The sequence below is a fragment of the Lontra canadensis genome, unplaced genomic scaffold (genome assembly GCF_010015895.1).
Source record: "Lontra canadensis isolate GAN:19392208 unplaced genomic scaffold, GSC_riverotter_1.0 scaffold10, whole genome shotgun sequence".
NCBI classification, from domain to species: domain Eukaryota; kingdom Metazoa; phylum Chordata; class Mammalia; order Carnivora; family Mustelidae; genus Lontra; species Lontra canadensis.
This window is the reverse complement of record NW_022631004.1, coordinates 29,431,743-29,575,921: the sequence shown is the minus strand read 5'-3', so window position 1 is coordinate 29,575,921 and position 144,179 is coordinate 29,431,743. Positions and strand designations below refer to the sequence as shown.

Sequence of the window (144,179 nt, the reverse complement as noted above, 5' to 3'; positions counted from 1 at the left end):
CATGAATGAAAGAGGAGATATCACAACCAACAGCAAAGAAATACAAACAATTATAAGAACATATTATGAATAACTCTATGCCAGAAAATTTGACAATCTGGAACAAATGGATGCATTCCTAGAGACATATAAACTACCACGACTGAACCAGGAAGAAATAGAAAGCCTGAACAAACCCATAACCAGTAAGGAGATTGAAACAGTCATCAAAAATCTCCCAGCAAACGAGCCCAGGGCCAGACAGCTTCACAGGGGAATTCTACCAAATATTTCAAGAGGAATTAATTCTTATTCTCCTGAAACTGTTCCAAATAATAGAAATGGAAGGAAAACTTCCAAACTCATTTTATGAGGCTGGCATTACCTTGATCCCAAAACCAGACAAGGATCTCATAAAAAAGGGGAATTACAGACCAATATCCTTGATGAAAACAGATGCAAAAATTCTCACCAAAATACTAGTCAATAGGATCCAACAGTACATTAAAAAGATTATTCACTACGACCAAGTGGGATTTATTCCAGGACTGAAAGGTTGGTTCAACATCTGGAAATCAATCAATGTGATACAATACATTAATAAAAGACCAAAAAACATATGATATTCTCAATATATGTTGAAAAAGCATTTGACAAAGTACAGCATCCTTTCCTGATCAAAACTCTGCAAAGTGTAGGGATAGAGGGTACATACCTCACTATCATCAAAGCCATCTGTGAAAAACCCACCACAAATATCATTCTCAATGGAGAAAAACTGAGAGCTTTTCTGCTAAGGTCAGAACACAGCAGTGATGTCCATTATCACCACTGCTATTCAACATAGCACTAGAAGTCCTCAGCAATCAGTCAGCAAAAAGAAATTAAGGGCATCCAAATTGGCAAAGAAGAAGCCAAACTGTCATTCTTTGCAGATGATATGATACTATAGGTGGAAAACCCAACATACTCCACTCCAAATCTGCTAGAACTTGTACAGGAATTCAGTAAATTGTCAGGATATAAAATCAATGTACAGAAATCAGTTGCATTTCTTTACACCAACAATACAGAAGAAAGAGAAATTAAGGAGTCAATCCCATTTACAATTGCACCTAAAACCATAAGATACGTAGGAATAAACCTAACCAAAGAGGCAAAGAATCTATACTCAGAAAACTATAAAGTACTCATGAAAGAAATTGAGGAAGACAAAGAAATGGAAAAAATGTTTCATGCTCCTTGATTGGAAGAACAAATACTGTGAAAATGTCTATGCTACCTAAAGCAATCTACACATTTAATGCAATCCTTGTCAAAATACCATCTTTTTTTTTTTTCGAAGAAATGGAGCAAATAATCCTAATATTTATATGGAACAAGAAAGGACCCCGAATAGCCAGAGGAATGTTGAAAAAGAGAGCCAAAGTTGGTGGCATCACAATTCCAACTTCAAGCTTTATTACAAAGCTGTCATCATCAAGACAGCATGGTACTGGCACAGAAACAGACACATAGATCAATGGAACAGAATAGAGAGCCCAGAAATGGATCCTCAACTCTATGGTCAACTAATTTTCAACAAAGCAGGAAAGAATGTCCAATGGAAAAAAGACAGTCTCTTCAAGAAATGGTGTCCAGAAGATTGGATAGCCACATGCAGAAAAATGAAACTGGACCATTTTCTTACACCACACACAAAATAGACTCAAAATGGATGAAAGACCTCAATGTGAGACAGGAATCCATCAAAATCCTTGAGGAGAACACAGGCAGCAACCTCTTCGACCTCAGCCACAGCAACTTCTTCCTAGGAACATCCACAAAGGCAAGGGAAGCAAGGGAAAAATGAACCATTAGGACTTCATGAAGATCAAAAGCTTTTGAACAGCAAAGGAAACAGTTAAGAAAACCAAAAGACAACTGACAGAATGGGAGAAGATATTCATGAATAACATATCAGATAATGGGCTAGTATCCAAAATCTATAAAGAACTTCTCAAACTCAACACCCATAGAACAAATAATCCAATGAAGAAATGGGCAGAGAACATGAACAGACATTTCTGCAAAGAAGACATCCCAATGGCCAACAGACACATGAAAAAGTGCTCCACATCACTCGGCATCAGGGAAGTACAAATCAAAACCAAAATGTGATATTACCTCACAGAAGTCAGAATGGCTAAAATTAATAAGTCTGAAAATGACAAATGTTGGTGAGGATGTGGAGAAAGGGGAACTCTCCTACACTGTTGGTGGGAATGCAAGTTGGTGGAACCACTCTGGAAAACAGCATGGAGCTTCCTCAAAAAGTTGAAAATAGAGCTACCCTATGACCCAGCAATTGCACTATGGGGTATTTACCCTAAAGATATAAATGTAGTAATCCAAAGGGGCACGGGCACCTGAATGTTTATAACAGCAATGTCCACAATAGCTAAACTATGGAAAGAAGTTAGATGTCCATCAACAGATGAATGGATAAAAAAGATGTGATATATATATATCTATATATATATATATAGATATATATATATATATCTATATATACCATACACACACACACACACACACACACACGTACATATATATACACACACATATACATATATATATACACACACCACATATACATTGTATATATACAGTGGAATACTATTCAGCCATCAAAAGAAATGAAATCTTCCCATTTGCAATGATGTGCATGGAACTAGAGGGTATTATGCTTAGTGAAATAAATCAACCAGAGAAAGAAAACTATCATATGATCTCCCTGATATGAGGAAGTGGAGATGCAACGTGGGGGGTTTGGGGGGTAGGAAAAGAATAAATGAAACAAGATGGGATCGGGAGGGAGACAAGCCATAAGAGACTCTTAATGTCACAAAACAAACTGAGGGTTGCTGGGGGTGAGGGGGTTAGGGAGAGGGTGGTGGGGTTATGGACATTGGGGAGGGTATGTGCTATGGTGAGTTCTGTGAAGTGTGTAAACCTGGCGATTCACAGACCTGTACCCCTGGGGCTAATAATACATTATATGTTAACTTAAAAAAAAGTTAGATTCTATTCAATGTCATCTGTTCAAAAGTCCTCAAACATATATTTTAAATTAATTTCTATCCAAAACATCTAGAATGTATTCATATTTTGGTGCTTAAAGGCATAGGCTCTCACCCATTAAAATTAAATTTGGCCTTCAGAAATGACTAATTTCCTAATGCTGACTGTTCAAAATTTGACTACACTTTGTAGTTGAAGAGGAAAGGCCATTAAAGATTTCTTGGAGAATGATCAGAGGGAACTTTCCTCACCATCTAGGCAAATCTGAACTAGTTTAGCTTGTAACCTCTGTCCCAATTTCTGGTGGACATATGTAGCTTCAAGGCACTACTTCCCTGTTTCTCCTTAAATTATTTTTTCAATTTTTTTTTTTAAGTCAAGTAGCAGCATGATTCACATAGTTATTTTCTCCTTCCACAAAGTCTTAGAAAAGGCTTTCCAAATGAGAAGAAGAACAACAAAATGATTACTATGATTATTTACAGCAGGTCAGCCTTAGTTCATTGAATTGCAAAATTCCACTTTCTGCTTTTAATGCTGTGTTTCTCTTCTAAATGGAAAGAGTTAGGTGGGATTTATGTTAAGCTTTTAGTTTCTGGTTCATGTCCACCTCCAATAACTCATTCCTTGTGACCTAAAGAGCAGATTTTCGTCCAGTAAACAGTTATGAGTGGAAACTTTAATTAGAATATAGATATTTTAGCATTCACAAAGTATTTTCCTTACTAATTGCTGAAAGTAAATAATTATCACAAGTTAGACTACAAAAGAGAAAAAGATAAGTTAATAGTAGGAGGACTATTGGAGCTCAAAGATGTTACTCTATGATTAAGGGATAAACCTTAAGTCATCTCAAATCAGTGAGCCTTACTTTGGTCATCTATAAAATGGTAATTAAGAATATATATTTTTTGTCTACTTTGTTTTGAGGATGAAATAAGCAATATTTTGTAAGCTTGCTTAGTCATAAGAACTACTTGAGGTGCTTATTTAAAAAAACATTTACAATCATTTACCCAGATTCCTATATTTTCCAGAGAACTGAGTAATTCTTATCACTAGATAGGTTTGGAAAACAACGAGATAATAGAAAATGTAATTTGTCAGCTGGAGAAGATTACAGAAATATAAGATGCTTGCTTATCTGATAGTGCCTTATAACTGTACAAAAAAATTCTTTTAAAATTTATTTTACATTTGTCCTTTGTCTATCTACTCAGAGTAAAGATTGTTTTGCTATTGTTATTGTTGTTGCTTTTGTTGCTTAAGACCTAGGTTCTAGTCTCAACCCTGCTACTAACTAGCTGGGTAATTTGGGTGATTTGTTTCATTTCTTTGGGTCTCACTTTCTTATCTACAAATCAACTAGGTGGTATCCATGCCTGATATCCTATTTTCCCTTGATAATCATCTTTCCAACTCCTAGATTCTAAGTGCTTAGTATTGTGAAGTATTTTATTATTCCAGAGCTTAACATATTGTCATTATTAAGAAGTTGTCATAATCCTTTGGCCATGTACACAATTTTCCAAAGAAGAGTTCCAGATGGCTAACAGGCACATGAGAAAATGCTCAATATCACTCACTATCAGGGAAATACAAATCAAAACCATGATAAGATAACACTCACACCTGTCAGAATGGCTAAAATTAATAACACAAGAAACAAGAGGTATTTGTGAGGATGTTGAGAAAGGGGATCCTCTTACACTTGCAGTGAGAATGCAAATTGGCACAGCCACTCTGGAGAACAGTATTGAGTTTCCTGAAAAAGTAAAAAATAGAACTACCCTATAGTCCAGCAATTGCACTACTAAGTATTTTCCCAAAGGGTACAAAAACACAGATTCAAAGGGGTATATGCAACCCGATGTTTATAGCACCATTATAGACAATAGCCAAACTATGGAAAGAGTCCAAATATCCATCAACTGATGAATAGATCAAGTTGACATTATATATATATATATATATATATATATATATATATATATATGTGTGTGTGTGTATTTGTGTATATATCTGTGTACATATCTGTGTGTATATATATGTGTGTATGTGTAATATAATCTTACTCAGCCACCAAAAAGAATGAAATCTTGCCATTTGCAACAACATGGCTGAAGCTAGAGTATATTATCCTAAGTGAAATAAGTCAGTCAGAGAAAAAAAAAAATACCAAATGATTTCACTAGTATGTAAAACTTAAGAAAACAGATGAACATATTGGGCAGGAAAGGGAATAAGCCATAAGAGACTCTTAACAATGGAGAACAAAATGAGAGTTGATGGAAGGAGGTGGGTGGGGTGATGGGATAGACGGGTGATGGGTATTAAGGAGGGCGTGTTTTGTGATGAGCGCTGGGTATTGGATGTAAGAGGTAAATTTGATGAATTACTCAATTCTACTCCAGAAACAAATATTGCACTGTATGTTAGCTAAGTAAAAGGAAGAAGAAGGAGAAGAAAGGAGAAAGACAGAAAGACAGAAAGAGAAAGAAAGAAAGAAAGAAAGAAAGAAAGAAAGAAAGAAAGAAAGAAAGAAAGAAATTAGGTAGAGATTGGAGCTTGTGGGCTCCTTAGTCAGTTAAGGCTTTGACTCTTGATCTAAATCAGTTCATAATCTTAGGGTCATAGATTGAGCCCACATATCTGGTTCTGTTTTCAGTGTGGAGTCTGCTTAGGATTCTCTCTCACTCTCCCTCTGCCCTTCCTCCCACTCATTTGGCTCACTAAATTAAATATATAAATAAATAAATAAATAAATAAATAAATAAATAAAAAATAAAATCTTTTAAAAAAAGCAAAAAAGAAAGTAAGTAGGGATTTATTTTTTTCCAGATGACTGGCTAGCTTGTTGTCCCCAATCTATTTATTGAATAAACCATCATTCCTCCAATGACTTGAAATACTTTTTAAATTATATATCAAATTCATACAAACATTAGGTCATATTCCAAAATATCTATTTTATTTATTTATTATTTATTTATTTATTTATTTTATTTCATTGTTTATACAGCACACCCTGTGCTTCCTGCAATACATGTCCTCCTTAATACTCAACACCAGGCTTACCTATCCCCCCACTCCCCTCCCCTCAAAAACCCTCAGTTCGTTTCTCATCAGTCTCTCATCGGTCATCATCCCTTCCGATTTTCCCCAGGTCACTTCTCTCCTTCACCCAATGTCCTCTGTGTTATTCCTTATGCTCCACAAGTAAGTGAAACCATATGAAAATGGACTTTCTATGCTTGACTTATTTCACTCAGTATAATCTCCTCCAATCCTGTCCATGTTGATACAAAAGTTGGGTATTCATCTTTTCTGCCAGAGGCATAATACTCCATTGTATATATGGACCATATCTTCTTTATTCATTTGTCTGTTGAAAGGCATCTTGGCTCTTTCCACAGTTTAGTGACTGTGTCCATTGCCGCTATGAAGCTTGGGGTACAGATGGCTCTTCTTTTCACTACATCTGTACCTTTGGGGTAAATACCTGGTAGTGCAACTTCAGGGTCATAGAGAAGCTCTATTTTTAATTTCTTAAGGAATCTCCACAATGTTTTCCAAAGTAGCTGCACCAACTTGCATTCCCACCAACAGTGTAAGAGGGTTCCCCTTCCTCCACATCTTCTCCAACACTTGTTGTTTCTTGCCTTGTTAATTTTGGCCATTCTAACTGGTATAAGGTGGTATCTCAATTTTGGATGGCTAGATATGATGAACATTTTTCATGTGTCTGAGAGCCATATGTATGTCTTCATTGAATAAGTGTCTGTTTATGTGTTCTGCCCATTTTTTGACATGACTGTTTTGTGTGTGTTGAGTTTCAGAATTTTTTTATAGATCCTGGATATCAGCCTTTTTTCTGTATTGTCATTTGCGAATATCTTCTCCCATTCTGTGGGTTGCCTCTTTGTTTGTTGGCTGTTTCCTTTGCTGTGCAGAAGCTTTTGATCTTGATGAAGTCCCAAAAATTCATTTTAGCTTTTATTTCCTTTCCTTTGGAGACATATCTTGAAAGAGGGTACTGTGGCTGATATCAAAGAGGTTACCTACCGCCTATGTTCTCCTCTATGATTCTGATGGATCCCTGTCTCATGTTGAGGTCTTTTATCCATTTCAAGTTTATCTTTGTGTACAGTGTAAGAGAATGGTCAAGTTTCATTCTTCTACATATAGCTGTCCAATTTTCCCAGCACCATTTATTGAAAAGACTGTCTTTATTCCACTGTATGTTTTTTCCTGCTTTGTCAAAGATTATTTGACCATAGAGTTGAGGTTCCATATCTGGGCTCTCTACTCTGTTCTACTGGTCTATGTGTCTGTTTTTATGCCAGTACCATGCTGTCTTTGTGATCATAGCTTTGTAGTAAAGCTTGAAATCAGGCAACGTGATGCCCCCAGTTTTGTTTTTCTTTTTCAACATTTCCTTAGCAATTCAGTGTCTCTTCTGATTCCATACAAATTTTACAATTGTTTGCTCCAGCTCTTTGAAAAATACCGATGGAATTTTGATCAGAATGGCATTAAAAGTATAGATTGCTCTAGGCAGTATAGACATTTTAACAATGTTTATTCTTCTGATCCATGAGCATGGAATAGTCTTCCATCTTTTTGTGTCTTTTTTGATTTTTTTCATGAAACTTCTGTAGTTCCTCAAGTACAGATCCTTTAATTCTTTGGTTAGGTTAATTCCCAGGTATCTTATGGTTCTTGGTGCTATAGTAAATGGAATCGATTCTCTAATTACCCTTTCTGCATTTTCATTGTTAGTGTATAAGAAACCAACTGATTTCTGTACATTGACTTTGTATCCTGCCACCTTACTAAACTGCTGTATGAGTTCTAGTAGTTTGGGGGTGGAGTCTTTTGGGTTTTTCATATAAAGGATCATGTCATCTTTGAAGCAAAAGAATTTGACTTCTTCATTGCCAATTTGAATACTTTTTATTTCTCTTTGTTGTCTGATTTCTAGGACCTCTAATATTATGTTGAACAAGAGAGGTGAGAGTGGGCATCCTTGTCGTGTTCCTGATCTCAACGGAAAGGCTGTCAAGCTTTTTCCCATTGAGGATGATATTTGCTGTGGATTATTCATAGATAGATTTGATGAAGTTGAGGAATGTCCCCTCTATCCCTATACTTCGAAGCGTTTAATCAGGAACATTGCTTGATTTTGTCAAATGCTTTTTCTGCATCAATTGAGAGGACCATGTGGTTCTTCTCTCTTCTCTTACTGATTTGTTCTATCACAGTGATTGATTTGTGAATGTTGAACCACCCTTGAAACCCAGAGATGAATCCCACCTGGTCATGGTGGGTAATCTTTTTAATGTGTTCTTGGATCCTATTTTCTAGGATCTAGTTGAGAATCTTAGCATCCATATTCATCAGGGATATTGGTCTGAAATTCTCCTTTTTGGTGGGGTTTTTTCCTGGTTTGGTAGGAAGGTAATGCTGGTAATGCTGGCTTCACAAAAAGGTAATGCTAGCTTCACAAAAAGAATCTGGATGTTTTCCTTCTGCTTCAATTTTTTGAAACACCTACAGGAGAATTCGTGTTATTTTTGTTACGTGTTATCTTTGAAAGTTTGGTAGAATTCCCCAGGGAATCCATCAGGTCCTGGGCTCTTGTTTTTTGGGAGGTTTTTGATCACTGCTTCAATATCATTACTAGATATCAGTCTATTCAAGTTGTCAATTTCTTCCCGGTTCAGTTTTGGAAGTTTATAGTTTTCTAGGAATGCATCCATTTCATCTAGGTGGCTTAACTCACTGGCATATAACTGTTGATAGTAATTTTTGATGATTGTTTCTATTACCTATGGTGTTAGTTGTGATCTCTCGCTTTTCATTCATAATTTTATAATTTGGGTCTTATCTCTTTTCTTTTGGATTAGTTTGGCCAATGGTTCATCAATGTTATTGATTCTTTCAAAAAACCAGCTTCTAGTTTCATTGATACATTCTACTGTATCTCTGGTTTCTACTTCATTGATCTCAGCTCTAATCTTGATTATTTCCCTTCTTATGTCTGGAGTTGGTTTGATTTGTTGTTGATTCTCCAGTTCTTTAAGATTTAAAGACAGTTGGTGTATTCTGGATTTTTCAATTTTTTTTGAATGGCTATGTATTTCCCCCTTAAGACTGCCTTTCTGTATCCCATAGGTTTTGTACTGAAGTGTCTTCATTCTCATTGGTTTCCATGAATTGTTTAAGTTCTTCTTTGAATTCCTGGTTGAACCAAGCATTCTTAAGCAAGGTGGTCTTTAGCTTCCAGGTGTTTAAATTCCTTCCAAACTTCTCCTTGTGGTTGAGCTCTAGTTTCAAAGCATTGTGATCTGAGAATATGCAGGGAATAATCTCGATCTTTTGCTGTTGGTTGAGCCCTGATTTGTGACCCAGTATGTGGTCTATTCTGGAGACGGTTCCATGTGCACTTGAGAAGAATGAGTATTCTGTTGTTTTAGGGTGGAATGTTCTGTATATATCTATGAGGTCCATCTGGTTGAATGTGTCATTCAATGCTCTTGTTTCTTTATTGATTTTCTGCTTGGGTGATCTGTCTATTGCTAAGAGTGGCATGTTAAGATCTCCTACTGTTGGGTCGGCAGGGCATGCAGAAGGAACAGTAGAAGTGACTGCCGGTCCGCCGTCTTCCAGCCTCCTCCCCCACACCTCCTTAACCCTTGACTCTCCCGCCAAAAGGATGTAAGCCCAGGTCACGTCTCCATAGGTAACCTGATACCTATGCAGGAAACAGAGGTATCAGGACCCCCCAATCCATACCCTCCGATCACTAAATACCCTACCATATATGGATATGAGCCCATGCCCTACCTTGGTCCGCTAAAAGAACCCCGCCAACTCCCTCCCAGTGCGACTTCCTCGATGTCCCCTTTCCATTTGCAGAACCTTGCACCAGAGTGCCCACCTCCTCCCAGCACAACTTTCCTGGCTCCCATTCTCCTCAGCCCTGAAACTTCACCAGAGAGTGCCTTTAATACATCTTGCCTTATACCCACCTTGCCTGGTGTTGTGTTTACCTTGCCTGTTAAACTTCACATTTGGTGCCAAAACCCGGGAAGGAGATTGAGCCCGCACCCCAGTGGGGAGGCTCTCTCCTCTCCCAAGCCAGACCTGGACCTGCCTTTCCAAATGCCACTTCTGAAGCCATGGTGAGTTTCCCGGGATTCCGCGCCTCCCTCTAGAAAGCCCTACCCTAACCGCAGCCACATCAGGGCGGACCCCGCTGGTCACCAGGTGACTTCCATGACTCCAAGAGACTGGGAGACATCCTAACCTCTACAGCAGTCGACACAGTTTTTGTGTTTTTTTTTCCCACAACCCAGTGGTGGACGAGGGGACACCTTCCTCCACCTTCAGGTTGCCCGGCAACGAATCATGGGGACCTCCCAATCCAAATTTGACTCTAAAACACCCCTGGGGTGCCTGCTGGCCAATCTTAAAACCCTGGAACTGGACGAGGACCTGCGAAGGCAATGTCTCATACATTATTGTACCATCACGTGGCCACAATACTGATTAGACAATCAGTCCCAGTGACCTCCAGAAGGCACATTTGACTATCAGATTCTCATGGACCTAAATAATCTCTGCAAGCGCCAAGGCAAATGGGCCAAGGTCCCTTACGTCCAGGCTTTCTGGACTCTACACTCTCGCCCCTCCCTCTGCTCTCACTGCTCCACTTCACAGGTCCTCTCAGCCCGCTCCCCTACCCCTACCCTGCCACCCACTGCTCCCAAAGACCCAGACCTCTCCTCCCTGTCTGCCCTCTCTGAACCCCCGGAGAGCTTCACCCACCCACTGACAAGAGGGTCCCCGGTTCTTCCTCCTCCTCCTCCTTATTGTGATCCCTTACCCCAAGGTTCCTTTCTCCCTATGGCCCCTAACCCCCCTGCTCCAACAACCCCCATTTCGGTCCCTTCCACCCCTACCCCCGTCTCATCCCCTCAAACCCCCAAAACCTGAGTCCGCTCCTGGTGCAGCCCACCCCAACCTCCCCCCTCACGTCCCCTCCAGCCCCCCCGAATCCCCCCTCATGTCCCCTCCAGCCTCCCCTCCCATCTCTACCCACACAAATGCTCAAAAACCCTCCCCTGATTTAGTGTGCCCCCTAAGGGACGCTGCCGGAGTTGAGGGAGTTGTTCAAGTTCATGCACCCTTCTCTCTACAAAACCTTTCCCAAATTGAGAAACGTTTGGGCTCTTTTTCAGCCAACCCTGATAACTACATAAAGGAATTCCAATATCTGGCCCAGGCCTATGACATCACCTGGCATAACTTACATGTGGTCCAAACTACCACCCTCTCCACAGAGGAGAGGGAATGCATTCAGGCTGCAGCCCAAGAATATGCTGATCAGGTCCATCTTACTGATGCCACCATGCTGGTTAGCGCTCAGGCACTCCCAGCTGCGGAGCCTGAATGGGACTACCAAGATGGCCAAGATTGCAGCCAGCGCTGTGACCACACTGTCCAGTGCCTTATCGCCAGCATGCAGGCTGCCTCTAATAAGGCAGTCAACTATGATAAACTTAGAGAGGTCATTCAGGAACCAAATGAGAACACAGCCATATTTCTTACCTGACTTATTGAGGTGCTGACTCAATACACTTGCCTAGACCTGGCTTCTCCGGCAGGCGCAACTGTTTTAGCTACTCACCTTATTTCTCAGTCAGCTGCCGACATTCGGAAAAAATTAAAGAAAGAGGAGGAGGGCCCTCAAACTCCCATTTCTGATCTGGTGAAAATGGCATTTGAAGTCTTTAACTCCCGAGAGGAGGCAGCAGAATGTAAGCGCCAAGCCAGACTCCAACAGAAGGTCCAACTGCAGACCAAAGCCTTCGTAGCAGCCCTGAGGCCAACAAGTTCTGGGGTTCAAAAGAAGGGAGCACCTAACCGCGTCCCTCCAGGGGCCTGTTTCAAGTGCAGAGCCGAGGAACACTGGGCCCATCAATGCCCCAATCCAAAAGTGCCTGCTAGGCTCTGCCCTCAGTGCCACATGATGTGCCACTGGAAATCGGATGGCCCCAGCCTCAGGGGATTCCCAGTGCCTCCACGCAGGGGAAACCCTGAGATGGTAAGTCCTGCCTTCCAACTTCTTGGATTAGAGGATGGCTGACGGAGCCCAGACTCGGACACCCCTCTCAACCATGCCGAGCCCAGGGTCACACTCCAGGTAGCGGGTAAGTCCATTTCCTTTCTGTTGGACATGGGGGCTATCTATTCTGTCCTGCCTTCCTATTCGGGTCCTACTCGTCCCTCCCCAGTTGCAGTTATGGGAATTGACGGTACTTCCTCCACTCCAAAGGCCACCTCACCCCTTACGTGCAGCCTGGATGGGTACCCTTCTCACACTCCTTCCTCATTATCCCTTCCTGCCCTGTTCCCCTACTAGGCAGGGACATCCTCCACAAACTTCAGGCCACCATCCGTCTCTCTCCCTCTCCCTCGACTTCTGCTCACCTCATCCTCCCTCTACTCCCCTCTGACTTGTCCCCTATCCCAGACTGTCTCCCCTCCGTAGACCCGCAGGTATGGGACATTTCCAGACCTATAGTAGCAACCCACCATACCCAGTCAGGATACAACTCAAGGACAAGTCTACATTTCCATCCCGCCCACAGTTCCCTATCTCGATGACCCACCGGCGAGGACTTAAGCCCATCATTGACCGCCTCCGGCAGCAGGGTCTCCTTATCCCCATTAACTCTCCATGCAACAACCCCATCCTCCCCGATAAAAAGCCCTCAGGAGCCTATTGCCTTGTACAGGACCTGAGACATACTAACGAGTCAGTAGTCCCACTCCATCCGGTGGTGCCCAACCCCTACACTCTCCTTTCCAATGTTCCCCCACACACTACCCACTTCTCTGTCCTGGATCTCAAGGGCACATTCCTCACTATCCCCCTTCATCCGGACTCCTATTTCCTCTTCGCCTTCACCTGGGAGGACCCGGAAACGCATGTTTCTGGACAGCTAACCTGGACGGTCCTGCCCCAGGGCTTCCAAGATAGCCCTCACATCTTTGGTCAGGCCATGGTCAAAGATCTCCAATAGTGCACCCTCTCGGCCAGGACTCTTCTCCGATATGTAGATGATCTCCTCCTCTGCAGCCCCTCCCTCCCCTCCTCTCAGGAGGATACTGCCACTCTGCTCAATTTCCTTGGCTCCAAGGGGTACCGAGCGACACCCGCCAAGGCCCAACTCTGTACTCCCTCGGTCACCTACTTGGGAATATTACTAACTCCCACTTCCAAATCCCTCATAAGAGACCATATCCGCCTTCTACAAGACCTAAAACCCCCTCAGAACGTGATGATATACTGTCATTTCTAGGACTGGTGGGCTTTTTTAGACACTGGATCCCCAATTTTGCCATTCTGGCCTGGCCCTTATACAGGGCCGCCAAAGACACACCTCAGGGACCTCTAATTGACCCAGGCTCCATCAGATGTCTGTTCTACCAGCTCAGGAGCCACCTCATTTCGGGACCGAGTCTGGCCTTGCCTGACCCTTCAAAGCCTTTTCACTTTTTCACTGATGAATGGTCTGGGCTGGCCACCGGCCTTCTGGCCAAACCAACTGGTCCCAACTACCGGGCAGTGACCTATCTCTCCAAGCAACCAGACGTCACTGTCGAGATATGGCAGCCCTGCCTCAGGGCCCTAGTGGCAGCCGCTTCTCTTACAAAGGAGGCCCTCAAATTTACCTTAGGACAGCACCTCAGTCTTCTCCCCCCATAGACTGATGGACTTAGTCAGCCACAAATCCTTGGCACAACTCACTCCTTCCCGTCTCCAACTCTACCACCTGCTATTCATAGAAAACCCCCAGGTCACACTCTCTGTCTCCCCTCGCCTAAATCCCGCCACTCTATTGCTGACACCTTCATCTACCCACACTCCATTCCACTCCTGCCCTCAACTTCTGGAAGAACTCTCTCCCTCCCATTCAGGACTTTCGGACTGGCTGCTGCCTGACCCCATTGCACTCTGTTAGTGGATGGGGCTTCCTCATAGCGCCAGATGGACGGTGACACGCGGCCTATGCAGTGGTTACCCTAGATGCAGTCATAGAAGCGACCCCCTTCCCATTGGGACTACTTCTCAAAAGGCAGAACTCGTGGCTCACCAGGGCCCTTCACTTATCTGAGGGCCCATGGGTCACTATTTATACTGACTCCAAATATGCTTTCCTTATTACCCACACTCACTCTGTCTTCTGGCGAGAAAGGGATTTCTCATGAACAAGGGAACCCCCATAGTCAACAGGCCTCTTATTGCCAAACTCCTCAAGGCTCTCAGTTAATCTACTGAGGTGGCTATTGTCCACTGCCATGCCCATCAGTCTTCCAAGGACCCCATCTCTTTGGGGGACAATAAGGCTGACTCTACTGCCCAACAGATGGCCTTAAAATCCTCTCCAGCCCCTCCCCTGTTTCTTAACACTCCTCACAGTCCCTCATACACTGATGAGGAGACTCAAGCACTCAAAACATTAGGTGGCAGGTTGGGTGACAAGGGATGGTATTTTGTTCAGGACAAAATTGCCCTCCCGAACAGCCTAATCCACACCCTCATTACTGAAATCCACCAGTCTCTCCACATGGTTCCAAAGGCCCTATACCAATTTCTCTGACCTCTCTTTCACCACCATTAAGGAGGTACACCAGGCCTGCAGAACCTGTTCTGCAGTCAACGCCCAGGCCGGCCTCCGCAGACCAGGATCCACCCACCAGCTCCGAGGGCATCAGCCAGGCAAGGACTGGCAACTTGATTTCACTCACATGCCTCAACACAAAACTTTTGGATACCTACTAACTCTTGTGGACACCTTCACAGGTTGGATCGAGGCATTCCCCACCGCTAGGGAAACAGCACACATGGTCACCGCAATTCTCATTGAGCACATCATCCTGAGGTTTGGACTCCCTCAAACCCTACAATCAGACAATGGACCAGCCTTCATCTCCAGCATCACACAACACATCTCCAAAAGCCTCAACATCACCTGGAGACTCCATATACCCTATTACCCCCAATCCTCGGGTAAGGTCAACAGGGCCAACAGCCTCCTCCAGGAACAACTCACCAAACTCACTCTTGAAACCCGCCTCTCTTGGCCAACCCTTCTCCCACTAGCATTCACCCGCCTTAGGGCCTCCCCTCGCAGCCCGTCAGGACTCAGCCCCTTGGAGCTCCTGTATGGCAGACCCTTCCTACTCAATCACAACCTGTCTGCTTCTCCTCCACCTCTCCTATCCTATCTGTACTCTCTGACCCTCTTATGAGCCCTCCTGAGGGCTCATGCAGATTCAACCATCCCTGTCAATGACAGCCCGGGTGGAGGCTTCCCCCAGGCCCTAAATCCTGGGGACCAAGTTCTCCTATGAGAACTTCACCCAAAGTCCTTCCAGCGCAGGTGGAGCAGCCCCCATACTGTTATTCTCACAACTCCCTCAGCAGCAAAACTCCTAGGACACCACTCGTGGGTACACATCTCCAATCTAAAGCCAGCCCCACCACAGGATAGATGGACGTCCCAAACCCTGGGGCCTTCATGGTTGCGGATTTCCTGCACTTCTTCTCCTCACTCTCCCCTTCCTCCTAATCCTCCCTAGCCACTTGTCCATCACACCTGAGTTCAGGTGGTGCTTTTACCTGAGGGAAAACTGGACCCATGCGGAGATTGCACGGTCTAGCCTACTAGCTAACACCGATTGCCAGCCCAGAGGGTGCCAGGCCTCTTTCAACTTCACCATCCCTGCCTTCCTTTCCGTTCGGCAGGGGCACTCCAACCCCGCTATCTGCTTTCTCTATGACCAAACCCATCCTAACTGCTGAACATACTGGGTCCAGACAAATGGGGGTTGCCCATATACCTCCTGCAAAATGCATAAGGCCCATCTAGATATTTATGGAAACCAGCACTCCCGATATCACTTCACCACTGATGGGAGTAGTGCTTGGTACTTCACCATCCCCCACCCTTGGGATCCACAATGGGCTACTGGAGTTGAGGCCAAACTTTACACATGGCACTCTGATTCATATCCAACGGCCTCCTTGCACATCTACCGGGCCTGTGTTAGAAACATTCCCAAAAATCCTCAGGACCTCCAGAGCCAGTCACGGTCCATCCAGGCCCAGGAATAAGCAATCTTCCTCTCAGTATTCTGACCCATTTTCCTGGCTCAAACTTATTCAACAAGGCCTTACTCTGACCAACCTTTCCGGTATGGGCAACCTGTCCCACTGCTTCATCTGTGCAGCTCTTGGGACGAACCCCCTTATCGAGGTACCCTTACCACAACCTTTTGAAATAACCACTCCCACTCTTACCTCTTCAGCACCCACCACTCTACAGAACATTCCCCTATTTGATCCTCAAAACCCAGTACTCGCATTCTGCTACTCATCCCCAAACCCTTCCTTATACAATTTGATTAATTCATCCTCCCCTACTCATGCTCCTCTGGGAGGTTTCTTTTGGTGCAATGGCACTCTGTCGAAACCCCCAAGTTCTCAGACAGCCTCCTATGCATCCCAATATCCCTGGTCCCTCAACTAACCATCTACACACAAGCTGAAGTGGTTATCTTCACTGACCCCCTCCAGCAACAGAAAAGGGCTGTGTTTCTTCCCCTTGTTACTGGGGTCTCCTTGGCGTCTTCCCTAGTGGCCACCAGGCTGGGCACTGGGGCTCTTGCTCAGTCCATAGACGCCACCCGAGATTTATCTGGACAGCCGTGGAGGCCTCAGCTGAGTCCTTGACATCCCTATGACTACAGATTACCTCAGTGGCCCAGGTAGCCCTACAGATCCAGTGAGCCCTGGACCTGCTCACCGCAGACAAGGGAGGAAGCTGTTTATTCCTCAATGAAGAATGCTGCTATTATATCAATGATTCCGATATAGTCAAAACCAATATCAGTGCCCTGGCAAAAATCTGCAACTCCCTTGGTGGCAGGCATCGCACTGGAATAAACCCTCTCAATGGTGCCTCTCCCCCTTAATGACCTGGCTCCTTCCAATCCTAAGTCCCCTTATTCTCCTCTGCCTATTAGCACTAATTGCCCCGTGTGTTCTTTGCTTCATTCAGGATCACATCTGCAAGGTTTCCAGGGTCACTGTCAACCAACTCCTCCTGCATTCCTATACCCGCCTACCCACATCCAAAGGACCCTATGACGATGCCACTTTGCCAGCAGGAAGTAGTCAAATCTGAGTCACCGCCCCTATTACACCATAAAGGTCGGAAGGTTGGGTTGGAGGGCTCCAGGAGTGCAGAAGGATCAATAGAAATGACTGCCAGGTCCCGCCATCTTCTAGCCTCCTCCCCCCCTTCCTTAACCTTTGAATCTCCTGCCAAAAGGATGTATGCCCAGGTCACGTCTCCATAGGTAACCTGATACCTATGCAGGAAACAGAGGTATCAGGACCCCCCAACCCATACCCTCCGATCACCAAATACCCTACCATATACGGATGTGAGCCCATGCCCTACCTTGGTCCGATAAAAGACCCCCGCCAACTCCCTCCCAGAGCAACTTCCTCAAATTCCCCTTTTGAGTTGCAGAAACTCGCTCGAGAGTGCCCACCTCCTCCCGGCACAACTTTCCTGGCTCCCCTTCTCCTGAGCCCTGAAACTTCGCCAGAGAGTGCCTTTAATAAATCTTGCCTTACACCCTCCTTGCCTGGTGTTGTGTTTACCTCGCCTGTGAAACTTTACACCTACTATTAATGTATTAATGTCAATATGACTCTTTATCTTGATTAGCAGTTTTCTTATGTAATTGGCTGCTCCCATACTGGTGACATAAATATTTACAATAGTTAGATCATCTTGGTGATTAGTCCCTTCACGAATGATGTAGTGTCCTTCTCTATCTCTGACTACAGTCTTTAGCTTAAAATCTAATTTATATGATATGGGAAAGGCTACCCCAGCCTTCTTTTGAGGCCCATTGGCATGAAATTGCTTCTCCATCCCTTCACTTTCAGTCTGGGTGTATCCTTATGTTAGAAATGGGTCTCTTGTAGACAACATATGGATGGGTCCTGTCATTTTATCCAGTCTGCAACCCTGTGTTGTGTTATGGGTGCATTTAGGCCATTCACGTTAAGAGTGATTATTGAAAGATACGTTTTTATTGACATCATGTTATCTGTGAAGTCTTTGTTTCTATAGATTGTCTCCATTTATTTCTGTTCAATTATATTCTTGGGATTTTTCCTCTTTTATAGAACCCCCCTTTATATTTCCTGCAGTGTCGGCTTGGTGGTCACATTCTCTTTTAAACCTTGCCAGTCTTGGAAGCTCTTTATCTCTCCATCCATTTTGAATGGATGTTTATCCAGTCTTGCTGGATAAAGTATTCTTGGCTGTATTTTTTTTTTTTTTTTCATTTAGTGCCTTGAATATATCTTGCCAGCCCTTTCTGGCTTGCCAGGTTTCTGTGGACAAGGCTGAGATTATTCTGGTGGGCTTTCCTCTGTACATAAGAAATCTCTTCCCCTTAGCTGCTTTCAAGAGCTCCTGTCTATAATTATGATTAATCATTTTCACTATCAGGGGTCTCGAGGTCTTTCTAGATTCTATAATCTTGGGGGGGGACCGTTCTGCCTATGGAACACTGGTTCCATTCACGAGATTGGGAAAATTTTCATGGAGAATTTGTTCAACTCTATCTTCTAGTCTTCATTCTTTCTCCTCCCCCTCAGGGATTCCAATAATTTTGACGTTGGAATGTTTCATGGCGTCATTTATTTCCCTAATTCTATTTTCATGGCTTCTAAGCTGTTTGTTCCAGGCTTCCTCCTGATCCTTTTCCTCTATCTGCTTGTCCTTCAGATCACTAATTCTATCTTCTGCCTCAGTTACCCTAGCTGTTAGAGAATTTAGATTAGATTGGAGATCATTGAGAACATTGTGAACATCATCCCTGGTGGCTTCCACTTCTGCCCTAATCAATTCCATTTTGTCATCAAGGGCTTTCTCCAACCGAGCTATTGCCTGGATAATTGTTAGCCTGAATTCCCTTTCCGACATACTGTCTGTGTCCATATCCAATAGCTCTGATTCAGGAGGCCCAGTCTCTGAATTTTTCTTCTGTTGGGCATTCCTCCTCCTAGTCATTTCAGTGAGGGATAGCTGAATAGATATGTAGCTGAATGTATCACTGTGGTGCAGGCAAGGTACACCCTGGAGCGCTTCAGAGCAATTGAGAGTCCCCACCAAAAAGAAAGAAAAAGGAAAAGAAAAGAGAAAGAGAGACAGAAAAAAAAAAAAAGGAAGGAAGATAAAATAAAGGAGAAGTCCCAGCCCAAATGAGCCCCAAGGTAGGATTTATGAAGTATACAAACAAAAACAGACAAACGAAAAGACTGACAAAAGTAGATGAAAAGAGAAAAAATAAATTAGTTAATTAAAAAAAAATAACTTCATCAAAAAGAACCCCAAGTATAAGACTTATATACTACCAAAACAAAAACAAATACACAGAAACACTGACAGAAGAAAAAGATGGGAGAGTGATTATAAATTCTCAGTGTGGGCATGAAAGTTTATTTTGATTCTTCCTGGATGTATCTTGATATCTTTATTAAGGGACTCAAATTTCCTAAGATAAAGGGGGATTAAAACTGTTTTACCTATGGGGTAGCATTGATTAGGGAAAGGAGATTACCTTGAAGCTTATCTCTATATGAATATTTAAAAATAATAAAATAAAATAAAATAAAAAATAGAAAAGCAAATGAAAAACATAGGTATGATGAGGGAGCAGGAGGCTGGCTGAGGACAAAGCTAAAGCAGGCACCTTGCACCCCCTCTCCACCTGCTTCACCTTGGTAACGTGTGTGACATTCCACAGGCACCCTTGACTGCCATAAACGAGAAACAAATAGTTAACTTGCAGAGATCACAATTATGCAAGACAGGAGTCTCCCTTGGTTTACAAATGTCCTAGAGATCTACAAACAAAGAAGTTACCTTATCAATAGCACAATTTCCAGAGGAAAATAACTCAGTTCCTCAAGCCCTAATGTCACCCTCCCCTCCATAAACAAAACTGAAGGAGGCTGAGGTAGAAGGAAATGCAAATATAGTTAAATCTCCCCAAAGATACAGATGTAGTGAAAAGAAGGGCCATCTGTAGCCTAATGTTTATAGCAGCAATGGACACGGTCGCCAAACTGGAAAGAACCAAGATGCCCTTCAACGGATGAATGGATAAGGAAGATATGGTCCATATACACTATGGAGTATTATGCCTCCATCAGAAAGGATGAATACCCAACTTTTGTAGCAACATGGATGGGACTGGAAGAGATTATGCTGAGTGAAATAAGTCAAGCAGAGAGAGTCAATTATCATCTGGTTTCACTTATTTGTGGAGCATAACAAATAGCATGGAGGACAAGGGGAGTTAGAGAGGAGAAGGGAGTTAGGGGAAATTGGAAGGGGAGGTGAACCATGAGAGACTGTGGACTCTGAAAAACAATCTGAGGGTTTTGAAAGGGCGGGGGGTGGGAGGTTGGGGGAACCAGGTGGTGGGTATTAGAGAGGGCATGGATTGCATGGAGCACTGGGTGTGGTACAAAAACAATGAATACTGTTACTCTGAAAATAAATAATTTTTTAAAAAAAATCTCTTCTGAACCTAAATCTCACTAACAAAGACGCTTGATAGCAGGATTGTGACATCTCACCAGGAATTTCCCAACTATCTTGATGTTAATGGCTGGCCAAAAGACAACATTGATCAAGCTACAAGGCCTCCCCTCTGGTATCCGTATCTGGCGCCTTGTAGGCCCTCTTTAGCATATGAAAGCTCCATTGAAACCTCCCTTCCCCTCACATTCTCCCAACCACAGGTACATAACCTGCCACCCCTCAAACCCCAGGCAGCAGCTCTTCCTGCCCATGTGTCCTGTCCCCATGCTTTATAAACCACCATTTTGTACCAAAAATGTCTCAAGAATTCTTTCTTGGTCATCAGCTCCAGACCTCAGCCCATCAAACCTCACCTAGGTTCTAGAACTTCATCAGTGGGAACAAATTAAAAATAAAAGTTGTATCTATGTTGTAGTGGTGGTTGTCCTCTTGTCTGTTTTTTTTCCTTTTTTTTTTTTTTTTGTTTGCTTTCTGGGGGAGGGGCCTGCCATGTGGGTTTTCAGGCAATATTCTTCCAAGAGTTTAGTCCTCCCCCCATCAAGGGGGTGGGCTCTGAGGAAACGGGTTTTTCAGGCTTTTGTTCTCTGGAGGTTTTTTTGTTTGTTTGCCCATTTGTTTTCTCTCCCCTTGGCAGCTTTTGGTGGTTTTTAGAGGTTTAGAGGAAATCAAACTGCACCCAGACCTCCCTCTCAGAGAGAAGCCTCATTTTCTTCCCCTCTGTGTGCTCCAGAGCACATAAATTCCCCTTCTGCTGCTGGCAGAGCACGTTCCCAGTTATGGTCTCTGGGGTCACAGGAACTCTCCCTTGCACCCAAAACCACAAGAAATACTAGCCGAGAAATACTAGCCATGGCTGTCTCGGCAGGTCCAGACTGCCAGAGAGGTCCCAAGCAGAGATAGAGCACTGAGGTTTTCAGGCTGGCCCTGGGCTGGGAGTGCCCAGACTCTCTGGGTCCTAGAGAGAGCCGCCTGGAGCCTGCAAGCACCTCTCTCAGACTCTGGTTATGCAGCATGCAAGCTTAGAGTGCACAAGTCTGTGGTTCAGCCAGCTGGCTGGTGAGGCTCCCTCACCCTCACAGCCACCACCCAGAGGCTCTCAGGTGCACCTGTGGCTCAGGGACCAAGACCTGGCTTCTTCAATGCACTCTCTCTGGCTAATCACCAGTGGTGGCTGTTCTGGGTCTGTGGGCTTAAGCCCCTGTTCATAACCAACAATTCCCCCAATTTCTCCCCATGATCCTTTGCTCTTTTTGAGTGCTTTCTACCAGACTCCAAGTTAATGCTGGTCCCCAGGTGCAGGGCACCCTCCTATTGGGATATTACTTTCTAATGGGTTGCCTCCGGTGGCTCCCTCCCCCTTTTGTTTATCTTCCGCTATCAGTCTGATGTTCCCACTCTGCTTTACCTGCCCACTGGCATCTTCTGCCCCTGTAGAGATCCAGAAGTGTATAATTCTAATCTCAGGCTGATTTCATGGATGATCAGAGTTCTTTGGTAGGTAATCAGCTCACTTTAGGGGACAGGTTGAAACAGTGCCTCCTCCTACTTCTCTGCCAACTTGTCTCCTCAATGATGAACATTTTTTCATGTGTCTGTTGGCCATTTGTATGTCTTCATTGGAGAAGTGTCTGTTCATGTCTTCTGCCCATTTTTTAACGTGATTATCTGTTTTGCGTGTGTTGAGTTTGAGGAGTTCTTTATAGATCTTGGATATCAGCCCTTCATAGTGTCATTTGTGGGGAGAATATCTTCTCCCATTGTGTGGGTTGTCTCTTTGTTTCATTGACAGTTTCCTTTGTTGTGCAGAAGCTTTTGATCTTGATGAAGTCCCAAAAGTCCTTTCTCGCTTTTGTTTCCTTTGTCTTTGGAGACATGTTTTGAAAGAAGTTATTGTGGCAGATGTCAAGGAGGTTACTGCCTATGTTCTCTAGGATTTTGATAGATTCCTCCTTCACGTTGAGGTCTTTTATCCATTTCAAGTTTATCTTTGTGTATGGTGTAGAAGAATGGTCAAGTTTCATTCTTCTATACATAGTTGTCCAGTTTTCCCTTCAGAATATCTTATTAAGAGTAAGATCAGAAAATTACTTGGCACTGCATAACACTAGCAATAGGATCACTAATCCAGGAGCCAAGAGAAATTTGCTTTTATCTTCTTTTCTTGGTCTGTTATTTAAGTTTCAGGGAGTGTAGGAGGAAAGAATAGACCGTATTGCACTTTTTATGACTGATATCCATGAAATATACAAATATTAGTTTTTTCAGTATTCAAAAACATTTCAAAAACCTGTTTGTTTCTAAACTTATGTTTCAAATATATCTCTAAGTACAATAACCAACCAATTCTCCAACCATGGGCTATCAATGGGTTATGTTTTTCATCATTTGTAATCTCAGTATGTCCCTTCTCCCAGGAATAAGTGCTTTTGATCACCAGCTCTCATGAGAACAATGCAGCTCACATGCACACAGCAACCTTACATATGTTAGGTCATTAAGCTGTAAAAGAAGCTCCTGGGACATCCACAGCAAGTTTCACTGCCCCTTTTTCAGACAAGCAAAACCTGTCACTGGGAAGCTAAATGACTCAAATGGCAAGTGATAAACATCAAAGCTGCAAGCTAGGACTAAAATTCAGACCTTCCAAGTTTATTGTTCTTGTTCTATTCTCTCCTTGTTTCTTAGACAGAGGTTTTATCCTCTGTTAAGGAATTTCAAAGATAAGCATATGGCAGTGTGTGGAAGACTATTTGGCTGCTAAATTGTTCTTCTAGCACCCCTCATATCACTGTTGAGCAGAAGGCATCTCATGTACTGGACCAGTGACACCTCCCAGCCCAAAACAGAAGCCGGGACTGAGGGTGTGCAAGGGCTGGGTGTGAGTGGGGCCATGAAAATGCTATTGCATAATCTGAATGGAAATTTAAGGTACTTTCCTAGCAGAGCATCAAAGCTGCACAGAAAAGGGAGTGTGTGTGTAGAAAGGGAAGGAGGTGGGGGCACGGATCAACAGCTATTTTGCCTGTCCTGCTTGGATGCTAGCAAGGTCATCTGGAAAAAACTTGCCACAATCTGAAGGGGTATGCAAGCTGCCCTCATATTGTGACTTAGGACTTGTACACTAGCAGAGAACTAGTATCAGTTTTTAGATAAGGTTTGGATATATCATATATCACACCAGACCATTTTGGTTTACACCTACTCTAGAGCAATTGATTTCTGCTAATTATTTTTAGTACTGTGTTCACTTTCAAAATTAAATTACACGGTCACCTGTTAGGACTACCACAGACAGTAGTCTACCATAGACAGTGGATATGGATCCTGTGCTAAGGGTTGTGTAATGATGCCACCACTTTGAATGTGAATGTTCATTCTCTCTGGAGAAGCACTTTGGGTAGAATTGATATTCAGGTTTCCTCATTTTGTGGAAAAATTCTCTCCTATTTTCACTACTGATTCAGCTGTTTCTCTGATTATCAGCACCTCCATCCAAGGTTTGGCAAAGTAAACTCAAATTCATTATCTAATTCTTTATCTTGCAAAATAGCTAAAGACACATTTATCAATTAATCAATCATTTTTTTTTATTTTTTAACAAATTATGGTGGAGTTGAGTAAGATTCAAACTAAGAGAGAAATCTAAATGGGAAGAAATATATGCAGATGTGAAAATTTCCAGGTGAAATGTGTGTGTAACCAGAACACCTGTAGGTGTCACCAGTTTGTAACAATAATGACAGCAGTGAAGATGACACTAGTAGTGACTAGCATTTATTAAACACCATGGGCCATTGCTGTTCTATGCATTTTATATGCATTATCCCACTTAACCCCCAATATGGTCATATAAAATATATATAAATTTGAAAGGAAAAATTTTAATATAATATCCAAAATGTAATAGATACTTCTACCCTAGGACATTTTCACTCTCCCACACCCTACCAAAGACCTCCTAACCATACCCCATCACCCCCGCTCCAGTCATTTCTGGAACCATGGAAAATTTCAGAAGTACTTGTGTTTTTCTTTTCTTTTTTACTTTTCAAACTTCGCATTTTGAAATAATTTCAGACTTACATAGAAGTTGCAAAAATACTACAAATAATTCTAGTATATCTTCACCCAAATTCCCCAAACTGTAACATTTTATACAACCCTCATCCAATGATCACAATGAATAAAGTAACATCGCATAAAAACACTATTATCTAGTCTATTAATGACTCACTAATGTAACTTTTTCTGCTCCGATATCCAATCCAGAATCACATATTCTGTTTTTTTTTTTTTTTTTTTGCACTTCTCCTTAGTAACTTTGAATTTGACACAGTTCTTCAGTCTTTCTTTGACTTTCTCAACACTAATACTTTTGCAGAGCACTGATTGTATACAGAGTTCTTAAGTTTGGGATTGTTTGATGAATCCTCATGATTAAATTCCTTACACATTGGGGGGAAGATTATCACAGAATTGATTGTGTACTTTTCAGTGCATATTAGGACATACATGATATCATTTGCCCCTTTAAAGGTGATGTTGATTTTGACTGCTTATTCCTGTGCTGTCTACTAAGTTTCTCCATAGTAAAGTTAGTATTTATTTTCATTTTGTGATTAATAAGTATCTTGTAGGGAGATATTTTGAGAACATATAAACACCATGATTTCATAACACTTTGTCAATTAAGTTTAGCTATATTGATGATTCTTTCCTGTAACAGTAATCACTGTTATGTTTGCCAAATGGTGGTGCTTTATTTTTATCAGTCCCTTAGCATTTATTAGTTGTAGGTGTCACCTACACTAAGAAAGAGATTTCTCTTCTCCTGCATTTATTTTATGATTCTTTATTTATACCAGTATGGACATAAGGATCCATATTGTATTCCATATGTTCTATAATCATTTCAGATTTGGCCACTGGGGGGTTCTTTCATGTTGGTGCCAATAGGACTGATGCCCTTTTGAGGCTCTTTCCTTATGGAGGTCTGTGTCTGAGAAGCCATTTTTTGTGAAGGGTGCTGTGCCAACACCACTATCTAAAAACACTGCTTCCCTAACTCTGTATCCTGCTGGGTGCTCCTGCCACCTGTTACTCTTCCTGCTTTGCTTCTCCTCTGAGGCCACTGGCTGCATTGGGTTCCAGGGCAGGAAGGAGACATTGCTCAGCTCTATGTGCAGCTGTGTCATTGGGCCTCGAGCAGCACTGCCCATATCCCTCAGTCACACATCAAATGTGTGTGTTTTCAGGAAGTGATTTCAGCTTCTAAATTTTTTAACTCATGCAGAGACTTTCAGGAGTTCTAACAGGAAAAAAAAATGTGGTGAGTCTAGACACTTTGGAATAACTTACTTCTACAGAAAAAAATTGGAAAGAGTCATGAAAAGTTGAACAATAAACTGTGAGAAGGAAGGAGAGTCTCCAAAACCAAATGTATGAGGAACACCCCTATTGGAACAATAATCAGTTTATCAATCTCTTTCTATCAGAGTAATAGTGAGCATTCCTCATACCACATGCAAATAGTTTTTGTTTTCCCCCTCAAATGGCCTTTATATCCATTATCTGTCTTGTTCTTGATGCAAAACAAGGGTGTTGTTATTGTTTAAATCCATTTGGGGATGAGAAAACTGAGGAGTTTATAAGATCATATGGCTAAAGTGAGTATCTATACCTGATATAAGTGTCTGATTCTCCAGTTCAGTTCTCCCTTAGGTCACACTGCTGACCAAGTCACTTTCCTTTTCCTGGCTGGATTACTCTATTATATAAAGCTGTGGTTGGATTCAGATTATTTTTATTCTGAGAGGCATATCAAAAACAGTTGGGGAGATGATACAAGATTTAAAAACAAAGCAGATTTTTGGTGAGAATGCAAATTGGTACAACCACTCTGGAGAACAGTATGAAGTTTCCTTGAAAATTTAAAAATAGAACTACCCTGTGATCCAGCAACTGCACTACTAGGCATTTACTAAAAGAGTACAAAAATACTAATTCAAAGGGATGCATGCATCCCAATGTTTATAGCAGCATTATCAACAACAGCAAAATTATAGAAACAGCCCAAGTGTCCATCAACTGATGACTGAAAAGAAGGTGTGGTGTATGTTGGTGGCAATGCAAACTAGTGCAGCCACTCTGGAAAACAGTACAAAGATTTCTCAAAAAGTTAAAAATAGAGCTATCCTATGACCCAGCAATTGCACTACTAGGTATTTATCAAAAGAATACAACCATAGTGATTTGAAGTGTCATGTGAATCCCAATGTTTCCAGAAATGAATGTCCACAATAGCCAAACTATTGAAAGAGCCCATCAACAGATGACTATTATAACCACCATTTTTATAGTTCATTTACTCAGAGAAAATAGATTCACATTTTATAGGATCTTCCTGTTAGTGTTCAGAAAGTACTGTAGACTGAAGTAAGGAGACCTGGATTTGCATTCTGTCTCTGCCACCTACTAATTAAGTGATCTGGGCATGACAGTGAACCTCATGAAATGTTTGTGTTTCCATTTACATACTGGAGCAAATAATACCTGTCCTGTTCAATCTGGATCAAGTGAGATGATTTCTATATGTTATAAAGTATCATCAAAATTTAAGATGATATTATTGTTATTTGTCATCAGGGGCTTTCACTTGAATATCCTACACTAAATTTCCATCTCTCCAAGATCAAAGAAGACCTTGTCTGTGTTTTTGTTTGTCTCAGACCCCCAAGGTGATAGAAGGTTGCCAAAAGTGTGGTTGTTCCCCTTCTCAGAACTGAATGTGCTGTGTGGCTCAAGACCCTTCAGCAGAGACTTCCAGAAACAGAGCTCTCTGTCCTGATCTGAGCACAGCTTGACATATGATAAGACTTGATACAATGCTATTGCTTCAACAGACCCAGCTTCAGTCCAAGCAGTTTTTCAGCCAACTTCCTGTCCTGGGCTCTGCAGAGCAAGGGTGATTTGACCATGGACCACACTCCAGAAACCATTGGCTTTAGTGTCAGAAATGACTACATCTTTACCACATCTAGGGCACTGAAGTAGCAGACTTTAGGAAAAATCATAGCAGATACTGCTTGCCATTGGTTTGGATTTTTTCTTGATTTGGGCTTGCAGAACTGTGTGGAGAATTTTATCAGGTCCTCTTTCACCTAAAAGGATGTGTCTCTAGCTTTCCTTGCCAAACATAATGAAATTTCTTTACCACAGCTCTCAGGGGAAAAAATGGTCATATATTTTAGGAGCATTTGGCTCAGCACTGGGAATTATGAAATGATTTTGAGAGAACTATCCAGTGATATCCTGTTTGGATAGAAAGAGAATGTGGTTTTTTGCTGTTTTGTTTTGTTTTGTTTTGTTTAGTGAAAAAGTGAATCTTACAAAATTGGGCAATTCCCTCTGCTTTCTCTAGTTCTCATCCCCTGTATGTAGGGAGACAACATAGAAGTTGTCTTCTATCCGTGCCTTTATGCTTCCTACTAGGCAGAGAAATCAGATTCCACCAGTGAGCACTTTAATTCCATAGTGATCTCTCAAATGCAGTGTATCTCCTCAAAATTGTATGTCTCTAGCACTTTGAGATATATGTTTATGGTCTCTCTGGGCTGTGAGATGGTTCTTGGCCCTCCTCATGCTGTTCTCTCATTTCCTTAGTCCAAACAAGATAAAGATTTTGAAAAGGCCCTTGGATTTCTGCACCCTAAACAAGATTGTGCCATCTCCTCAATTCTGAGAGAAAACAAAGTCAGGAATTAACAGCTATCATATGGCAACTGCAATGCAAGACCTGAAGCAAGCCCTGGTTCAGGCTCTACTTCTCCCAGGAGGGATCACTGCTGTAGCCTCCTCCCCAGTCAGCCCATCTCCTACTGCCCCCTCCTGTCTTGCATAATCCTGTCAACACCATCTCCCTAGACCATCACTGTCATGGAGCTCCTTTCCTACCATCAGTAAGAAAAAGGCCAACATTCCCCAACCTGGATTTTGAGGCTTCTTACGACCCAGAGTCAGCACACCACTCCTTCTTTGGCTCCTGTTTTGCTCAACATGAGACTTATTTCCTATCCCATTGCCTCTCTCTTCCTATTGTCACTGGTGTTTTGCTCCAAGTATCTGTTCGCTTTCCCAAGATATATTTATGAGCTTTTTTTTGCCTAGCTGAAAATCAGCTTCTTTTTTTTTTTTCTTTTTTGGTGTCAAGTTTTTATTTAAATTCCAGTTAGTTATATATAGAGTAATATTGGTTTCAGCAGTAGAACTTAGAGATTCATCACTTACATGGATGTTCATCATAACACATACTCACATATCACCCATTAACCCATCCCCCACTCACCTCCCTCCATCAACCGTGAGTTTGTTCTCTATCATTAAAAGTTAAGTGTCTTGGGGTACCTGGGTGGCTCAGTGGGTTAAGCCTCTGCCTCTGGCTCAGATCATGGTCTCAGGTTCCTGGGATTGAACCCCGTATTGGCAGGGAGCCTGCTTCCCCGCTCTCTCTGTGCCTGCCTCTCTGCTTACTTGTGATTTCTGTCTGTCAAATAAATAAATAAATAAATCTTAAAATAAAAAAAAGAGTTAAGAGTCTCTTTGGTTTGCTTCCTCCTCTTTTTTTTTTTTTTCCCTTCCCTTATTTTCATCTGTTTTGTTTCTTAAATTCCACAGGAGTGAAATCATATGGTATTTGTTTTTCTCTGACTGACTTATTTTGCATAGCATAAAATCAGCTTCTTGAGAGTGCAGCTCAAATCTTACAGCTTCAATAGTAACTGTCTCAGAAATTTTCTGTATTTTTTACTTCAGTCAACCAATCAACCTCCCACAATTGTATTCTTCAATAATGCTATGGACTGAATGTCTGCTTTCCTCTAAAATTCATTTGTTGAACCCCTACCTCTTAATGTGATGGTATTTGGAGAAGGGCCTGGGGAAAATAATTGGGGTTTTAAGGGGTCATGAAGGCAGGTGCCCTAGCCTAATAAGATTAGTGCTCTTATAAGATTATAAGATATGAGTACTCTCTATTCTCTCTCTCTCCCTCTCTCCCTCTCTCTCCCCCACACCCTCCCTTCCTTTCTTCTTCCCTTTCCTCCCTGTAGGCAGGCACTAAGGAAAGGATATGTGAGAACAAGACAAGATGGTGGCCATCAGTAAGCCAGAGAGAGGGCCATTACTAGAACTTAACCATGCTGGCCCCTAATCTCCAGGAAGACTTACAACCACCAAAACTGGAAGAAACAAATTTCTGTTGTTTAAGCTAGCTAGTTTATAGTATTTTGTTAAGGCAACCTGAGCTGACTCCAACAAATAGTTTAAGTCTTTTGCTAGGTAACATTTTCTCTTACTTAACTTCCTACCTTCCCAACAGGATAACTTACTCTCTTGGAGAGCAAAGCCTTAAACATCTTGGCATGCCCCCACAAGACTTGATATTCAAGATATTAATTGTTCTTATTTGAATTCAACTTAGACTTTCAGGCTAATTGAAGAAAGGTATATCTATATTTATAAAAGTATGTTTTTTAACATAATTCAAGAGGTCCAGCTCTATATCCTTGAGATCATATCCTAAGTAGAATAATGTTTCCTAAAAAGACTGTTCAAGAAAACTCTTTTTGAGTCTGTAATGTATAAATAGATATCATTTGCCAGTTCCCTTAGTAATTAGATAATCATATGTAGTCCTTATTCCTGACAACATTTAAATTAGTTTTTCCCTCTTCTGACACAGTTTAAAACTCCATCCTTCCATCTTGTTTACATGGAATTCTTCACAAAAGCCCTTTCTTCATGATCATAAATGTTAATGTTAGTTTATCCTCAATCCTGAACTTTGCAGGAAACTGAGTCAGAATTGAGAGGTTTAACAATATAAACATTTTATAAACTAATTTTTCTTTCTTAATCAGTCCACAATTTGCAAAAGCTTCATTTTTTCTTAGTGTGTCCTCTATTATGTAAGAAAGGGGAAAAATAAAGGCCCTCCAAAATTACTAAGGGTTTGTTTCCCACTCTTCCCCTACATCTAAGGTGGGGTTCTGACTCTTTGAAATGTGTCCTGAAACAATTCCAAGAATAGCAGGAAGGAAGGGACTGACTTCTGGGAACTCATTGCATTTCCACCTAGAAATTGAGGAAGGCCAGGTAGCCCAGAGATGTCAGTAGCTGATGAAAATAAGTGTGTGAGTATTAGACAAGTGACCTAATTCAGTGGGGCTGTTTTTCCCCTATGGGGAAAAAATCCACAATGCATTTTCTGCTTCAAGTGAATGTTAGTTTGTCAGATGTTATCCATAGAAAGTGTATGATTAACAGCTCAGTCTATTAATCCTGAGGACCTAGGTCTGATTTGGAATGTTCTCCCACTTCTCTACTGCAGTGGCTGCTCTCTGGAGATTCTGTCTCCTGCCTCTCTGACCACTGTTCTCTACTGCCCCTGCACTTACTGGCCCCAAGTGATTGCTCAGCATCCTTATTCAGAAATATTATATGGCCTTTAAGAATCTACAACATTAACTCCAAATGTCTTCAGAACACTTTTGAAAGCCCTCCACAATGTCTCCTTATTAACCTGTTCAAGCTTCTCTCTTATTACATCTCACAGATGTTATCCATAACCCCAGTATGTTTAGTCCTTCCTACACTTGCTTAAGCTGTTCTCCTTTCATGTGTCTTTTCCCTCTTTACCAGCCTGGCCAATGTTGTGCCAAACTACAGTGGAGTTGAGGCAAAAGTAAAAATACACACCCTTATAGACACTTATCAAAGTATGCTCTGATCTTTGGAATCAAATGCAAAAGTTAATAAAAGCTCTACAATAAAAAATATATGACTATCTATAAAGCTCTGCATTGCCCACTCTGTTTCCAGGTCATTGTCAACCCCCATTATTTATATGGTAAGCAACTAGGAATCCAGGAATTGATTGAAACTGACTGTTCCCATTATATAAGAATATGGAAATACTAGGTGCCTGGGTGGCTCCAGTGGTTAAGCATGTACTTTTGGCTCAGGTCATGATCCCAGGGTCCTGGAATCAAGTCGCACATCAGGGTCCCTGCTTAGTGCAAAGTTTGCTTTTCCAAAACTCTCCCTCTGCCCCCTGCTTATGATCAATTTCTCTCTCACACTCTCTCTTTCTCAAATAAACAAATAAATCTTTTAGAAAAAAGAATGCAGCATTATAAAACAAACATCCTTTATTGAAATTTTGATCATGGACTTTTTTGTGTTCAATTTTTTTTTAAATTTCATTAAAATATTATTTATCCTGACAACAGAGTTTTTCCTCTTTTTTATATTTCATTTCTTTTTCTTCGAGTACAGTTGACACACAATGTTACATTAGTTTCAGGTGCGCAACTTAGTGATTTGACAAGTTTATACATTATGCTATGTTCACCACAAGTGTATCTACCATCTGTCACTGTACAATGCTATTACATTATCTTTCACTCTATTCTATCATTATCTATCATATCTAAGATTCTATCATATCTATCATTCACTCTATCATATCACTCTATTCCTTATGCTGTGCCTTTTATTCCCATAATTTACTCATCCATAACTGAAGGCCTCTCGCCTTCACCTATTTTGCCCAACCACCCACCTCCCTCCCCTCTGGCAACCATGCATGTGTTCTCTATATTTATAGGTCTGATTTGGCTTTTTGTTTATTTATTTGTATTTGTTTTTAAATTACACTAGTGAGTGGAATCATATGGTATTTGTCTTTCTTAGTCTGTTATTTCACTTGGTATAATAACCTATAAAAACCTATTTCATTTGGTATAATAAATCATCCACATTGTCTCAAATGGCACAACCTCATCCTTTTTTATGGATGCATAATGTCTTATTATATACAGATATGCATACCTTTTCCTTATTCTTTCATCTGGTAACTGAGTTTTTTAGTAGTACTCTTTTACATTTTGCACCCTAGTCAAAGTGCCTTAATCACCTTACCCAAATACCTGCCCTGAATCGGCAAAGTAAGGCTCTCACAGCCCTGTTTAGATGCTATTTCCTCTAATGAGCTTTAGCAGATCCAATTTATTGGAATCAATATCTCCATCATCAAACTTCCACAGTAGGCTGCTTGGGTCTGCATCTTGGCTCTAACTATACTCTTTTCCAGGTTTTTGGCATGTGTATCTTGCTTACTTACCAGCTGAGGGCTTCTGGAGAAGTAGGTTCACACTTTTTTCATCTCTATATTCTTTGTCATGCTTAACACAACACTCTGCATTTGTAACTAATTATTCAATTAGTTTTGGTTTGATTAAATAACAAATTCTAGTCCTGACCTTTAATCCCACTTAGATGTTATTTTTTGTAAAATATGACTTAGTATAAGTTCTCTTATTGCAGTTGAGGGGAATTTGGTTCCCAAAGTTCTGAGGATAATAGTTAAAAAGTAGACCCATTATATTTGGGCTGAAATGTAAATGTACAGCACAGAAATGCCTCACAATGGCCTCCTGCTCTTCTCTGTTAGTGTCTCTTTCCAATGAGCCTCTTCCCACTTCTCCCCATTTGATCAGTGATGATTACCCACAATGTAGGCTGCTCACATTTTTTATTCTCTTTGCTAAAGAACTAGACCTGGGGCTCAATGCTTTCAGGGTTTTTCATATTTGTGCTTGCTCCTGATACTCTCCATTGATCTCTCTCTTCCCAGGTAATGCCTCTCACATGGGATAGTCCACTTTTTTTTCCAGATTACTGAAAAAGAAGGGAGCTCCTGATCTTTCCTAGTGAGGCCCAAGGTGCAACTGTCCCTGATTTGAAAGCCTTTGGGTTTACCGGTAACTCCTTAGGGAATTTGAAGACATTTCTCCATACATTTAATGACATGTTTTTACATCCTTAACTTAAGATGCCATGTATAATAACTATAGCAACTCATAGTAGTGTAAACAAATTTTTAAACCAAGATAATAAATTAACAGCTGAATAACTGTCTAAGTAAAGTGATCTCAGTGACCTCTCTACCACCCTAAAGGTAAAATATTCTTAGACTCTGGGGAAGAAGGAAGAAGAAATGGGCCCTTTTATTTGTGGCAGGGTACTTCTGAAGAGTTTCAGTTAAGGTCACAGAGGACTAAAACTGAGGATAAATTCCCCTAAATCAAGGACTCTGACTGATGCAATGTTTCTAGGCCCAAGAAGAATTAAGACACCTTTTAGACTCTGTTACAGTTTGCTACTGCTTGGTGTGGACACATACCACAGACTCTCTTGGCTGTGTGACATAGCTTCCTGGTGGCCACTGCTGATATAGCCAAAGCATTCAGTCCAAGTCACTTAACTAAGCCCAGAAATTCTTCAAGAGAACCAACCACAATGCCATTAATGAATTACAATAGCCTTTAACTTAGGTTAACACTGTACTTGCTCTATTCAAACTTTGCATCAGCCAATCTACAGATTCCCAGAGAACATCACCAGGATGCTCTTGTTCTCAATCCCAATTTGACAAGCCTCATTTACATGTCCCAAGTAAGAAAGTATGATGGGTAGTTTTACTAGAATAATTCCCTATAGGGCCTCTCCAAACCAGAGATAAGCCCTGAGAAGTCTCTTTAGGAAAGATTTTCTCAATATTCTAAATCCCACTTTTCCTGTATCATATCAGTGGGTGAGAAATGCAAGTGACACAGACATTTGTAACTGTGAGACTGAACACACCAAATTCAAAGGCTGATGGGATTTAGGCACTAAATCAGTTAGTGCCCATCAGTTAGTGCCTAACTGAAACATACATGCTAGCCCATATATTCAATCCGATCTGTCCCCAGTACTATGATCTATCAGTGTATCTCTTTCCAAGCCCATTTTAATTGCTATTCCATGTTGGTCTTTGTCTCTCGAGTAAACTAGTCAAATTTAAATTCATTCATTCATGCCCTAATGTATTCACTCCCTCATCAACATGTTTTGAGTAACTTCTGTATCCAAAACACTGGTCAGGTGCTATGAGGGGATCAGAGATGACTCACGAGGTCCTGAGAGCCCTGTCAGCTGCCACTTTCTTCTCCCTGTCATCCCCTCTCACTGCTAGTGCCCTTTAGGTTCAAATGTCCTTTTACCCTTACCTCTATCTGTAATTCCCTAGATTAAGTTTAACTGGTTAGGAGGAGAAGTTTTGGAGATTTATCCTTATAGGAAAGGGAAAAACAAGATTCCTAAAACTAGCAGATAAGTTTGGAATAGCTAAATACTACTAGGCACCAGGAACTGTGTACAAGTAGAGAAACTGTCTGTAGGACCTGTGCCAGGAGAATCTCCTGGTTAGCTCCTGTGGGCGTTCAATACAGGCCAATGTACTGACTCATCAGGGAGGGCTTTCTAAGAAAGACGGCAGGACCAGTATTTTTCTAATGGTAATCATGCTGTTTTTCTTGTAGCTGGTTCACTCCACTCCCTCCCTAAGCTTACCAGATGAGACTGTTCATAGCTGGGTTTTTGAGTGGTCAACCTGCCTAGCTCTCTAGTAAATATCAAGCACACTGCTGTAACTAGAAGTTCCATTTCCTGGCTAGGAAGAGCCCAGACATTGATGTATGTAGAAAATATCTGAAGGTACAGATAAACACAGAAATAAGCAAACACCATCAGGTCTGCCAACACCACTTGAGAAGGAAGAAATCTTATTGTCAGGAACCCCTTATTAAGAATAAGTATGAAAATAAGAAACTTACAATGTACTCACCGCATCTGAGGGCAACATTTCAGATGCAATTCTCCTAAGCCTCACCATAGCCCCTGAAAAAACAGAGTTTAATTTCATTTTCCCACAGGAGAAAACTGAGGCACAGAGGTGATCTGGCTTGCCTAGTATTACTGTAGACAGGGATGGTGACCCAAGACTGTCTGGCTCCACCTCTTTCTCAAATCTTTCTCAGAAATCAAAACCTTCATAAAATCTCTTCCCCTGGGACATGCAAGAGCCAGGGCTGCCCATTCAGGCAAGAAGGAGACCATAGCCAACTTGGTAGGATTTCAGTGGTGCTATGGTTGAAAACTTTCCTTCAACAACTTGCCAGCAGGTACGCCTGGGTGGCTCAGTTGGTTAAGCTGCTACCTTTGGCTCAGGTCATGATCCCAGGGTCCTGGGATCGAGTCCCACATCGGGTTCCTTGCTCAGTGGGGAGCCTGCTTCTCTCTCTGCCTCTGCCTGCTGCTCTGCCTGCTTGTGTTCTCCCTTTCTCCCTCTTTCCCTCTCTGACAAATAAATAAATAAATAAAATCTTTAAAAAAAAAAAATGAACAACTTGCCAGCAGTGACTGATGGTAATCATATCATAATCGGTTCTTTGGTTGTTTTCCTTGTATTAATCTCATTCACTCTCTTCCTATTTGTTGGCTTCTTCCCTCAGCTCCCATGAAGATTCAACTCTCTCCATTCTAAACAAACAAACAAACAAACTTTCTGCACCTCTACCTGTCCCCATATTTACAGCTTCCTTTTTGGTGTTCCAATCTGGAAAAGTAGTATCACAGTGTTGCTGTATCTTTTATCCTCCTATGTCCAGTTCTTATATCCACTAACCCAAGCCCTCCTAGGAGACTTAGTTGTCACCTATAATGGTATCTTTTCAGCCTCCTTCCTTCCTGGCCTTTACTTGGCATTCAGTGTTACTGATCACCACCTTGTTACCCTTTTTTCCTCATCTTTAAGCAAACTCATTTTTTTACAGATTTGTTGATGCTACTCTATTTCTCCCTGTTCTTTTCCTGTGTGTCTCATGGGCACTAATTTAAAGTTTATCCCTTTGCTGCTTCTTTGCCTTTATTCAAGCTCTTGGCCAAAGTCATCACCATAGAAATCATGCCAGAAACTGGAGTCAGGAGCCCATATTTTTTGACACTTCCTTCTATTCTTTAGTCTCCACATTCACCCACACAAAGTCCTATAAATTCTACTTTCTTTTACTTATCCTTTGTCCTATGTTATCTCAGCTACTGCCCTTTTTGAGTTCTTCCCTTTATTCACTTTAATAAAGAGACATCCAATGGATATTCCTGCTTATAATATATCCTCACCTCAGTGGAACCTTTACATGGCTGTCAACAGTGCAAACACAGCTATATCAGGACATGAATGAAAGCCTTAAATAATCCTGATTCACTATAACTTAATGTCTGAATTCCATGGATTGCCTTTAAGCCATTTTACAGAATCCTTTACTGGATGGCCTGCAACCACTCCCACCATTGGCATAGCTCTTCAGGCCCTCAGAAAGACCTGAAAAGCTATGCCTCCCCATCTGTGTTGCTCACCTTCTTTTTGTGAGAAGCACATTCTTATCTATCTTTCAAGGTTCAACCCAAGTATCGTCTCCTCTAGCCAAGTCCCTCTCCTCTTCTCCAAGTCCTTCACCCCAAAACTGTTGAACTGAGGTGCCCTTTGTGCATCTGCAACACTTTCATTTATGTGAATAAAGCCCCAGCCACAAGGCCTTCTTTAATGAGTTATTGGACAGGTAAGAACCAGGTTTTGTCTAACTTTGTTTTTTCTAGTACAGTAACTGATATAGGAGCCAAATAAATGATAATGATAATGATAATCATGAAAATACATGACTAAATGAATGAAATAATATATTTAAATTCTTCTTTAAAGGGCTTTCAGGAAGGAGGGAAAAAGAGTCAGGGAGATAGAAAAAATGGGAAGCTGAAGAAATGGACAGGGTAGCATAACTTAGCTTATCAGATCACCACCTGTATTTAAGTGATAGGACTAGTTAAGTTTTATTTCACAGAAAACCAGTTGGCAATTTAGTACTGAAGAGCTGCCTCAGGAACCCCAGGGCAGGTACGAATCATCAGAGAACTGATCCTAGTCCTAAAAGTGGGAGTGTATATAATCAGCCTCTGGATGCCTGTGCATTCTGAATTGAAAGGAGATAGAAAAATGATCAAAACAAACACTTCACAATTTTTCCCTTGAACATTTTTGTGGAGTAACGCTTTTCTATGCCTAAAGAAAACTCCAGAAAATTGAAAAAGCTGGAAGATTCCAAGGAGAGGAGCTAGGTTTCCAGTGTGGTCAGGGCTCCTCCTGGTGGATCTCTATAAAATGAATCCTTCCTAATCCTAACCTCTTACTCATTTACTCAACATTCTCTGTCTTCATCAACTATTGTATGTATATTAGTTTTATATTGCTATTGTAACAAATTATCACAAATGCAATGACTTCAAACAATATAAATATATTATCTTATAGTTCTACAGTGTCCAAGGGCCCAAAGATGGGCCACTTTACAGGAAAATTATTTTAAGCTGAAGGCAATTGAGACTCTACAGGTTGTTGGGAAGGAGAAATACCTGTCTCCTCATCAATCTGACATGAGACAGATTAACAGGAAAAAATCAAATTTAATAATTTAATAATGACCATCACCGAGTTACTGCATCCCCTCACCCACCTTCCCTTCAGCAACCCCCAGTTTGTTTCCCACAGTTAGGTCATTCATGGTTTGGAAAGACCTCCAATTTAGATTCTTCTGTGTGGTTAAGGGAGGGACAGAAGTTTCTTTTGAGCCAACAGGGTCTCAGGTGACTTCAGCTCAAAGTAATCCACATGACAAAGTGGCACATTCACGGTTGGGGAGGTGGTAGCTCTCCTGATCTCCTTCAGTTCCCCCATCTGAAACTTCCATGGGAGTATCACATATTAAAAGTTCAGCTGGAAGGTTGTTTCATCTCATTGATCCAGTTGCTTTGTTCTGACAATAGGTCAGTTTAGTTAAACTCATATCAGAAAACAGTGATGCAGGTATATTCTCAAAGCTAGGCCTATGGTTCAAGTAATCAGGTATTAAATAAAAATCGTTTCTATGGAAATAAAGGAAAAACAATAGTCAAATGGATCAAATATTAAGCCAGTATCTGAGTTCTAAGGATAGTCAGTTGAGAAGATTTCTAGATGTCAGACTTTAAACATCTTCACATAGAGTGAGGGCAGATAGAGGCAATCTGACAGATGTTCCCAGTTTGTAATTCAAATGTCTCTGGTGATCTTGTCAGTAGCCCATAAAGCAACAAGCACAAAGAATGTCTATAAAACAGTTATTATGGTGATTTCTTTACATCAAGTTATTGATATTTAGTTTGCACGTCTTCAGGAAAAAAAAAAAAAAAGGCAGTTTTAGTTCCCAAATGATTCCAAGTCAGAAAATTGGGAGAAATATCAAAATGTTAGCTAGGCACTGGAGGAAACTAGAAGAAACCAGGATCTAGTCAAGTTTATAATAAATAGTATTAAAATATAATAACTACAAAGATGTGTTATTGAAACATATTTTCTCTCTATAATCACCCTCATTTTTACCAAAGATAGTCTAATCGACACTAATGTGTTTGCAAAATAAGTCTAGTCTCAAAAAGATCTGGTTTGATTATTTACTTAAGTGTAGCAAGAAGAGAGAACTTCCATATACACTCTTAAAACTTGTTTGCTGAGGGGGGAAAAAAAAACAAAACAAAAATAAACTACTGGGAATATTTCAAGATAAAAAGCTTCTGGGAAACAAACTGAGTGTTGTGGAAAAGGAGGTGGGCTGGGGGAATTATGTAACTGGGGTCATGGAGATTAAAGAAGGCACGTGATGTAATGACCACTTGGTGTTATATGCAACTAATAAATCATTGAACATTATATAAAAAATTCAGGATGTATTAAAATTTTTAAAAAAGCTTCTACACAGTGAAGGGAAAAACTAACAAAATAAATGGCAACCTTGGAAATGGGAGAAAATATAAATGACATATCTGATAAAGGGTTACTATCCAAAATCCATAAAGAATTTATCAAGTGCAACACCCAAAAAAACCAACAATCCAGTTAAAAAATGTGCAGAAGACATGAATAAACATTTTTTCAAAGAAGACATCCAGATGGCCTACAGACACATGAAAAGATGTTCAACATGTACTCATCAACAATGAAATACAAATCAAAACCACAATGAGATACTACCTCACATTGTTTAGAATGGTAAAAATTAACAACTCAGGAAACAATAAACAACAGTAAGGATGTGGAGAAAGGGGAACCCTTTTACATTTTTGGTGGGAATACAAACTGGTGCAGCCACTCTGGAAAATAGTATAGAGGTCCCTCAAAAAGTTAAAAATAGGACTACCCTATGATCCAGCAATCACACTACTAGGTATTTAACCAAAGGATATAAAAATATGAATTCAAAGAGATACATGAACTCCAATGTTTATAGCAGCGTTATCTGTAATAGCCCAATTATAGAAATAGTCCAAATGTGTCCATTGGCTGATGAATGAAAAAAAAAAAAAAAAGTGGCACTCATGCGTGCACACACACACAGGAATATTATTTGGCAATAAAAAATGAAATTTTGCCATTCCCAACAACATGGATGGATCTAGAGAGTATAATGCTAATAGAAATAAGCCAGTCATGGAAAGACAAATACCATATGATCTCACTTATATTTAGAATTCTAGAAAAAAAAAATGAACATAGTGTGGGGGGGGGAGAGAGTAAAACCAAAAAACAGACTCTCAACTGCAGAGAACAAACTGAGTGTTGCTGGAGGGGAGGCGGGCAAGGGGATGGGTTAAATAGGTGATGGGTATTAAGGAATGCACTTGTGATGAACACTGAGTGCTGTATGTAAGTGATGAATCACTAAATTCTACACTTGAAACTAATGTTACTTTTTATGTTAAGTAACTAGAATTGAATAAAAACTTGGGATGGAAAAAAATAAATAAAACTTGTTTGCTGGAACTTTTCATAAGGAATCTCTAGATTGAAATTTAATAGACTCTGGAGGCCAGAAACCAAGCCAAATGCTTGCTATCAGACTTTGCTTATGATATCTATAGATTTGGGTGAAATACTCTCTTCTCAAGGTCCCCAAAATATCCAGAGGTTCCTATACCTGCCAAGAAATGACCTTCTTTAGTCACCTGGTAAGTATGTTGGGAACTCTGTAAACAAGGTATCAGGCTAATATTTCCAAGGCAGCTTTATTGGCTCCATAAGGTCAATCTTATATCCTTAAAACTTTCTGATCATATCTGAATCTATGCAGGTCTTTCTCAAATATGACATTCTGGACAAAGCCTTGGTAATATAACCAATTTCCAATTGTGTCTTGTCAGAAAGAGAACAGATTCTAATTGAACTTATGCAAATGAATATATTGCCATAAAAATATGAGAATATTTGTTGAGAGTTTCTGAATTCTGGAGAATTCATGTAGGGAGAAAAAAATAATTGATTTAATTTGTTCACAAAGGTGTATTTTGTCAAGTTGTTGTCAGTTCATTAAGGAAAAATGTTTTCTATTCCCCACAACAACCAAGGAAGAACTTTGTAGAAGAAGGACCAGTGGGAAAGTGCAGCCAAAATACAACAGCAGAGTGTACACAGCATACATCAGAAATACCTCCTGGAGTTTTTGTTGTTGTAGTTGTTACTGTTATTTTTCTCATGTTTTTTTTTTCTTTTCTTTTCCTTTCTTCCTTTCTTTTCTGAACACAATGACAAGACAGAGAAATTCATTCCAAAGTGAAGAACAATAGGTAGTCCTCAGTGTCAGAGATTTAATTAATATGGATATAAGTAAGAAACCTGATATAGAACTTAAAACAATGATTACATAGAAACTGGCTGGGCTTGCAAAATTACAGAAAACACTAGAAAATCCTTTACTGAAGTCCAGCAGGAAAAGAGAAATAATAAAGATTAGAACAGAAATCAATGACATAGAAATTAAAAAAACAAACAAACAAACAAAAACCTCAATAGAACAGATCAACCAAACTTGAGGCTTATTCTTTGAAAGAGTTAAAATGATTGATAAACCCCAGGCCAGACTTATCAAAAATAAAAGAGAAAGGACCCAAATTAATGAAATCATGAATGAAAGAGGAGAGATCACAATGGAAACCACAGAAATACAAATAATTCTGAAAGAATATTGTGAGAAATGATATGGGGGGGGGGAGGAGAGAAGATGGCAGAGAAGGAGGAGGTGCTGTTTCAACCAGTCCCCTAAAGTGAGCTGATTACCTACCAAAGAACTCTGATCACCTATGAAATCAGCATAAGATTAAAATTATACACTTCTGGATTTCTATGGGGACAGAAGACACCAGTGGACAAGTAAAGTGGAGTGGGAACATCAGACTGATATTGGAAGATAAACAAAAGGGGGAGGGAGCCACCAGAAGTCACTCATTGGAAAGTAATACCCCAATACGAGAGTGCCCTGTGGTTGGGGACCAGCATTAACTTGGAGTCTGGTCGAAAACACTCAAAAAAAGAAAAAGATCTTTAAGGGAAAGTTGGTGGAATTGAGCAATTAGGGACAGGGACTTAAGCCCATGGACCCAGGATGGCCACCGCTGGTGCGGAACCAGAGAGTGCAATGAAGAAGCCAGGTCTTGGTCCCTGAGCCACTGGCTTGCCTAAAAGCATCTGGGTGGTGGCACCCATGAGGGAGTCTGGTGTGGATGCACCAGCTGGCACTCTCTAGAACCACAGCCTTTTGTGCTCTGCACATGCAAGGCAAGACCAGGGTCTGAGTCGCACTCCACATGCTCCCCCTGAGAGAGGTCCGTGCAGGCACTAGCAGGCGCTCTCTAGGACCCAGAGATTCTGAACAGTCCCAGCCCAGGCCAGTGTGAAAATCTCAGTGGGCTCTCTCTGGTTGGGACCTCTCTGGTGGTCTGGACTTACCCAGACAGCCAAGGTGAGTATTTCTCATGGTTTTGGGTACAAGCAGGAGTTCCTGTGACCCCAGAGACTGAGACTGTGGCCGTGCTCTGCCAGTGGCAGAGGGGGAATTTATGTGCTCTGGAGCACCCAGAGGGGAACAAACTGAGGCTTCTCTCTGAGACGGAGGTCTGGGTGCAGTTTGCTTTCCTCTAAACCTCCAAGGAACCACCAATAGTCACCAAGGGGAGAAAAAACAAACAAACAAACAAAAACACCTCCAGAAAACAAAAGCCTTAAAAACTGGGTTCCTCAGAGCCCAGCCCCTTGATGGGGGTATGAGGACTCAACTCTAGCAAGACTTCGTGAAAAGACACGTGGCAGGCCCCTCCCCCAGAAAGCCAGCCAAAAAAAAAAAAGAAAGAAAGAAACAAAAAATAAACAATAACAACAAAACAAGAGGACAACCACTGCTGCTTCATAGATACAACTTTTATTTTTAATTCTTTTCCACTATTCTTGTTCTTTTCATTTTTTATATAATTTTTAACCTACTTACCATCAAAATGAGATATTCACTATATCAAATTTCATAATAACCTTTTAATCTGAACTTTTTTGATACATATACCTGTGTTTTTCTTTTGCTTTTCTATTTTTTAAATTTTTTATTTTTTTTAATATTCATATAAAGATAAGCTTCAGGGTTATCTTTATCCCAATATGATTATCCCAATCAATGCTACCCCTATATATAAACCAGTTTTAATCTCAATTTATCTCAGGAAAGTTGAGTCCTTTAACAAAGATATCAAGATAGATCCAGAAAGAATCAAAACAAACTTTCTTGCCCACAGGGAGAATTTATAACCACCTTCCCATGTTTTTCTTCTGTCAGTGTTTGTGTATTTGTTTTTGTTCCAGTAGTATATAAGTCTTACACTGGGGTTCATTTTGGCTGGGTTCTTTTTATTTATTTATTTATTTATTTATTGTCATGTACTTCTGTTGGTGTTTTTGTTTTGTCTGTTTTTGTTTGTATACTTTATAAATCTTACCTTTACGGATCCATTCAGGATGGGACTTCTCTTTTCTTTCTTTCCTTCTTTTTTTCCCTATCTCTCTCCCTTTTTCTTTTTCCTTTATTTTGGTAGGGACTCTCGATTGCTCAGAAGCATTCCAAAGTACACCTTGCCTGCAACATGGTTGATACATTCACCTACACATCCATACAGCCATCTCTAGCCAAAATGACTAAGAGGAGTAATGCCCAGCAGAGGAAAAATTCAGAGACCAGGCCCTCTCCATCAGAGCTATTGGATATGGACACAGACAGTATGTTGGAAAGGGAATTCAGGAAAACAATTATCCAGACAATAACCAGGTTGGAGAAAGCCTTTGAGGACAAAATGGAATTGATTAGGGCTGAAGTGAAAGCCACCAGGGATGATGTCAAAAATATTCTCAATGAGTTCCAATCTAATCTAAATTCTCAAAAAGCTAGGGCAAATGAGGCAAAGATAGAATTAGTGATCTGGAGGAAAAACTGAAAGAGAAAAAGGAGGAAGCCTGGAACAAACAGCTCAGAAGCCATGGAAACAGAATTAGGGAAATGAATGATGCCATGAAACGTTCCAACATCAGAATTATTGGAATTCCTGAGGGGGAGGAGAAAGAAGACTAGAAGATATAGTTGAACAAATTCTCCATGAAAATTTTCCCAATCTCATTAATGGAACCAGTGTTCCTGTCCTGGAGGCAGAAAGGTCTCCCCAAGATCATAGAATCTAAAGAGTCCTCAAGACCCCTGATTGTGAAAATGACAAATCATAATTTTAGATGGGAGCTCTTGAAAGAGATTCCTATGTACAGTGGAAGTCCCATCAGAATAACATCAGACCTGCCCACAGAAAACTGGCAAGCCAGAAAGGGCCGGCAAGATGTATTCAGGGTGCTGAATGAGAAGAAATACAGCCAAGAACACTTTATCCAGCAAAACTGACATTCAAAATGGATGGAGAGATAAAGAGCTCCCAAGACCTGCAAGGTTTAAAAGAGTATGTGAACACCAAGCCAGCACTACAAGAAATATTAAGGGGGGGGGGTTCTATAAAGAAAAAGGAACCCAAAAGTGTCATTGAACAGAAATTTACAGAGAAAATCTATAGAAACAAGGACTTCACAGCCAACACAAAGGCAAAAAAAGCATATGTCTCAATAATCACTCTCAACATGAACGGTCTAAATGATCCCATAAAATGGCACAGGGTTGGATATTGGATAAAACAACAGGACTCGTCCATATGTTGTCTACAAGAGACCCATTTTGAACCTAAGGATACAACCAGACTGAAAGTAAAGGGATGGAGAAGCATCTTACATGTCAATAGGACTCAAAAGAAGGCTGGGGAAACAATTCTCGTATCAGATAAATTAAATTTTGAACTAAAATTGTAGTCAGAGATACAGAAGGACACTACATCATTCTTAAAGGGTCTATCCAGTAAGAATATCTAACAGTTGTAAATATTTATGCCCCCAATATGGGAGAAGTCAACTACATAAGAAAACTGTTAATCAAGATAAAGAGTCATATTGATATGAATACATTGATAGTAGGAGATCTTAACACGCCACTCTCAATAATAGACAGATCATCCTAGCAGAAAATCAATAAAGAAACAACAGCATTGAATGACACATTGGACCAGATGGACCTCATAGATATTCCACCCTAAAACAGCAGAATACTCATTATTCTCAAGTGCACATGGAACTGTCTCCAGAATAGACCACATACTGGTTCACAATCAGGGCTCAGCTGATACCAAAAGACTGAGATTATTTCCTGCTTATTCTCAGATCGTAATGCTTTGAAACTGGAACTCAACCACAAGAAAAAGTTTGGAAGGAATTCAAACACCTAGAAGCTAAAGACCACCTTGCTTAATTATGCTTGGATCAACCAGGAAATCAAAGAACTTAAACAATTCATGGAAATCAATGAGAATGAAGATACTTCAGTCCAAAACCTATGGGATACAGCAAAGGCAGTCCTAAGGGGGAAATACATAGCCATCCAAGCCTCCCTCAAAAAATGTAAAAAATCGAGAATGCACCAACAGTCTTTGCACCTTAACGAACTGGAGAATCAACAATAAATTAAGCCAACCCCACACACAAGAAGGGAAATAATCAAAATTCGAGCAGAGAACAATGAGACAGAAACTAAGGATACAGTAGAACACATCAACAAAACTAGAAGCTGGTATTTTGAAAGAATCAAGATCGAAAAACCACTGGCCACACTAATCCAAAAGAAAAGAGAGGACTCAAATTAATAAAATTATGAATGAAAAGGGAGAGATCATGATTAACAACAATGAAATAGAAACAATCATCAGAAATTATTATCAACAGTTGTATGCCAATAAGTTAAGCAACCTAGATGCAATGGATGCATTCCAGGAAAACTATAAACTTCCAAAAGTGAACCAGGAAGAAATTGAGAACCTGAATAGACAAATATCCTTTAATGAGATTGAAGCAGTGTTCAAAAACCTCCCAAAAAACAAGATCCCAGGACCTGATGGATTCCCTGGGGAATTCTACAAAATTTTCAAAGAAATGATACCTATTCTCCTGAAGCTGTTTCAAAAAACTGAAGCAGAAGGAAAACTTCCAAACTCTTTTTATGAAGCCAGCATTACCCTGATTCCCAAGCTAGGCACGGACCTACTAAAGAGGAGAATTTCAGACCAATATCACTGAAGAATATGGATGCCAAGATTCTCAACAAGATCCTAGCTAATAAGATTATCCACCATGACCAAGTGGGATTTATCCATTGGATGCAAGGGTGGTTCAACATTCGGAAATCATTCAATGTGATAAATCAATAAGAGAAGAGAGAAGAACCACACAGTCCTCTCAATTGATGCAGAAAAAGCATTTGACAAAAACCAGCATCGGTTCCTGATTAAAACATTTCAAAGTATAGGGATAGAGGGAACATTCCTCAACTGCATCAAATCTATCTATGAAAAAAACACAGTGAATATCATCCTCAATGGGAAAAAGCTGACAGCCTTCCCTTTGAGATCAGGAACACGACAAGGATGCCACTCTCACCACTCTTGTTCATCATAGTATTTGAAGTCCTAGCAACAGTAATCAGACAACAAAGAGAAATAAAAGGTATTCAAACTGGCAATGAAGAAGTCAAACTCTCTCTTCACAGATGACATGATACTCTATATGGAAAACCCAAAAGTCTCCACCCCCAAATTACTAGAACTCACACAGCAATTCAGTAATGTGCCAGGATACAAAATCAATGTACAAAAATCAGGTGCTTTCTTATACACTAACAATGAAAACACAGAAAAGTAAATTAGAGAATCGATTCCATTTACTATAGCACCAAGAACCATAAGATACCTGGGAATAAACCTAACCAAAGAGGTAAAGGATCTGTACTCGAGGAACTAGAGAACACTCATGAAGGAAATTGAAGAAGACACAAAAAGGGAGGATCCAGGACCATTCCATGCTCATGGATCGGAAAAATAAACATTGTTAAAATGTCTATACTGCCTAGAGCAAACTATACTTTCAATGCCATTCCGATCAAAATTCCCCCGGCATTCTTCAAAGAGCTGGAGCAAACAATCCTAAAATTTGTATGGAATCAGAAGAGATCCTGAATTGCTAAGGAAATGTTGAAAAAGAAAAACAAAACTGGGGGCATCACGTTGCCTGATTTCAAGCTTTACTACAAAGCTGTGATCACCAAAACAGCATGGTACTGGCATAAAAATAGATACATAGACCAGTGGAACAGAGTAGATAGCCCAGATATGGACCCTCAGCTCTATGGTCAAATAATCTTCAACAATGCAGGAAAAAATATCCAGTGGGAAAAAGACAGTCTCTTCAATAAATGGTTCTCTTACACCATACACAAAGATAAACTCAAAATGGATAAAAGACCTCAACAAGAATCCATCTGAATCCTAGAGGCAGGACTCCATCAGAATCGTATTGGATAACATACTCAGTTACCTCTTTGGCATTGCCCACAGCAAATTCTTTCAAGATATGTCTCCAAAGGCAAAGGAAACAAAAGCGAAAACAAACTTTTGGGACTTCATCAAGATCATTAGCTTCTGTGCGGCAAAGGAAACAGTCAACAAAATAAAGAGGTAACCCATGGAATGGGAAATTATATTCGCAAATGACAGTAAAGACAAAGCACTGATATCCAAGATCTACAAAGAACTCCTCAAACTCAACACACACAAAACAGATAATCATGTCAAAAAATGGGCAGAAGACACGAACAGACAATTATCCAATGAAGACACATAAGTGGCTAACAGACACATGAAAAAATGTTCATCACCACTAGCCATCAGGGAAATTCACATCAAAATCACAGGAAGATATCACCTTACATCAGTTAGAATGGCCAAAATCAACAGGACAGGAAACAAAAATTGTTTGGAGAGGATGTGGTGAAAGGGGAACCCTCTTATACTGTTGATGGGAAAGCAAGTTGGTGCAGCCACTTTGGAAAACAGTGTGGAGATTCCCTAAGAAGTTAAAAATAGAGCTTCCCTCTGACCCTGCAATTGCACTACTGCAAAGATACAGATGTGGTGAAAAGAAGGGCCATCTATACCCCAATGTTCATAGCACCAATGGCCACAGTTGGCAAACTGTGGAAAGAACCAAGATGCCCTTCAATGGACGAATGCATAAGGAAGATGTGGTCCACATACACTATGGAGTATTATGCCTCCATCAGAAAGGATGAATACCCAACTTTTGTAGCAACATGGACGGGACTGGAAGAGATGATGCTGAGTGAAATAAGTCAAGCAGAGAGAGTCAATTATCATCTGGTTTCACTTATTTGTGGAGCATAACAAATAGCATGGAGGACAAGGGGACTTAAAGAGGAGAAGGGAGTTGAGGGAAAATGGAAGGGGAGGTGAACCATGAGAGACTATGGACTCTGAAAAACAATCTAAGGGTTTTGAAGGGGCAGGGGGTGGGAGGTTGGGGGAACCAGGTGGTGGGTATTGGAGAGGGCATGGATTGCCTGGGGCACTGGGTGTGGTACAAAAACAATGAATACTGTTACGCTGAAAATAAATTTAAAACATTTTTAAAAAAGTAGATCTTCCCTATGACCCTGCATTTGCACTCCTTGGTATATTCCCTGAAGATACAGATTTAGTGGAAAGAAGGGCCATCTGTACCCCAATGTTCATAGCACCAATGGCCACAGTAGGCAAACTGTGGAAAGAACCAAGATGCCCTTCAATGGATGAATGACTAAGGAAGATGTGGTCCATATACACTATGGAGTATTATGCCTCCATCAGAAAGGATGAATACCCAACTTTTGTAGCAACATGGATGGGGCTGGAAGAGATTATGCTGAATGAAATATGTCAAGCAGAGAGAGTCAATTATCATATGGTTTCACTTATCTGTGGAGCATAAGGAATAACATGGAGGACGTGGGGAGATGGAGATGAGAAGAGAGTTGGGGGAAATTGAAGGGGGAGACAAACCATGAGAGACTATGGACTCTGAAAAACAATTTGAGGGTTTTAGAGGGGCTGGGGGGTGGTAGGTTGGGTGAGGATGGTGGTGGGTATTATGGAGTGTACATATTGCATGAAACACTGGATGTGGTACATAAACAATGAATTCTGGAACACTGAAAAGAAATTAAAAAAAATTAAATTAAAAAAATAAAAAACAGAAGTCTTTTGCTTCCTGCTTTCTCACCCCCTTGAAAAATCCAGTTTCAAATTTTAGGTTATTTATTTATTCATTTAGTTGGTTAGTTTTCCTTCTTTTTTCTTTATTTCTAAGAAACTTACTTACCCAGCCAGGTCTTCCTTGATTTAGTATCTTTTGAAATTATTTTTAATTGAGCTTTTAAATTTTAATTTCAGTATAGTTTACTTGCAGTATAGTTAACTAATGTTTTGTGTGTATAATATAGTGATAAAATTGTATACATTACTGAGTGCTTTTTTATGGCTAAGTAATATTCTACTGTGTTTGTATGTCTGTCTCTCTGTGTGTGTATACTACATCTTTTTTAGTTAAAATCAATTAATATATAGTGTATTATTAGTTTCAGAGGTAGAGTTTCGTGATTCATCAATTTCATATACACCTAGTGCTCATTACAACAAGTGTCCTCCTTAATACCCAATGGCCAATTACCCCATTCCCCCACCCACTTCATCTCTAGCTACCCTTAGTTTGTTTCTTGGGGTTACGATCTCTTATAGTTTTTTCCCTCTTTGATTTTGCCTTCTTTTAGTTTTCCTGTCCTTTTTCTATGTTAATTTGTTTTGTTTCTTAAATTCCACATATGATTGAAATCATATGATATTTGTCTTTCTCTGACTGGCTTATTTCACTTAGCACGATACTCTCTTGTTCCAGCCATGTCATTGAAAATGGCAAGATTTCATTCTTTTTGATGAATGAGTAATATTCTATCTCATATATATACAACTTCTTCTTTATCCATTTATCTGTCAACAGACATCTGAGTTCTTTCTATATTTTGGTTATTGTGGACATGACTGCTACAAACTTTGGGGTACATGGCCCTTTCAAATCAGTATGTTTTTATCTTTTGGATAAACACTTAGCAGTGTAATTGCTGTGTCATAGGGTAGTTCTCTTTAATTTTTTGAGGAAACTGTTTTCTTTTTTTTAAAAAAGATTTTATTTATTTATTTATTTATTTATTTATTTATTTACAGAGAGAGAGAGAGAGAGAGAGAGAGAGCTAGCTCACAAGTAGGCAGAGAGGCAGGCACAGAGAGAGGGGAAACAGGCTCCCCACTGAGCAGAGAGCCCGATGTATGACTCGATCCCAGGACCCTGAGATCATTACCTGAGCTGAAGGCTTAACCCACTGACCCACCCAGGCGCCCCAAGGAAACTCTTTTCAAGAGCGACTGAACCAGTGTTTATTCCCACCAACAGTGTAAGAGGGTTTCTCTACATCCTCACCAATATCTATTGTTTCCTGAGTTGTTAATTTTAGCCATCCTGACCAGTGTGATGTGGGATCCAACTGTAGTTTTGATTTGGATTTCTCTGATGCCCAGTGATGGTGACCATTTTTTCCTGTGTCTGTTGGCTATTTGTATATCTTCTTCGGGGAAATGTCTGTTCATATCTTCTGCCCATTCCTTGACTGGATTTTTTGGTTTTGGGGTGTTGAATTTGATAAGTTCTTTATTAATCTTGGATACTAGCCCTTTATCTGATAAGTCATTTATAAATTCTTCTCCCATTCCATAAGTTGCCTTTTAGTCTTGGTGACTATTTCCTTTGTTGTGCTACAGCTTTTTATCTTGATGAAGTCCCAATAGTTCATTTTTGATTTTGTTACCCTTGCCTCAGGTGAGGTGTCTATCAAGAAATTACTGTGGCCAGGGTCAAAGAGGTTGCTACTTGTGTTCTCCTCTAGGATTTTGATGGTTCCCTAACTCACATTTAGGTCATTCACCCATTTTAAGTTTATTTTTGTGTATGGTGTAAGAAAGTGGCCCAGCTTCATTGTTCTGCATGTGGCTATCCAATTTTCCCAACACCAGTTTTTTTTTTAATTTTTTTAATTTATTTTCAGCGTAACAGTATTCATTGTTTTTGTACCACACCCAGTGCTCCATGCAATCCGTGCCCTCTCCAATACCCACCACCTGGTTCCCCCAACCTCCCACCCCCTGCCCCTTCAAAACCCTTAGATTGTTTTTCAGAGTCCATAGTCTCTCATGGTTCACCTCCCCTTCCATTTTCCCTCAACTCCCTTCTCCTCTTTAAGTCCCCTTGTCCTCCATGCTATTTGTTATGCTCCACAAATAAGTGAAACCAGATGATAATTGACTCTCTCTGCTTGACTTATTTCACTCAGCATCATCTCTTCCAGTCCCGTCCATGTTGCTACAAAAGTTGGGTATTCATCCTTTCTGATGGAGGCATAATACTCCATAGTGTATGTGGACCACATCTTCCTTATGCATTCGTCCATTGAAGGGCATCTTGGTTCTTTCCACAGTTTGCCAACTGTGGCCATTGGTGCTATGAACATTGGGGTATAGATGGCCCTTCTTTTCACCACATCTGTATCTTTGCAGTAGTGCAATTGCAGGGTCAGAGGGAAGCTCTATTTTTAACTTCTTAGGGAATCTCCACACTGTTTTCCAAAGTGGCTGCACCAACTTGCTTTCCCATCAACAGTATAAGAGGGTTCCCCTTTCACCACATCCTCTCCAAACAATTTTTGTTTCCTGTCCTGTTGATTTTGGCCATTCTAACTGATGTAAGGTGATATCTTCCTGTGATTTTGATGTGAATTTCCCTGATGGCTAGTGGTGATGAACATTTTTTCATGTGTCTGTTAGCCACTTATGTGTCTTCATTGGATAATTGTCTGTTCGTGTCTTCTGCCCATTTTTTGACATGATTATCTGTTTTGTGTGTGTTGAGTTTGAGGAGTTCTTTGTAGATCTTGGATATCAGTGCTTTGTCTTTACTGTCATTTGCGAATATAATTTCCCATTCCATGGGTTACCTCTTTATTTTGTTGACTGTTTCCTTTGCCGCACAGAAGCTAATGATCTTGATGAAGTCCCAAAAGTTTGTTTTCGCTTTTGTTTCCTTTGCCTTTGGAGACATATCTTGAAAGAATTTGCTGTGGGCAATGCCAAAGAGGTAACTGAGTATGTTATCCAATACGATTCTGATGGAGTCCTGCCTCTAGGATTCAGATGGATTCTTGTTGAGGTCTTTTATCCATTTTGAGTTTATCTTTGTGTATGGTGTAAGAGAACCATTTATTGAAGAGACTGTCTTTTTCCCACTGGATATTTTTTCCTGCATTGTTGAAGATTATTTGACCATAGAGCTGAGGGTCCATATCTGGGCTATCTACTCTGTTCCACTGGTCTATGTATCTATTTTTATGCCAGTACCATGCTGTTTTGGTGATCACAGCTTTGTAGTAAAGCTTGAAATCAGGCAACGTGATGCCCCCAGTTTTGTTTTTCTTTTTCAACATTTCCTTAGCAATTCAGGATCTCTTCTGATTCCATACAAATTTTAGGATTGTTTGCTCCAGCTCTTTGAAGAATGCCGGGGGAATTTTGATCGGAATGGCATTGAAAGTATAGTTTGCTCTAGGCAGTATAGACATTTTAACAATGTTTATTTTTCCGATCCATGAGCATGGAATGGTCCTGGATCCTCCCTTTTTGTGTCTTCTTCAATTTCCTTCATGAGTGTTCTCTAGTTCCTCGAGTACAGATCCTTTACCTCTTTGGTTAGGTTTATTCCCAGGTATCTTATGGTTCTTGGTGCTATAGTAAATGGAATCGATTCTCTAATTTACTTTTCTGTGTTTTCATTGTTAGTGTATAAGAAAGCACCTGATTTTTGTACATTGATTTTGTATCCTGGCACATTACTGAATTGCTGTGTGAGTTCTAGTAATTTGGGGGTGGAGACTTTTGGGTTTTCCATATAGAGTATCATGTCATCTGTGAAGAGAGAGTTTGACTTCTTCATTGCCAGTTTGAATACCTTTTATTTCTCTTTGTTGTCTGATTACTGTTGCTAGGACTTCAAATACTATGATGAACAAGAGTGGTGAGAGTGGCATCCTTGTCGTGTTCCTGATCTCAAAGGGAAGGCTGTCAGCTTTTTCCCATTGAGGATGATATTCACTGTGTTTTTTTCATAGATAGATTTGATGCAGTTGAGGAATGTTCCCTCTATCCCTATACTTTGAAATGTTTTAATCAGGAACCGATGCTGGTTTTTGTCAAATGCTTTTTCTGCATCAATTGAGAGAACCATGTGGTTCCTCTCCTCTTATCGGTTCGTTTTATCACATTGAATGATTTGCTAATGTTGAACCACCCTTGCAACCCAGGGATAAATCCCACCTGGTCATGGTGGGTAAGCTTTTTAAAATATTGTTGGATCCTATTGGCAAGGATCTTGTTGAGAATCTTGGCATTATATTCATCAGGGATATTGGTCTGAAATTCTCCACTTTGGTGGGGTCCATGCCTGGTTTGGGAATCAGGGTAATGCTGGCTTCATAAAAAGAGTCTGGAAGTTTTCCTTCTGCTTCAGTTTTTTGAAAGAGCTTCAGGAGAATAGGTATCATTTCTTCTTTGAAAGTTTGGTAGAACTCCCCAGCGAATCCATCAGGTCCTGGGCTCTTGTTTTTTGGGGGTATTTGATCAGTGCTTCAATCTCATTACTAGATATTGGTCGATTCAGGTTCTCAATTTCTTCCTGATGCAGTTTTGGAAGTTTATAGTTTTCCTGGAATGCATCCATTTCATCTAGGTGGCTTAACTTATTGGCATATAACTGTTGATAATAACTTCTGATGATTGTTTCTATTTCCTTGGTGTTAGTTGTGATCTCTCCCTTATCATTCATAATTTTATTAACGTGGGCCTTCACTCTTTTCTTTTGGATTAGTTTGGCCAATGGTTTATTTATCTTATTGATTCTTTAAAAAACTAGCTGCTATTTCCGTTGGTGCATTCTCCTGTATCTCTGGTTTCTATCTCATTGATCTCTGCTCTAATATTGATTATTCCCCTTCTTGTGTGTGCAGTTGGCTTAATTTGTTGTTGATTCTCCAGTTTTTTAAGGTATAGCGACAACTGGTGTATTCTGGATTTTTCCATTTTTTTGAGGGAGGCTTAGATAGCTATGTATTTCCCCCTTAGGACCAACTTTGCTGTATCCCATAGGTTTTGGACCAGAGTGTCTTCATTCTCATTGGTTTCCATTAATTGTTTAAGTTCTTCTTTGATTTCCTGGTTGATCCAAGCATTCTTAAGCAAGGTGGTCTTTAGCTTCCAGGTGATTGAATTCCTTCCAACCTTTTTCTTGTGGTTGAGCTCTACTTTCAAAGCACTGTGATCTGAGAACATGCAGGGAATAATCTCAATGTTTTGGTATCAGTTGAGCCCTGATTTGTGACCCAGGATGTGGTCTATTCTGGAGAAGGTTCCATGAGCACTCGAATAGAATGAGTATTCTGTTGTTTTAGGGTGGAATGTTCTGTATATTTCTATGAGGTCCATCTGATCCAATGTGTCATTCAATGCTCTTGTTTCTTTATTGATTTTCTGTTTGGATGATCTGTCTATTACTGAGAGTGGCATGTTAAGGTCTTTTACTATTAATGTATTCATGTCAATATGACTCTTTATCTTGATTAACAGTTTTCTTTTTTTTTTAATTTTTAAAAAAATTTTTTTAAATATTTTATTTATTTGACAGAGAGAAATCACAACTAGGCAGAGAGGCAGGCAGAGAGAGGAGGAAGCAGGCACCCTGAGGAGCAGAGAGCCCGATGTGGAGCTCAATCCCAGGACCCTGGAATCATGACCTGAGCCAAAGGCAGAGGCTTTGACCCACTAAGCCACCCAGGCGCTCCTTGATTAACAGTTTTCTTATGTAATTGGCTGCTCCCATACTGGCAACATAAATATTTACAATTGTTAGATCCTCTTGGTGGTTAGTCCCTTTAGGAATGATGTAGTGTCCTTCTCTATCTCTGACTACAGTCTTTAGTTTAAAATCTAATTTATCTGATATGAGAAGGGCTACCAAAGCCTTCTTTTGAGGCCCATTGGCATGAAAGATGCTTCTCCATTCCTTCACTTTCAGTCTGGGTGTATCCTTAGGTTCAAAATGGCTCTCTTGTAGACAACATACAGATGGGCCCCATCATTTTATCCAAACTGGATCCCTGTGTTGTTTTATGGGTGCATTTAGGCCATTCACATTAAGATTGATTATTGAGAGATACGTTTTTATTGACATCGTGTTACCTATGAAGTCTGTTTCTGTAGATTGTCTCCATATATTTCTGTTCAATGCTATTCTTAGGATTTCTCCTCTTTTATAGAACCCCCCTTAATATTTCCTGCAGTGTCGGGTTGGTGGTCACATACTCTTTTAAACCTTGCCAGTCTTGGAAGCTCTTTATCTCTCCATCCATTTTGAATGTCAGTCTTGCTGGATAAAGTATTCTTGGCTGCATGCTCTTTCCATTTAGTGCCCTGAATATGTCTTTCCAACCCTTTCTGGCTTTCCAGGTTTCTGTGGACAGGGCTGTTATTCTTAAGGGCTTTCCTCTGTACGTAAGGAATTTATTTGCCCTAGCTGCTTTCAAGAGCTCCTGTCTACAATTATGATTAATCATTTTCACTATCAGGGGTCTCGAGGTCTTTCTAGATTCTATAATCTTAGCGGGAGACCGTTCTGCCTTTAGTACATGAACGCTGGTTCCATTCACGAGATTGGGAAAATTTTCATGGAGAATTTGTTCAACCAACTATATCTTCTAGTCTTCTTTCTTTCTCCTCCCCCTCAGGAATTCCAATAATTCTGACAGTGGAATGTTTCATGGCATCATTTATTTCCCTAATTCTGTTTTTGTGGCTTCTAAGCTGTTTGTTCCAGGCTTTCTCCTGATCCTTTTTCTCTATCTGCTTGTCCTCCAGATCACTAATTCTAACTTCTGCCTCAGTTACCCTAGCTGTTAGAGAATTTAGATTAGATTGGAACTCATTGAGAACATTGTGAATATCATCCCTGGTAGCTTTCACTTCTGCCCTATTCAATTTCATTTTGTCATCAAGGGCTTTCTCCAACCTAGCTATTGCCTGGATAATTGTTAGCCTGAATTCCCTTTCTGACATAATGTCTATGTTCATATCCAATAGCTGTGATGCAGAAGGTCCAGTCTCTGAATTTTTCTTCTGTTGGGCATTCCTCCTCCTAGTCATTTTGGTGAGAGATGGCTGAACGGATGTGTAGCTGAATGTGTCAACCGTGGTGCAGGTAAGGTGCACCCTGGAATGTTTCTGAGCAATTAAGAGTCCCCACACAAAAGAAAGAAAAAAGAAAAAAAAGAGAGAGAGAGAGAGAGAGAGGAAAAAAAAAAAAGATAAAAGAGAAGGCCTGGCCCAAATGGGCCCCAAGATTCATGAAGTATACAAACAAAAGCAGACAAACAGAAAGACCAACAAAAGTAGATGACAAGACATAAATAAATAAATAAATAAATAATAAGAACCTCATCAAAAAGAACCCCAAGTACTGGAAGAGATTATGCTGAGTGAAATAAGTCAAGCAGAGAGAGTCAATTATCATATGGTTTCACTTATTTGTGGAGCATAACAAATAGCATAGAGGACAAGGGGAGTTAGAGAGAAGAAGGGAGTTGAGGGAAATTGGAAAGGGAGATGAACCATGAGAGACTATGGACTTTGAAAAGCAATCTGATGGTTTTGAAGAGGTGGGGGGTGGGAAGTTGGGGGAACCAGGTGGTGGGTATTGGAGAGGGCATGGATTGCATGGAGCACTGGGTGTGGTGCAAAAACAATGAATACTGTTACACTGAAAATAAATTTAAAAAATTTTTAAAAAAAGAACCCCAAGTATAAGATTTATATACTACCAAGACAAAAACAAAGACACAGAGACACTGACAGAAGAAAAAGATGGGAGAGTGGTTATAAATTCTCCATGTGGGCGAGGAAGGTTTTTTGATTCTTCCTGGTTGTATCTTGATATCTTTGTTAAAGAACTCAACTTTCCTAAGATAAAGGGGGATTAACAACTGAAAAACAATGTGAGGGTTTTGAAGGGGTGGGGATGGGAAGTTGGGTCAGCCTGGTGGTGGGTATTATGCAGGGCATGTAGTGCATGGAGTACTGGGTGTGGTGCATAAACAATGAATTCTGGAACACTGAAAAGAAATGTAAATAAATAAATAAATAAATAAATAAGAAGTGATTGACACTACAGACAAAGGGCTGATATCCAAGATCTATAAAGAACACCTCAAACTCAACACCCAAAAAACAGGTAATCATGTCAAAAAATGGGCAGAAGACATGAACAGACACCTCTCCAAAAAAGACATACAAATGGCTAACTGACACATGAAAAAATGTTCATCATCACTAGCCATCAGGGAAATTAAAGTCAAAACTACATTGAGATACCACCTTACAACAGTTAGAATGACCAAAATCAACAGGACAGTAAACAACATGTGTTGGAGAGGATGTGGAGAAAGGGCAACTCTCTTACACTGTTGGTGGGAATGCAAGTTGTTGCACCACTTTGGAAAACAGTGTGGTGGTTCCTCAAAAAAGTAAAAATAGAGCTTCCCTACGACCCTGAAATTGCACTCCTGGGTATTTACCCCAAAGATACAGATGTAGTGAAAAGAAGGGCCTGTACCCCAATGTTCATATCAGCAATGGCCACAATCACCAAACTGTGGAAAGAGCTGAGATGTCCTTCAGCAGATGAATGAATAAAGAATATGTGGTCCATATATACAATGTAATATTACACAGCCATCAGAAAAGATGAATTCCCAACTTTTGTATCAACATGGACCGGACTGGAGGAGATTATGCTAAGTGAAATAAATCAAGCAGAGAGAGTCACTTATTATATGGTTTCAATTACTTGTGGAGCATAAAGAATAACATGGAGGATATTAGGAGACAGAAAGAAAAATGAATTGGGATAAATTGGGGAGGGAGATGAACCATGAGAGACTGTAGACTCTGAAAAAGAAACTGAGGGTTTTGGAAGGGACGGGGTGGGAGGATGGGTGAAACTTGTGGCGGGTATTAAAGAGGGCACATATTGCATGGAGCACTGGGTGTAGTGCATAAACAATGGATCTTGGAACATTGAAAAAAATAAAATTAAATTAAGATGTTAAGAAAAAAAAGAAGTGAGAATAATTCCTCATTATAATCCTTGTATTAGGAAATCCACTGTGGGAAGAGATTTCAGGGCAGTTTCTTTTTACTTCCTCCAATAAAACCTTGGAGATATTTTTTTTTTCTGTCCTCCTGTTGTTATTTCTAACAGTCAAAGAGATTTAGGAAAGGTGTAAACTCAGCTTTCAATTCGCTGAGGACAAAATCACTTTAACAGCTATAGGTTTAGCCACAGAAGAACCACTCAGCTTCTAAAAACCAGGCAAACAATTTAAATTGGCAATCTGGCAGCAGTATAACATTGAGGACACATTCCCAACTTAATGGAGAAAACTCAGGAAGGGCCACATGGAGGAACAGAGGACAAAAGTTTTATGGTTTGCTGGGAATGTCAAAGAAAATCAGATAACAGATGAAATGAGGTTTATCAGTCACCCTACTGGTTTCAAGGGCATGCTGTGGTCATTGCTGTTCCCGTGGAATAAGTCACTCCTTGCAGAATGCACCAGCTCAAGTTTAATCAGCCTCACAATAGCCTAGGAAAAAGCATCACTATGTTCTCCCAGAAAAATTGGGCACCTGAAGCCACAAGGCTCAGAGGAAGAACTATGGGTTACACAGGTAAGGAGAGAATCAAGAAATTGCACCCATGGGAGGGGAGGAAAGGAGATACCAAGGGGAAAGAGAAATGCAGTCTATTGAGCAGCCCATGGTGATCTGGTGATCAGAAAAGGAGGTGGTCACTTTGGTCACTGAAGTCCAAGGCTGATGTATCCGCATGTGACAAGGTTCAGAGACCATCTTCTCCTACTACTCTTCACTGCCAGCCTCCTCATCGCTGTCCTCCCCCAGAGGAAATTCCCTTGTGGGCTTCTGAGTTGCACATATCCAAGTCTCCATGGCATAGTCCTGGCTCAGAATTGCCTGTAGCAAGACACAGGAGGAGAAATTATTGCACATCTTTTATCAGTCTCCCTGTTCCCTTCCCTCACTAGCTCATCCAAGTCTAGTGTTGCTCAGGAAATATTCAAGAAACAAGCCTAGTACTCTTCTTCTGCTTCATTTACAAGCACAAGACCAGCCAAGGCACCTCAGTATAGCCACCCTGGTCAAGACAAATATCTGTCGTGTTTTTGATTGAATCCTAATAGTGCTAGTACAAGCTACAGTAGGGAGCCAGCTGAAACCAGTACTATCCCCTATCTGGCCTCCCTGTCTTCTTTCATCCCTGTGACCAGCCCCTACATCCATCATTGAGCCACCTAAACCGTTAGGGTCCTCATGCTGCAATAAAATAAAGTACCTTATTAACTAAAATCAAAAGTTATAGCTCTCTTCCCTGTGGTTTTGTACTTTAAATCATTACCTGGTAAGAACAATGGCAGACATGAATGAATGATCCCATTGGAATTTTGACCACCTTGAGGAGATAATGTGTTAACTCACATTTTGCTGGTAACTGAAGTATGGGATGCCTTTGATGAACCCTGGCCCAAACTCTTTATAACCTTCTCAGTTTTGTTCTTTACTTAGGGCCCTTCTTAACCACCCAGTATAAGAGGGGAAGTGGTTAGTAAACAAGGGAAAATAAGAAAGAGCACAAAGGAAAAATAAAGGTGAAAATGGGATCAGAAAATATGACAAAGCAAAAAAGACTTCCAAAGATGGAGGAAACAGCATACGATGAAAAACAATGAGAGAAAGGGAGATCAAAAACAAACAGAAGATTATTATTCATTTCTCAGAGTCCACAGACTATATAAACAATGAATTTTGGAACACTGCATCAAAAGCTAATGATGTATTTTATGGTGAGTAACATAACATGATAAAAATTTTTTAAAAAATTATTATTCTTTTAGCAATAGTCACAGTCTCTTACAAGATTTTCCTCCTTGGCTGGGGGGCTTCTCAGGTAGTAGCAGAGAGGAGCATAGATGATGTTGATGACCCCAATAATGACCATAAGCCAGGGGAAGCCAATGGCATGCACAATGGCACCCCCAGTGGATGGGCCTGTGAGGAATAAACCAAATTCGCAAGTGTTTATTGGCCCTTGATCACACAGAAAACACTATGCAAGGAGCAATGGGTGACCCAGAGGATGTCCCAAAGTCAAATATCTCCAGAACCCTCTGGCTTTACTCTCAGCTGGTAAACAGTAGATAAGAAAAAATGGGACACCAAGTCCTGTGTGCTCCCCTCTCCCCTGCCAACATACCTATGGCAAAGCCCATACAGAAAGCCACATCAGCTATGGCATAGACACTCCCATACACCGAGGTATGACGCAGGTCCACCAAGTGTCCCATGATGGGCATCATAGAGGAATCAACCATGCCTGTGGCCAAAGGAAACAGGACACTGTCAGCTCTACCCACAGTCCCCTCCCTTTTTTGTGGCACCATTCTTTCTTCTCCTCCCTTTAGTCTATTCCATTTGCCTGCTATCCTCCCTCTCAGCACTAACACCTATCCCTGGTAGGAGTTAGGAGCCCACAGCTTTGCTAGCCACCCTCCTGCTCCTTCTCCCTTTCCATATACCTCCTCTGATCTGGCCCAAAGCCAAAATTCAGGGGACTTTGGCTCCTTTGAAAGTACTCTTACCTATGGAAAAGCCAAGCCCTGCATTGGGGCCAATGAGACCAAAAATATTGTGAGCCAGAGGAACCTGCAGCAGGGAAAGAGGAAGGATTTATCAGGAGTCCAATCAGTCACCACAAAACAAAGGGTTTTCACATGATATGCATTTATTAGCCATATGCTATGTACCACATATGTTAGTTATCGGGATTATCACTTCTCTTTATGAAGAAGAATCTTTACCTTTATTTTAAAGATATGAAAGTTAGATTGGTATCATTTGGATTAAATGCCCTATCCAAAGGTAAAAAGCTAAAAAGTGGCAAGATTAAGTCTAAATCTCAGATTTGACTCCATTTTACATAATAATGGACCTCTTCTATTGCAAGAATTCTTCCTCAGCTTGCTTTCAACACCCTCCCAGACATACACTTCTGTCCTCACTCTTCACTGAATGGAGTTTCCTCTCTTTTCTATTAGCAACATTCAAAGGTATTAATTAAATCCTAATTTGGTAGCTACTGGGGCAAGAAGAGAAAGGAAACATACAAGCAACTAGTTATCCATAGTCTAGAGGGGCGGATGGCATGTTTTGGGGTGTTGCGTCAGTAAGCTTATGAAACTCATTCTTTTGCCTTCCCAATCCTCCACTGAAAGACTTCCTTTCCTCTTTCACTGCTTCCTTAGGTCCCTCACTGAACACTTGTCACCTGAACCTGCTACCCCAACATATTTACCTCTCAGAGTTTTAACATACCATCTAGACGTTAGTGGCTAATAACAACTTTAGGGATTATTCCTCAAAAGGTAATTATAGTTTATCAATAGCTTGCATTAAGATTTACTGTGGGCCCACTGTGGTGTAGTTTATATGGACAGTCCTAAGAGAGGCTAACAGATCCCTTTCTACACTGATGAGGATACTAAACAAAAAGAGGTGACATATCTAGCTCAAAATCACACAAGCAGGAAGTAGCAAAGCTGGGAATGATGTGGAACATATGCTCCTGATCAAGACCTCCAGGCTTTCTTGATCACGGTACTCAGTGCTTTACAGCTCTAGGAGGCAAGTGTATGTATGATCCCCATTATGAGGAGGAGAAAATGAAGGCTTAGAGAGCTTGAAGGGGCTTTTGAAAATAGGAAAGTTCTTCTTTTTTTTTCTTTTTCTACCTAACATTCTGGCACTAGAGACTGCAACTCATGTGATGATTCCCCTGGTGGCTTATGAGGTCTTGTTAGGTTGAGATAAGTAAATTAAATCATAAAATGAACCACTTTAATGGCTCCAGAAATAGGTATCAACATGAATTTTTTCATGTGTCCACACATAGGGACTCAGACCTCCGGCTACAGCTGCTCCACTACCCTTTTCCCCTCCTTCTCCACCTCCTTTAATGGGATGCCTGGTGGCATTTCTCCCAGAGCTAAATTCTTACCCATGTAGAAACAGTCTTTCCAACAGTCATTGACAAGTTAACCCTCTGTTCATTTCAAAGGAAAATTGTCTTTAAATGTCTAGGGGTCTCTCTCTCTCTCTCCTAGACTTCATCGTACTTACACAAAGCAAGCTGGTGCCTACTACAATCATCCCAATCAGGGAGCACAGCCACCTGGAAGAAAAGAGCCATCACAAACTATGCTAAAGGGAGAAATCCCTTCCACCTATCATCTTATCTCCACTACACCAGCCAGTCCTACACTCCTAATTCCATCAACCCCTTAGGATGTGATAAAATGAAGACATCTCTACATGATCCATTTGTAACCAGGTGAACCCTTTCCCTGACCTCCCCCTTGCCTGGTTCCATATCTTTTTCCATAGTAGAAGCAGAGGAGGTTCAATAGGACATATTCTTTCTTCCACTAGCAGAGGAATCAGTTTACTCAGAAGATACCTGCCCCTTGAAAGTAACCCTCAAACTTAATTCATGCTCTTTCCCAATTCAGACTACCTCTCACTTACTCGTATTTTATCTGGTCTTCAAAGCCCATCACAAAATGCACAAAAAATACCAAATTTCTTTCCTTTTCTGATTTCCTATAGCAGGGGTTTTTAAGCTTGTCTTAAAATCTGTATTCTGAGCTTCAAAGATAAAATTGAAGCTGTTCTCACTGTGGTAGAACAAAATCCAGACTTACTTTTTAGCCTCAAACCCTTTCCATTTGGTAGTCTCTGAGGTACCTCTTTAGAACTCTCTAGGGCTCCAGGGAACACAGTTTCACAACACTGCCCCCAAAATAATGAGCTTTTTCGTAGCTGTTCTCTGTGGGGTTATTTTAGCTCTTCAACTAGACAACAAACATCTGGTAAGTAAAGGTTATCCATCATATATTCACAACCAACTCAGGGCCATCCTTTATCCATATCCTCTTCACCACCTATCTACTCCTATCCTCTCTGTAGGCGGCTTTTATCCATGCATGCTTGTCCTAAACTTCCAACCTTAGAGAAGCTGTTCATTATCCTAGGTGCGGGGACAACCTCAATAATCTCTCCCATCTTACATTCCTATTATATTCTCCACATATTTCCAGGCTACATACCGACCCATCTTGTTGGCCAACACACCAAAGAGGTTGGTGCCAATGAGGTAGGACACACTGGCAGGCAAGAAAGCAAGACCTGTAGAAAGACACAATTCTAAGATGAGGATATGCCCAATTTACTACAAAATACTATATTTATGACAAGATAGTGAAGTTTCTCTGTTACCTTCAAGGATTCCAAACCACTTTGTTTTGTGTGTTGGAGATCCCTGTGCCAACCCAGAACAGTTGACATGAGGCTCTACACTTCCACTTTCCTCAGGAGCCAGGCTTTGTTTAGCTTTAATACAATGTCCTTCCAGCTCCCCCACATAGATTTCCTAAAGAATAGCCCTAATGAGAAATTCATATGTAAAAATCCTTCTGATTATCAACATAAGAATATCATCAGTCTTAGAAAAAGAAATACATATTACCTGGGAAGTGAAATTCCTGCCTTCCTATTCACCTTTCTTTCCATTGCTCTAGTGGTGATCTTGGAAAAGTTACTAAGGATTTCAGAGCTTTACCATCCACATCTGGCAAAAACAAAGCTATGATTCTATCATACCAATTTATACTGAGGAGCAAATTGGATAGCATATTTAAAAGTATTTTGTAAACTGAAGCACTGGTCACATTTATTTCTCCGATGGTAGAGTCATGTGCTCTAGAGCATGGTCTTTGAAGTCATACAGTTCTGAGTCTTATTCATTCATCCATTTGTTCATTCATTCAGTACTTTTAATGAGCTTTTACTATGTGTCTGGTGTTCTAAGATTAGAACATGATGGGATAAATAAGATGGTGTAAATAAGCTAGAAAAAAATCTTAGCTTTTAGGGCATTTACATTTCAAGGGAGGGAGCCAGACAATAAACAAGTAAACAAATGAAAGAAAAGATAATTTTGAAAAATAGTAAGTTGTATGAAAAACATTTAATATGGCATGGAAGTGTGACCAAGAATAGAGCTAACTTCAGTTTGGGGGCTGGTAAGACCTTTTTGAGGAGATGACATTTAAACTGAGATCAGAATGACCTAAACAGAGTATTTCAAGCAGAACAAACAAGTAAGCAAATAAAAACATCTCATGCAAATACAAAGATGTTAAAGAAACTATTTGTCTCTTTTAGGAATAGAAAGGAGGTCTATGTGGCTGAAGCACAATGAGCAAAGGGAAGAGTAATAGAAAATGTAGGCCTAGAATTTGGAATTTATTCCAAGCGCAATGGGAAACTTTGGAGGGGAATGACATATTTTAATTTACATTTTTTCAAGTCTTTTGGTTGTGGTTAGAAGAATGGGTTCATAGGACAAGAGTAAAAGCCAGAAAACTATTTGCAGAACCCAGGAAGAAAGTGACAATGTTTAAGCTTGGATATCATGATGGAAAGAAGTGACCAAAATATTATTATGGTGGTAGAGTCAGTGGAACTTTCTGTTGAGTTGGGTGTGGCCATAGTTGGAGTGAGAGAAAGAGAGAAATCAAAAATCATTCATTTTGTCTTACTTAGTTGGGTAACTGGAGATGGAGGAAGAGCCTGGGGAAACAAGGTTTGAATGCATATTAGATATACGGCTGGAGATGCAAGGCATTGGTGTACAAGATTAGATTTCCAAGGACAGAGCCTAAGCATAGATATAAATATTCATTTATTCACTTATTCAAGTTCAAAATGATCATTTACACATGGTTCTTAAGACCATAGGAAAGACTGGGATAACCTCTGAAACATTAGATAGAGAAGAATAGAGATCCAAGGTCTGAGCTTTCAGGGACTCCTACATTTAAAAGTTAGTAGGGAATCGCACTACTGGGTATTTACCCCAAAGATACAGATGTAGTGAAAAGAAGGGCCATCTGTACCCCAATGTTCATAGCAGCAAAAGCCACAGTCACCAAACTGTGGGAAGAACCAAGATGCCCTTCAATGGACAAATGGATAAAGAAGATGTGGTCCATATACACTATGGAGTATTATGCCTCCATCAGAAAGGATGAATACCCAACTTTTGTAGCAACATGGATGGGACTGGAAGAGATTATTATTATTATTATTATTATGACTTATGGAATAAGTCAAGCAGAGAGAGTCAATCATCATATAGTTTCACTTATTTGTGGAGCATAAGAAATAACATGGAGGACATGGGGAGATGGAGAGGAGAAAGGAGTTGGGGGAAATTGGAGGGGGAGATGAACCATGAGAGACTATGGACTCTGAAAAACAATCTGAGTGTTTTGAAGGGGCGGGGGATGGGAGGGTGGGGGAGCCTGGTGGTGGGTATTATGGAGGGCAGTATTGCATGGAGCCCTGGGTGTGGTGCATAAACAATGAATTCTGTTACACTGAAAAGAAATCAAATAAAAAAAAAGTTAGCAGGGAAGAGGAGATAACAAGGGTGATAAGAAGAAGCCAATGAAATAGTTTAGAGGGGATGGAATGAAGAAGGAGGAGGAAGAAGAACAGAAGGAGGAGGAGGAGAAGAAGATGAAGATGAAGTAGAAGAAGTCAGAGAAGAAGAGGGAGAGGGAGGGGGAGGAGGAAGGCAACAACAACAACAACAAGAGGAATAAGTGGTGGAGGAGGAGGAGGAAGAGGAGGAGGGAGAAGAAAAGGAGGAGAAGTAACGGTGGTGGTGGTAGTAGTAGTAGTTTGGCCTCTGAAGGAGTTAGGATGCTTCGACCACAAAAAGAAGGCAGTGAATATGCATACAAATGCAGGAAAATTAGTATACTTAGTGATGGGAACATGTGAGTTCCCATCTCATTGCTTCTGATTTCTCAATGACTAGGAGCTAAGAATGATGAAAGGATGAGGATGTGGAAGAGGTTTGAATGGATAAGTATAAAACAGTCATTTCAGAAAGTGGGAAGGAGGACATAACTGGGGACCTAGAGAAAGATTGTTGGGCAATGTGAAAACCTACTTTATTTCTTTAGCCATAAATGTAAGGTGAGACCAACAGCCTTGCTGTGCATTTTCCCACAGCCCCAATGTGCCACTCATGCATAGACAAGGAGTAGGCAAACAGATTGGCTTAACCAGAATCAATGCTGTGTCAGCTGACAACCCCAGAGGGAAAGCAGGGCAAAGGAATTAATACTTTCAAAGGAGTAACATCATGATGGAATTCAAGCTGAATAAATAAAAAAGTGAGGACATGAGAAGTGATAGAAAATAGAAAATGACTTGAGGCCAATGGATTGGTGATCTCCATGTGGCCAAAATTTGTTGAGATGGGATATTAGAATACCTGAGTAGGGAATATGTGAATTGATAATTGGACTGAATTATCTGAAATTAAATTTCAGAGATAATAAAATCAATGTCAAGGTCAAAAAGGTTTGATTGGTTAAGGTGGAAAGGAGAAAAAGATCACTGCAAAAGATTATTGCAAGAAAGTAGATTAAAGAATAGGCCAAGATGTTGGTAGAATTATCCACCTGGATATTGAAGCCATCAAGAATTGTGAAAGGTGGGGCGCCCGGGTGGCTCAGTGGGTTAAGCCTATGCCTTTAGCTCGGGTCATGATCCCAGGGTCCTGGGATCGAGCCCCGCATTGGGCTCTCCGCTCAGCAGGGAGCCTGCTTCCTCCCTCTCTCTCTGCCTGCCTCTCTGCCTACTTGTGATCTCTGTCTGTCAAATAAATAAATAAAATCTTAAAAAAAAAAAAAAAGAATTGTGAAAGGTGGGAGCCTGGGTGGCTCAGTCGTTAAGCATCTCCCTTAGGGTCCTGAGATCAAGCCCCTCATCGGGGGGTCCTTGCTCAGTGGGAAGCCTGCTTCTCCCTCTCCCACACCCCTACTTATTTTCCCTCTCTCACTGTGTTTCTTTCTGTCAAATAAACAAATGAAATCTTTAAAAAAAAAAAAAGAATGATGGAAGGAATAAAGGAGAAAAGAATATGAGCCAGGTGTTGACAATTTTAACAAATGAAAAGGGATACCTAAGGGGTCAATAGGTGATTGCAGTGAAGAGAGGTGGAGGGGGGTATAATATAATGACATGACCTTCAAGGAAGTTGGAGTCTTTGAAGGAGAATAAAGAAGGAATAATTCTGGGGTGCCTGAGTGGCTGTCAGTTAAGTGTCTGTCTTTGGCTTAAGTCATGATCCCAGTATCCTTGGATCGAGACCCTAGTCAGGGTCCCTTGCTCAGAGGGGAGTCTGCTTCTCCCTCTCCCTCTGCCCCTCCTCCTGTTCATGCTCTCTCTCTCTCTCTCTCTCTCTCAAATAAACAAATAAAATCTTAAAAAGGAAGAAGAAGAAGAAATGATTCAGAAGTAACAAAGGTGAGTGAAGTCTAGAGGACCATGCATTTCCATCAAGACAGCTGAGAAACAGTGCTCTCAGGAAACATTCAGCTCTCAGGGCAAGAAGATGATGGAAATGTTTAGAGAAGAGTTTGAAGACACGGGACCCTTGTCAATGACAGGAGGTTCTACAAGCTCTAGGAATTTTTGGAGGGGGAGATAGGAAATTGGATCAGATTAAGAAATTTATGAAATATGGGGATAATAATAATTCCTACCAGATAGGCTGCTTGTGAGCCTTGAATCAGATACTGTGTGCCAACCATTTTGCACAGTGTCTGGCACAGAATAAGTGCCCTCTGCACATCAGCCTTAACTGTTATTGTCCTAACTGGTTAGTAACAGGGTCATGACTTGAGCCCAGGCCTTCACCTTCCAACTTCATATGTTTGCACTATCCACACCAGAGCATGACAGCACAGATGTCTCTGGCATAAGGTACTGCACAAAATGAGCAGTGAGAGTTTTTTCAGGTCTCACCAGCCTCTCTATGCCTTTCTGTACCTACAGGAAACAACAGTGCCTAATAGAAACTGTCATGATAATTACAATCAAACCTAAAGTCAACAATTCACCAATTACTGGTTGATAGCTTGTTTGATTTTAATATTCTCTTTCACGGGGTGGAAGTGAAGCATATCTTACTGTATTTGTCTATTTGCACAGGGCTGCAATGTTTCCAACTGTACCCATTTGTTTATGTTTAATTGCTTTTAAAAATTTAGAACCATAACTATTCCACTGTTTACTGGAGATCTGGAGATAGGCACCTCTAGGAAGCTTAATATCCTCCTAGATATATCTTCTTGCTGTTGTTTTAAATGATGTGGAATTTCCTAAATGAAATTTCCTCAACCAATGTGACTTGCTCTTTAAGACTGGGTATAGCTTGCATTTTCAGTAGCATTTTTTGCAAAATATATTCCAAAATATATGTTTATAGACAAACATATATTTTTTCACAGCATATCTTCCAAGGAGCAAGGAATTACACATAGCTGTGACTGTCAAAATAATTTCAACAAAAACAATGGTGAAAATAGTTATTTTTATTTACATAGTATATCTATCCTGTATTCCAACCAATTGTGCTAATCCCTTTGCCTATTTATTTTTAAAGATTTTATTTATTTATTTGTGAGAGAAGGAGAGAGAGGTAGGGGGAGGAGAAGAGGGAGAGTGGCAAAGAGACTCCATGCTGAGCACAGAGCCCCACACAGGGCTTAATTTCAAGACCCTGACATCATGGCCTGAGCTGAAATCAAGAGTTGGACACTCAACTAACTGAGCCACCAGGTGCCCTTGTGTTAATCCCTTTAGAATACATAGATGTATTTAATCCTGAAAACAACTCTGAAAGCGTCTCCATTTCCTCAAATGAAAAAAGGTGGTGTTTGAAGAGGTTAAATAACTCATCCAAGGTCACAACTAGTAAGTGGTCAGGAGTCAAACCCAGGTCAGCCTGTTTCCTCCCCACAGGGAGAGTACTGGGCACAAAATGGGTCACTTAGGGAGTACTCAGTCACAGACTACCAATCACTCTCAAAAGTGCTGTCTCCTCCAAACAACTTTGACAGGTTGTCTGTGTTTAGTGCAATATTTTTCAGTGTGATCCCTGATACTGTATCAGCATCACCAGGAAACTTAAGAAAATGTAAATTTGATTCTATTGAATTTCTGGGTGGGGCCCAAAACTCAGAATTTTAACAAGCTCTCCAGGTGTTGTGAGAGCTTTTGAAGCTAGACTTAGAGATGCAGATAGCATTGAGGAAAGTTGTAAAGGAGTGTGGGAGACAAAGCTCTCTCAGTATTCTTTCTCTCCTGAGAGCTTTCAACTGCAGCCTCGCCTGCATAAGGGGCTGTATAGAATCAGCCTAGTGCATTTCACTGGGTTTTACTAGCCTCTCAATGCCTTTCTTTGTGTAGAGGAAACAGTGTTGCCTTCTAAGAATTGTCATGATAATTATAATTAAACTCAAAGTCAACAATTCACCAGTTACTGAAGGCTGGTTTGCTTTTAATATTCTCTCCTATGTGGTGAAGAAGAGCTGGGAGGAAGCTGCTCTGAGCTGTGTTTGCCCACCTGCACCCAGAGCCTGAGCTGTCATAGCCTTGGGGCAGAGCACCAACTAACTCAATTAATTGTCATGGTCCGAGGCATTAGCAGCCCAGAAAAATCCAATTTGAAGCTAAGAGTGCAGCTTGGAGCCCTGCTTAGAATAGTCCCCTACAAAAATTAGATTTAGTGCTTTTTGTTGCATGCTGAGCTATATCAGGTCTTTATCAACTTCCCCTCTGGCCCCATAAGACTCTTCCCCACAGGGACTGAATGGCGCAACAGCCTTCTTTATTCCCTGTCCTCGGGCTTCCTGGGAAGGGCCAGAACCTCCTCTCTAAACTCAGATGAATCACAGGGACATCTCTCCATGAAGAAGAGGTAGATCTTCCAGCTGGAAGCCTCCATAAACACCTTGTTAGAGGTAAAAGGAGAGCAAAAGCTAATATAGGGGAAGGGGAGTTGAAGAGAGAAAAGTGTGGATGGTAATGGTACGTATTAATATTCTGCAGGTGCAGAGCATTTCCACATATTATGCCATTTATTTCTCAAATGACCCTTTGAACTAGACAGTATTCCAATGCCCATTTCGGAGATGAGAGAGTTGGTGCCCAGAAAATTGATGTGGTTTACACAAGTTTACATAGCCAATCAATGGAACTGAAATGAAAACGTGGATTTTTGACTAAAAATCATTGATCATTCCAATCATATAAAAAAATGGGCAGAAGATATGAACAGACACTTCTCCAATGAAGACATACAAATGGCTATCAGACACATGAAAAAATGTTCATCATCACTAGCCATCAGGGAGATTCAAATTAAACCCACATTGAGATACCACCTTACACCAATTAGAATGGCCAAAATTAGCAAGACAGGAAACAACATGTGTTGGAGAGGATGTGGAGAAAGGGGAACCCTCTTACACTGTTGGTGGGAATGCAAGTTTGTTCAGCCACTTTGGAAAACAGTGTGGAGATTCCTCAAGAAATTAAAAATAGAGCTTCCCTATGACCCTGCAATTGCACTACTGGGTATTTACCCCAAAGATACAGATGTAGTGAAAAGAAGGGCCATCTGTACCCCAATGTTTATAGCAGCAATGGCCATGGTCGCCAAACTGTGGAAAGAACCAAGATGCCCTTCAACGGACGAATGCATAAGGAAGATGTGGTCCACATACACTATGGAGTATTATGCCTCCATCAGAAAGGATGAATACCCAACTTTTGTAGCAACATGGACGGGACTGGAAGAGATGATGCTGAGTGAAATAAGTCAAGCAGAGAGAGTCAATTATCATATGGTTTCACTGATTTGTGGAGCATAACAAATAGCATGGAGGACAAGGGGAGTTAAAGAGAAGGGAGTTGAGAGAAATTGGAAGGGGAGGTGAACCATGAGAGACTATGGACTCTGAAAAACAATCTGAGGGTTTTGAAGGGGCGGGGGGTGAGAGGTTGGGGGAACCAGGTGGTGGGTATTGGAGAGGGCACAGATTGCATGGGGCACTGGGTGTGGTGCAAAAACAATGAATACCGTAAAAATCATTGATCATTCTACCACATAGCTAGGTATATTGTCACTCAATAGCCCCTCTCAACCCCTCCCACCTTGCCTTTCTTGGGCTGCTTCTTGGAGGTGCTGCCTGCCCACTCAGATTTGATTTACAGGTATGGACAGAAAAGATAACTCTGCAAAGGAAGAACATTGTGCCTCTATGACTCTGAAGACCTGGGCCTGATAGTGCATCTCAATTACCTGAAAAAAGGCGCATGGCACACACCTACCTCTGCCTAAGCCCAAGTTGAGGAACAAGGTCACTTACCTAACTGCCATTCAGGTGAGCACATGGTCTGCATCATCCAGATGGGCAGTGTGGGCTCCAGCATAGCCACTCCCATGTTAGCAAAGCAGAGGGAGCCTGGAGAGACAGTTCTGTGAACACCAGGGCTACGCAGAAGCCCAGACCCTCCCATTGCAAAGAGAGGCATTTTCAGCTTACCTGCAGCCACCAGGATATAAGGGTCTTTGAGAAGTGTAAGGAGAGGAGTCCCCCTGGCACTCTGAGAACATGGACAACAAAAAACTTCCATTTTTACAGTGTACATCTCTCCTATTGTCATAGAATCTGAGAATATGCAGACACGACCTTAGAAATCATCTATGTCAGCTCCTTTAATGAAGAGACCAAACACCCAAATCAAAGGAGATAAAGTGAATTCCCCAATGTCACAGAGTCAGCTGGCAGTATACCTCCTGTGTGCAAGGCAAACACAGTGGTAGTCACAAAGAGTAAGACAACATATCCCAGACACAATTCTTGCTTTCAAATGATCGTCAACTAGATGAAAATGGATTGTCAGCAAGGCCAGCAATGGGCAATGGGTGCCTGGACTCCTGGTCTTGGGCCTCACCACGAGATCTTGCTGGTGTTAATGTTTGCCCACAGGCAGAGTACTGAATCCCAAAGGTGAGCCCAGAGGTGATAACTTAGAAAGATCTTCAAGCATTCTGGAGGCTTCATCCTGACCATTTTGAGCCACATTGGCAAGTCAAGCTGAAGGTGTTTGAAAATACAGATTAAAATGCAAGCCTAAATGCTCAGTTCTAATTTCCCCTTTCCCTCAGAAAATCTTTATTCCAATTAAACTCAAATCACTCCACTTTCCTCCCATGCATTCCAGCAAGTTATTTTTCCTAAACTATGTTCATGATTTTGTTTTGTTTTGTTTTTTGTTTTGTTTTTGTTTTTGCCTAAATTACCTTCTTTCTCTCTTCAGGTCCAGCTCCTACCCATTCTCAAAGGTTCCTTCTTTTCCACTGTATTTCCTGACTCAGTAGCTGAAACTTCTCCCTCTAACAAACTTCCTGAGCACTGTGCCCTAATCTGTGGTGCTAACTACATTCTATTTGATAATAATTTAATGGTTTTGATATAATAACCCTCACTGCATACTTAACAGGAGTACAATAAAATATTCAGAGATACTAAAACTAAATATATAATTCAAAATAAAGAGATAGATCTAAATCACAAAATACACATAAAGAAGTCCAATAAGGCCTTTAGCCTAACAATTCCACTTATAGGAATTTATTCTATAGATTACTTCCAATTTTATAAAAATGCATATGCATAAGGTTATTAATTGTAACATTCATTATAAAATACTGGCAATTACCTAAATGTTCAAACATAGGGGATTAAATAAAATATGGCATGCATACAGTGGTATTTCCTACAGGCAAAAAAATAATAATTGAATTTTTGAATATGTAGAATATTATCATCTAAGTCAAAACCATGCAAAAAGATATTAAAGGAAAATAATTTCTCCTCTTACAACACTTTTGGTACCATATGTGAGGGCTTTCCCACCAAACAATTCTTCAGTTCTCTAAGGGTACCAGCTGGGTGTCTTATAACATAATTCAGTTCTGCATTGACTTCTTAGGGTTAGCACAGACACCACAGGTAAAGGGCTCAGTCCCACAAGACTGACCCTCTCAGATCCCAATTGAAAATAATGGGTCCCGAGGTTACTCACACTTTTGTCTGTCTTGGCTATAAAATCAAGGTTTTTAGTTCAGACTTCCCCATACTTTCTGTACTTCCTTATCTTTCATTCTTTGTGGTTTGATATGGATTTCCCAGAGACATCTGTGGCTTGGAGTCAGACAAATACCAACTCTGATATTTAACCATGATATAATGATAGTCTATAAAGATGCTATTTGGGGAGAGATTATCTAAACAGTCTCTAAGAACTTTTCTAGCTCTGAGGTATTGTAACTATGAACATACAAGTCCCAATGTCATTGTCTTTTGGTTCTGAGTTTATATATATATAAATTTTGTAATATTTCCTTGATCCCTCATAAGTCCTTTCCTCCATCTTTGTCCAATATCAGACCAGACTGCCCCCGCCACCATCTCCAATGCTACCCTAAATATGACACTACCCAAGTATAGTTCTCAATTTCTTTGACTCCACTCCTCTTCATCTTTCTTCTTTTGTTTTGACACGGATGATCTGGGGGGGAGGGTCTTTGTAAATATTCATTCTCTATATCCTTTGGCAATGGAGCTTAGTGTCAACTTACCTCAGGAGAGAATTTGGAAGGCTGTAGGATACACAGCTGGAGTGCTAAGAAAGAAAGTGGGAGAGAAAGAAACAGTTTATTTTGTCCACTGATTAGTTGAAGGCTTTAATAACAGCCACATTGATATCACTCTATCATGTACATATCTAACTCCCTGAGTTTCTTCCTTGTTTCCTAAAATAGGGCAGTCCTTGATCTTTAAAGCACGTCGAAACTGACACTACAGCATAGTGCATTCCCAATCTGACTTAAGCTATCATCTCTCTGGTGACTGCTTATGGTGACTTACCTCCATCCAGTAGTGCCAGGAAGGCCAATATGAGGAAAGGTGAAGACTGCCCAACAAACGAATACATCACACTTCCAAAAGGAGCTCCCACTGGAAAGGCAAAGCAGGCACAGATTTTAGAAATAAGGACAAATTCCTAGTTGGTGTGACTTGTCCACATTTACTCAATGAACCTCCATGTAAGGTTCTGGGGACTCAGAAATGAAGAAGACCTGGCTCTCAGGAGCTCACTTTCTACTAGAGAAAATGCATGTGGTGGGGGTGGGGAAGGGGAACCCAAATAATTAGAACATGGTGAAGGGTAGAGTTCAACAGTAAAGGTTCAATCTACAAGGTGCTGTGCAAACACGATTCATTGAGTTCAGGTGAACACAGGGCTTTGTCAAGTGGGTAATATAGGTGGGGAAGAAGCATAAGTGAAGAGCATTGAGGCATCATAAAAGAGAGTGTGGTTGCAGTATAGAGGTTCCTCAAAAAGCTAAAAACACAGCTACCCTACAACCCAGCAATTGTACTACTAGGTATGTATCCAAGGATACAAACATAGTGATTCAAAGGAGCACATGCACCTCAATGTTTACAGCAGCAATGTCCACAAAAGCCAAAATATGGGAAGAGCCCAAATATCCAAAAGATGCATGGATAAAGAAAATGTGGTATATATGATGGAATATTAGTCATTAGAAAATGAAAGCTTACCATTTGCAATGACATGGATGGAACTAGAGGGTATTATGCTAAGTGAAATAAGTCAGCCAAAGAAAAACAAATACCACATGATTTCACTCATATGTGGAATTTAAGAAACAAAACAAATAAACATGGAGGAAGGGAAGGAAAAATAAATTAAGAGGAAAACATAGAAAGAAGCAAACCATTAAAGACTCTTAGCTATAGGGAACAAACTGAGGGTTGCTGAAGGGGAGGTGGGAAGGGAGGTGGGGTAAGTGGGTGAAGGGTATTAAGGAGGGCACTTGACATAATGAGCACCGGGTGCTACATGCAACTGATGAATCACTGAATTCTACCTCTAAAACTAATAGTACACTATATGTTAATTAAATTGAATTTAAATTAAAAAAAAAGTTAAAAGAGTGTGGTTGGATAACAAATAGAAGAATATCAATATTCAGTGTGCAGTCACTAGAATATGAGTATTTGGGAGAGGAAAAGTAGAGGTGGGGAATGTCAAGGCCAAATAATCAAGGGCCCTGTATATCCAGATAAGCATCTACTTGGTCTTGTGGACAGTGAAGAAACGTGTTTTAGCAGGGGAGAAATACCACCATCTCTGGGCAAAGGAAGTTTCTTCTGGTGGCACCTTTGCAGAAGGAGGGAAGGTACAAGAAATCAGGTAGTAGGCTGGTTCCAACTGGGATGTGATGAGGAACCGACCTTGAGGAAGTGGCTGTAGAGAATATTAATGGGCTTATCCATTTGAGAGTGAGAAGTGATAAAGGAGACCAGGATGTACCAAAGTTTCAGCTTGGATGTTTGGGAAAATGGATGTTAACAGAGAGCAGGATTTTTGTTCCCTCTTCTCCCATGGTTTTGGAGGAGAGGGGTGGATATGTACCAGGAAGAGAACTTTGGTGTTTTCTCTTCAACTAGCTTGTGATCTCCTCTAGGGAAGGAACCATTTTTGAGGCTCCTTACCTAAATTCCCTGTGTCCTAGCATTGACCTTGGCATATAGTAAGTGTTCCATAAAATATGTGACTTGGAATAGTCAATCAATCTATATGAGGAATGAACCTCAAAGAAAATACATTATGGTTTAGAGTTTGGGGTTTGAGTCCAGAATTTGAGTCTATATCGTGGCTCTGGCATTTTCTATCTATGTAAACTTGGATGGCTATTTAACATTTTTTTATTCCTCATTTCTGTAGTGGAGACAATCATTACCTCTTGACAATGGTGTGAGGATTAAAAGAGATTATGTCTGCAATGTATTTTGCACAAAATCCAACAAAGATCTCCTCTCATTTTGGGAAAGCACTGGTGAGGCAGCAGCTGCTAACATGGGGGATATTTGCTCACTGGAATAGACTAGGTTTCTTCCAATTCCAGGATGTCATGGACTATTAAGCTTCTTAACAGGAAGGGGATTTTGCCTTTCCTGGGAAAAACTTCAGGACTCAAAACATGATTGGACAGAAAAATAAAGAAAATCCTATCTTCCATGACCCTTAGGAACACTTGCCTCATGGAGCATCTTCGAAGAGTATGCAGTATCTTACCCTTTGAACCTAGATTTGAGACCAGGTGCCACTTACCCAGCACTCCCAAAGCCAGACCCCCCAAGGCAATTCCCATGGCACGCCCTCTCTCATAGTCATCAGTATAGACACTTGCCAGCATCCCAAGACCTGAAAGGAGAGGGAGATAAGGAGTTGGCATACAGGAGCCCTCTGTCTGCCTCTCTCACAGAATCCCTGTTCTATACTTAGTTTACAGTTTGAGGGGTCTTGTAAAAATTAGCCCATATTATTTTACAAATACTGTCTCCACTGGTCCCCCAAAATTCCCACATTGCTTACTCCTTCTGTTCACAATATCGTTAGAAGCACAAAAGTCTCTGGGAAGGGTAATACAGAATACCACCGTCCATTGATACAGCATTTCATTGCATTTTATTATTTCCTAGCACATTTCTCTGAATGAATGGACATGGAGTAAATCAAAGGAAAATCTATAAACACAGAACACTATTCTGTTCAGTGGAGGTGCCCAAGGAAGAGGGAAGTACAGAAGACATGTGGAAGATAGCATGGTCTGGGCTCTCTTATCATTTACCCATGTGTAAAATGGCATAAAATAGCTACTTCATAGGATTACATTAAATATTTTATTTGATGATACTTTGCAAAGTGATAATGTTACTGGTAGTATTAGCATTATTTTATTATAAAATGATAAGGGGGGGCCAGAGAAAAGACCATAGAGAGCCATTAAATAAAAGCCTGGTTTACTTCATGGTTTTACATTGGTCTTGCTTTGCCTGAGCTGTCTGTATGTAAATATTATCAGAGAAAGTTATGTCAGGCTTAGGGATTTATAACACTGATAAGAACTCTACAATTACCTTGTTTTTGAATCATAATTTCTGCCCACTAGAATACTTTCCTACCTACTCATAAATCTTATAGGGTCTGAAGGTAGTAAGAGATTGTGTGTGTGTGTGTGTGTGTGTGTGTGTGTGTGTGTGTGATGTCAGCATTACCTGCAACAGATGAAAATGAAGATCCAATGCCTTGAAGGGTTCGGGCCACAAACAGTAGGGTATAGGTACCAGAAAAAGCAAACACTGTGTATAGAGAATAGCAAGAATGCTCCAGTTAGCAAATTGTCTTTGTTCCCTCACCACCGGAAAATGTGCCCATGATATTATAGATATGAACCACTATGTATATGTTTTAATAAAGGATGATCATTGTTCCCCTGTTCTTGGAGTTGTCTTTATAATCTCCCACACCTTAATCAGGATTGTATTTTAATTGACATGAAAACTAAGAAGCCACAGAAACACAAACCAATTTACCACACAGTGGATGGAAGCCTAGATTTTCACATTTCTGGCCCAAAGCTCAATATCTTGTCCACTGGAATCATGCTGTCCAATAAGTATAATGCCTTTAGACCCTACTTCTCAATCCTTCATATTCAATACCCAGATTTACCTTTGTCATTGTTGGGCTCCAGTGGGTCATCAACAGTGAGGGAATAAAAGCTATGTGTAATTGAAGGACCCATAAGCATTGGGTAGAAAATAGTATCTTAGATATTTCCTCTTATCTTATAGTGGAAACTATTTTAGCCAAATCAAATCAGTGAGTATGTATTAAGTAATATTAGATATACAACTATACAGCATCATGTGAAATAAAGAGAACGTCAAGTTCATGTCCTTTAAGAGGTTCCATCTACGTGAGACTAGCATACACAAAACTGACTACCAAACAGGAATATGTTATCAAAAACTAAATTACATGGTGTTGGAGGTAAGCTTGGTAAATCCAGACACGTCTCACCTCTATATCAAGACAATGCCCTTGAAAGAAAAAATTCCCCCAAAGTATCTGAATCATCAGAATCTGAATCCCTTTACCCTTTCATTACAGATATATTGGGTTGTTTGATGTCTTGTAATCTTCTCTCATTACTTCTTTATGTGATCACACTGTCTCCCAAACATGTGCATGTTTGGTCCTTCTTTGCTGGGCTTCCAATATCTTCTCCTAGGCCTTCTGATTTCCAGTCTGTTCAAGGTTAGTTATTTCCTATTTCCTTTTTTAGAAAGATTTTTTAAAGATTTTATTTATTTACGTATTTGACAGAGAAAAGAGCACAAGTAGGGAGAGTGAAGGGCAGAGGGAGAAGCAGGCTTCTGGAGGAGCAGGGACCCAAAAGACAGACTCAATCTCAGGACCCTGGGATCATGACTTGAGCTGAAGGCAGATGCTTAACTGACTGAGCCACCCAGGTACCTCTATTCCTATGTCCTTTGAGAATAGAATGGCCAGCTTTTCCCAGTTTGCCTAGGACGTTGTATATTCTGGGAGGCCCCCGAATCCAGGACAAAGTAAAAAGGTTGGTCACCCTATGTAGGAAAACCAAAATAATTTCTTTCTCACTTTACCCCCAACATGGGTTACCACTTCGCTCCTAATTAGATTAAGCATGGGTCTCAGTTAGGAGCCCTTAATGGTGGTAAGGGGCATCAGCAACTTAAAAAACCCCAAGGAGATGCCCCATAAGATTCCCTAAAGACCAACATTTGCTAGAATTCAACCAGTTTAGTATAGTAACACTGGTTATGACATGGAAACAATAATTATTTAATTGCAGAGAATCCAGCAAGGTCCTTATGCTAAAGAGTTCGCAATAGTCTAGCATTATCCTATTTTGCAGGGTGTTTGTTGTATCTCCCCAACTCCTAGGCTGGAAGCATGTCATTCCATTCTTTATCTTTCCCCAGTGACTTCTGCCATCAAGACTTATGTGTGTTACATAAAGTTTTTTGGAGAAAATTATGAGTCTCATTTGAGGAAACAAAGAATCCTATTAGTTTTTAATTTATTATTTGGCATAGCCTGAGATTCTAGAAGTTCAATAAACATTTCTAACTTGAATTCCCTCATTTTCTTTGATTTACTAGAATTTTCACAAGTAAGCTCCAGTTCTCAGAACTTTACAGATCAAGTTCCTGCTCTTTGCAACCTTCCAGCATTGACTCTAACAAATTCCTATTAAGTATTGGTTGAGAAGAGTCAAGCCATATGCTGAAAGGGAAGAAAACTTGAGGAGGAGCAACAGAAAAGGCAGAAAAGTAACTAAAAGTTGATAAGAAAACAGAAAGAAGGAGATATGTTATTGGGAGTCAGCAGAGATATCAGGGAGCCACCAAAGGCTCCAGAGGGCTGCCTTCTCCTTCAGTTAACCTCCCACCGCACACCACCCCCCATCATTCCTTCTTATTTTAATTCTCAGGGTAAATTTCCAGACAAAATTTGTTTACTTCCTGTTCTTACCCCATCTCTATTTTATTAGAACATTTATCTGATATTGGATAGACTATTTGTCTTTCTCTTTCTTGTTTTTTTAGCTAATTTATTTCTCTAAGCTATGACCTTTAATGTCCTTACCTCAAGGCAGTAGACTTTTTGGTATTATCTAGTTGCTATTGTCCAATTTAGATTCTTTGCTGGCAGTCCTTTACCTTTGTGTATCAAAATAATACAACCTCTTCCCAAAGTTGGGATATTTGGACTAACCTCGTTCAAGGGACTACTGACACACACACAAAACAGCATATCTATTAAAACAAACTACAATTTTCCCCAGTTGAAGGAAGTAAAGTATCCGTTCTTCTATAGCAGAATATACAAATTTCAACTAGACTGATTTGCCACTACTGCTCTAATACCCATATTCAAAATTGCAAAGGATTTTGCATAGACCATTTAGTCAGATGCCTCATTAGCTAACTTGACCCTACTCTCTGCATTGTAGTGCATGTGATAAAATCAAAGGTAATCAATGAAAGAAATAGAAGAGGAAGCAATTTACTTACTAACTGTGGAGAGAAACAGGATAACAAAGCCAGCAAACATGGGGATGTGATATCCAATCCTAAAAGAAAATTATGAAGAAAAAAGATACAGTCCCAATAGACATCCATATACTTGGGCTGTTTTTTTGTGGGGTTTTTTTTCATGTGATTGGGAAGAGAAATGCAGTTATTTGAGTACATGGATAAACGTGTCTCTGAATGCAAGTGTACAGATAGGACATGATATATTAACTTGTATAAGTAAATGAGCAAACATGAAATTTACCCATAGAACAGGGCCCAAATCCTTTTTTCCAGAAAAGATGACCTAGTTAGAGTGTATATCCTTTGAAACATCAGGATAATCCCAAACATTGCTAACAAGCCAGTGCTCCAGATTGCAGTAGTCCTGCCTTGGAGCCATGTTTCAAGGCACTGCAATAATATCAGCAGTATACTTCTGATCACTGGTTCTTTTTTTTTTTTTTTTTTTTTTGGTGCTCAATAATCATTACATCACTAAGAAAATTTGAAGCCTATGGCATTTCATCAATATCATGTTACCCTTTGGGTAACCAGTTTTCCAAACAGTTGTTTGCCCTGGAGATGGACAAATGAGTTTCCTTCTTTTTCCATTCTAACTACCTTTATGATACCTTAGCCTATCATCCTCTTACTCCTGAGCAGTGAGTACCATGTAGAGCACTGTACCCATTAAGATACCTGTTGGTGAGAGGCCCCACAAATGGGTTGACCAGAAGTTGCATCATAGCCTTTGAAGCAAACAGAACCCCAACCCGTATGTTCTCTTTCTCCAGAAACTCTGTGCCTTGCAAGCAGTTGTTTTGTTGTGCTGGGATGGCTCCAGTGACTGGAGGGGGGATGGCGCCAGTATTGTCATCTGTCCATGCTGTGCCATTGGGTGCACTTTCTTCGATAGCCACGGTGTTGTTATCAAAGAAGGAGAAGATGGTGGAGAATATAGGAGAAGTAAGGACATGTTGAGAAATTGTGGTGGAACCAAGGTAGAGAGGAGTGTTGATTTCTTTGAATTCTGTGGCATACAGGAAGTTGGGTATAATGGGCACTGAAAATCGAGAAAGACAAATGATGAGAGCCAAGGACACTTTTTAACACTAACTGGTTCAGGGGCATTATTATGAGCTTTACACTCATGTTTAAGGAAGCTGTCTAAGTGACATAATTTGAAGCCTACTTAAAGAACTGTACATGCCAAATTATCCTATTAAGTGCCTAAATTCTAACCTACATACAACTGGTCCTCATTACTCCTGAATTCTGTATTGGCCAATCACCTACTTCCTAACATTTAGTTGTAATCACAAAATCAATACCCATGGAGTTTTCAGAATTTTTCTTGGACACGCAGGCAGAGGGTGGGGAAAATTTCAAGTTACCAATGGTTACTTTCACAGCTGAGGTGGAAGAAGATAGTCTCTGTCTTATTATTTCAGCTCTCATATAAAGATGGCAGAGCATGGAAATGGTAGGAGCAGGGAAGTATAGTGTAAGAAACTCTAGCTCTGGAGTCAGTTGTATATAGCTTGAACCCCAACTGGGCACCTAAGGCAAGTCATATGATACTTCTGAATCTCATTTTCTATTTTGTGTTTTCTAAGCATAAAAAGAAAAATTCTCAAGTCCACTCACTGCTGAATTTTATCAGGGTGTATGCTGCCTGCTGGGGCCCAGAGCAAATTAACCCCCAGCATAAAGACCCAAACATACCCACTACAGTAAGCAGCATGTTGTCCAGAAGCAGAGCAACAAATACCACCACAAGTACCAGCTTCTGTGACTCTCTCCCCTCCTTTAGCAACTGCTGAGAAGTGTCCAAAAACACCCTGGGCATGGTGATGGCTGGGCTGGGAGCGTCTTCTCCAGTTTCTTATGAAAGGTCCCGTTACAGCTATAGGTCTTCTGCAGCCTTTATAGAAGAGGGGAGAAATTCTGCCCAGACAAGTGAAACTCACTAATAAAATGAAAAGTGCAAGTAGTTGCAAATACTAGGATGTATTTGAACCATTTCTTTGCCTGTATCTCTGCTTACTTCCTATACATCTCAATAATCCCACCTGATTCTCAGATTGCCTTCTAAGAAAATACTGCTTACTGGCTTTTTATATCTGGAATTCTACCTAGCACATTAAGCAGATTCTAGCTCTGTTCACGTAGCTCTGTGTCTCAAATTCCTATCACTTCAATGGTTTATGCCAATATCTGGAGCCTATTTGTATTATTACTTGTTCAATCTTTTCCTCTAAATCCACTCTTTTTAAAAACTAAACCACTATTGTTTAAAAAATGTGCCATACAAAACAAATTATGGTTCATATGTGTACCTTAATCCAAAATTATAGCCTATGGTCTGTACCACCCCAAAATATGTCATGTGCTACAAGTGTTACTTGTGGTGCCCAGAGAAACACTGACGTATACCAACACTGTCAGTTCACAGATGAGAAATATGAGACTCAGAAGGCTAAGAGACTGTTTTACATAGTTCATGTCAAACTGGAATGAAACTCCAAGCATTTTAACTTGCAGTATTATAGTCCACCATCTTCCCTCATACTGTGGTATTTGAAGCACTTCTATGTTATTTGAGCTATAAATCCCTGCTCAGTAAGGTGTGTTACTGTGTGTAAATAAAATGCTATCATAATTAGTTCTCTACTTAGGATTTCATGTCTTTAGTCAGCATTAAGTCACAATATTTTGTTAAACTTCAGGTAATAGCAGTTTCAAGGAAGAATTTTTGTGTGTGTATGACTTCAGTTGTGCTATCAGCAAAATCAATCATACACATTTTAATATATATTACTATCATGAAATGCATCAGGCTCTAAAATTAATGTAACCTTTGATTCAGTAATTCTACTTTTAAGTAACTCTACTTTTCAGAACATATCTTAAGGAAAAAATCAGAAGTGTGGCCAAAGATTTATGTTTAAAATTACTAATTGTTGAATTACTTATATTAGTGAAAAAATCAAACATTTTAATGGTGGAATATAAACAGCTCTTAAAAATCATTTTTTAATAATTTCAATGACTTAGAAATACCCAATATATTGTTAAGTTAAAAAGGATAGTAAACTATATTTGCAGCTTGACTTCAATTATATAAAAAAATTATGTGTGATATTTTTTAAAATTAGAAAAATACATACTCAAGTGTCAGCTATTATAATTATTAATTTAATTTTAGTTTCTTTTTCCTTTTCTGTAGTTCCTAAATATTTTTTAATTGACTTTCATAATTAACATACTTTACAAGAAGCAAATAATTTTAAGTGATTATCACTGGAGTTCAATAGTGAGTCTTAAATGTTGGGCGCATCCCAAGCACTGAGCTACTCTGTTCTATTCTAAGACCAGAGCTGGGAGAAGATCATCCATTCTATAGTTCTAAGTGACCAAGAGGTCCCCATGGAACCAAAGACCCAGATAAGTTTTAACCAGAAAATACATGCAATCATTTAAGATTTTTCATTTCTCTATGTAAAGATAGTGTTTCTAAATACAAATTTACCTGGGATACATAAGGAAAAAATTAAGAGACTTAAAAAAAAAAAAGGCAATAGAAACCTGAATGGAATAAGTACTGTAAAGACAGATCAAAAAAACACAACCAAACCAAACCAAACCAAGAATTTGCCAATCAGTAGTAAACTGTACCTTAGAGTCAAAATTCTCTGTTAAGAGACAAATTATAAGAAAAGATTAAATGTCCAGGGAAAGAAACACCTTACCTTAGAGCCCATCTCATGTGAGGTACTCAGTGAGGTATTGGCAGCTGTTAGCAGTTCAGAAAGGACTCTGTTCTCTGAGTGGATGTTCTGATGGATTTATTGCCACCTGTTATCTGAGGATGTCATGTGTGCCCTTTGTCCACAAAGATTTAATTGGAACTTCCAACAGGTTTCATTCAGAGCCTTAGTTCCCTGCGTCAGAGACAGGAAAGCAGAACTGGAGAGGATAAAGAGAGGGGGAAATTATCCTAAGCAAAGATGGACTGGGCTGTGCTGTTTTTCATCTGTGCTTATCTATCATTGAATTCATTAACTCTTGCCTAGGTCTGAATATAAATTGGAAGATTGGATGAAGCCAGAGTACAGTTCCTGTCCCTTGTTACTTAGTGAAAGAGACTCCATGTACCCCAATTGTTTTCCAGAAAGAAACAAATCTTAGAACATCCACCAGACTGAAACAAACAAAAATTTATGCATATTGTTCTCAAATCATAAAAATCCAACCTCTATTTCCTCTAAAGCATAGATAGTACTGCCATCTCAATGCTAGCAGATTGCCTGACATACAGTGGCTTCCAACAACTATTTCTTGTATGGATGATTGAATTAATGGCTACAGAAGAGAGTGTGGCTCATTGTGGTGTCTTGGAGTACAACTACAGATTTATATTTTTCTGAATTTAGGAGTCATCAGTGGGGCAAAGAACATAAACAATTCACAAAAGAACAAAAGCAGCAACAGATGTTTTCAATTCATGTTCCCTCCTGTTTTAAGTAACTTGGGGATTTTCAATTTGGGGTCAAAAAAGAAGGAAAGAGTTTTAAAGGAAACCTGAAAAGAGAAATAAGGGCAAGGGGCAAGGACATTAAGGGAGCATATGAGTTTCCTGTTGCTGCTTTAACAAATTACCACAAATTTAGTGGCTTAAAACAACACAGATTTATTATTTTAGAGATCTGGAGGTCAGAACTCCAAAATAGGTTGTATTGAACTAAAAATCAAAGTGTTTACGGAACTGCAATTCTTCTGGAGGTTCCAGGAAAAAATCTGTTTTCTTGTCCATTTTTAGCTTCTAGAAGTGGCCTGTGTTTCTTGGTTTGCAGCTCCATTCCACCTTCAAGGCAGCAGCAAAGCACTAACTCGTTTAACACACACACACACACACACACACACACACACACTCTTTCTCTCTCTCTGTCTCCCTAATTCTTAGTTTCCTATATACTCCCTTTACTTATAAGAATTCATGTATAATTGCATTGAACCAATCCACATAATCTGAAATAATCTCCTCCATCTGAAAATTCTGAACTTAATCACATTAACAAAGGTTCTTTACCATTGAAAGTAACATATTCACAGGTTCTGGGATTTGAAGGTGGACATCTCTGGGGCCATTGTTCTTCCTACTGTGGGGAGCATGACATACTATCCCCTTGTATACTCTGTGGCCTGAGCCTTTATGAAGAGAGTGGGTTGTGACTAAAAGATGGAGGAGCAATATTAATAAAGGCATTTATAAGACTCTAAGCATAAGGTGGTGCCATATATGAAGCCCAGGTGACACTTCTGCCACTCTGCTACCCACCCTAAGTGCAGTTTTGGAACACTGAGGGCTTAGGAAAGCTACCAGCAAAGCAAAGCTGTGACTAAGAGAGAACACCAGCAGCAGAGGACTTGGGTGTAGCACCTCCACAGTGAAGAAAAAACTCTTCTGAGATACCACCAAACTGGGGATGACCCACATAACTGGAAAGTCATGGTTTATGGGAGCTGAGGGCTTGAAAGAGAAGGTACAGGTTAAAAATAATCATACTTTATGTATTAATAGAAGCAATGGCAACAGTAATAATAGCTATCATTTATTGAGTACCCACTATGTAAGGTACGTTTTTAATACACATATATAATTATACTTACATAGGTTGACTGTGACCATGTTAGTACTTACAGGTTAGCCAAGCCTGGGGTGTTCTTACAAATGTTCATCCTTGGGGGGCCTGGGTGGCTCAGTTGGTTAAGCGGATACCTTTGGCTCTGGTCATGATCCTAGAACTGAGCCCTGCATCGGGCTCCCTGCTCAGTGGGGAGTCTGCATCTCCCTCTGCCTGCTGCTCTGCCTACTTGTACTCTCTATCTGTCAAAATAAAATAAATAAAATCTTTAAAAAAAGGTTCATCACTGTTAATAATCAGAGTGTTGTCTATTAAATAGGAATGAGTTTTTATCTTCCCATTTAATTTTTAAAATTTTAATTCCAGTATAGATAAGATATAGCATTATATTAGTTTCAGGTATACAATATAGCGATTCACAAAACTACATTGAGATACCACCTTACACCAGTTAGTATGGCATAAGTTAACGAGGCAAGAAACAACAAATGTTGGAGAGGATGTGGAGAAAGTGGAACTCTCTTACACTGTTGGTGGGAATGCAAGTCGGTATAGCCACTTTGGAAAACACTGCGGAGGTTCCTCAAAAAAATTAAAAATAGAGGTACCCAGCAATTAGACTACAGGGTATTTACCCCAAAGATACAGATGTAGTGAAAAGAAGGGCCACATGCACCCCAATGTTCATAACAACAATGTCCACAATAGCCAAACTGAAGAAAGAGTAGAGATGCTCTTCAACAGAAAAATGGATAAAGAAGATGTGGTCCATATATACAATGGAATATTACTCAGCCATCAGAAATGATGCATACCAAATTTTTGCATCAACATGGATGAGACTGGAGGAGATTATGCTGAGTGAAATAAGTCAAGCAGAGAAAGTCAATTATCATATGGTTTCACTACTTACTTGTGGAACATAAGGAATAGCACGGAGAACATTAGGAGAAGGAAGGGAAAAATAAACGGGGCAGGGGGCAGAAGGAATGGGAGATGAACCAGGAGAGACTGTGGACTGCAAGAAACAAACTGAAGGTTTTAGAAGGGAGGGTTGAGTGGATGGGTTGACCCAGTAATGGGTATTAAGGAGGCACATATTGCATGGAGCACTGGGTATTATACATAAATAATGAATCTTGGAACACCACATCAAAAACTAATGATGTACTATATGGTGACTAATATAACATAATAAAAATAATTAAAAATATAGTGATTCAGCAGTTGCATATATTACATTATATCAGAGTTCATCAAGATAAGTATACTCTAATCTCCTTCATCTATTTCACCCATTTCCTTACCCTTCTACCCTTTTGCAGCCATCAGTTTGTTTTCCATAGTTAAGAGTCTGTCTTTCTTTTCTTCCCCTTTGTTTCCCTTTGTTCATTTGTTTTACTTCTTAAATTCCACATATGAGTAAAATCATATGGCATTTATATTTCTCTGACTGGCTTATTTCTCTTAGCACTGTACTCTTTAGATCCATCCATATTGTTGCAAATGGTAAGATTTTATTTTTCATGGCTGAATAGTGTTCAATTCATATATATATATATCACATTCATATGAATTCATATATATATATATACACATATATATATATATATATATATATATCACATTGTCTTTATTCATCTGTCAGTGGACACTTGGGCTTCTTCCATGCTTTGGCTACTGTAAATAATGTTGCAATAATGGATGTATATATCCTTTTGAATTAGTATTTTCATATTCTTTGGGTAAATGCCCAGTAGTGCAATTACTGAACAGTAGGGTTGTTCATTTTTAACTTTTGGAGGAAACTCCATACCATTTGCCACAGAGGCTGCATCAGGTTGCATTCCCACCAACAGTGCACAAGGGTTCATTTTTCTCTACATCCACACCACCATTTGTTGTTCCTTAAGTTTTTGATTTTAGCCATTCTGACAAATGTAAGATGATATCCTTGTGGTTTTGATTTGCATTTCCCTGATAATCAGTGATGCTGAGCAGCTTTTAATATGTCTATTGGCCATCCTGATGCCTTCTTTGAAAAAATGTCTGTTCATGTCTTCTGTCCATTTTTTAATTGAATTATTTAGTTTTTGTATAAGTTCTTTCTATATTTTGAATACTAGCCCTCTATTGGATATGTCATTTATAAATATCTTCCCTCATTCAGTATGTTGTCTTTTAGTCTTGTTGATTATTTTCCTCTTTTTAAAATCGTGTTATGTTCATCACCATATAGTACATCATTAGCTTTTGATGTAGTGTTCCAAGATTCATTGCTTATGTATAACACCCAGTGCTCCATGCAATACATGCCCTCCTTAATACCCACCACCAGGCTATTTTCTTTTACTGTGTGGAAGTTTTTTATTTTGATGTAATCCCAGTATTGTATTTTTGCTTTTGTTTCCCTTACCTCAAGAGACATATCTAGAAGGATATTGCTATGACCAATGTCAGAGAATATACTGTCTGGGCTCTCTTCTAAGATTTTTATGGTTTCAGGTCTCACATTTATGTCCTTAGCTTATTTTGAGTTTATTTTTGTGTATGGTATAAGAAAGTGGTCCAGTTTCTTTCTTTTTGCATGTAGTTGTCCATTTTCCCCACCATCATGTATTGAAGAGACTGTCTTTTTCCCATTGCATAATCTTGTATTCTTTGTCAGAGAATAATTGACCATATAATTTTGGGCTTATTCCTGGGCTTCCTGTTCTATGTTCTATGTGTCTACTTTTGTGCCAGTACCATATTGTTTTGATTACTACAGCTTTGTGATATAACTTGAAGTCTGGAATTGTGATTCTTCCAGTTTTGCTTTTCTGTTTCAATGTTACCTTGGTTATTCAGGGTCTTTTGTAGTTTCATACAAATTTTAGGATTGTTTGTTCTAGTACTATGAAAAATGCTGTGGGTGTTTCGATAGGGATTGCATTAAATGTGTAGATTGCTTTGTGTAGTATAGACATTTCAACAATATTTATTTTTCCAATACAGAAATTTTCAATTTCTTTCATCAGTGTTTAATATTTTTCAAAATACAGATCTTTCACATTTTCATAAGTTTATTCCTAGACATATTAGTTTATTCCTAGACATATTATTATTTTTATTTTATTTTATTTTATTATTTTTTAATTTATTTTTTATTTTATTTTATTTTATTTTATTTTATTTTTATTATTTTTGGTGCAATTGTAAGTGGAATTGATTTTTTAATTTCTCTTTCTGCTGCTTCATTATTAGCATATAGAAATGCAATGGATTTCTGTACATTGACTTTGTATCCTAACTTTACCAAATTCACTTATCCGTTTTTTCATCTCTGATTTAATTTCCTAATGTAAAAAAAATGAAGCAGATATGTATATAATGAAATGCAAATTCATGTTCTACTAATTCACTATTAGTAGCTATGCAAACAGACACAATTCTTCTAGAAAGCAATTTGGCTTTCTATGTTTTGTCTTTCAAGTCATAAAATGTTCATACCTTTTGACCTAGTAAGTTGACTTCTTAGGAATCTATTCTAAGAAAATAATCTAAAATATGTGAGGAACATGATAAATACAATATTTTTATCATAGTAATTAAAGAAAAATTGAAAATATCAAACATCAAATATCCAACTTTTAAGAAATGTGTAAGTACATGGAATTAAGAACTATCTGTTGTTAAAACAGAGAAGAAAAGATTATTATGAAGACCATATATCTGGGGTGCTTGTGTGGCTCAGTCATTAAGCATCTGCTTTCAGCTCAGGTCATGATCCCATGGTCCTGGGATCAAGCCCTGAATTGGGCTCCCTGCTCACTGTTTCTCCCTATCCCTCTCCTACTCCCTCTGCTTGTATTCCCTCTCTCTCCTTGTCAAATAAATAAATAAATAAAATAATAAATCATAAATCAAATAAATAAAATCTTTTTTAAAAAAGACTACATATGAACCTGAAAAAAATTATCTTTGCATATACATAGTTATTATAATGTGAAGTGAAAGGTAGGACATGACAGTTTATGTATATTCATGGTAGAATTATACGCAATTGCCAAAAGGTAGAGATAGCTCCAAATATTCATTGATGTATGAATGGATAAACAAAATGTGGTGGGGTATATCCATACCGTGAATTCTTTAAAAGGAAGGCAATTCTGGGGCACCTGGGTGGTGCAGTTGGTTGAGTGACTGAGTCTTGGTTTCATCTCGGGTCAAGATCTCCAGTCACTGGGGAGATTGAGCCCTGAGTCAGGCTCTGCCCTCCATGACAATTCTGTTTAAGACTTTGCAGGGCAGAGTCTGCCTGAAACTTTTTGTCCCTCTCCCTCTGCCCCTCTCCCTCCAAATAAATAAACGAATCTTAAAAAAAAAAAAAAAAGGCAATCCTGACACATGTTAATCTTGAAGATGAATCTTGAAGACGTTATGCTAAGTAAAATAAGCTGGTCACAAAAATACAAATGTGTATGATTCCACTTATAGGAGGTATCTGGAGTAGTGAAATTCATAGAAACAGAAAGTATAATGGTGGTTTCCAGGGCCTGGAGGGAGAGGAGGAAGTGAGGAATTGTTGTTTAACTAATAGACTAAACTAATAGAGTTACAATTTTGCAAGACAAAAAACTGGAGACAGGTTGCACAACAATGGGAATATACTTAATACTACTGAACTGGAGACCTAAACATTTTTAAGATAATAAATTTTGTGTATATTTGACCACAACTAAAAAATGTTTGACATTTCAAGTATATTATAATTATATGCCTATGAAAACTCCATATAAATAGGATAAATATACATAAATTATATTAGTGGTTATGCTAAATGGCAAATTATGGGTGATTCTTCATTTATTATCTAAATTACAGTGGAAAATGTAAAAATAAAGAGTCACCAGTAAAAAAAAAAAGTAGCTCATTCTATATGCTTTTGGACTAACGAACTCTGAGTCCTTGATATAGACTAGTGATTTCTAGACAGCAGCTTATTGAGAGCAATTTGGGACTGAAATGGAAGTTTGAGGACCTTTGATAGTGGTTTTGTTATCATTCCAGTTAAAGTGGCTGGCACACAGCATCATCAGACAGATAGATTTTTCTCCAGACCAAATAACATGCATAACCTAATTACTCTTTTGCCTGTGACTGACATAGCCTGCCAGAGCAGATGGTCTGATAGCTCAGACCTAGAGGGTGCTTTTGTTTCTCATTGCTTCCTGGTTTTCTTGCTGTTGAAATATTGAGCAATCGTTTCAGACTTCCTCTTATATCAATTGTGTATGTCAGCATTCCAGCCTCAGACTAGAGGGGTTTGGTTTCTGTCACAAGCTTCTGAAAAGAACGCCAGGAAGATGTTACTTTATGGCAACGATTTATATGGTATTGTAGACCCTGCAGGAATGGGTTTGTGTCCAAAAGGCATGGAAGTGCTATGCCCAGTAAACTGAGGGAAGAGTTCATTTCAGACCAAGGGAAATGAGGTAGTTTAAAACCAAACTCAAAATAAGCTGGAACTTCATAGAATAATTGTATTGTAGAGACCCTGGACACAAACTGGATAAAATGATTAAGTAGACTGGAGATTAGGGAAATTCAGCATTCCCCCATTTCCAACCAACACCTCTTGATCCCCAGTGTTCTTTAGGATATAGCCCTGCCTATAAGAGATAGCAGACTCAGGAATGTCTAAAACCAAAGAAGATAGAAAATTTGGCCATATGATAACCAGCTTCTTTATCCCTAGAGCCAGGTCCCTTCAAATTCAGTCTGGATTTCCTTTAGCCAAGGCTACCAAGAAGAGCCTGCAGCTTTTCCATGACAGTAATAGGTATCTTTGTAGAATTAGGAGGATTTTCTAACTGTTGATTCTCACCTGCTATCTCAGTCATTTCCTTTGTTTCCTCAGTATAGACCTAAGACTCATATCCACATGCCTGCCAATCTTGTACTTTCTACCTGTTTTTAATCTAACCTGATAAAGTCCCTCCCTCCTTTCTAGTTTCTTATTGCCTCTCAGTATGTCATTTCAGAAATTCTCCCTTGCTATCAATTTTCTGCCTGCTGTCTTTCCCTGATTATCAGGGTGCATCATTTCTGCCTAGTGTGAGTCAAGCCCACTGTGCTTAGGAAATGCAGTCCCAACTACATTTACCAGTCAGTGCTTCCATCTCCTTTCTTTAGTGCCCACCTTGGAGCTATGCAGGAGAACAAGACTGGCCAAAAGCCAGAAGCAGAAATACGATACTTTATTACACTTGTGGCATTTTTTTTTGAATTGCCATTATCTGCTTCTAGACTGCACACCGCTTAAAGGCAGGGTTTTATCTTCCCCATCTTTGCATTCCACATAGCACCTGGCATCTTGCCCAGTAGAAGTACTTGATAACTAGTAGTTGTTGTTGTTGTTGTTATTGTTGTTGGTAATGATGATGACAATGAAGATGAACTTTCTTTCATCTTTGAGCATTGCATAAAACTGGTGAAGTATTAGTTGCCTTGAAAGAGACTTGCACTTTCCAAACCCTCACTGGTTAGGAATGGGAATAAGGAAATTCCCCTTCCATATGGATTTCAGCTCCCACTCACACCCACTTTGACTGTGTGAGCAGAATTCCACAAGCAGAATTGAGAGTTTTGAAATCCACCACTGGCCCTTGGGATCTCAGGCGCAGTCATGGTTCCTTACAAACTTAATTCATGGGCCAGGGATGGAAAATCTACCATCTCATGCATCACTGCATTGGATCAGAGAGTGTATAGAAATATCCATGACTTCAGTAGGCTATTATAGGCCACTGGTATTGTCTCTTAAAAACAAGGGCCATGTTTTCTATAAACATATTTTTATAAGCACCAAGAAACAGAAAAGATACACCTGAATTAGCAAGGTTTGGGTCCTGGTTCCTCTCTTCCCTAGCTATGAAACTTTGGGTAAACTATCTGACTTCTTTGTGTCTCAGTTTGCTAACTTCTAGAGTTTGTGTGGAGGAGATTAATCTACTACAATGAGTAGATTAACAATGAGTACCTGTAAGAGTGCATGGCACATAGACAACATATAATATTAGATTCTACGAACTTACTTATCAGAAAAACAGTAAAACATTGACTGTGCTCCAACTGAATTCTATTTTGGAGTGGAATTTACAAATACTAAGTTCCTTAAAATAAATCCCTCTTCTAAATGGATCATCCACCATGAACTGCTTCAGAGCTATTACTTCTTGTTTACTATGATAATTTACATGCCTGCTCAACTCACATCAGACACCCAATTAATGTCCCTCTAATCCAAATTCTTTCCAGATTCTAACTGAAAAGATCTGCATTTCCATGGATACTACCCTAACCTAAGTAAATCTTAGCTGAATTTCCCCTTACCAGTTAGACAATCAACATGTCATTTCATGCTGTTTTGCCTGTTGATTTTTGTCAAGTGTGTTAAACTTGTCACCACAATTTAACCTTTAGCTTCTTAGAAATAACACTTTACACATATGTCACCTTTACTTTAAAGATGTGACACAGGCCCAAAGAAACTGTCTGCCTGAAAGCACAAAGCTCAGTCCAATGTAGTCCACTCTGCTTACCACTTAGGAGCAGAAACATGTACTCTAGTTCTTCCAAGGCTTTCCAATCCCTAGCACCATGTTGAGTTTATTATCAGTATTCATTCAATATTCACTTGTTGATAGAAAATGTCATTTAAGGGCTAACTGTACTTCTCTAATGAATACATGAGGGCTTCCCTAGTGATGGTCAGATTGAAACATTGAGATTGTACCAGCATGTTGCCATGACAACTAGTGGCACAACAGAGATGATCCAGATCAGAATAAATCCCTTGATTTTTTCCTGAGAATCCCAGATATTCTAAGTCTAGCTTGTTTCCATGTCATCTTTGCAACCAAAGTAGAAGCTTCAGACAAACACCAGGTCAGAGTCTGGGTCTCAGATTCTCATTTCAGAGAATCAGAATCCCCCACCTTTATGAGAATTAATTTACTCTTCCAAAGGACCCGTAAATAGGGATAGAGTAGACCATCTATAATTACTCTGCATCAGAGGGAATCTCCCAGACTTAAAGAAATGTATACACAGGTGACAGAGAAAAAACTGGGCAGTTGAAGACCAAAAAACAAAAACAAAACCAAAAACAAACCATGGTCTAATGTCTAGGAAAGTTAGATTATCTTCTTAGCTCTGCTACTATATTGCTTCTGAAATTTGGGAAAATCACTTTATTTCCCTGAGCTGCAGGTTCCTCATCTGTAAATTGTCCAGTTATATCTAGTTGATTCTTATTGTCTATTCCAAGTCAAATAACCATAAACTAGTCTGAAGGGTAAAAACAATGAGTTTTTATCAAATGCTAACTGTGTCATCTGTCACTACTTTCTTTGACCCAAATTCCTTCCAGGTCTCTGTAATACAGAACTTTTCATTTGCCTGATTGTATACCTATTTTACCACTAGTCAAAACTTCTACCTATTAAAATAAAAACTGTACATTTTATTTTATTTTAAGATTTTATTTATTTATTTGACAGAGAGAGAGAGATCACAAGTAGGCAGAGACGCAGGCAAAGAGAGAGGGGGAAGCAGGCTCCTCGCTGAGCAGAGAGCCCTATGCAGGTCTCGATCCCAGGACCCTGGGACCATGAACTGAGCTGAAGGCAGAGGCTTAACCCACTGAGCCACCCAGTGCCCCCAAAACTGTACATTTTAAACAGAAACATCTTAACATTCTTAATTTTGTTGCTGATTAAAAAGTGTAATGGAGGCTGAAGCAAAGAAAAAAAAATTTGGCAGATAGAATACAAAACTTCCCATAACGCAGAAGCCACCACTAATAACATGTATTCCTTTTCAATATTGTCTCTGAGGGTATGTGTACAAATATAGATAATAGAGTTTATACTGTGTATGCCATTTTATATAAAATTTCAACTTAATACTGTATTATAAAAGGTATTTTTTTCTGTCTTAATGCCTGAATAATATTCCATCAAAAAAACACATCAGCATTTATCCAACTGATTTCCTTTTGTTTGGAATATTTAGGATGAGAAAAGACTACTTAGATCTGAGGGAAAAAAAAGAAAGGCTTTGACAAGGAGCACCTGGAGTTTCAAACGTTTTCCCACTTTACACTACTAGGCATGATACAGTCAGCACCTGGTAAAGGAACTTCCAACCATTGTCTTTTTCTTGGATTTACATGTTTAAACATTTGTACCACTTGCTCAGTAGCCATTGCTCTGAGTATAGGGGGGCCTCTATTGTTCCCTTCCTTTCCACAACACATCAGTGACCTTAGTGACATTGAAAATAACACAAAATAAAACCAAAGATCAGTTTTCAGGAAGTCAATACAGTTTTCAACCTATAAAGCTTACTTTCCAACTGATGGTCAGAAATACAAGATAACCAACACAACAACAACGAGAAAGTACACACACACACACACACACACACACACACACACACAAATACACTCACACCCATATGCAGGAATTAATTAGGTTCCTTTCCCATATGATGCAAAAAACTTTACATAGATGATTTCACACTGGTTTTTGCATTCTTACATGGAAATTTACAGCTCTGTTTATTTAATCTACTGTGGTTTGTCTTCACAATGCTTTCCTTGATCAAAATTTTCCAGCAAATGAAGAGAAATACACTGTATATGGGGAAAATTAGATCACTGGCATGAGCTTTTCTTTCACTTCCCTTCTCTGATTTTCTTCCCCAATAATAATTTGTAATAAAAGAATAAACTTTTTCATTTCTTTCTGAGATGTTGATTTCTAGATGCCTTCTTTTAATTCCTTGAGAACTATCACATAAAAATCTTTCTCACTGACATATGGATGCTCATTGACAGAAGGAATTGAGAATCAGCCCAAAGTCACACTGTGCAATAAGAGATAGTCCACACTGAGACTGGAGCTGCTGACTCTGAGTCTCATGTTCTGATCATGTTCCCTACTGCTGGGGCCAGCTGTCTTGTATTCCTTTGGGGTAAAGTAAGGACAGGATTTCAGCAAATAATAAAAGGGCAATAACCAGCATATGGGATGAGTATTCCTTAGGAAAAAGAAAAAAAACTCTCTGTATTGAAGTATAAGATTAGTGAAGAGCTGCTCATCTTTAGAAAAAGAGCAACACGTTTTGATTCATCTAATAGGTATGTATTAAATATTATGTGCAAATTGCCTTGCTAGGTACTATGTATATAAGACACAAAAAAATTACAACATTTAATGTCTGCTTACTATGAACTAGTTAGGGAGACATGCCATTTATAAAAGCTATAGAAAATAATCTAACATATAACATGTAAATGTTTGATCAGAGTATATAATAATAACACTAGCTGAAACATATTTAGCTTTTGCTATTTGCCAAATCAATCTCTTTTATTGCTTTCAAATTTATGAAAAAGGTAGTATTATGTTTCTCAGTTTGCAAATGAGACCTAGAAAGAATAAATAAACAATTTTTTTCAAGCTCATAGAACTAATAAAATCAGGACTTAAATTAAATCTGTCTGGCTCCAGAGTCTCTAAACCCTAATACTGTATTCCATTCCTTTCCTCAGGTTACACTGTCTGCTTGAGTGTATGAGTTTAGATAGTTAATTTCTACTTTAAAAGAAAAAAAAAACCCTTAAAAAATGCAGTATCAATTATTTGTATCACTGCATAATGTCTCCTGGTTTTTATCAGCGTACAAAAGTGTTTTATGCTATTGCAATTGGTATGTATTCGTGTTTAGCTCTTTTTACTATTGTTTTGTACAAATAGTTCCATATACTTAAAATCCACTAGTTATATATTATATGTATACTAGTACTCCATTAAATATAGATCCTTCTACTAAAATTCTATTAGAAGTAATAAATGAATTCACTAAAGTTAAAGGACACAGAACTAAGATACAAAAATCTGTTGCATTTCTATACATTAATCATGAAGTAGCAGAAAAAGAAATTATGAAAACAATTCCACTTATAATTGCACCCAGGAATAAACTTAAACATAGAGGTTAAAGGCCTGTATTATAAAACTGTAAGACACTGATTAAAGAAATTGAAAATAACACAAATGAAAATATATCCCATGCTCATAGATTGGAAGAATTAATGTTGTTAAAATGTCCATACCACCGAAAACAAACTACAGATTCAATGCAATCCCTATTAAAATACCAGTAGCATTTTTCACAGAACTAGAACAAATAATACTAAAATTTGTAAGGAACCAGAAAAATCCAAATAGCTAAAGCAATTGTGAAAAAGAAGAACAAAGATGGCAGCATCATAATCCCAGATTTTGAGATATCTTACTAAGCTATAATAATCAAAATAGTATGATGTTGGCACAAAACAGACACAACAAGGGAAGAAATAGTATACAATGGGAAAAATACAGTTTCTTCAATAAATAGTGCTGGGAAAACCAGACAGCTACATGCAAAAGAATGAAACTGGATCACTTTCTTACACCATACAGAAAAATATACTCAAAATAGATTAAAGATGTAAATGTGAGACTTGAAACCATTAAAATCCTGGAAGAAAACATAGGAAACATCTCTCTGAAATCAGCCTGAGCAACATATTCATGGATTTGTCTCTTGAGGAAAAGGAAACAAAAGCATAAATAAACTATTGGGATTACACCGAAATAAAAAAAATTTTAAAAAAGAACAAAGTTTTGCATAGCAAAGGAAGCCATCAACAAAGCAAAAACACAACCTATTAGATTGGGAGAAGATATTTGCAAATGACATAACCGTGAAGTGTTACTATCCAAAATATATAACGAACTTATAAAACTCAATACTAAAAAAACTGATAATCCAATTAAAAATGGCAGAGGACCTGAATAGATATTTTTCCAAGAATATATGCAGATGGCCAAAAGACACACAAAAAGATACCTAACATCATTAATCATCAGGGAAATGCAAATTAGAAATGTATATGTATATGTCTATAATGGAATATTACTCAGTCATCAAAAAGAATGAAATCTTGCCATTTACAGTGGTATGGATGGAACTAGAGGGTATTATGCTAAGTAGAAATAAGTCAGTGAGAAAAAAAATACCATATGATTTCACTCATATGGAGTGGAATTTAAAAAACAAAACATGAACATAGGGGAAGGGAAGGAAAAATAAAATAAGAGGAAAACAGAGAAGAAGGCAAAGCATAAGAGACTCTTAGTTATAGGAAACAAACAGGGTTGCTGGAGGGTAGGTGGGTGGTGCAATGAGGTAAATTCGTGATGGGAATTAAGAAGGGCACTTGATATAATGGGCATTGTGTATTGTAAACAACTGATGAGTCACTGAAACTAGTAATACAATATATGCTAATGAAATTGAATTTATTTTTTTAAAGATTTTATTTATTTATTTGACAGAGAGAGATTGAGGTCACAAGTAGGCAGAGAGGCGGGGGGGGGGAGGGGGAGTAGGCTCCCTGCTGAGGAGGGATTCCCAGGACCCTGAGATCATGACCTGAGCCAAAGGCAGAGGCTTAACCCACTGAGCCACCCAGGAGCCCCTGAAACTGAATTTGAATTGAACATTAAAAAAATAAATTTTGAGGTTAATACTTTGCTTATGTACTGTAGACCAAAACTGATGCCTGCTTGCAGAATAACGATTATACAAAACTTTTTAAAAATTAAGAATTTTGAACTACTCCTAAGATAAAAAGATAAAAGGTGTAATTATATTAATTCACATTTTTTTTTGTTATTCAAGATGTAGAGTCAACCTAAATGTTCATAAAAAGGAGATGTTAAATCAACTACAGTAGATTATACTATGGAATATTGTGTAAAGTTTCAAAACAATGAAGTAAATTTTATGCATTGATATGAAATGAGCCCTAGGATTTATTATTAAATAAAAAGAGCAAGTTATAGAACACAGAATGGTATGTACAACATCATCTTATTTTTATTAAATACTTACACGCACCTCAAATCTGTATAGATACCTATCAAATTGACAAGACTAGTTCCCTCTGGATGGAACTGGATGGGAATCAAGAGAAACTTTTGACTGATTTGTGTTATTCACATTTAAAAAAGAAAAAGAATAAATTATTGTATTACTTGTTTGGAAAAAATTAAGAAAACAAGAAAAGCAGGTATAACAATAGCTGATAGTTTGATATTCATATTTGAAATGTACATACTATCATGAAAAATTAACATGAGAATACCAGATTGTATTTTTATAAGAAAAAAAAGAAGCTATTGTATATACGGAAAAAAAACTCAGTGTAAAAATCTATTAAATGACTGAAACTACACAGACAGGTTATTAAATTAAAAGAATTCTCTTGGGGTGCCTGGGTAGCTCAGTTGTTTAAGCATCTGCCTTTGGATCAAGTCATGATCTCGGGCTATGGAATTGAGCCCCATGTCAGGCTCCCTGTTCAACAGGGAGTCTACTTTTCCCTCTCCCTCTGCTCCTGTCCCCTACTTGTACTCTCTTTGTCAAATAAAATCTTTTTTTTAAAAAGTAGAATTCTCTCACATATATGCGTATATCTACATATATACTTTATACATATAACTAACTACATTTATACTTAACTACATTTATACTTATATAAACTTTTACATATGTACTTACAATACTACATATTTATATACTACTTAAAAGGTATACAAATTAGGGGCGCCTGGATGGCTCAGTGGGTTAAAGCCTCTGCCTTCAGCTCAGGTCATGATCCCAGAGTCCTGGGATCGAGCCCCGCATTGGGCTCTCTGCTCAGCAGGGAGCCCGCTTCCTCCTCTCTCTCTCTTTGCCTGCTTCTCTGCCTACTTATGATCTCTGTCTGATAAATAAATAAAATCTTTTTAAAAAATCTTTAAGAAATGTAGACAAATTAATCTACTTTGCAATTGCTTTTTTAAAAAACTTAATAATTTATTTTGAAAGATTTTTTTTATTTTTAATTCCAACACTTAAGGCTATGAATTCTTCAAAGGTTAAGGAATACCTTTGACTGGATAGGCCGTAACTTATGAATGGGCATCTAGATTATTTCTAGGTTTTTGGCATTTCAAAATGTTTTAATGAATATGACTGTATATATCCGTGTATATGCATATAGATTAATATAGATCACATATCATATAATAATATACATGATGTATATGTATCTAATTAATATGTAATTGAAAATATTTATCATATATACTGACATAGATAAATACATGATAGATGAATATGATACCAAATTGCTTTTCTAGATAATATACCGATTATATTTTCAGCAATAAAATAAAAAAGAAAATTCTTGTTTCCTTATGTTTTTGCCAACTTAATTATTGCTATTCTCACAAAACAAAATGGTGTCTCATTGTTTTCCCTTTCTTTTCAGTAATTATTAAGATATACTAAATGATGCTCAGTATCACTCAAATTTAAAGGATGTTTGCTTCAGTGATATGGTTCAAAAGAGCTGTGAGCATTTATACCGCAGGGATAATGAGATTGACCTAGAATAGACTTGAAATAACCAAGTAATGTTCACTTAATTTGTAATATACCGTCCAGACGTACAGTTCAAACCCTAAAATTTTCACACATGTACAAAAGGTTATTGTTCTCTATTAAGCATCTATCTCCCCAGCATATCACAATGATTTTCTAATGGCCAAATACGATGAGTATTTCTAATACTTCGATCACTTGCCTTCTCTTAGGTTTTCGGCATTATACAATAATCTTTCCTAAAGATTTTCTCTTCCTTTTGCATCTAGGACATGTGTTCTAGGTTTTCACAACTCTAATATCGTTCCAAATTTGATAGTCTTCATTTATTCATCCCCGATTTTGATCTCGGTTTAGTCTAGATACCTTCTTGTGAGGCACTGACCTGTATAATTCATTAGAAATCTCATTCAGAATGAGATTTCTGGAAACTTAACACATCCCCAATTAGCTTTTCTCTTTTTCTCCACCACCACTGGTGAGGTTTTTTACTTCCTTCTCTATGCTGTACCTATAAACAACACCACAATCAATTCAATCACTCAGGCCCTACGCCTGAACTCTCACCTCCTACAACCACCTAGTCATTTTTGTATGACTTCTCTCTTTAAAATAATATTGAAAGATATTACACTTTGTGTTTCACACCGTCCTAAATAGTCCACTATATGTTTTTTGAATGGATATATCAGTGAATAAATTGGATAGGAAGACAGTAAAGTGCAAGAAATGATAGCACATACTACCCTATGTTAATCACTAGAATAGGTTTAACGTTTTTTGTTTTTCAAAGTGGTTTTTCAGCACTTTCAGTGTCATGAAAATGGACACCAGTTGACCTTTTCTTGTACGTGCTTGCCTTTCTTCCCCCTCCCTCCCTTCATGCGCATCCTTTTTTCCTTGTTTCTTCTCTTTCTTTCTTAAATCGTGCCTTTTTTTCTATCTGGGACCCTCTCAATGCTTTTCTTCTGTCCCTGGGCCCAGGGCCCTCCCTCGCAGCACGCTGGTCAGCTCCTCTGGCCAGTGCGCCGGCTCAGCCCCGCCCACGCGGATCTCGAGTCACGAGGCTGCGGGAGGTGCGCTGAGAAGGGGGCGGGGCGAGGCCGGCGCTCCGCAGCAGGCGTGGGCGGAGCCGGGAGCGCGGGCCGCCTCTGCTATATCCGCGCCTGCGCTGGGCGGCTGCGGAGCCAGTCGGGACGGAGGAGACAAGATGGCGCTGCGGGCGATGCGGGGGATCGTGAACGGGGCCGCACCCGAGCTACCCGTGCCCACCAGTGGGCCTGTGGTGGGATCTCGGGAGCAAGCGCTGGCAGTTAGCCGGAACTACCTTTCCCAGCCTCGCCTCAGTGAGTATCAGAGTAAAAGACGAATCCTGTCTTGCTCTTTAGCTCAGCCTCTTGCTTCCATTCACCTGCTTAGCGGGGGAGGGGGGATTTATTTTTCCTTTCTCATCCTACCTGTTCTGACTCATTAGTCTGTCTCAAGAAGGAGATTTGAGTGTACCTGATATTTTCGTAATATAGGTGGGCGGAGGACAGGAGCATCGACGAGAACTTTTTCCTGGGGTTGGTGGGCTCCTGGCTATTGACCCGCCCTCTCCAATTTCCTTGACTGGAGCACCCTCGGGCTCTTGTTTCTTGTCTCTAAAGAAAGGCAGCTTCTTGTCACTTCAATCTTAATCATCCCCTGACCTTAGCTGGATGTGTAGGGAACGCCCCTTCCCATCTCCTCCCACCAGTGTAGATCTTCAGGGCTGGTCAGGAGTTCTTCCGAGGGAGACTAAGTGCCATCGCTGACGTGGTCTGGCCCTTCGTTGATGAAGGTCAGGCCCGCAGCCAGAGGGAGATGTTCTGTGGAGGGGCTGCTCCACAGGAGGACACATTGGTGTCAGAGATGCTACAGCCGAAAAGTACCCTCTAAGTCATTTAGTCTAACCCTGTCATTTTACAGTAGGAAGCCTAAGGTTCTGGGAGGGACAGGACTTGCCAGATTTTAAACAATTATTGGCAGAACAGAAACTAAAATTCTGTTTCTTTTTTTTTTTTTTTTTTTTTTTAAGTAGGCTCCACGCCCAGCATGGAGCCGAACACTGAGTTTGAACTCAGGACTCTGAGATCAAGAGTCACCTGCTCAACTGACTTGAGCCAGCAGGCGCCTCTGAAATTCCTTTTAATTCTCGTTGGTCCTCCTTTTTATTTTATTTTATTTATTTATTTTTTAAACCATTGCCTCTTCATTTACTGACAAGTTAAACCTAACACAATTAAGTGCAAGGCTATCTTGGGGAAGCCAAGCAGCTTTGGCCATATTATATAGTATTTTTTAAATATTTTATTTATTTATTTGACAGATCACAAGTAGGCAGAAAGCTAGGCAGAGAAGGGGCAGGGATGCAGGCTCCCTGCTGAGCAGAGAGCTGGATGCTGGGCTCATCCCAGGACCCGACATCATGACCTGAGCCTAAGGCAGAGGCTTAACCCACTGAGCCACCCAGGCACCCCCATATTTATAGAGTATGTGCAGAATATATCATATGCGTGTTTAAGTGCTGTGATTATTTAAAAAACAAACAAACCTGCCTTAATAAATGCGGTTTTAAGTGGACTACCCAGTAGTTCCAAAAGAATTGTTTTTTTATTACTAATCAGTACAGTTGTGCAGCAGCAGAGCTCTTCACAGCTTTCCTTCAGAATTTGGGATGAGCCTTAGAAATAGACTCTTTTTAAAACTTGGGAAGCTGATGTTTCCCCCAGGTGGTGAGACTATGTTTGCACTGGTTAGTTGCCAGGATGCTCGTCTGTGGGTGGCTCATTGGTTAAAAAGAATTTCAGATGAAGTGTTTCAGTCTAGCCGCCCTCCAGTCTGACTAATCCTATCCTGATCTGTCACTAGGTCATATGACAGCACTGCAGTATGAGGAAGAAGAAAAACAGTTGATTCCATGGTTTGCTGAGATGTGCTTTTTACAGTGGGGATTAATCTGAATTATCTGAGAATGCTTACTGGAGGTTTATATAAGCTGAAGTGAATGTTTCAAGAAATTAACTGATGTTGCATTCTATAGATTCTGACAATAAATTTATAACTAATAATTCATATTCTTTTATGAACTGCATTTGCATGCTTTACTTTTCTTTGGGTAGACAGATATTTGTGCTGCTTCTAGGAAAAGATTATAGGGGTACAATAGTCAGTTTCCATATAATTATTCATTCTGTGTCAGTTCAAAGGGTATCAACAGAAATAATAAAATTGTTTCAAGAGTACTCCATGATTGTTAAACCTTAAGGGAGATGAGTATGGTTTTTCAGTATTCTTTTTGTGTTTAGCCAGTGGCCAAAGAATTCCAGATGAGGGGCGCCCGGGGGGCTCAGTGGGTTGGAGCTTCTGCCTTTGGCTCAGTCATGATCTCGGAGACCTGGGATGGAGCCCCGCATTGCATTGGGCTCTCTGCTCAGTGGGGAGCCGGCTTCCTCCTCTCTCTCTGCCTGCCTCTCTGCCTGCTTGTGATCTCTGTCAAATAAATAAATAAAATCTTAAAAAAAAAAAAAAAACAACAACAACGCAGAATTCCAGATGAGATTTCTCCTGACAAAATTGTTACAATATAATGGTTAAAACTGAACCTCAGGAACCCTTTTTTGTATCCTCAGTGCCTATCACAGTACTTGACACATAGAAGGTGTCTTGTAATTGTTTTATAACTTGCATTTAAACCTTGTTCTAATAGTTTAGTAGATTCTCAGTGTGGCTGGAATCAGAGTAGGGAATTGGGACACTTGGTTGAGTTGTTTTTCTGTATCTGGGTTATTCTGAATAGCATAAATGATTCCATACTTAGGCTAACAGCTAACTACATTTGAATATCATCCTTTTCTTAAATTGCCACATTCTTTATTCTAGCCCAACAGTTTTAATTGCTTCTGAATAAATACTGATTAACCTCTTAATTTTTCTAAAGATTGATTATACCGTCTTAGGTGGTATATTAATGTAGTTACTTAATGTGTGCTTTTGAATGAAGGAATGGGACTAATAATATTGGCAATACCACTGTACAAATTGGATCCTGTTTTAAAACAACTTCACGATATTGGATCTATTAACAAGAAATGGGAAATGAGATGCACAGCCTTAGAATAATCTTGAGCACTTTAGTTGAGTCTCTAAATTCACAATGAAAGAAAACTTAATTATTTAAACTTTGAGCAAAGTTCAGTAATACATACTGAACTTTTAGATACTGAACATTTTGAATTAGATAATCTCCATTGTTCTTGAGACCTTAGATCAGAACTAACCTTGTCCCTTATTTCATAAAGCAGAGGTAGCCTCAATGAAAAAGTCAAGTAAAGGAATCATAGGTCTACTTTTTCTAGAACCTCTCCCTTTTTGTCCATCTGTCAGGGTGTGGGTCTCTACTGTTCTTGCACAATAGGAGATGATTGCCCGGAGTTTTTGTTTTGCTAATAAGGTAGAGACTAGAGTACTGGATCTCTTGTGCAATGACTGTCCAATTTTCTCGTTGAAAATTTCACAATCATTAAGTGGCCTTACTAGTGTTGAACAATCTTATATCCTGCAGGAGGAAGAGGATGTCATCTTACAGAACATATGCTTCTACAAAAACCTTTGTAGATTTTGGTTTTGAAATATTACTCCATAAATATTTATTGCCTGCTTGATAGTTCAGAATCAAAGATGTAACTTTTTGGTCTTAGAATGTGCTCACCATGTAATGTAACTTGTGTCAGTGTTGTCAGAAATTCTGAATATCACCTGCAGACTTAACTACTTATTCATTTGGAAATTTTCATAAGAAGAGTGTTCGTTAGTTTGGTAAACAGAAATGTTTATATAACTTGTGAAAAGGTTTTGACTTTTTTAGAAGAGCAGCTATAATATCTTTGGCAGCTTTACTTGAAACTGTTCTCTCTGCTTTGGGCCGTTAATAGTGAGGAAGTCTGGATAAATACTGTTTAGAGTTAAATAGAGTTTGATATCTTTTTTTCTGCTTGTATTTTTTAAAACATTTTATTATTATGGAAAAGAGCTACAGTTGCTATATAAACTGTCTTCTAGTACCTGTTTGTAATCCAAATGTTAGGAACTGTGTCATCTATATTTTTTAATTATATTGGAGACTAAGTTCAGAAATACTATAAAGTCAGAATGCCAACCTTAGAATTGGGGTGGGGGGTGGGGGAAGCCAAACAAAAAAACAAAACAAAACAAAACAAAACAAAAAAAACACCTCCCTTTTAGTAACAAATTTCTCAGAGCCTTAGTTTCTTTAAACGTAGAGTGGGTATATAAGCCTTGCCTACCTCCCAGCATTTTGTGAGCCTGAAATGAGGTAACCTATCTGAAGACATTCTGTGTAAGTACAAAGCACTCTCCAGATGTAGTTTGGTGCTATTTCTGTTTGGGTTTGGGTTATTGTTAGTGTTCAATTTGTATATGTCAGTTTAATTTAAATCATGCATGCTCCTGGGGCACCTGGGTGACTCAGTGGGGTAGGCCTCTGCCTTCGGCTCAGATCATGATCCCAGGGTCCTGGGATCGAGCCCCACATCAGGACCTCTGCTCAGCGGGGAATCTGCTTCCCTCTCTCGCTGTCTGCCTCTCTGCCTACTTGTGATCTCTGTCTGTCAAATAAGTAAGTTTAATAAAAAAAAAATCATCCATGTTCCTTAAGCTCTGATTTGTATCTGAAGTAGTTTCCTTGCTTTTTGTGTGTGTGTGTGTTTTGTAGTGAGGGGAAACTGCTGAAGTAAGCATCTTATTAGATTGTCCCTTTTCTGCTCAAAAGCTCCTCCAGTGGCTATACTCCCATTAGAGAAAGATTGTTCAGCAGTAGTGACAAAATGTAGACACAAGAAAAATACTGTCCAGTGCATTAAATAGTAAAAATAGCTTACTTTTTCATAGCTAAGTTGCAGCCTCCTGAAATTATTCTGAGATAGTATAGCTACGTAAGTCTTGCAAATAATTACAAGAGTGTACCAGACCACAAAAAAACAACCAGTTTGTTTTGGAATTTGAGCTGCAGTACAGAGTTAAAAGAACAAGTGACTTTGGAGCCAGACTGTAAGTTCAGATCCTTGGACAATTTACTTGAGTTCTGAGTGTCATTTTTCTCTTCTATAACTTGGTAGATCTTTTACGGAGATTGAGAATTCCTGACATGTACTTATTAAATTATATTGGTGGTGTAGGTATTAATCAGTTAATTTGAATAGTTATTTGTAGGCTTTTTATATGAAAAGGCTATATACATTGTTGCAAATTTAGAGACTGCTTTTTGATGAAGTAGAATCTTAATAGAAGTCAGCTTGATTCACTGTTTCCAGCAAAAACAGTGAGTAGTGTTTCTTTTTCTCCATCATGCTTATGCTTGTGACTGGCAAAACTTCCTAATTTTAAATGAGCTTGAATTTAAACATGAGATTCTGAAGCATGTTTGTTGTAGAGGTTAAAGTTAAAGGAGGTGAAATCATGGTGGAAAAAATTTTCAGAACCTGAAGGATTTTGTTGGTTACATTTTATTCAAAACAGTTGCTTCTAAATCTCAAAACTGGATCCTCCCCCCAACCCCACCAGCCCACACTCTACTCCTATCCCTGTTTTAAGTAAAGGTTTTGAGCTACTATTCCTATATTTTTAAAAATTGGTTTCTAAGAAAAACATGTTTCAAATGTAGCTCCCTCTGCATTTCTATGTAGCAGTTTTAGAAAGTCATTAAAAAATTGAATGTTTGAACACTAAAAATGAGAACAATAAATTCTTTAGGGGTAGAAATTATTTTTAAGAGTATTAGTTTATTTTCATACAGTGGGGAAGATTTTCATAAAAAATAAGTGTGATGGCTGAGGTTTTTCTGTAATGTAAAGGGAACAAATGATTAATTGTTTTACATTACCATCCATTCAGGTAACTTAAGTTTTTTAATTTGTGACTTGCGTCTTATTATCTGAGGTTAAAAAAGTCATTTGGGAGCCTCTTATGAGATTATTACAATTGTAGATATTCAGGCAAATATAGTATCAGGTTTAAATGTCCTATGAGTATGAATGAAAAGTAAGTGCCCCAGTAGTGCTTTCCTGCTTTCGGCATTTGTACCAGGGTACTGGCTTCCTGTTTTTAAGTTCTCAAGCCCCTTGAGTGGACAGACTAGATAATATTAAATGGTTTCCTCACTCTTGGAAGTCTACATCTGTGCCAGAAATTACTGTCCCAAGACCTCAGAAGAAATCAAGCAAGTAAAAAATTCTCAGTCAGTGGGCAGTTTCTCACAACGTATTCAATGCCTTGTAGTAAGTTTTCTTCATTTTTTTTTCAATTGTTCTGATCAATCCATTTAGTTAATTCTGACATAGTTAGAATGACTGTCTCCTGAATGTTCTGTTTTATACTAATTCCCAATACATTTGACATGTTTGTAGGTGTGGTAGGGTTGCAGGACAGCTACCTCCTTTCTAAAATGAAGGATTTGAGTCATGCCCTATAGACTAGTAGTTTAATCCTAGAAAATAACTTGCAGTAGAAAATAGAAGCCTCTAAACTGACAGTAACATTTGACTTTTTTTTGCTTGTTTGTTTAAGGATCACATTTGACCTCTGGCCTTTCATTCCATTAGCCGTTCCCCTCTTCCTAAAGCTCTTTTCCCTGTAGTTTTTATGACATCATTTAATTATGGTTTTTACCTCACAGATGACATTTTCTCAGATTTCCTTTGTGAGTTTTGTCACTTGTGCTTAAAGTTGTTGAGACTTTCCTTTATCTACTTTGCTAAGTGCCTCCTCTTCTTTAAAGCATTTCCTTTTCTAGGTAAGAACTCCTTACCTAGGTGTTTCCTCTGCTCCCACAAACCCTCTATACACCTCTGTTAGAGCCCTTAATTCTTCCCCCTTCTCCATATAAAACTGGGAACTCTTGAAAGAACTCTGCTCCTCTGTGCCTTCTTTGTTTTTGTATTCTGGGTCCTTAAAGTGACTTACAGTAAGAATGCAAAATGGTTTTGGTTGGATGAAGGTGGATTATGAAAAGTTGTACAGGCACAGGTATATTTTATAAATTCAATTAAAAAAATTTCTGTTTGAGTGCTTCATATTATAATAAGTGCCATAGCAAGAGGAGCTTTTTGATAATTGCAGAGGTAATTGTGGGTTGTTGTCCTGTCTGACTGACTAAAGCTGATTCTTTTCTTTCTAGCATACAAGACAGTATCAGGAGTCAATGGTCCACTAGTGATCTTAGATCATGTTAAGGTAATACCACTGTGATAATCATTTAACCATTTATGTAAAAACATGGTCCTGTTCAGTACACTTTAAATTTTATGTTGTGATTTTTTAACCCACTTTTTGGTCTGAATATCAGTGCTACATAGGAGATGAGTTTTTAAATCAAAAGTCAGAAGACTGGATTCCATTGGTGGATCTAATATGGATTCTGTTAAGCTACATCATCTGCAGAATTCTTTTTTTTTGGGGGGGGGGAGTCAATCCTACCTCATAGGTTTACTGAGGAAAAATAATAATATATGAGTGTGTGTGTTTTATAACCTATAGGTTATTGTATAGCTCTGGTAGCTTCTGGTTCTTGTCATAGACTGCCATGTGTTATAACTATTTGTTAATAGTCTTTGTCCTTTTTTTGCTAAATTTTAAGATCTTTGAGTGAATAAACAAAGTTAACTTTTATCTTTGAGGGCCTGATACTGGTATTCAGGTAGCAAACAAGAATAGATTATCTCAACAGTGATTAAAGCCCTAAAGCAAAGAATAGTTTTTACTTAGTTTGTTGTAAGGATGTGGAGTTATATCTTTTTTTTTTTTTTGCCACACCTGTACATAAGAATTATAAACACTAAGACTGTTATCATAGAAAAAGTGACGTAGAATATAGACCATAATTGAATACCCTACAGAAAGCCTCCCACCTGAGCTTTATGATCAAAATATCTTCAGAGAAAATAATTGATATAATATGCTCTCTAGAACAGTAATTATGTACTGGTTGATGTTGGGGTAGTTTGGGCGAAAGGCACACAATTATTGTTTGTTGAGAAAAGTAATGATGGAAATATGTTTGGCATGTGACCTCTCTAGAAGCAGAAAAGAAATTGAAAAACATTTCATAAAAGAAAGGGCAAAATGCATTGTTTCTTCAGTTTTATCACTAAGATTATATTTTTATGCATGACAAGGTATCTATACAAATTAACCTCAGGAATAAACATAACAAATTTACCTCTGGGCCACACACTCATACCTAGTAGTCTGCAATTTGATTCAAAGTCTCAATATCGTGTACTCAATTTGCACAAAGTTTAGGTTAGTACCCATTAATGTTTTGTGAAAGAGTGGAGCCTGCACTTTTATCTTTGAGGAAAAGATAGGAAGGTTGTTTTTTTTTTTCTATAGTCCTTATTAGATAACATTTTTGGCTTACATTTTAAAAACATGAAACCTTTTTGTTAGTAAATGTTACTGAAAACAAAAATATTTGCCTTTCTTTCTTTTTTCTTTTAAGATTTTATTTATTTGAGAGAGAAGAGGGAGAGAGAGCATGAGAGCATGAACAGAGGGAGGGGCACTGGAAGAGGGACAAGCAGAGCCCAACACATGGCTCAGTTCCAGGACCCTGAGATCATGACCTAAGCTGAAGTCAGTGTTTAGCTGACTTGAGCCCCTAGGTGCCCCCAAAATATTCAGGTTTCAATTATGTTAAACACTGAGCTCAGAACAGAAGATATGATGGTGAACAATGAGTCCTCCCCCAGTGGAGCATCATGTAGGGGAGAAGCAAATATAATGCAGATAAACATACCTAATTAGTAAGTGCTATGAAGGTTAAGTGTGGGGTGCTATGAGAGTAAGGAGAAAGACTTGAGAAGACATCTTTGAGGAAGTAACTTTAAGAGTGTTCAAAAAGTTTCATTGAATGTTTGCTTGGGGTAGAGCGCCAGCTGAGGAAAAACTGGTAAATAAATGATAGGTAGGTGTAGGAATGGTTTTATAACCCCAGATTTATAGTGGCTTTTTAATTTAAAGTGTCAAGGAACAGATAATCTTACACAAATTTTGTCAGAATAGAGATGGAGACTGCTACTCAAGTCATGTTATGAAATTGGCTTTTTTTTTTCCAGATTTTATTTATTTATTTGTCAGAAAGAGACAGGACAAGCAGGGAAAGTGGCAGGCAGAGGAAGAAGTGGGCTCCCTGCTGAGCAAGGAGCCTGATGTGGGACTCGATCCCAGGACCTTGGGATCATGACCTGAGCCGGAGGCAGACACTTAACCAACCAAAGCACCCAGGCATCCCTGAAATTGGCATATTTTTAATTTCCAAACCAGACAAAGGGTAATACTAGAAAAGAAGAAAGATAATTATCCTCATTTAAAAGCACAGATTCCAAAATTCTTAATAAAAATATACTCATATATTGGAAATTAGCAAAAATAATTATGTAAAAAAATAATAGAATTATGACAAAGTAGAATTTATCCCAGTAATACAAAGATGATTTGATGTGGGGTGCCTGGATGGCTCAGTGGGTTAAAGCCTCTGCCATCGGCTCAGGTCATGATCCCAGAGTCCTGGGATCGAGCCCCACACCGGGCTCTCTGCTCTGCAGGGAGCCTGCTTCCTCCTCTTTCTCTCTGCCTGCCTCTCTGCCTATTTGTGATCTCTGTTTGTCAAATAAATAAATAAAATCTTAAAAAAAAAAAAAGGATGATTTGATGTTAAGAAATATATCAGTAACTTAGCTTTAGTCAGCTCATTCATGGATTAAACTAGAAAGAGCTTATGGCCTTCTCGATAAATAAATAGGATCTGATAAAGTTATTCATTTCCATTAAAAAAAAAAAAGCAAGAAAGAAAAGGTCTCTTGGAAATAAAGAGTAGAACAAACTTTTAACCTCTTAAAAGATATCCACCATAACCTATAGGAAACAACATACTTAAGAGATCCTGGTAAAATTCTCATTTAAATCAGAAACAAGATGAGGATGCCTGGTTGTTCCCACACTATCCATCTTTGTACTTAGAACTTAACCAGTGCTGCGGAGGAAAAAAGAAATAAGGGTATAAAGCTCTTAGGAGGGAAACCTAACCAGTGCTGCAGGGGGGAAAAAAGAAATAAGGACATAAAGCTATTAGAAGGGAAAAGTCACAGCAGTCATCATTTCTTGGTGATACAATTAACTAAACTAAGTCATTCAGTGGGCAAACTATTAGAAACAATGATGTAACACAGTTGCTGGATATAAGAATCAGTCTACAGAAATCAGGAGTGTTGTATATTCCAGAATTCATTATTTACAGAAAACCATAAAACTTTGTTGGAAGACTTAAAATAAAGGGAGATTCCATGTTTGTGAATGAAAGGACTCAGAGTAAATATATTGATTCCACCCAGGGAACAGAATCCGTTAGAGATAAAGTAATTAAGATTAAAGACTGGGCGCAGGCATAAGCAGTTGTATCAGTGGAGCAAAATTAAGCACTCTGAAACCAGTTCTTAACACGCTGGGTATTTGACTTGGGTCAATGATAAAAGCATCATTACAGGTCAATAGGGAACATGTTGTGCTGCTTAGTAAATATTATTGGGGTAATTGGTTTTCTATATGAAAAAGAATGAAAATGAGAAAAGTAAAATTGCATACCACAGACAAAGCCAGTTGAATTAAAGGCCTAAACCTGAAGAACCTTTTAGAAGACAAAATCAAAAGCCATTTGTATAAATTTAAATTAAAAGGTTTTCCTAAACAAGATACAAAAGGCACAAATCATAAAAGAGGACAAGTCGTTTTAGTACTTAAAAAGTTTTGAAACTTCTGTATGATAAGATAAAAAATAAAGGGCAAGATAACAGAGTGGAAGTCTCTGTTTATGAAAGGGTTGATGTCCAGAATCTGTAAAGCTCCCTCACATTAAAGAAAAAGCAGATCCATTTAAAAAGTGGAAGAAATATAGGGAATATAAAGAAGAGATATAACCCAGTAATAGGTAATAAAGTCTGAATTGTTAGTGAACATGAAAAGCTGTTTAATACTGGGAAAATACAAGTTGAAAAGATGCTAATTTTTTCTTTATCAAAATGGCAAAAATTAAAGTTCAGTAATGTAAGATTGACATAGTTGTAGGAAATGATGATTTTGTATACTGCTAGGGAGATTGTAAATTAATACAGTTCCTTTTCAGAGTAACTTGAAAATTTACGGAATGGGCACAGCCTGTATGTAGCCCACCACTTGGTTACCTTAAGGAAAACACACTTGGCCTGAGGGAGCTGCATGGAAGAATGCTCTTGTAGCATGTTTGTAATAGTGTAAATTTGGAATAGCCTTGAACTCCATTGACACATAAAATGTGTCATTTTAACTACATTTGTTTTATTTTAACATTGATTCTGAGATGCCCATTTATTCATGTTACCATCTCCATAATCAAGAATTTTAAAATCAGGGGTGCACCATATTTTAATTGAGAGATATTTTCCTTCACATCACTCAAAGTAGTGATGTGCTTTTCAATAGATTATGTTGATAAAATGAGGTAAATATTACCAAAATGGATCTAAAACATAAGGTCAAGTGAAGAAAATGAAAAGTTGCAGGATAATATATTTAGTATGTTGTCATTTATGTAAAATAACTAAATCTATTTTTGGAAACTGCATTTTCAATTATTAAAAGTGAAAGAGGAATATGTATTTGGTTAGGAGAATTTGAGAACACATTTATCTTATTATAATAGTGATTATTGTATTTTTAATTGGCATTTATCCCCGTCCCCACAAAGCATACAGGTGAGTACACACACAGCCCAGAAGCAAACATCAGTTCTGAGTGATGGGAATGTGGTTATTGTAAGTTTTGCGCCTTTATTTAGTCTCAAAGTTTAAAACCTGTACACAGGAGAAAAAACTAATTGCTGCTGTTTTATGGATTTAAGACCTTTCTCTCTACCTTATGCTGTGTTTACCAAATTATATGTGCCAGTGTAAGTGTTTTAAGGTTGTAAACTACCTGAGGATGTTACAAACTCTCAGTATATACCTGTGTGGTTTAGAGAGGTGGGGAGATTTTACCTGTATACATGCTTTGATAGAGATAGAGCATATAGAGTAATTTGGGGAGCTTTTAAATATTGGTTATTGACCCTTTATTTTATCTGGTATAGTTTCCCAGATATGCTGAGATTGTCCACTTGACATTACCAGATGGCACAAAGAGAAGTGGGCAAGTTCTAGAAGTTAGTGGTTCCAAAGCAGTGGTTCAGGTAAGCATCACTTTCCAAATCTGGCCAGTTGAACAAAAACATAAGGAATACCTCTTGCCTTTTCTAGAGATCATTGAGTAAGTCTATTTTTAGAGATTATTACTGACTGTGGGAAGAAAAAATTATTTTTTCTTGTTGTCTTGCCAATTGATAGCCACCTATGTCTATCCTAGTCCAGTAGCTCCACTGCCATTGGTAAACTTTTTTTTTTTTTTTTAAACAAAGCAGATAATCACATGGAAGAAGAGAGATGAAAGGCAAAATTTATAACTTACGGGATAAAACCAAAACAGTATCTGAGCCTGTTTTTTTAAATCATCTCTTATAATACCTAGTTTTTAATGTTACCAATTGTGGGAAATGCCAGTTTTCTCAAATTACATGTTCCCCTAAAAAGTAATCTAGAGCAAGGGTCAGCAAGATTTCTGAAAGGGCTAGATAATAAATTTTTTAGGCTTTATGGGACCACCTAAGGTCTCTAATGCATATTCTTCCTTTCTTTACCTTCCTTTCTTTTTTTCTTAAACCCTTTAAAAATGTAAAAAAACATTCTTAGCTTGATGGAGTTGTACTAGAGTCATGATCCTTGGTGTAGAGGTTGGCAGTTTGGTTCATCACCGTGGACTTTTCTTTGTTATATTGAAAATAGTTTGTATGTATGTATTTTACTTTATATGGGCTGTTGAACAGACAGAAATAATACTTAAGTACTTAACAATCTAAATTCCTTTTGCCCTTCTGATTACTTCTCTTTCTCACTAGGTATTTGAAGGGACATCGGGTATAGATGCCAAGAAAACATCCTGTGAGTTTACTGGGGATATTCTCCGAACACCCGTGTCCGAGGATATGCTTGGTAAATGGATGTTGTTATGTATTCTGAGCAGAGATCTGTTTTCTTTTAAACATATTTCCATGGAGTCTTTCTTAAAAATTACCTATTTGAGTCATGGTCCACTCTGTACTGTCTTGCTACTGTTTCACAGGTCGGGTCTTTAATGGATCAGGCAAACCCATCGACAGAGGTCCTGTTGTACTGGCTGAAGACTTTCTTGACATCATGGGTAAGATAATAAATGGGTTTCTGTGTTTTGAAGAAAATAGCCTCTGTTTTATATCTTTGTCAAATAGAGAGTGATTTTTGTGACAGTTTAAGTAGATAACCAATGTGGTCCCTATTAATTGCTTTATTTAATAAATTTATGTTTTTTAGAAATCATCTTAAAATTTTATGTAAAATATTTTAAGGTATTACAAAATGTCACAATGGCATATCTGAAATGAACATTGCTTTGAAATATAAATGGCTTCTAAATTAGGATTTTTTTTCTTATTTACTGTACCTTTTTTTCTTTAGGAACTTGTTCTGCTACTATATAGTTTGTGAGTCTACAAGAGACTAATGGGAAGATTTCTTAAATAGTTTCAGATTTTAAAAAGTAGCTGATTTTTTTTAAGAGAGGAAAGAAATGGCTTATATGTTTTAGTCTTAATGTCTTAAAATTTTCTCTTTTGGAAATATATTAGGCCAGCCAATCAATCCTCAGTGTCGAATCTATCCAGAGGAGATGATTCAGACTGGCATTTCGGCCATAGATGGCATGAACAGTATTGCTCGGGGGCAGAAAATTCCTATCTTCTCTGCTGCTGGCTTACCACACAATGAGGTGAGAGCTAGGATCTGTTTGGTGTGAAATTTAACAAGGGAGAATTTCTAAATGCTTCACGGTTAATAAAAGCCAGATAAAAGGTTTTTAACAATACTCACTTGTACCCAATACCCATTTCAGCAATTTTCAATGTTACCGTTTATATAATCCAGCTACATTGAAGCTTAAGCTATGCCTGATGTCTGTGTTCTTGCTTACTCTTACAAATCTTTACAAAAAGTACGAAGTAGCTTTTTTGGGTAAATCCTTTAGAACATAATTTCATTCATTATAATTGCAATTCCAAAAAGTTTAGAATAAAAGTTACTTGTTGTAGAAGTGTTATTTTAAATTTCAACTTAGTTCTCTTGTACTTCTCATCAGATTGCAGCACAAATCTGTCGCCAGGCTGGTTTGGTAAAGAAATCCAAAGATGTAGTGGACTACAGTGAGGAAAATTTTGCAATTGTATTTGCTGCTATGGGTGTAAGTATAATTTTTTTCTGTTTTGGTATGACATTATAAGATTATTTATTTTATTAGAACAATGTAGAAAACCACACATACATCATTAGACTTATTTCTAGGGAGAGAAGTTGGAACTTGGCATTTTGGATAAACCTTGGATTAAAATTTAACATTTGATTGCAATTTTTTTTTAATTTTTATTATTTTTTTTTAATTTCTTTTCAGTGTTCCAGAATTCATTGTTTATGCACCACACCCAGTGCTCCATGCAATATGTGCCCTCCCATAATAGCCACCACCAGGCTCACTCAGCCTCCCACCATTCCTCCAAAACCCTCAGATTGTTTTTCAGAATCCACAGTCTCTCATGGTTCATCTTCCCCTCCAATTTCCCCCAACTCCCTTCTCCTCTCCCATCTCCCCATGTTTTCTGTGTTATTTCTTATGCTCCACAAATAAGTGAAACCATATGATAATTGACTCTCTCTGCTTGACTTATTTCACTCGGCATAATCTCTTCCAGTCCCGTCCATGTTGCTGCAAGAGTTGGGTATTCATCCTTTCTGATGGAGGCATAATACTCCATAGTGTATATGGACCACATCTTCCTTATCCATTCGTCCGTTGAAGGGCGTTTTGGTTCTTTCCACAGTTTGGCGACCGTGGCCGTTGCTGCTATAAACATTGGGGTACAGATGGCCCTTCTTTTCACTACATCTGTATCGTTGGGGTAAATACCCAGTAGTACAATTGCAGGTTGACTGCAAAATTTAAGAGTAATTTTCTTTACGCCCAAAGCGGTTTGTTTACTCTGTTGGCTTTTGTGAAATTTTGTGGGTACTTGAAACTTCAAAAGAGGGAACAGTGTAGATCCATAGATTAGCCTTCATCAGAAATACTGAGAATTTTTCTTCTCCTAGCACTGATGAAGTCATTGCTATTTAGGTAAACATGGAAACTGCCCGGTTCTTCAAATCTGACTTTGAAGAAAATGGCTCAATGGACAATGTCTGCCTCTTTTTGAACTTGGCTAATGACCCAACGTGAGTAAATAGAGCTGTTTCTTTCTGTTCACGGAGGCTTCAGATCAAAAATGTTACCTAAGACAAGGGAAGTGAAATATGACAATGAAAAGAACATGGGGCTAGGAGTGGGAGAGCTGTGGTTAATTAAATTCAGCTCTATTTCTTGGTTACTTGGCTTTGGCCAAATCACATAGGCTCTGAATTTCAGTTTTCTCTTTGAGGAAATATAAGTAATACTTGTCTCATACTGTTGTTGTGCATTTTAAGTGAGATAATACATGTAAATTACCTGGGACCCAGACCATACTTAATGATCTTTTCCTCTTACCTGAGAAATCTAGGCACTCCCCTGTTTCTTCCCTCCCTCCTTGTTTCTCTCTCAATTTTGAGAGGAATATAGTTCTGAGAAATTATGGGTCCATTTCTAAAATAGATAATCTAACTTTGTAGCATTAAGTAATTCTTATTATGAAAAAAAATGACTACTTATTCTAAAGTAATAATTGCTTTTATATTTTTTAAATTAAATTTATTTAGTTACTTAAAACTTAAATAAATTTTCTCAGTTTATTTAAAACTTTTGAAGGGGGACTCTAATTTCCAGCATCATGTTGTTTTGTCTTTATTTTTATATATTTATATAAAATATATTTTAATATAAAATATAAATATAAAATATATTTATATAAAATATATTTATATATTTTAATTTATATATTTATGTTTTTGCCTTTTTATTGGAGTAACAAAGGACTTAATATTCCATTTCAGTATTGAGCGAATTATCACTCCTCGCTTGGCTCTTACTACAGCCGAATTTCTGGCCTATCAGTGTGAGAAACATGTATTGGTTATCCTAACAGATATGAGTTCTTATGCTGAAGCCCTTCGAGAGGTAACTTTTTTTTCAAAATGGGTTACTTTTCAGTTATCTTGTCTCTTTACAAGTTTTCATTTTTCTTTAATCGTGTTTTTTTAAGCTTCATCTCTCACGTATTAGTAGAATACCTTAATTAATCGAAAAGGAAAACACAACTTTTTTCTGTCTCCCACGATGTTTGGTCCAGATTGTCAATTTTTAACCGTTTTCAGAATTTCATTTTTAATAATATTAATATTTAAATATATGAAGAGCATACTCTTGACACCACCCTTTTTAGAACTTTTTCCTTCAGAAAACATGGTGTTTATTTAGGAACAGTGTTAAGGTTCTAACAGGTATCACCCAGAAGTTTGGGGTGTTCATTCTAATACAAGTTATTGAAATTTTGAGTAAGTTACTCTTTTAAACATGTAAAAGGGGATAAAAAAGTTTCTGAAGAGACATGCTATATAAATATCTGGCTTCTTAAAAGTCCCTGAGATCCATCACCGTATCTCACTCTGCTGCAGTGGTTTTTCAGGGAAGCATTTTTCTTTCCGTCTGTCACAGACCAGTAATTTTCTAAAGTACAATTAAAATGAGTTATTAGAAAATATTTTAAAGACGATACATAACTTACAACCCTGGGATTTCTTTTTTTTTTTTTCTTTTTTTTTCATTAGATCCAACGAACATAAAATTACATCCTCAGATCGCCATTAGAGTTTTTAAATGCTTATCCTACTTTCTGTATTATCTCATTATCCATTAATAAAAGCTGGTCTGCAGACCACACTTTGAATAACACTGCTATAGGATATTCTTTTGGAGGTGCCAGAGTAGCACCTAAAAGTTGGGCTCAGTGCTTTAGGGTTCTTGGTGGTTATTGATTAATATACACAGCTATATTACAATGTGCATGTCTCCAAGAGAAAGACTATTTATTCTTATTTTGTGCAATGAATGGGCTCCTGGCTCTGTGATCTTGGGAAATTATTTAACTGACCCTTGATCCTAACTATAAATTGGGGTTAACAACAATCCTCATAGGATTGTTGTGAGGATTAAATTAAATATGTAAACTGCATCAAATGATTCCTGGGATGTATTTCCTCCCCTTTTGACCTTTTTAACATTAGCTTACATAAATATTGCAAGATCCATGGCATGATATAGATCTTGTGAACTAAAAATGTTCTCTTAGTTTTAAAATAACTTCCTTTGATTTATAAAATTCCAAGCAGATTTTTTTTTTTCTAGCAAGCTAATTAAAGATTTGCATTATGGTGAGAAGATTGTAGCAAAACACTTTCGGTCCCCAATTGTCAACCTCTTTGTTGCAGAATAATCTGAAGTTTTGTTGCTAGATTTTTAAATCATCTTCCAGAGACAGTATTTAAAAGTGAAAGATGATACTTCCAACTTTGCAATTGGGTATGTTCAAGCTAATGTGTTCTAAGCTTTACTTTTCATATTCAGGTATGTGACATTCTCCTTCTTGACTTACCGTCAGGTTTCAGCAGCCAGGGAAGAGGTGCCTGGTCGGCGAGGTTTCCCAGGTTACATGTATACAGATTTAGCCACGATATATGAACGCGCTGGTCGAGTAGAAGGTAGAAATGGCTCAATTACTCAAATCCCTATTCTCACTATGCCTAATGATGGTAAGTTTTTGGTCTTTGGATTATAGGAGACATAAACATTTTAAGGACTTGATTCTGAGAACATCTACCTTTTTGAATTGAAATTTTTTTTTCCAAGTTTTTACTTAAATTCCAGCATATAAAATACACTGTAATATTAGTTTCAGGTGCAGAATTTAGTGATTTATCACTTACATACAATACCTGGTGCTCATCACAAGTGCCCTCCTTCATCACCATCACCTGTTTTCCCATCCCCCAACCCACCTTCTCTCCAGCAGCCCTCAGTTTCTTCTCTATAACTAAGAATCTTTTTTGGGGGGCACCTGGGTGGCTCAGTGGGTTGAGCCTCTGCCTTCGGCTCAGGTCATGATCTCGGGGTCCTGGGATCGAGTCCCACATCGGGCTCTCTGCTCTGCAGGGAGCCTGCTTCCTCCTCTCTCTCTCTGCTTGCCTCTCTGCCCACTTGTGATCTCTGTCAAATAAATAAAATCTTTAGGAAAAAAAGGAGTCTGTTTCTTGGTTGGCCTTTTCCCCCATGTTCATTTGTTTTAGAGCTGAAATTCTTTTGAGGGTTTATCCTTTAAGAGTTTACCTTAACTAGGTGATTTGTATCTAAATGAAATTTTTCATTTGTAAACTGCCTATAGTAATCATCCTTTTGTAGAAGAAGAAAAACAATTTCCTTTGTAATTAGAATTTTCAGTTTTCATTTGTTAGGTTACTATTGAGTATCTACTATTTGTGGGACACTGATCTAGATATAAGGAAATTCTTTTTTATTTAATTCATTCTCTAATGTAAGTTACTTGATCTTTTGGATTGATTTGGGTGTTTTTTATATACATGCACCAATTAGTTACAGTAGCTTAAGTGTCAGATGAAGAGCACAAATAGTAAATGCCACAAGACTTCAGGACAGAGTGATCACCAGAGGCCCGTTAAAAGAGGACTCCGTTTTACTTGACACACAGTGCAGTACCTGTTTGAGTTTATGCTCAGGAGTGAAACAAGTCAGTAGTCTTCTTCTCTGACTGCTTTTTTGTTCTTGTCTCAGTGTATAAAAAGCAATTTTTGCAAGGTATTTTCAGAGTAATAACTCACTATAATTGAGTGCTGTTTTTAATACTTTATAAATATTACCTCATTTGATCCTCATAGCAGCTTTGAAGTGAATGCTCTACTCTGAGGCACAGGGAGGTAAAGTAATCTATTGAGGTTAAGAAGTGATAGTTTTAGAACCCAGGCAGTCTGAATTCATAATTCATACTGTACTGTCTCTGACTTGAAAGTGATTATTCCAGAAAAGTACCTGTAAGATTATTTTATGTAATTCAACTAACTTAGAAACGTCTTGCTTTGTAGAACTTTCTTGGTGCTGCCCGCATAATGGTGTTTTGCTTATCTAACATTCCTGTACTTCCCATGTTGAAATGGTTTATATCCATCTGGATAGCTTATAAACTAAGAATGTTTTCTCAGTATATGTTAAATTGGCAAACCTCTGCCAGGGAATTTTTGTAGTTTTATTTATGTTTTGGGGGGAAATAACTAGGAGACAATGGTACTTTTCCTAAATGCAGCTAATTTACTTTATGTGCCAATAGATATCTAACCATGCTGCAACTCAGTAACTAAAACCATCCAATATGATAGTCACAAGCTACATTTGGCTGTTTAAATTCCAGAGTTCATTAAAATTAGATAAAATTTGAAATTAAGTTTTTCACTTCCAGTAGCCACATTTCAAATACTCAGTAGCGACATTTGGCTGGTGGCTACCAGCACAGATACAGAACTTTTCTGTCATCACAAAAAATGACTTTAAAGAGCACTGTTTTATATAATGCTGTATGTAACACACACTGGCTTCCTGTGATTCGTTTATATGATATGGATCCTTTAACTCAGATGTCTTCCTCTGGTAGATATCACTCACCCCATCCCTGACTTGACTGGATATATTACAGAGGGGCAGATCTACGTGGACAGACAGCTGCACAATAGACAGGTATTTGACATTTAAGCAATGCTGCAAAGCTTAGAAATCTACTCTTCAGTTACTCTTTAGTGATTAGTGACTTTGACTTTGCTTTTAGGAATTATTTTGTTAGAAAATATCAAGTTATTTTCCATATGGTTATATAGTTGTTATTTTTGTATACCAAGATCCTATTGTGGGTAAGAGTGCCAGTATTAAGATTTAAGTATCCACTTTTCTTTTTTGTGCCTTAAAATGGAGCCAGTGGTCTCAAAGAATTTTGGGGGTATTCTATTCTATAATTACCAATCTTATTATTAGTACAGAAATAATGTTTTTTCTATTTTTTTCTTTACTGATATATAATTAATAGTACATTATATTGGCTTTAAGTACAAAGTAATGATTTTACACTGATATATATTGCAAAGTGGTCACCATTAAATCCAGTTAACATCCATCAATACACATAATTATGAAATACTTTTTCCTTATGATAACTTTTAAATCCAGTCACCTAGCCACTTTCAAATATGCAGTACAGTATTGTACATACTCTAGTCACAATGCTCTGGATTATATCTTTATGACTTAATTCATTTTGTAACTGGAGGTTTGTACATTTTGACCCCCTTCACCCATTTCACCCAGCCCCCATCTCTGGCAGCCACCAGTCTACTCTATCCATAAGCTCATGTTTTTTTTTTTTGTTTGTTTTTTTAGGTTCGACATAGAAGTGAGATCATAATAGTATTTATCTGTTTCTGTCTGATTTATGTCACTTAGCATAATCCCCTCAGGGCCCATCCATCTTGTTAAATGACAAGATACTGTTTCTTAATGACTGAATAATCAAAAAAAGATTGATGGTTCTATAACAGATTCCAGCTTCTAATATCAGTGTTTAGGTGAAATTACTGTTAATCTTTTTATTTGGTATGTGATTATATGAGTCAGAGCTCAGAGGCTATTTAGATTTGATACTGTCAGCAAATGTTGAAAATCTAGTTTTTCAGTATCACCTTGTACTGGTTTTTGTAGACTTCACTTTGAGTTCGATTCTCAAAAGAAATGCCATAAAGTCTCACTTCATTTTCTAACTAGGAGAAGATACTAGAACTCCTCTAGGAGATAAATAGAAGTTTTATGTAATTTAAGGGATAATAATGAGTTTCAAAATGCTTCTTTACTACTGATAAATCTTGAATTTTATATTTAAATGTATTTTTTCTCTCATGTTCTATTCAAGATTTACCCACCTATTAATGTGCTGCCCTCATTATCGCGGTTAATGAAGTCTGCCATTGGAGAAGGTATGACCAGAAAGGATCATGCTGATGTATCTAACCAGCTGGTATGTATATCCTCTTGAGGAGATGAACACCTTTCTTAGTCCATTCTTTCTACTGTCTTACACCTCTTATCTTTCTCCCATATCACTGTACTTATCCCTCATACAAGTAGAATTTTAGTATAAGTTACATGTGGAAGATACAATCATTAGAACCAAACAGTCTTCCTTTTTTTCAAAGGATAGTTGTGGATACTCAAGATTAAAATCCTTTGCTTGAAACCCACATCTAATGCTATACAAGATAATTTCTAAATTAAAAACAAGCCATAAGGCCATTTTAGGTTTTTATTAATAACCATAATAATAAGTACAGAATATTACTAAAAAGATACTCTAATTTCTTATTTAAGAAATTAAACAATCATCAGAACACTAAGAGATACAGCTTTATTTATTCTATGGAATCTTTGGTTTCTGTAGTTACTGTTTTTTATTTGACAGAGAGAGCCAGAGAGCATGAGCAGCAGGGTAGAAAGGGAAAGGGAAAAGCAGGCTCCCCAATGAGCAGGGAGCCCGATGTGGGGCTCAATGTAGGGCTTGGTCCCAGGACCTTGGGATCATGACCTGAGCCTAAGGCAGGTACTTAACCGACTGAGCCACCCAGGTGCCCCATAATCCTTGGTTTCTGTAGTAGTATGAGATTGTACACCAAGCGCAAAGAAAGAAAAATACCTTTGACCTTAAAGTAATAATGGTAAACCTACTCATACCACAAATACTTTCCTTGAACTTTGAGATGGATTTCTCTGTGGTATGATATCTGACTTTCAAATGCTCTTTAAAATGTAAGCTCATTGACATACTGAGGAAGTGTATTTTTTAGAGTGTTAGTAGCGTCTGTGGACTGCATACCTGAAGACTTCTTTCTCAATGAGACTACTTTATAAAATCTGGTACTTTCATGTGAACTTTATGTGAAATGTGTTTGTAAATGTGAAATTCCTTCTGTGGTCTCTTACAAAGACATCTACAGAAATACTCTTAATTTATAGCCCTGATTACTTTTAACATTTATAAAATCTTACCTGTGTTTTTTTAAATATTTTTTTCTCTTTAGTATGCATGTTATGCTATCGGTAAGGATGTACAAGCCATGAAAGCCGTTGTTGGAGAAGAAGCGCTAACCTCAGATGATCTTCTTTACTTGGAATTTCTGCAGAAGTTTGAGAGGAACTTCATTGCTCAGGGTAAGAGGACTATTTTCTTGCAAACATAAGCTCATGTATAGTTTTGAAGACTTCTTTCCCACTCTGAGAGAATTTGCATTCATCTCCAGATGATTTTCCTTCTAATTAGAGAAGAGGTTTTTCCAACTGCCTGTCATGTCTTTGCACTTAACCCTCTGGCTCCTTCCTCTCTGCCTTCAAGTCCATTATCCATTCAGCTCCTATCTGAACTTTTCCGGTCCTTACACCTGGCATTTTGCTCTGCTGCCTCCATTGCTGGTTCTTCTTCCTCACCCCTCTGAAATGATCTCCTCATGCTTTGGTAGTGTGGTGCTTTTGTGATTCACTTATTGTCATCTCCTTTTCTGATTTTGTATCTTCCTGTTCCTACATTGATTATGTTTTCAAAGGCCTAGCTCCCTGTTCTTTCTGTGCTTCCCCTTCCTCCCCCAGCTTTGACTTTTTCCCTCTACTGTTGACTAAATTGCTATGTATGATCCTTATCCTCTTCCTGAAGCTCTAATCCCACATTGCCAACTAGAATACTTTTGCTTATGCTGCCATCTCCTCAGGCTCAGCATGGTCAGAACCCAAAGTTTTTTTTTAAGCTGACTACCTGCCTAGCAGTTTGCTTTTCAATTTGTCTACCTCTTGTATGAGTGTTGTCCTACTTAGCCCAAGCTCAATAATTGGGCATTATTCATAACTTTATTCATTTATTTGCCGGTAACCAAATATTTACTAATTTTTGTTCTTATTTAAAATAATCCTCTTCTGGTTTCATTTCCATTAGTGTACCTTAGTCCAGTGTTTCTCAAATTTTAATATGCTTTTGAATCAATTGGAGATCTTGTTAAATTGCAGATTTTGATTCAGTAGAACTGGATGGGGCCAGAGATTCTTCATCTGGACAAGTTCTTGGATAATGTGGAAAGCTACTGATCTGTTACCAACTTTGAATCTTAAGGCCTAGTCCAAACCCTTGTCTCATCATCTTGGTCATTAGTGCCAGCTTTTTCTCCACTTTTCCTGACTCTGTATATCCCTCTAATATTTGCCGGAATAAACTTATTACTAATTATATTGATTGTGTCTCTAGTAAAAAGGCAGTAATGGTTTTCATTACATAGCACATGTACAATTTTCAGGCTCTTTTGATTGGTCTCTCCCTTGCCACTATTTTTGACCTCAGTGGTACTCAACACAGATGTGTTAACTTTGGAATAATGCATCATGCTCACTATACTCTTATATGTATTTGATGCATTTCTTGTTAACATTAAGCCCAAAAAGATATGTATATTTTTTTTTAGTGCAGCACCACGATACCTTAAAAAGATAAAAAATGAAGATTTTCTGGTAGAGAAAAGAAACCAGAATTCCAGCCACTCTGATTCCATAGTTAAGAAATCAAATTTATTTGCAGGATAAGAATGACTCTACTACTAAAAATAATTAGTAACCACTTTGAAAACAACTGGCCTATTCAAGGTGTTCAGTTGACCTTTAAGGTTTTGTAAGTGTCTGTACTGCCCTCCCTCACATTCATCCTTTCTTCCTGGAAAAGTGCCTTTCTCAGTAATCCATAGACAAAACACTGGGTCTAGTTTCCATTGCTCCAGGTATTTAGATCCTACCCAGTTGTCGACATGGTTGTCCCACACACACTAGATTGCCCACTGCCTCTAGCCTACAGGCCTCTCCCTTTTCTCTGATTCCTAATGGTACTTACTCTCTGTACCCCCACATATATTTGGTTGTATCTGGCGTTAAGAGACCTAACTGCTTTGTCTTTTTTGTTGTTGTTGTTTTTGTTAATACTTGATGCTCACAGTAGTCCTATATAGTGGAATAAATAATAACACTGGTAAGTTGTAAGTAGTTTGCCTTTATTCATTAAATTTCAATTTTTTCTAAGGTCCTTATGAAAACCGCACTGTCTATGAGACTTTGGACATTGGCTGGCAACTGCTCCGAATCTTCCCCAAAGAGATGCTGAAGAGGATCCCTCAGAGTACCCTGAGTGAATTTTACCCTCGAGACTCCGCAAAGCATTAGCTGCTACTGCATTGCTGGCTTGATACACTTGTGAAATACTGGTTCTGTTTTCTTTATTCCTTTTGCACTCCCCCAGTCCCCCATCTTTGTGTTGGAGTTTACGTTGTTACCCTGTAATTAAAAACAAAGAATAGGTAACATACTGTGCCAGTGTTGCAATGTTTTGAACTTCTAACAGACTTTAAAATATCCCCTGTTCAGAAAACCTGGATCATCAGTGCTGTTTTTAAAATAGCTACAGAGATGGAGGTTTAGTTTTCCTACAGGTGTGTGTATTTGTACATAGTGGTGTAGTTAGTTGCCTAATAATGTCTTCATTATATGGGTCTCCTTGACCTTACCTCTCAGCCCCCTCCAGAGTATCACTGTCTGAAGTTATAATGCTTTGATCTCCAATTTAGAGCCAGGATCAGGTCTAAAAGAAGCCTCCTCTCTGAAGAGCCCAGGGCCTCTTCCCTGAGCATTTGTTTTTGGATTGTTGCTGTGCCCATAGGTCTGTGTTGCTGCTCTAAGCAGACGGTTTTTACTGTCCACCTGCTCTTTCCTATTTAATGCCTAGATTAGAGAAGGAGTTTCGTTTTTCTCTTTAGTCATTATGAATCGGGATTCCTGTGTCTTACTGTTCTCCCTCCCTCTGAGTAACATAGAATCCTGCAGCTTTGCACAGCTGGCATTGATCTGATAGTAGTGAGATGCCTTGTCTTAATGATCCTTACTGGGTTTCCCTACAGAGAAATCATAATTAAAATAACTAATAGAACTGTTGCTTGGAAAGAGTGGGGGTACAATAAAAGAAAGAAAAACCCATATCCATTCTACATTCTGACATGCTAACAGTGGTTTAAGTTTCTCAAGTGTTTACCAGATGCTGAGGGCAAGGTGGAGAGGAGAAAGTTCTTCTGTGTATGGATATTTTAAACTCTGTTAGAGAGCAGCCTTTGGAAGATCCCCTATTTAATCCTGTTTTCTGACCCATCTCTGCCTTTTCAGGGTAACCTTGTGGCACAAGTGATAGCATTTAAAAGCTTTTGCCTTTTAATTCTCGCTCCTTCTTGCTGTGAGTTCTGAGCTGACTTCTCTGCACTTCTGCCATGTCTACTGTTTGGTCTCTTTGTGTTCTTTGTTACTTGGTGCAATAGCAACTTCTCTGTGCATTCCATCTTTCCAGTTATGTAAAGTTCTTCCCTTTTTTCTCTGAGGGTATAGGGGGTGGGGGGAGTCAGCATGATTATATTTTAATGTAGAAAATGTGACATCTGGATATAAAATGAAAATAAATGTTAAATTAAATGAAGTTACCTAAAGTGACTCTGTATCTTCTAATCAGAAAAGCAATATCAACAGATGGATATATAATATATAATAATGCACCTCTTTGATTTATAAGTTTTGAACATCATAACCAGTGTTGTGAGCCAGCCCCCTGTGTTATAGGGACATGGCCCAATTTTTATATCCTTCTGTGTTCAGGCTGCCCTTTCTACCCTTTCTACCCTTTCAGGTGCTTTCCACAGTAATAGATCTTCCAACAAATACTATATTTTGATCCAAGCTTAAGAGTTACTACAGGTGTTGCATTCTTTGTTTCAGACCTATCAGAGTGAGTGATAGAGGATGGATAAATAGAAAATGAAATACATATTGAAGCCTTGCTTCAAATAAAATCTTAAATAGATGTCCAGAATATAAAGAAAACATGCTGGTTAAGGACCAGGGTGTGTGGCATCAGGGACCTTCCATTTCTCTCCCCTCTTCAATTTTAGGAGATGTAGACTTAATCAGACAAGAACTAGGTAGACCTGTGTTCTAGTTCTGGTTCTGCCAGTAACTGTAGGACCCTGTTTCGTTTTTTAACAAATTTGAGTCTGTTTGCCTAGATTCCTTTTAAGGTTACTAGAAGTACCGGAGATTCTATGTATGAGACAGTGTCTAGTACTAGTACTCCCAACAGGACAGTGCCTGATCCAGGGTAGGCACTCACAATAGGCTTTTATTAATAAACTTTTATTAAGGTAGATTTGACTTATTATATAATTCTTAGCAATAGTTGACTTAGTAGCACTCTTGTTACTTATTTTTTAGTGGAAACATTTTCTTAATACAACTTTTTGTCCCAGCAATAAGACCTAATTAAAGGACCAGTTAAAATGAGGTCTTTAACATGGACTCCCACTGTGATTACGTCATTTTAAAAAGGGAATGTTTCCGTCAGCTTAAAATACCTGGGAAGAGAAAAGGTATCTTCAAAAGGCCAGCCTAACTAAATGACTCATTAAACATTTATTGCTTGCAATTGACTGTTACTTCGGTTTGTGAGATTTCATGTAAGTGAAAAAATGTTCTCAGACTAATAAATTCCTCACCAAACTGTTTTATTTTCAGATGTTTGAGGTCAACAAAGTATTGTGTGCTTTTAAGATTTTCTGATCATTAACACTAGTAAGGGAAAGTTAGCTTAATCTATAAACAACAGAAAATAGTCTCCAGACCAAACTAAATATACCATTTGTAGATTATAAGAAAAACTTGGCAAGGGAATCCTTGAGGGAAAATTATCCCTTGTAGAAAACTTAAGTACAAAGAAATGGGGTTTTTTGTTTTGTTTTTTTTTTAAAGATTTTATCCATTTATTTGATGGACAGAGACCACAAGTAGGCAGAGAGGCAGGCAGAGAGAGAGAGAGAGAGGAGGAAGCAGGCTCCCCGCTGAACAGAGAGCCCAATGTGAGGCTAGATCCCAGGACCCTGGGATCCTGACCTGAGCTGAAGGCAGAGGCTTTAACCCACTGAGACACCCAGGCACCCCAGAAATGGGTTTTAAAAATGAAAGTTATGTGCCTTACTCAGCTACCAACTGTAGTTTTATTCCAAACCCTTTACCAACTTGGGGTTGAAACCTGCCTAGTGCTTAAGTGAGCAGGTGACTTTGATGTTTAGGAACAGTGAGAAATCACTTTCAGTGACTAATCAGTCCCAGAGCTTTGTATCCTCAGCAAGAGTGGCAAAACCTGCCTGGGAAACTTCGTAAATGTTTTCAGACACCTGAACAACCTATCAGTCTGCCTGTCCCTGATCAGTCTGCTACAGTTCCTGAGGAAGGGAAAAGAAGTTTCTGCCTGTGGCTATATCTGAGGTTGAAGACACAAATGAGCAACACTTCCAGTTGTCTGGTTCCCTTCGTTAGAAGCCTGGGGATCCCCTAGTCTAGAACAGAACATCCAGCCATTTGCTCTGATGAGCAGCTGTAAGTAGTGCACATCTATTTGACCACTTCCCAAAAGGATTATATCTCCAAAATCAAAAAGCTTTTTTATAGGGGCACCTGGGTGGCTCAGTAGGTTAAGCCCCTGCCTTCAGCTCAGGTCATGATCTCAGGATCCTGGGATCGAGCCCCACGTCGGGCTCTCTGCTCAGCAGGGTACCTGCTTCTCCCTTCTCTCTGCCTGCCTCTCTGTCTACTTGTGATCTCTCTCTCTGTCAAATAAATAAATAAAAATAAAAGTTAAAAAAAAAAAAGCTTTTTATAAATGTAACAGATCTGCGACTTATTCAAGTTAAAATAAGGAAGGGCAGAACATGAGCTAGAATCTGGGCCTTTAAAGTTAATCTAGTGCTCTTTCCATAGTGTGGTGTTAAAGTTCACTTCATAAACTGAAATGGCGTCCCCAGATTGTGTCTACTCTGGAAACCAAGAGTTTATATTGTGACTAGAGTTCCAGTATTCTATGGGTCATAAGGGTGTGTGGTGAATGTGAACAAAAGGCCCTGAGGGGCCGGGTTCTGGAATTTCAGGGCTTACACCAAAAAGTTAAGCTTTTTTGAGGAGAAGTAAGACCAGGCTCTATGTGTGGGCTATAACCTCAAGTGCGTCTTGATTACTTTTGAGCGTCCTATTCTTCATGTCCACAAGAGGGTAGCAGCTCTTCACAGCCCTGTACTGGCTCAACACCGCTCCAGACACTTCAGCGGCAGCAACAGGCCAGTCAATGATTCATTGAATCACATGGTGTTTTTTGGACTACACATTAACCTGGGGGCTATGAGGGACCCATGCTGTAATAAAAATAAACCAAAATCGGTGCCAAGAGCCCAGGACTGGACTCAGAAGTTCTGGGTTAGAAGGATTTCGGAGGTCCAACTTTCCTGATAGTTGAAGGCCCTTTTAAACATCAGAAGCATGGAAACCTGGTTCTGGTTTACATGGAACTGTTTCAAGAGGCAGTCTGTTTCAGGAATTAACCTCTCTGATGGTTGGGGTGTTCCCAAGTCAAGGTAAAATGCTCTAGAACTTTACCTTTTTGAAAATTTTTTTTAACCTTGGCCTGTCCCCCAGGGCTCTTCCATGTGATAACCCTACATGACTTTGAAGATAGTTGACACTTCTAATTCTTCTTCTAATTTTCCTAGTTTCCTTACTTTATGGGTGATGGAATTGTTTACCTCTTTAGTAACTGAATAGGATTAGGAACCATATCTAACCTCCTAGAACAGGAATCTTTGTACTTCTGTTATTAGCATGAAGGAGAAGTTCTCCAAAACATAGAGGCTCAGCCCATGAGAATCAAGTACCCTCCCAAGCATATAGCTGGAACCAAAATCATGGAAACACTGTACATGGTCTTTGGGATCAACTCCCATTGAGGCAAGTACTCTGATTCAAGCTGAGGTTACTGGAAATCTCAATGTGCTCTGAGGTAAGACATTCTGTTCTCTGGTTCTATTGTACTTTCCCCTAGGATCTGCTTATTCAGTAGCTCTCAGGTGGAACTCAAGCACTAGGGAAGTTTCATTAATGCTTTACCTAATAGATACTCACTGTACAAGTAAGATTCAAAAAGTACAGATAAGGACAAAGAAATAAAAATCCCATAATCCTACCACTCAGAGAAACAGCACTGTCATAAAGAATACCCTGACAATCATGGCTTTGCCAACTGTGGCTTTGCCCACTTAATCTCGTTAAGCCAAAACCCATGGCAATTATGGCTTCTTTCTCCCATAGACTATATCAGATTATGGGAATCACGTCAACAGGAGGTGTGGTTAAGCTACAAACTCTTAATACAGAACAGCTATATGTTTTAATCTGAGTACTATCAGAGTTAACACAGCTTGTAACAACAATAATTTCAGATAAAGCTCTTTTGTTCAGATTTCTTCAACTACCATGAAGGGAATTACTGTTCACTGGCAGTACTTCTTAAGAGCCCCCTCACATTGGCCCACTACTTCTATCTCCTTCAGCTGCTTTGATCAAGGTCACAGGCAGGTGTGAGGAAACTGTTTTCCATTATGCTGTTTTCTGTGCTTCTCTTCCCCTTTCCCATCATGAGACCTCAGGAACCAGAGGGGTCAGGCTGAACCCTGCGGGAGGGCAAGGAAGGAGAGGTGTGAGGAAAGCTAGAAGCCCTCACCCTACTGGAAGGCAGAGGCAGCAGGGTAAATGCTGAAAGGTTTGTATTGCTCATTTCTGGGCCATCTAGAGAGTGACTTGAGTCAAGAAGTGTACCCCTGAGTGCTTCAAAAATGCCAGGCACAACACCTGTGTGTTTTGCCAAAGATTCTGAAACACAAGTATGAAAGATGTTTTAAGTCAATAAGGGCTGGCATGGAGAAATTTAATCACAGGTTCAGGCTGCACACCATAGTTTACAGGAAGATCTGTTTTGACAGATCATTGCCTGAAGCACTGGAAAGTGCCCTGGACCTTTGCAGGTCATAGAGCTGCAGATCATGCAGGAGAATGGTTACTCGTGTGTGTGTGTGTGTGTGTGTGTGTGTGTGTGTGTGTGTGTGTTTTACTAGCAGCTGTATTAATACATAATTTACATGTCATACAGTTCACCCATTTAGAGCATGCCAGTCAGTGTTCTTAAGTATAGTCACAGAGCTGTGCAGCCATCACCAGAATCAATTTTACACATTCTGTTATTTCCCCAAAAAAACTTGTACCAATCCGAAGGCACTTCCTGTTTCCCCCGACCCTATCAGTTGCTGTGGGTTTGCCTATTCTGGACATTATACATAAATGGAATTATGTAATAAATTGTCCTTTGTAACTGCTTCTTTCACTTAACCTAATGTTTTTAAGGTTCACCCATGTCTAAGCAAGTGTCATCTTCATTTATTTTATTACTGAATAATATTCCATTGTAGGGGTGTACTACATTTTATTTACCCATTCACCAGTTGATGGATGGGTCTGGGTTGTTTCCACTTAGTGACTCTTCCAAATAGCACTGTTGTGAACATTCATGTACAAGTTTTTATGTAGACGTAGATTTCATTTCTCCTGAGAAATATCTAGAAGTAGCATTGCATTGCTGAGGCATGTGGTGACTCTGTTTCATCTTTTGAGGAACTACTGTTTTCCAAAGCAACTGTATCATTTTACATTCCCACCAGCCATGTGTGAGGGTGGGATTTTTTTTTTTTTTTAATGCCAAAGATCTCTGTTTGCTTGAGAAGCGAGTGACTTCTAGAACTCAGAATTCTTACTATGAGATCAAGTGCTTAAACACAGTCCAAACTAAGAGACATAAATGCTGCATCCTGCCTTTTTACGTAGTTGCCTAGGAAGCTGCACTTACCAAGCACTCATACAGTTTAATGACTATATAACACTTTATCATAAACAGACCATATTTCCTCTATTGTCTAACGCTCGGGACAGTTCTAACTTTCACTTATGCTGTGATGAATTTGTTGGCATGTAAATAATTGTCTGTATTCTGAGATACTTACTCAAGATATTTCCATAAGTATAGGAAAAAGAATACAAACATTACTAAAGCTCTTGACTTGTATTGGCAGACTGTGTTTAACAAATATTTATGACAGCTTATGGTCCCACCATCAGTGTATGAGTATTCATTTCATTGTGCCCTCACCAGCACTCGGTGTTCTTTCTTGCTAAACAGAATCAAAAGCAAAACCTTAATTTTATTAAGAAAAAATTCCATTCAAGTAACATATATAGAAAATTACATAAATCATTAGTGTATATAGCTTGATGAATTTTCACAAAGTGAACACACATATATAACCAGACACAACTCAATAGGCTGGAAATTTCCAGCACTTCAGAAGTTATCATTATGCTCCCTTCCAGTGACCCAATCATTCCCCACTCCCTCCCCAGGGAAACCACTATCCTAACTTTTAATATCATGGAGTAGGGTAAGCTTTGCTAATTTAATGCATAAAAATATATATTTTTTAATATTTGAAGGAAATCAAGTTACCACAAAATTCCCAACCTTTTTAGCCATTTGTGTTTCTTTTGGAAATCCAGGGCTTTTACTTTGCAAAGATATATTTATTTCAAGGTCACCCATTGGATGGGGAACCAAGAAGCCCACATGATTTCTAAATCCCAGGATCTCAGATTTGACCTGGGCCAGTGTGCCATGCTTCTTGTACCCTGTACCCCTCTTGGGAATCCAGTGGGACTTTCTAATCATCTTGCTTAGGTATTGAGGGCTTTTTCCTTCCCCTCGTATATCATCACACCAATCCCCACAGAATGCCTCTCCAGGATTCTAAGCCAGCAACAGAATTTTCACACAATGAATGAAACATTTTACCCAAGACAAGACCACTGCTAAACTCTACTCCTAATCAATTTCTCTATAAGTGGTGAACTCCTTTCTAGGACAGGATAGAATAAGTATTAGGAAGCCATTGCTCTTTCCCCCACAGACCTGGGTAGAAACCTGGAATGAATGGAAGAACTCCTGTTTTTCTAGGTCTGGGAGCACAGGATACATTTTTCAGAAGATTCTCCAGCCCTGCCTTGTCTGCTCAGTTTCCTGTCTTTCTCTTACACTAAAACCCAAGAATGAACATACCAGAAGTGATGTCACCACAAATTCAGGAGATTAGAACATTTACTTCTATGCTGCTACCATGTAAAGAGAAGAAATAAGAAAAATAGTGTTTTCCTCAGAAACTCTTGGAAGATCCAAGTGTATTGCTGTTTTCAGCACTATCTCCCAACCCCATTGAAACCCACCATACTTTTGGGTTTTTTACAACTATCCTAAGATAGGCCAGGATAACCTTATTCCTTTTTATCCAAGAAGCAGAGAAGTCAAATAATTACTTGGATTTGCCAGTAGAATAAGAACTAGAACTCGGGGCTCCTAAGATCTAGTTGCATGCTTTTCTGGCATTCTGTATCTTGGCTGTGATAAGGAGTCCTCAGACTGGCAGCCTAGTGTGGGTAATCATGGGCTTTGGAGAACAACAGGTCCAAGAGGAAATCTATGTTCTACCACCAAATTATCAGAATTTAGGCAAATTATTTACCATCTCTGACCCTGCTTATCATATAAATGGGGACAATACCTACTCTAAACTGTTAGATTAAGTGAAAATACCATCAAATACCTAGCAGAATATCTAGGTTTAAATCTCTGCTTTTCCTCCTTCTTATTGACTGAAATATTGTTTAATCTCTCATCCTTCATTTCTGTGTATTTACATAGTATGACTTTTTTTTTTAAAGGAAAGATAAGAAAAACATTTTTTTATTGATGATCAACTGATTCACAGTTATGGAGAAATTTAATGCCTACACCTCAATGAATAAATCAGTTAATTTTAGCTTCCTCAACTATAAATCAATCGGATCAGGAGTCATCCCTATAATCATCAGGTGGTAATACAAATCAAAAGTAAATGAAAACTACTTTATAATGCATGATTAAAAACAAAGTGGAAATATCAAGGCTTCGTGTTTCTTAAGACTTTATGACCTTAAACTTTGAGTGTTCAGAAGAAGCTAACACGTCTCTTGTATGGTGGCTTATGAGATACTTTCCATTTTATTAGTGTCAGCACTGAAACTAGATGTTAAGTAACTCGCCCAAGGTCACATAGATGGTACACAATTGACCTGGGTTTAACTCAGAGTTTGTTCTCCAAAGACAATGTTTTTTAGAATAAGAAGTTCGTGAACAAGACCTTAAGTCTTATTAGAGAAACAGGACCTATAACCATAAAGGTGAGTCATATGAGTTTCTCAGTGGGCTACCAGGATTGTATTCCTAAACAAAAGTGTTTGAGGGTCAGGACTGGCAACTTTTACCAAAGAGCAAAACAAAATAGCACATAGTGACTCTGTGCTGTCTTCTCTCCCCACCCACCACCATCACTCCCAACCAGATCAGCAGAGAGACCTCAAGAGAGCATAAGACCTGGGACCTGGGAGATCAGACTATCCCAACAACCCAAGAAGACCTCTCATCTCTGCTCTGTGATATCCCCCAAGGACCAGGTCTCAGAGGACAGAGATGGCAGTGACTGAGAGCCCTCATAGCTTCAGGGCAAGATAAGATCCTGAGGCTTCTGAGGGACGCAGGAAGGTGTAGGAGCAGGTATCAGCTCCAGAAAGCCTTTACCCTTCAAGCTCCAGAGAGTTTCGGCGGCATAGCTCTCTCCCTTCCAAGAGAGGGTGTCCTGCCCCAAGAAGTTCTCAGAAGGCAGCCTTGGCACAGCCCCAGGTAGCAATGGGACATGCTTGAGAGAGGGAACCCCAACCCCAGCTCTGGCTAGATCCTTGGACCACAAGCCCCAGCCACCGCTGCTCATGGTTTGATCATCAAAGATGTCAAATGTTGGGTAGGCCCTGCATTTCAGGTAATGCCTGCTTCATCCTCAGGTTGGAAGCTGTGAGGAGACCATGCCCCATTAACCTTAGCCAAGACAGATCAGCACTGTGGCCCTGGAAGAGGCAAGTGACCCTGTCAAGTAGTAAAGGGACCAGGGCAGAGAAGGAACAGACGAAGGGGGTGGAAGGAGGAAGAAGGAAGGGAACAGTCCCGTCTCCCGCCTGTCTGAGCACCGAGGATGCGCTGAGACCTAGACTGCCTGATGTTTTTTTCCCAAGTCCCTTAGCCCACCTTCCAGGGGTGGTGCTGAGTCTTTAACCTTTCTGAGGCCTCCTGCATCCTCGTGGGGAAAGAGCCTGTTAGATATTATTGGTGGGCACTGTGTTATATATACTTTCTCAGGCCCCTCCCCATGATCCATGCAGGAAACACCCACTCCTATTGTACAGATGAGAAAACTAAGGCTTGTACTATAGCTATCTTGACCACAGCCCCACTGAAACTGAGTACCAGTGAGTCACCACATCTGTGCTGATTCCCAATCCCCAGGTTTGGGAGCAGAGCCCTGCCTAGTCTTGGGTGCCGGCTTTGGCTTCAGGGTTGGAGGTGAGCCAGATGGTGTTACTGGAGCGCCCCTTCTGCCAAAGGGATGTCTGTGCCTTCTAATCACCAAATTCGCTCACGGATTCTTATCAAAACCATCCAGTGTCCTATCCCTTTCTTGTAAACAAGCTCAGATGCCCTGAAGGCCGCCTGGAAGAAAGCTGCCTGTGAAACAAAGAGTCCCTCGTGCCTTCTTCCCCTCCCCCATCACCACAGCCCCTGTGGGGACAGCAGGTATCTAAGCAAATGGCGAAGCAGGACCGCAGCTGCCGCCCAGCACATTAAACACTGTTTTCTTAATTCCCTCTCCCACTAAGTGGTGATTACCCGGACTGCCTGGGGGCTGATCCTTCCAGCCACCTGACTTGAGCCTGTGCTGCTCGGAGCAGCTGGCGGGGCACACTTCCGGCAGGGGCAGAACCAGGCGGCAGATGCTAGGCACTGATTATTCTGGGGGTGGGAGGGAGGCTGCGTGGAGGGGCCCGCATTTGCACTTCAAAGGGGGACAGGCCCCTTTGCTCCACTCTTGGGACCTGGATCTATTCTGGGGAAAATCAAGTTGCTTGGAGTGAGTTACCCATTGTGGACCACCCCTTCCCTAACTTGGGGGATAGCAGTTTTAAACGACCCCCCGCCCCCACCCCTGAATTAAGGGACACTGACTGGAGACTCCCAGGGCCTTCCTCTATCTCGAAGCTCTGTTTGGATGGGGTTTGTTTCAGTCTTCGCTGGGCAAGAGCAGCCGGGGACCAGCTCCCGTGCTGTATTGATGCCCTTTGATCTCAGACCTCCCAATAAGCCCTTGTTATGTGTGGGCTTGTGTCCCCTGCAGAGATATATTGGCGTCCTTACCCCCATTACCTTATTTGGAAATAGGGTCATTGCAGATGTCATTAATTAAGGTGAGAAGACCCCTAATCGGATAAGACTGGTGTCCTCAAAGAAGAGCAGAGAGACACAGCGAATGCCATGCCGGTGAGGGAGGGACAGGGAGGAGGTCAGGGAGATGCCAGCAGAGGTGTGATGGTGCTAAGGAACATGTGGGGCTGCAGAAGCTGGAAGAAAAGGAAGCGTCGTCCCTTGGCGGGTTCAGAGGGAACAAGACCTTACTAACCCCTCGATTTCAGACTTCTAGCCTCCAGAACCGCGAGAGAATAAATGTCCATTCTTTTAGGACACCCAGTTTGTGGTGTTGTGGTGCTCATTAGGCAGCCCTAGGACAGTAACAGACACCTGAAAAGGAGGTGGCATTATCCTTATTTAACTAAAAAGGAAACAAACTCCAGAGCTCCCCTGACTTCCCTGACTTCCCCAGAAGCAGGAAGCTGAAGTTCTGCGGCCTCGCTGTCCACACACCAGCCTTCTTGGCATAATTTTGCAAGGACATCCTTATAAGCCCAGAGCACTCTGCTGTGGAGGGAACAAGGCCTGGTGCCCTTCCCTGGCCCCCATGGGATGGGCCTCCTGGGAATTAAGGTACAGTAACAACACCACCCATGGTGACCTAATGGGTCAGAGGGAAGGCTGCTGGGATCCAAGGGGGAGGTTACATCCCCACCCACAACCTGCCCCTGCCCAATCCCCCAATCACTAGGAAGCTGAAGTTTTCTTTCAGAAATGTTGCCCATCAGCATTCCAGGGAATGCAAGCCAGTTTGGATAAGCTCAGGAGGTGCAGATTGGAGCACAGTGAGGGGGAAAGACAACCAAGGCAGAGCCAGGAGAAAGTGTTGTTCCAAAAGTCATTAGCCACATGGGTGACCGCTGCAGTATCCCAGTCATTCACGGTCCTGTGAAATAGGGATAGCATACATCACAGTACAGGGTTGCCATGGCTTCTGTGGGGCATGGACCTGAAGCCATGGAGCCAACATGCTTTTCCACAGGGTCCACAGTTCTGGGCTCCCTCCTTTCTGTGCCTCTGAGAGAAAGGAGGGACTGTTACTGTGCCTGCCCTTTAGGGGACACAAAGGGGAGAGGATCCCTCCCCAGCACAGTCCTGGCCCAGCCTTCTTTCCAGGATGCTGAAGCAGACTTCATGATTTCTACTCACCTCATTAGGCTATTGCATGGAGAGACCTCAGCCCTCCCCAGGCCAGTCTCCCCACTGTCACAGTCATTTGTCTTCAGGCCTTTTCCCTATCCTCTATGTAGAGCACAATAGTCTGGAAGTGTCTACTTCTTCTGTTATTTACTGTCTGGGATGGCTTCACCAGGCAGCCCAAGGGTAAGAAACTTGTTATGTACCCTCCAGATCACCAGGACCATCTGGGTATGGGAAGCCAGGCCCTTGGAGTTAAAGGGTTTGCTCAAGGTCATTTGGGGAACCGGCAATGGAGATCCATGGGAAGTCTGACTCCACATCCATAACCGTCTGCCAACTACTAAACACCCAGTGTGGCCGAGAAGTTGCTGCGCCAGCTTCTGGGCTACTGCTCAGAGGTTAACTACAACCGAACTGGCAAGCTGGTTCTTGGGCAACCCATAGAACAACACAACACAGCACAACCCAGCACAACCCCCCTCAGCCCTCCTTCCCTGGCCAATTCTAACTCTGGTTGGACTAACTGTCCTGTGTGCACCTGAAGTTCCGCCATTGGAGAATTGCTGGAGACATCCAAGGATCCTGAAAAGTGTGTGTCAACTAAGCACACTGGAAATACTCAACAAATGTTCCTTCTGTCCTCTGTAATCTGTCCAAGTTTATAAACAAGTTTGGTTCTTGGCAGTAAGCATCTCTGAGCATCTGTACAATTGTATTTTGGAAGCAGGAAGGGGATAGTTGTGAATGTAGCCTGTACTTTGGCTTTACTCAGGACTCTTGGTTTGGGTCTTGGTGCTGTCCATGAGGGCTTGGAGGGTGCCTAGAGCCCCCAACGCATCCATAATGCTTTGGTTTGTGGTGCAGTGTTGGGGGGTGGCAATTATAAGGATGCAGAGGAGGGGGAGAAGAGAGCATAGGGGACATGGTGTAGGCCATGGTGGGTGGCCCAGATTCCCCCTCTAGGAAGAGACTCACTCTCCCACCCGCTAGCAGTGTAGTGGCTGCAGCTCTCAGAGGAGTCCCTCTCTGAGATTTGCCCTGGGCACCAGAGAGCTTTCTAGACCATAGCCACACTTCTTCCCAGGGGTCCCCAGGTGATGGCTAGGATGGAGGGACAGGTGAGAAGATTGCATAAGGCCCAGCCCTCTCAGCTCACCTTGCATGAGGATCTGCTAAGGCCTCTATTGTGACTGCCTCAACGTGATGTCCTCCCTGCAGCCCTAAATTTCAACAACAACTTAAAAAACATCTAGAAATGAAAGAAAAGGAGCACTTTTTAAAAAAAATTGGTCTGCTTCTGTGTATGTGTGTGAGTGTGTGTGCATGCTCATGGGCATGGGAGTGCATGGGTATGTGCAGAAGAAAAGTGAATGATCGATCTTCCTAAGCTTTTTCCTTTTCTGATATAGTTGTGCTATTTGGGAATCGATAAGTAGAAAAATACCCTACCAAACCAAGATTTTTTTTTAAGATTTATTTATTTGAGAGAGAGTGTGTGTGTGTGTGTGAGCAGGGGGAGGGACAGAGGGAGAAGGAGAGAATCCTCAAGCAGACTTCGTGCTGAGCTTGGAGCCTGATATGGGGCTCATTCCCAGGACCATGAGATCATGACCTGATCTGAAATCAAGAGTTGGCCACTTAACCGACTGAGCCACCTTGGTGGCGCCCAAACTAAGACATTTTAAAGATAGCAGTATGAAATTGAACCTGAGAATATTTTGCTTTTCTTGGGCTCAGGAGGCAGGAGGAGGGAGGTGGTAATGAGATTAGGGAAACAACACTTTGGGGTGGGGGCTTTTATTTTCGTTTTCCTGTAGCTGTATCTTTCTCGCTTGGAGCTGGCCAGTTGGCATCACCATGGCCCCTCCCGCTTTCTAAGTACAGTTTTTGAGGCTAAGCCAAATGAGAGCCAGAGCCAGAAATTCCCTGGAAAGCATCTGCTTCCACAGGGGCAGGGGCAGGGCCAGGGCCAGGGAAGCTGGTGCAGAAGGCTGGTGGGATTGGAGGGTGTGTCAGTCCCTCCTCATTTCTTCTTTCCTGGAATGGGCAGGGCTTCCTTGGGCTCTCTGTCTATATATGAAGGGCTTCAGTGGATTGTCCTGAGGTTCCTCTCAGGCTGCCCCTAGGCTGGTGGTGACAAAAGCTGGGGCCAGAGCAGGCCAAGCTCTAAGCTGCTCAGATTGTCATTTTCAGGGGCTGGAGGGTGGGTGGCTCTAGCAAGCCTGGGTCTGTCTTGTGGATAATGGGGGAGAAAAGCAAGATGACCTTGAACCAACTGACATTTGTTTACTAACCTCTGCTTCTTTGTTGTACCCTCTTCCTTTCCACCACCACCCTGGAGCCCAGATTTCTGCTGTAACTCCATTCTTCTCCACTTTGGAAAATGCCTCAGAAACTCATTCACTTACTCAGGGGTCACCTCTCCTGGGGCACTCATGCTTTTGAAAGCTCAGCCCGAAGAAGAGCATTTCTATCAGTGGAATTTCAGGACTCTGATGGAAAAGGCCTGCATTGAAGGGAGTGTGGGATCTCTCTCAGTCTGTGGAACAGTGAGGAACAGGAGCTCAGAATACAACCTTCTATGGCTAGTCCGGGACAGCGGGATCCAAGGGCTGGAATATAGGTAGAAGGAAGAAGCAGCCTAGTGTCAATGAGAACTTGTGTTGTGGCCACAGTTAGGCCCCACAGCTCCATCATATGTAAAATGTGGGGTTGTTGTGAATAAGAAATGCAGATACCAGCTTGAGAAGCCATCCAGCCCCCTTCTCCTGGGAATGGGCTGTGCCCCCCTTGCCCTCACTCACTAGCCTGTTCTATTGCACCCCTGTCTTCTTGCCTGGAAGAACTGATCAAGCAAAGGGAATCTCAGACCTGGAACTCTCAGGCTAGGTGTGGACTGCCTGGCTCTGCTGCCCGCAGCCCTAGAGAGTGCCTGCCGGTGATGGGTTGTAACAGGCAAATTTTACTGTTACTTCTGGTGTGAGGAATTTAATTTGCCTCACCTGTCACTGATTACAAATGCTGCTGTAGCTGACTTACAGCTCAATTGGTGATAATGGAGGCAGTGGGGGATGGTGGACACTGAAGGAACAATATAGTGGGGACTCTGCGTGTGTGCTCTTGTGTGTGCTAGAGCTGGCATGGTGTTGCAGGGCTAAAGGAGGTCTATTTGACAGGAAAGGCTACACTTAGAAGGGTGTGAATCGGACTCTAATTGGCTCTCTTTGGGTATGGGGTTTTGGTCAGTGGCACAGGCTGGCTCCAGCCTAGACCTGCCCCACATGCTGCCTAACAAATCCCTCTCTGCTCCTTTCTTCTCCTAGCTACATGCCTTCCCTCTCTCCCAGGGGTTTTGCCCCACAAGTCAGCCTTCTGGAGTTGAGAGCTGGAGAGAAAAACTTGGGCGGGGGTTGACCAGAACAGTCAGCTCTTCCCCAAGGGGTAGGGTTTTGCTGAGTCTGCTGGAGTCTTGGGCACCAGTGTAGTTCAGCACAGCTGGAAGTAGTGATATTTTATTAACAAATAATAATGGTAGCAATGAATCATGATAGTGGTAATAAAAATAATAGCAATACTTTAGCTACCTCTCAGTGGGCATTATGTCATTTAATTGTCCAAAAAATCCTCTGAAACAAAGGGAGGTTAAGTAACGTATCCAATGTCATGAGCTCAGCAGTGATGGAGTCTGGACACGAACTCCGCTCTGGTTTTACAGTTTGGGCACTTGACCCTTTGTCACACTGTGTTCCACTGGGGTATCTCTGGACAGATCTTAGGGTTGAACACAGTGTGGAGGAACAGAACAGGTTTTTCTCACAAAGATTATAACTGACAAGAGGAATGTCTTGGCATTTATTGAGCTTATATTGATGGTAGATGTGATGTTTCAGGAAAGCACTCTAGGTTTGCCAGGGTAGGTGTCGGAACCATGAAGTGGAGAGACCCGAGGCCAGGTAAGGGGACTTAACTTTATTTGGAGGTCGGGGGGAGCCCCTGAAGGTTTTGAACAAGGGAGAGACACGGTGGGAGAAGCACCAGGTTGGGGTTAGGTGATAAACCTGCATCTTGTATGTAAACAGATTTAATGGACCAGAGTGGGAGCAAAGAAATCAGCGGGGTTATTAGATTGTCAAGGTGACTACCTCTATCATTCACTAGCTGTGTGACCTCAAAGAGGTCCTCTCTCCTCTCTGGGTATCTCTTTTGTCATCTATAAAAGTGAGGTGGTTGTAATCAGAGGTCTTGGGCACTCTGGGAGTCTTTTGGTGACCTTAGCTGGCCAGTAGATGCAGGAAGAAAGGAGGATGGAGGAAGGGCTTTAAGGAGATTCTACAGGATCTAGGATCTGATTGGATAGAGAGGATGATGGAAAGGCAGTGGGCCAAGGATGGCTCCAAACTGCAAGGAGAGACTGGTGGAAGAGAGATATCCTGCGGGAATAATCTGGATTACACGGTAGGTTGAATAAACTGCTTGGGGCCCCAGCAAAGCAGACCCCTCCCACCAAAACAGACATTAAAAAATGTGTATATGGATACAATAATTGAAGCATAACATTTCTCAATCATGTTACATGGAGAGATGCTATTTTAACATTAGCATCCATATAAGGATTGTGTCATTTCACACAATTCTGTTTTTAATTTTCTTGTGTGGAAGGACAATGTTTGATGCTAAATTCAAGCTTTCCCATGCTCTTCACTGGGAGTGATGGGAGGAATTGTTTCTGAGTGAGAGGAAGCTGAGGTTGTAGGCTGCTCAGGGCTGCTGTAGGAGAGGCTCAGGGCAGCAAGAGAGAAGCTGAGGAGGGCGAAGCGCTGCTAGCTCCCTGTGGAGAAAGTGTCTGCTGAGGCCCCCAGCAAGAGCTGGGGTTTCCAAAGGAGGAAACGTGGGGTGGGAAAGGGAGATCCAAGTCAGGAAGGGATGAAGACTGACACAGTCTCCCAAAATGTTGAAATAAGAGGACATTTTGGCTCTTCAACCTTCCTTTCCCTGTATTGATTTCCCCCATGCCAGCCTTCCATGTAGCACCACCTGTGCCCAGCCGGCTTGTATTGTCCTGTTTCTTTCCTTGATGGCACTTACCTGACTGAATTGAAAATCAACTGATTTATTTACTTCCAGAGTGAAAGTTCCTAAGGAGAAAGGCCCTTCACTATTTTTGTATTTCTGGTATCTAGAATAGGGCTTGGCATAAAATAGAAGCTCAATAAATATTTGTTGAATGAATACATGTATGCACACATGAGTGAATGAAATGGTGATGTTTCAGGCCTTCTGACGCCTGGGTTGGAGAGAAAGTTGGAGGCAGCTTGATCTTCTTCATGTAATTCAGAAAGCACCTGCTGTGGAGGCCACCTGGGGACAGTGGCCACTCTGCCTCCCACCTCACAGGCACAAGTGTGCATGCTCTGTTCATGAAGTCATGAGAACCCTGGGACTGCTCTCGGCGCTGGTCAGGCTGAGGCTCAGCTGCTTATTCTCAGGGGAGGAGAAGCCCCCTTTTCCCTTTTTCTTTCTCTTTCTCTCCCACTCTCATTTCCCTTTTGTTCTTTTTATTTTTATTTTTTTTTTCCTAAAATGGTGAGTAGGTTTGGAGTTTAAGAAAGGCTTTGTCCTCAACAGTACTCCAGGGGAAGATGGGCAAGGAGAAGGCTTTGCTCCCTACTTTGCTGCCACTTACTGCCACTAAAGCAGTCTTTTCCATAGCTCCATGCCTTTCCAGGAGTCCTGCCTTTCTATTACTCTTAGCCCAACAGACAGAGTCTAGTTGAAGTGGCAAGTAAGGCACCTTCCTTGAGCTTTGGATATCCACCACTCCCTGGCCTCCTGCCTCTCCTGTCACCTGTATAGACAGGAAGGGAGCTCTAGGCTGGTGTGAATGCCTGTCCTCGCTGTGGTTTCTGTCTTTCCCTTTCTGCCCACTCCTCTTCTGTGCCATACTTGCCCCCAGACCCTTTCT

At 39.6% G+C, this 144,179-nt stretch overlaps 2 protein-coding genes across 2 annotated transcripts; one reads left to right on the top strand and one right to left on the bottom strand.

Annotated features, from left to right (window-relative positions):
* Window positions 1-59,126: 59,126 nt before the first annotated feature.
* SLC18A1 (solute carrier family 18 member A1) lies at window positions 59,127-82,127 on the bottom strand. Its single transcript, XM_032855907.1, has 15 exons — window positions 82,004-82,127; window positions 80,978-81,341; window positions 80,276-80,334; window positions 77,426-77,509; window positions 76,479-76,571; window positions 74,204-74,293; window positions 73,915-73,958; window positions 71,813-71,873; window positions 71,636-71,731; window positions 63,446-63,524; window positions 62,460-62,511; window positions 60,923-60,986; window positions 60,538-60,657; window positions 60,199-60,332; window positions 59,127-59,240 (listed from the first exon to the last, which is right to left on the bottom strand). The coding sequence occupies exons 1-15, from the start codon at window positions 82,125-82,127 to the stop codon at window positions 59,127-59,129; spliced, it is 1,578 nt and encodes a 525-aa protein (XP_032711798.1).
* A 19,496-nt stretch (window positions 82,128-101,623) lies between these two features.
* On the top strand, window positions 101,624-126,103 carry ATP6V1B2 (ATPase H+ transporting V1 subunit B2). Its single transcript, XM_032855897.1, has 14 exons — window positions 101,624-101,801; window positions 108,671-108,726; window positions 113,654-113,752; window positions 114,515-114,608; window positions 114,739-114,816; window positions 115,280-115,419; window positions 115,786-115,887; window positions 116,815-116,912; window positions 117,666-117,789; window positions 119,270-119,420; window positions 121,328-121,410; window positions 122,630-122,734; window positions 123,792-123,921; window positions 125,819-126,103. Exons 1-14 carry the CDS (start codon window positions 101,666-101,668, stop codon window positions 125,956-125,958), a joined length of 1,536 nt encoding a protein of 511 aa, XP_032711788.1. The 5' UTR covers window positions 101,624-101,665; the 3' UTR covers window positions 125,959-126,103.
* The last annotated feature ends 18,076 nt before the right edge of the window (window positions 126,104-144,179 follow it).

Coding starts and splice junctions, on each gene's coding strand:
- SLC18A1 (XM_032855907.1), bottom strand. CDS start 82,127: ATGCCCAGGGTGTTTTTGGACACTTCTCAGCAGTTGCTAAAGGAGGGG. Junction 76,572..77,425: donor TTCATTTTCATCTGTTGCAG/GTAATGCTGACA, acceptor CTCTCCTTTCAG/GTCTTGGGATGCTGGCAAGT. Junction 60,333..60,537: donor CTGTATGGGCTTTGCCATAG/GTATGTTGGCAG, acceptor TATTCCTCACAG/GCCCATCCACTGGGGGTGCC.
- ATP6V1B2 (XM_032855897.1), top strand. CDS start 101,666: ATGGCGCTGCGGGCGATGCGGGGGATCGTGAACGGGGCCGCACCCGAG. Junction 108,727..113,653: donor TGATCTTAGATCATGTTAAG/GTAATACCACTG, acceptor TATCTGGTATAG/TTTCCCAGATATGCTGAGAT. Junction 115,420..115,785: donor CTGGCTTACCACACAATGAG/GTGAGAGCTAGG, acceptor ACTTCTCATCAG/ATTGCAGCACAAATCTGTCG.